Source organism: Moschus berezovskii, chromosome 2, assembly GCF_049115385.1.
Source record: "Moschus berezovskii isolate FMDL1 chromosome 2, NW_MosBer_1.0, whole genome shotgun sequence".
Classification (NCBI taxonomy): Eukaryota; Metazoa; Chordata; class Mammalia; order Artiodactyla; family Moschidae; genus Moschus; species Moschus berezovskii.
In genome coordinates this window covers 19,538,062-19,682,240 of record NC_142461.1, presented here as the reverse complement: position 1 = coordinate 19,682,240, position 144,179 = coordinate 19,538,062, and the positions used below count along the sequence as shown (strand labels likewise).

The following is a 144,179-nucleotide window of genomic DNA, read 5'->3' as shown; positions in this document are numbered from 1 at the left end:
AATAAATGAAACAGAGAGGAAAAAAGAAAAACGAATTAAAAGAAATGAGGACAATATTAGAGACCTCTGGGACAATGTTAAACGCTCCAACATTCGAATCATAGGAGTCCCAGAAGAAGAAGATAAAAAGAAAGACCATGAGAGAATATTTGAGGAGATACTAGTTGAAAGCTTCCCTAAAATGGGGAAAGAAATAATCACCCAAGTCCAAGAAACCCAGAGAGTCCCCAACAGGATAAACCCAAGGCGAAATACTCCAAGACACATATTAATCAAATTAACAAAGATCAAACACAAAGAACAAATATTAAAAGCAGCAAGGGAAAAGCAGCAAATAACACATAAGGGGATTCCCATAAGGATAACAGCTGATCTTTCAACAGAAACTCTTCAGGCCAGAAGGGAGTGGCAAGACATACTTAAAGTGATGAAAGAAAATACCCTACAGCCCAGATTACTATACCCAGCAAGGATCTCATTCAAATATGAAGGAGAAATCAAAAGCTTTACAGACAAGCAAAAGCTGAGGGAATTCAGCATCACCAAACCAGCTCTCCAACAAATGCTAAAGGATCTTCTATAGACAGGATACACAGAAAGAGTGTATAAACTTGAACCCAAAGCAATAAAGAAAATGGCTACGGGATCGTACTTATCAATAATTACCTTAAACGTAAATGGGTTGAAATTTTCAAAAAGACTAGGAAACAATTCTCATAGCCATCAATAGTTCAGTGTTGAGTTCATGAATAGTTTTTAAAGTTTGCGACAAACTGTAGTATTTGCTATTTGAAGTACTATTTGTAATTGGCATATTACGATGTAACATTGGTCTTCATTTCCATCTTAAAACGCCTAAAAATGGCTAACAGGTTTTTAGATTTGTGAATTTTAGTTGAAATGTATTTTACAATGTTACTAAACCTGCAGAAATATTGAAATATTTCAGAGAACTTATTCACTGTACATTTAATTTATTTTATTTATAAAAATTATGAACTGTAGAAAGTTTTACTTGTTGGGTCAAATGCTTGTTGCTTCAAATGCTTGTTGCATTTGAAGTGCTAGTTACAAGAAAATCAAATACCTTCAATGTATAAATGCTATTAAGTTTTTAAAGGACTCTGGAGTATAAGTAAGTTTGTTTAAAGAAATTTAGTCTGTTCAACTTGAAAAAAATAAATAAAATTGGAAAAAAAAAAAAAATAAATAAAACTCTTCAAGGAAATTGAGAAAATAGAGGAAAAATATGAGAGAGAAAAATGTGTTACTGTTTATCTTTTCATGGTGGTTGTTTTCTCACAGCAAGTAACAATTATTTGTCACCATCCCCAATCCATCTGGGCATTTGGGTCTGGATGGGGACAAGTGAACAAATTCCCAAGTTGAATAATTGTACCTAGAAGCTTGAGAGCTTTGAAGTGACAAAGACGGTGACAGTAGTAGTTATCACATCATTCTCCTTACCCTGAATGGGGCCAATACCCTTTTGGTAAAGTCCTCATGAATCTAAATTTATCAAGTTTCTGTCCATGTACTGTTAATGATCAGGGACACTTATTTGGTCAATTAATCTATGAGATTGAGATAAGAATACACAATAGGGAAATGATGGTATATACGTATGCAGGTAGGTATTTTAAAACTATATAAAGTTTCAGCTTTTATTATTTAACAATCCATGATAAAATTACTGCTGCTGTGCTGGGTCTCAGAGCATGTGAGGCTGATTCCAAAACCCTTCTGTTCTCCCTGCTGCTCTTCAAAGTCAAATGTTCTAAGGCTTGTCTTCCTGGTGCAGGACCCCTGGACTGGGGAGTCTGATATGGCGCTCAGACCCTTCACTCCTTGGAGAGATTCTCTGCAATTAGGATTGTTCTCCCATGTGTGGGCTGCCCACCTGAAAGTGTGACTCTTGACTCTACTGTGTCTCCATCCATCCAAAGTAAGTCTTTTAAAGCCAACATATCACAAACATTTTGTATTAAGAAAGAAGAAAGTCTAGGTACTTGTAATTATCTGGCCATCTTTGGATTGTGGTCAGATAGGCCGTGGCTGGCTGGAGATGCTAGGCTGTAGTCCTGGGGAGCCTCCTTGAGGTTGTGGCAACCAGAAGCTACTATTGCATTCATATCATGTCTCAGTAAGTGTTATGGGGCCCAGGCAGGTCTGCACTGGTGTCAACAAGCTAGATGGCCAGGTCTAGGTTTGATCATGTACCAGGCATTGCTTTAAGAACTTTGCGTGTATTTATTGATTTGACCTTCATCAAACCAATGGAATAGCTTTATTAATCTTCCTCTCACAGATAAGAAAATTGAGACACAGAGAGTTTGGAAGTTTACCCAAGGCCCTAGGGCTTCCCTGGTGGCTCATTGGTAAAGAATCCACCTGTAGTGCAGGAGATGCTGGTTCAATCCCTGGGTCAGGAAGATCCCCTGGAGGAGGAAATGGTAACCCATTCCAATATTCTTGTCTGGAAAATCTCTTGGGCAGAGGAGCCTGGGTGAGCTCTAATCCATGGGGACGCAAGAGTCAGATAGGATTATGTCACTAAACCAAACACCACCATCACCAGTGCTGGGAGTAATGACTGCCTGGGTTTTGGCAGATAATCTGGTTGCAGATTCTGTGTTCATATTTTACTGTGTTATCCACAAACAAGAATAACACATTTGATTTTTGACATTCGTATGGCTATTCTTTATTGTATAAATAGAAATAAAAATAATAAAAAAATTATTTTCATTGGAGTATATTGTGTTAGTTTCTACTATACAGCAAAAATGAACCAGCCATAAGTATAGATACACATATATCCCCTCCCTTTTGGACTTCCTTCCCATTCAGGTCGCCACCATGCATTAAGTAGAGTTATCCGTACTATATGGTATGTTCTCACTAGTTATCTATTTTATACATAGTATCAATGTATATATACACGTGTTTTAAGTAAAGAAACCATAATTTCTTGGCACCTGAGTTGCGAGATTTTTCTCTCTTTGTCCTCTTTCCCCTCTCCCTTCTCATTCAACTTATCTTCCTCTCTCCCCCAGATTTGTTATCTGGAGAAAGTCATGAGAGGTTATTTTAAAATGGTAACTTTTAGTTCTACAGAGATAGAACTCATTATATTTTTAATTATTGTTGCTTCAGAGATCCTGGCGAGCCATTTAGTCCACTTCATAGTAAATGAATGAAGAAAACTGGTAGAAAGCCTGTTAGCGGACAGAGCAGTTCTGAGCGTACAGACACAGCAGAGACCTGGTGACAGATGGAAGTGCTTCAGCAGCAATTGCCTTACACGTTCCTCCATCCGCACCTCCATCTGTCAGCAGAAGTATGTTGCTATTTTGGGACTCAATTTATCCATTTGGTGAATCATTTTCAGGCTTGTTTCTAAGGTTAAAATGAAGTCTGTAACTCACCAGGCCTTTTCCCTACTGAATCCCTTCTCGTTTTCATTAGAAGTAAGAACTATTGGGGTGAGGAGATAAATATACATGGGGAAGGGTGTGCTTAGAGAGGATGGTAGGATACTAAAATTTGACACCAATGTAGAATAAAAGTAATTGAAAAGAAGATTGACTATATCATGCCTTCTTCAGGGAACATATTATACTAATTCGAAAATGTAATTTAAGAATAATCCATGAGTAGGAGAGTCCAGATTCAAAACTAAAGGATCCATTTTCAACATATATATAAAGTCATTGTGAACCTAACTCCTGAATTTAAAAGGAATATTTAATGAGTGAATTTTTAGCCAAATGACCCTTTTTTCCTCTTAAACCTGAAGAGCCTAGAAGTTAGACCAGCCATTGCCTAATTTCAGTAAAAAGAGAAGAAAAAAATAATGTTTTGTCTGCACCGTGTAAGAGTGAAGTCTGTAAGTCTGTAAGAGTAAAGACTCACTCTAAGATTATTTAGAAAAGGAGGTTCAAAGAACACTATATTATGTGCTTCACTCAAGGTTTACCAACTAAGAATGGTTGTCTCGCTTTTGCCTGAAAACAAACTCAGGTGTACTTCCTCTTTTGAATTAACAAGAAAACAAAAGACTGTGATAAATACAAGGGAAGTAAATCTTATGTATTTAGACTTTAAGATGAACCCATAAAGATGCTGGTAGACCGACACATCTTAACAGACATCTTGGACACTGGCATCAGGGTTCACAAATCACTTATTATGAAAACTTTTCATTTCTAACTTTCAAAAGTGGAAATCTCTGAGGAAGAAGGATCTTCCTTTTGTCCTCAAGGACACCTTATATTTGCTTGAACTTTTCTTGTGCTTCTCTTGCCAAACTTGACCTGTCTTCTCTCTGCTGCGTATGAAAATCCCATATACAGCCTCTGAATACACATCCAACTTCTCCTTCCACAAAGTTCTACCAAATTTCTCCATTCTATGTTTTTCTCTCCTGAATCACATAAAGTCCAGTGGTTAGTGGGTGCTCCTAGTATAATGTTTCATGCCAGTTCACCGAGAACTCAGATGGGATTAGAAATTGAGAAGTTTATGGGGAGAAGGTACCTGGGAAAGATAATGGAGTAAGGACTCAAGATGGCAGGAAAAGGCTTGTGATTGTGATGTAGACCTGACATCTGTGAAAGGAAAGAGGGCAGAAAGCAGAAGCAAACAAGGAAACTCTCAACTTTGATGCAGGTCTGACAGTTTCGGTCAGCAGAAAAGAAGACTGAGAGCAAAGACAGCTTTTTAGGAGAGTCTTATGTTGGGCAGAAATGGCTTGAGGGGCTCTAGTAACCGTTCTGTGCTCAGCCATCGGCTAGAGATTGTCCAGGAAGAGCCTTATATTTGCTCCAAAGCTGTGGTGCCTACAGAAGGTACTGCAATTTAGAATGTCAGCTAAGTGCCCATCTTACAAGTTCTTTCTTGAAGGGAAATTCCAGGTGGCCACACCTATCACCTGCTGATTGTTGTTTTCCACATTATTTGTGTCCCTTGTTCACCTGACCACAGGCACTGGGCTAAATAATTTCCCTCCCACCAAAGATATCCATGTCCAAATCTCCAAAACCAGTAAATGTGTGAATAAGCTAAAAGGAATTTGCAAAGTAAATCAATTAAGGATATTCAGATAGTGGATTTTCCTGGTTTATCCATATTGTCTCCTTTATAATCATCAGAATCTCTATAGAGGAAGGTGACAGAGTTAGAAGCAGAGAGGGAGATGTCAAGATCAAAGCAGAGGGAGGGAATACGCCAGGGAATGCAGATAGCCTCCAGAAGCTGGAAAAGGCAAGAAAGTGGACTAGAGACTCCAGAATGAAAGCAGTCCTGATGACCCTTTCATTTTAGGATTTCCAACCTACAGAATTGTAAAATAGTAAACCTGTGTTTTGTTAAGCCACTAAATTTGCTGTAATTTTTTATAACTTTGTGAAGTGAAAGTGAAAGTCGCTCAGTTGTGTCCAACACTTTGAGATCCCATTGACTGTATAATTCTGGGAATTCAGCCTGCGAATTCTCCAGGCCAGAATAATGGAGTGGGTAGCTGCTCCCTTCTCCAGGAGATCTTTCCAATCCAGGGATCAAACCCAGGTCTTTTGCATTTCAGGTGGATTCTTTACCAACCAAGCCACAAGTGAAACCCAAGAATACTGGAGTGTGTAGCCTATCCCTTCTCCAGAGGATCTTCTTGACCCAGGAATGGAACTAGGGTCTCCTGTATTGCGGGTGGATTTTTTACCAACTGAGCTACCACAAGGTATTTATAACTTTTTCCCTTGTGTAATATGACCTTCTTATAATAGCCTAAGGGGACAATTGCTTAGTAAATTTCTGAGAAATCATGATTATACAGATTTTTTTATTTCTCAGACAAAAGCTCAATACTGGCTGCAAAGCTAAGGCAACCAGCTTTGCCTTACTGTTTGGTTTATAAAAATGGTTAATTAAACCACATTCATCAAAATTTTTGCAGGAGAATGGAATTATAGCCCCAGGATCCATGCAGATCTCAGAGAGAAAGAGAGACGGAAAGAGGCCCTCTGCTGAGTAGATGCCAGTCACAGGAGGAAGTAAAATCCACTAAAAGGAGCAGAAATTACTGCCCTAAATTATGCCCCCTTGCCGAAAGGGTTGTTTTAAACTGGTTAGTTTTTGGAAAAGGCAAATTCAGGGAAAGCTCTGGAAAGTGAGAAGTTACTCTTTTGTAAGAGATATTTGCACTTATAAGGGAATTCTCCATTTGTAAGGGAGTCTTATTCTCTGTTCCTAGAAGAGGACGGTGATCAAATCTCTAGAAACTCTTATTAATGGGAAAAACTTGTATTTAAATCTGCATAATAACCATATACTTGCACATTGTACTTTTCCTGGCTCCCTCCCATAACTGGCCTCCCCAGTATTTTGTGTTTTTAGCTAGAGAGAGTCTTTAACATTGTGGTTTGACCCATCTTGGGCTTCCCCAGTGGCTCAGATGGTAAAGAATCTGCCTGCAATGCAGGAGACCCTGGTTCCATCTCTCGGTCAAGAATATCCCCTGGAGAAGGAATGGCAAGCCACTCCAGTAATCTTGCCTGGAGAATTCCATAGACAGAGGAGCCTGGTAAGCTACGGGGTTCAAAGAATCAGACATAACTGAGCAACAAATGCTTCACCCATCTTGGGAATAACTGGGTATCTGGGAAACTGAGGTTTTCTAAAACTGAGTTCCCTGCCAAGTTTATAATTAACCTCTTTATCCAAAATGTTATACCTTTTCTTGTCTCTCCCCTGTTCCCCTGAGGATTGAGGAGGAACAAAGAAAATGGGGGATTGAAACTGAGCAGGACCTTACAGGGTCTTCCTGGGTGCAAAATCCCCCTATGTCCCCCGTTTCATGTTTATAGAAAAAGGCTTTAGTCTCCTAGGCCTTCTCTGAGTTTCTAAGAGCAAACTCGAGCAGGTACTACCCAGAGAAGTGAAGGAATGCAGAGACAAAGGAAAACAGTCAAGTAAGAAAAGTAATGGAAATTTAAACAATAGTTCAGCATTAAGGCAGAGTCTTCGATCCTCCTCAAGGGATATACATAACAATTCGATACATATCTTTGAGTTTTTCTGCCGAAACTAGTACCCACCTACCTACCGTAGGTGGAGTATAGTGACTGCAGGCTGACCACAAGCATGTAGACCCTAGACTGGTTGGAACCAGATGGCTGATTAAGATTTCCGAACATCACTCCATTACCTCACCACCAACCAATGAGAAAAAGTCACACACCCTAGAAACCCAAATGTTGCCTTTAAAAACCCTTCCCTGGAATCCATTGGGGAAGTTCAGTTTTCAGCATTAGCTACCCATTTTTCTTGCTTTGTGCTTTGCAGTAAATCCTGTACATTCCTTCACTGCAACCTGATGTCAGAAGACTAGCTTCAGGTGGGCAGACCCAAGCTTGGTTTGGTAGCGTCTCTTGTCTACAGGGAGCATCAATTCAGTTCAGTCTCTTAGTCGTGTCCGACTCTTTGCGACCCCATGAATCACAGCACGCCAGGCCTCCCTGTCCATCACAAACTCAAGTCCATCGAGTCAGTGATGCCATCCAGCCATCTCATTCTCTGTCGTCCCCTTCTCCTCCTGCCCCCAATCCCTCCCAGCATCAGGGTCTTTTCCAGTGAGTCAACTCTTCGCATGAGGTGGCCAAAGTATTGGAGTTTCAGCTTTAGCCTCAGTCCTTCCAATGAACACCCAGGATTAATCTCCTTTAAACTCTGCTTTTTTTCCCTGTTAATTTCTCTTTTATTAGAGGAAATCTCAGTCAGAACACAGAAGGATGGAGCACAAATTATTTTTTCTCTCCTATACCACAAAAGAACCCCAGAATCCAATGGTCATATCAGCAGACACTTTATACAAGTGAATCAGTATTCTTGTTCAAAGTATCCACACTTCTCCATGGGTCAGTACCCAGATTTCTTGCCCTAAAGGAGGCCCCTGAAAATTAATACAAATGGAAATGTACTCCCCTGTCACGGCTATTGCTGTTATTGTGTACTGCCTGGATAATAAGGGTGCTAGTAGACCCCTCAAAGTTTACCTCTGTCCCAGGAGATGCACTGGAACAGATTCAGCCAGGTGCACAAATGCACCCAGGATAACTGAGCACCAGGTGCTGGCGAGCTCTATTAGAAAGGCTTCAGCCAGATTGCCACCTGGCATGGGTTCTGAACCGGAGCTCACATCTCTTGACTTGAAATTGTGCCACTGGAAATGCTGCTTAAAAGTCTCTTTCTCCTTATACTCTGCCTCAAATTATATCCCAGGAGGAATGACTCTTGCAAGGGAACCAAATCAGATGTATCTGGCTGGCAGATTTGTGTGTTACATATCTCACTATAATTTTAATGGGACAAAATCAGGGTTGTAAAGCTGCTATCCACAAAATGCCCTTACCAAATGTGTACAAAATATGTATGCATTACAGATAGAGTCCCCACAAAGCTCAGTCAGGATATGTGATAGTCCTTTGCAAAGTGATTCCCTGATGATTCAAAGGAACTTAATGAGATCTGCTCAAATAGCCGTAAAGTCTATACTTCTAATTCCATCCTGAGCCAGACTTCTGGCACATATACTCAGAACTTAACACTAGTCGGATACTTCTACCTACTTTTCATGGGTCTCCACCTGGGAAGACTAGCACACACCCCCTGTTTATGGGCTAGCCTTCAACACCTTCAAGTTCACTGGTGCCTCAAATGGTGTCACTCTAGCCCAAGAAAACAATGAAGGGGGGCAACACACTCCAACCTTATTAGACATTATGATTTCTGCCTCTGCAGAGTGCCTTCCCACCAGGAGGGAAATGGCCTGGGGCCAGCTTGCAACAATGCCTCCACCTGATCCACCCTGAATACTATATTCTGAAATTGCTGGCCGCTTGTCATATGAACTTTTCTTCTATCAAAATGCTTGCAAAACCCTAAGTTCCTTGCCAAATGCCTGGCAGCACTGGGTTTCATTTCACCTTCAGGGCAAGTGACATAATATATTCTGAACCGCACTTGGCGTGATAAGGCACTTCCTTGAAAGACTGCTAGCCTAATCCACTTAGACCTCATGGTTAGGGACATTTTGCTGCTGTGTTCACAGCTGAATGTCCTCTATTACAGCTTTTGCTTTTCACCTGATGCATCCGCAATAGACTTTAGTCTCCTGGATGCTGGTTCTTTTCTTTAAAAGTTATTTTTATTTTAATTTGACTGTGCTGTGTCATTATTGCTGCACTGGCTTTCCTCTAGTTGTGTTGAAAGGGAGCTAGTCTGTAGTTGAAGTGCACAGGCTTCTCGTTGATGTGGCTTCTCTTTTTGCAGAGCATGGGCTCTAGGTCACGTGGGCTCATTAGTTGTGGGCGCTGGGATCCAGAGCACAGGATCTATAGAAATTGTGCCTCATGGGCTTAGTTGCTCTGTGGCATGTGAGATTTTCCTAGACCAGGGATCAAACCTGTGCCCCCTGCATTGGAAGGTGGATTCTCCACCACTGGGCCACCAGGGAAACCCTGATCATAGTTCTCAATGGGACAGCATTTGGAGTCTCAACTGGCAGCCCAGGATGTTTACCAAGTTCTCTCCATCCGCTGCTAAGTCACTTCAGTCGTGTCCAACTCTGTGTGACCCCATAGACGGAAGCCCACCAGGCTCCCCCTTCCCTGGGATTCTCCAGGCAAGAACACTGGAGTGGGTTGCCATTTCCTTCTCCAATGTGTGAAAGTGAAAAGTGAAAGTGAAGTCGCTCAGTCGTGTCCGACCCTTAGTTACCCCACAGACTGCAGCCTACCAGGCTGCTCCATCCGTGGGATTTTCTAGGCAAGAGTACTGGAGTGGCTTGCCATTGCCTTCTCCGTCTCTCCATCTGGTTATAGCCAAATTCCCGTACCTCCTTTCATGTTGAGCTCTCTGAAATCTATGTTCATCTCTCAGGGCCCCTCTTGGCTACTTCCTGCTAAGCTTTCCAAAATTTTCCCCTATAGGAATGCAGGTGGGATTCATCCAGGGAACAGAGGTGATTTTTTTTGTTTTGTTTTGTAGATGTTCAGGGCTAATTTTTTGCAGGTCTCTCCTCCGAAGTAATGTGCTCCCAACTGCCTTAGCAGTCCGAACTTTAATCTCTGTTTTTTTTCCCCTTTTTCCCAACAAGAAAAACTTCTGTTCTCTGTATTCTATTTCTTTGCACCATAGTTATGAAGAATGTCTTGAATGAAAAAGCCAAATGAATGTGGGTCACCTGTTTTGCATCTCTTCTTTCAAGGATTTTAGTGTTGATTTCTGTCCAATGCCTGGAAACATGCAAACAGTATTAGAAAACATACATTCAAATGTATTACTTATTAACAGCAGTGTGTGCATATCCTCTCCAGTCAAGAATACTGGAGTGGGTGGCCGTGCCTTCCTCAGAGATCTTTCCGACCCAAGAATTAAACCTGTGTCTCCTGCATTGCAGGCATGTTCTTTACCCACTAAGCCACCTGGGAAGCCCTATTAGCAGCAGAGTGGTAGGTTAAATACTGACTATTCTATCAAGGGCACAAAAGAAGCCCTGCTTCAGTTGGCTTTGTCATTCTACTTTTTTCTTGTTCTCATAAGTCCATGTACCTATCTTCATGCTGTTGTTACAGTGTTATATTCTAGCTGTCTTAACTTTCTAAAAACCATACAAGTGGAGTGCAGTGGCTTGTACTACGGTAAATAAAGATACTAAATTCTTTGCATGAAATTTTTCAATTTTTAATGTATCTACATCATTTTCTTTTTGACTTTAGCTAAATTTTGGACTATCTTTTCCACATGAGTTGATCTTAAAAAGAATCTTTCCCATTTGGTCTTGTATGATTCATTTTGAATCATCTTATTTTAGTGCTATACATATACAATTGCTGAATTTTACCTTATTGGTTTTGTACCAAGTTTTTCTAGAAGAGGGTTTTATTAGAGTTTAGTCTGCCATGTGCTGAATGGGAATGTACTAATACTTAATAAATATGGCCACTAATTCATATTTCAAACTAAAATACAGTTTGTTAAACTAACTTGGGATTAGTTTAGTCAGTAATGAGAACTGAAGTTTAGCTATCCCCAAAGGGTTATGAAACTGTTTTTAGCACCAAGACATGGCATTTACAATTTTAGCAAGGGCTATTTCTGTCTAAATTTAAGGTCAAATACACGCTTGATAATGCTCAAGACTGACAGCAGACAGAGGTAAAGCAATTAGTGAATGAAAACCATTAACATAATTTAGTGCCATACATGAAATCAACTCTGTTAATTATTAGAAGATACTAGAATGATTTGGTTAATGGCAAATAGATGCAGGAAAAATGGAAACAGTGAGAGACTTTATTTTCTTGGGCTCTGAAATCATTGCAGATGGTGACAGCAGCCCTGAAATTAAAAAATTCTTGCTCTTTGGAAGAAAAGCTATGACAAACCTAAAGTGAAAGTTAAAGTGTTAGTCACTCAGTCATGTCCAACTCTCTGTGACCCCATGGACTACAGTCCCACCAGGCTTCTGTCCATGGAATTCTACAGGCAAGAATACTGCAAGCATATTAAAAAGCAGAGACAACACTTTGCTGACAAAGGTGCATGTAGTCAAAGCTATCGTTTTTCCAGTAGTCATATACTGATGTGAGAGCTGGACCATAAAAAAGGCTGAGCACCAAACAATTGATACTTTCTAATTGTAGTGCTAGAGAAGACTCTTGAGAGTCCTTTGGACTGCAAGCAGATCAAACCAGTCAATCCTAAAGGAAATCAGTCCTGAATATTCATTGAAAGGACGGAAGCTGAAGCTGAAGCTCCAATACTTTGACCACTTGATGTGAAAATCCAACTTGTTGGAAAATACCCTGATGCTAGGAAAGACAGAGCAGGATGAGAAGGGGACAACAGAAGATGAGATGATTGGATGTCCATCATTTACTCTATGGACATGAGTTTGAGCAAACTCCGGGATATAGTGAAGGACAGGGAAGCCTGGCGTGCTGCAGTCTGTGGGGTAGCAAAGAGTTGGATGAGACTGAGTGATCGAACAACAGCAATAATAAATGATTTGGATTTAATACCTCTTTAAGCAGCATAATTCTGTCCCTCATTCAGTTCAGTTCAGTTCAGTTCTGTCGCTCAGTCGTGTCCGACTCTTTGCGACCCCATGAATCACAGCACGCTTGGCCTCCCTGTCCATCACCAACTCCCGGAGTTCACTCAAACTCATGTCCATCGAGTCGGTGGTACCATGCAGCCATCGCATTCTCTGTCATCCCCATCTCCTCCCACCCCCAATCCCTCCCAGCATCAGACTCTTTTCCAGTGAGTCAACTCGTCGCATGAGGTGGCCAAAGTATTGGAGTTTCAGCTTTAGCATCAGTCCCTCCAATGAACAACCTGGATTGATCTCCTTTAGAATGGACTGGTTGGATCTCCTTGCAGGCCAAGGGACTCTCAAGAGTCTTCTCCAGCACCACAGTTCAAAAGCATCAATTCTTCAGTGATCAGCTTTCTTCACAGTCCAACTCTTACATCCATCCATGACCACAGGAAAAACCATAGCCTTGACTAGACGGACCTTGGTTGGCAAAGTCATGTCTCTGCTTTTTAATATGCTATCTAGGTTGGTCATAACTTTCCTTCCAAGGAGTAAGCGTCTTTTAATTTCATGGCTGCAATCAGCATGCGAAATGATTTTGGAGTCCAAAAAAATAAAGTCTGACACTGTTTCCCCATCTATTTCCCATGAAGTGATAGGACCAGATGCCATGATCTTTGTTTTCTGAATGTTGAGCTTCAAGCCAACCTTTTCACTCTCCTCTTTCACTTTCATCAAGAGGCTTTTTAGTTCCTCTTCACTTTCTCCCATAAGGGTGGTGTCATCTCCATATCTGAGGTTATTGATACTTCTCCCAGCAATCTTGATTCCAGGTTGTGCTTCTTCCAGCCCAGCGTTCCTCATGATGTACTCTGCATATAAGTTAAATAAGCAGGGGGACAATATACAATTGTGACGCACTCTTTTTCCTATTTGGAACCAGTCTGTTGTTCCATGACCAGTTCTAACTGTTGCTTCCTGACCTGCATACAGGTGTCTCAAGAGGCAGGTCAGGTGGTCTGGGATTCCCATCTCTTTCAGAATTTTCCACAGTTTATTGTGATCCACGCAGTCAAAGGCTTTGGCATAGTCAATGAAGCAGAAATAGATGTTTTTCTGGAACTCTCTTGCTTTCTCCATGATCCAGCGGATGTTGGCAATTTGATCTCTGGTACCTCTGCCTTTTCTAAAACCTGCTTGAACATCTGGAAGTTCACGGTTCACAGATTGCCGAAGTCTGGTTTGGAGAATTTTGAGCATGATTTTACTAGCGTGTGAGATGAGTGCAATTGTGCGGTAGTTTGAGCATTCTTTGGCATTGCCTTTCTATGGGACTGGAATGAAGACTGACCTTTTCCAGTCCTGTGGCCACTGCTGAGTTTTCCAAATTTGCTGGCATATTGAGTGCAGCACTTTCACAGCATCATCTTTCAGGATTTGAAATAGCTCAATTGTAATTCCATCACCTCCACTAACTTTGTTCATAGAGATGCTCTCTGAGGCCCACTTGACTTCACATTCCAAGATGTCTGGTTCCAGGTGAGTGATCATGCCATTGTGATTATCTTGGTGGTGAAGATCTTTTTTGTACAGTTCTTCTGTGTATTCTTGCCACCTCTTCTTAATATTTTCTGCTTCTGTTAGGTCCGTACCATTTCTGTCCTTTATTGAGCCCATTTTTGCATTAAATATTCCCTTGATATCTCTAATTTTCTTGAAGAGATCTCTTGTTTTTCCTATTCTATTGTTTTCCTCTATTTCTTTGCATTGATCGCTGAGGAAGGCTTTCTTATCTCTCCTTGCTATTCTTTGGAACTCTGCATTCAGATGCTTATATCTTTCCTTTTCTCCTTTGCTTTTCGCTTCTCTTCTTTTCACAGCTATTTTTAAGGCCTCCTCAGGCAGCCATTTTCCTTTTTTGCATTTCTTTTCCATGGGGATGTTCTTGATCCCTGTCTCCTGTACAATGTCACAAACCTCTGTCCATATTTCATCAGGATCAAGCAAATGGTTACTTAAAGAGTACAATTTTGATGATGATGAGTATTATTAATATTAAAGATGTTGTTAGATTAATAACTATTCCGTTCCATTCAGTTGCTCAGTCGTGTCCGACTCTTTGCGACCCCGTGGACTGTAGCCTACCAGGCTTCTCAGTCCATGGGATTCTCCAGGCAAGAATACTGGAGTGGGTTACCATTTCCTTCTCCAGGGGATCTTCCCGACCTAGGGATTGAACCCGTGTCTCCCATATTGGAGGCAGACGCTTTAACCTCTGAGCCACCAGGGAAGCCCATGTATAACTAATTTATGACACTATTTATGAGCATTGTTCTACAAAGTGTCATGATGTTGGAAAGCAACATATGCATTGATATTACTCTCTCTGTTTTTAAATAAACTCTAAAAACAGAAGTCTGTTCTCTGTGGAGCTGTGAAAATGGTTTCCATCAGGAAATTGCTGTAGCAATGTACATAGCTGATAAAATGCTCCTCTGTGCATGTGACAAGTTTCTCACTAAAGACGTTGGAAAACATGATTTTCAAAAAAAATGTAATAATAAAAGTTGTAAACAAGAAACATAGTGTCATTTACTGCTTGCTAGTATACATTGAGGTGGGAAATACCCATGTTTCAAAGGGGAAATTGTCTTGGGACAGAGTTGGAATTCAAATCCAATTCTGAATGATGGCAAAGCCTGATCCTTACATGTGCCACTTTTTTTTTTTTTTTAAGTGATCTATTTACTTTTTCTAAGATGGCAAGACTTTTCCATTCTCTGCTTACTGGGTGATTGTTCAGCCCATGTAAACTCTGGCCTTTTATAGTCATTTCAGGGCTTAGCTTGTCTTAGGGAACATTGCACCATATGAAAATTTAAACCAAGAGGTCTTATTGAAATTAAAGCCAATAATCTAGTTTAAATAGCATTTCCTTTTAACTGCCAATTAACTTGAAAATTCTTGTGATGTATGTCAAAATTGATACTGGGAAAGTATCATAAAATTTGCTTCCTGCTTAAAATTAGTTCACTTTCCAATAACTACTATTTAGTGCAGGTTTTATTAAGCCATTGTTGCTGATTGCATTCACTTTTTCAGTGATGTGATCTTGCTATTCCCTAACAAGAGATGGCGCTTACTTTTTCAACCCCGCCCCCTGAAGTCTGGGCAGACTTTACAATTCCTTTGAGCAAAAGAATAGTGTAGCACTATGCAGTTTCTCAATAAAGAGTCAGCCTGCTATGCAGGAAACACAGGAGACCCGGTTTCGATTCCTGGGTCAGGAAGATCCTCTGGAGGTGGAAATGGCAAACCACTCCAATATTCTTGCTTGAAAAATCCCATGGACAGAGGAGCCTTGGGACTATGGTCCCCGGGGTCGCAAAGAGTAGGACATGACCAAGCACAACACAGCCCCAGCATACAGTTTCTACCCAGTCCATAACAAGACTGATAGCCTCAGTTTCCTGCCTCTTGGAACACTCCCTCTGTGGACCACTCCACCTGGAAACCCAACTGCCATGCTCTTAGAAGCTTAGGTTACACAAAGAGACACTGTGTGTGGACTCTGCTCAGCAGCTCCAGCTAGGCTCCCAGAAGATCTCCAGCGGAAGCTGACAGTCACGTGAATAAACCTCCTTGGACATTCAGCCTAATCTAGATTTCAGATGACTGCAGTCACATCTGTTGTCTGACTGCAACTATCATCTTCTTGTTTCCTGAGAGCTACCCTGTTGAGACCAGTCAATCCACAGATACATGACAGGTAATGATAAATTGTCATTTTAACCCACCAAGTTTCAAGATGGTTTATTAGGCAGTAAAGCACAACCAAGATAGTCATGAAGACCTTTTAGGTTTTTATTTTTCCTAAATAAAATTTTTTTCAAATACGCCAAGGAGTATTTGAACGGCTCTACATTGAAGTGCTTTGCATAAGGCTACTTATATAAGAAACCCAATTTTTAAGCAGAGGTATGAAGTGGGTTACTATTTTTATTTTTAGTAGATGTTGAAAACAGATATAGAAAAGCAATCAGTAAATGACAGTCCTGGGCAACAGGATAGCAATAATTAGTAAATAATTATATGCTAAATTTATTCAAGGATTTGATTAACCTATAGATTCTTACGCTCTGTGACCTCAGGATAGAGCCGAATTTTCCAGTCACTAGAATTTGAGAAAAGGCATTATACTCTAGATGGAGAAGGCAATGGCACCCCACTCCAGTACTCTTGCCTGAAAAATCCCATGGATGGAGGAGCCTGGTAGGCTCCTTTTTTCTATAAAGGGTAGATGGAATTGAATCCAGCAAGGAGCCAGAGCCTGTCCCATCAGCATCAGGTGTGAGTGCAATTGCAACTTGCCCTCCACCTCCTATTGCTGATGATCCTTCGGCTCTTCATCTCCCACCTCCTTTTCCTCCTTTAGTCTAAATCTTCTTGCCTGTTCACTTGATGCCAGCCCCTATATGCCAGCTGCTGCACTGTGCTATTGTACTTTTCAAGATGCATTGCTGTAAGATCAAAAAATGTTTTATTTTTGTGTTTGTTTTTCTGTATTATTTGTGTGAAAAGTACTATAAACCTATTATAGTACCTTCCTATATATCCAATTGTGTTTGTTGGGTACCTAGGCTAACTTTGTTGGACTTGGGAACAAACCGAATTTAGGAACATGCTCTTAGAATGGAACTTGTTCGTATGTAGGGGACTTCTGTATATGAGGTTGGGGAGGAACAAAGAAGGACACGAAGGACAAGAGGGGGTGGTGCAAAAATCAAGACGGGCAAGTGAAACTGAAGACCAGTATCTGAGATAACAAGATGGCACTGAGAAGACCTTGGAATATACCTTCTTTAAATAAGTGGTTGATGCAATACTAGAGAGCTGAATATTGATGTTCACTCCACAGTACTGAAGTGAGACCTACGTACTCTGGATTAATTTATATTGATCGCTTGTTTTATCTAACCAAATTCTGTTTATAGTATTTAAAGCGAAATAGATGTAACTCTCTCCTAGCTCGTATTCGTAAAGAATTTAAGAGTTTCACTTTCATTTCCTTCGTGTTTTTCTCCTATTCCTGAGTTACATAATTCAACTAGATAAAGTGGTACTCTGAGCACTGAAATAAGCTGGCTAGCCTGACTTCAGTGACTGGTTAGCTGTGTAGACAAGAGCCAGCGAGTTCGTGACATAGGGTTTAATTTCTCTGGGGATCTGTAATGACTACCTGATTGCTTCTTCAGGGATGATACACCCATTTCACTCTGCCACCAACCTCTGAGAATATTAACACTTGATTACACTTTCATCTGGGAATTGCTACAGCAAGCCCTAAGAAGCTGCCTCATTCAGCTTATAAACTCTCTCTGGGGTGACTTGCTTCTAATGACTGGCTGATGTAAAGATATTAATACAAAGCTGTAAGCACATTTTTAAAATTTGGGCAATAACAAAGGTCTTTCCCGGCTCTAGAGCTTTGTATAGAATTGGCTAACGCCTCAACTATGACATCAGTGCAGGTCAGCTTTGCCCTTTTGCTCCATCCTGCCTTCCTTACTTCTTTATGGGTGTCATCCAAGGATAACCCCCAATCCATCTGCACATGGGAGCTTGACTCAGAGTAGGTTTCTGGGAATCTCAATGTAAAGCGGGTAAAAGGATCATTGACATGATCACAAACTACATGTGTAGAAGCTTGGTCATTTCTCATGAGAAGGCTGGGAGAGATGCAAGTCCATCTTCTGCCAAGGACATATTCTTCCAGTCAGGAAATTCTGCATTTTTCTCACATGAGGAGAACAGAAGATAACTACCACCTTCACCCAAACGATATAAGGGACATTAACCCCAGGGGGTATTTTAAATTATTATTACCATACGATATTGTTTACCAGCAGAGAAATATGCAAAAGTCATCCTAAACTGTTGGTGCAGCAAATGCAGATTCCAACACCTACTGAAAATTCCCAACATAGAAACTGCAGAAAATAAACTGCTATTTTAGATGCCAATCCATATGTTGGACAAATTGAAGAAGAAGTTGTGAAGTAGTAAGTTTAATGGGTAGTAGAGATAAAAGACAGAAATCAAGAAGAGGCTAAATTCAACAATCTTTGCTAGCATTCCAGGACTCAATCTTTTCCTGAACTATTTATTGCTTTTGTTGTTCTTGTTATTCCACTTATGAGGCTACCTCTGCTTTTTACATGTTTTGCTTCCCAGATGAGCAGGTTGCACAAAAGAGATGTCTCCACTAGAGCAAGAATTTCAGGTTCTCAGCCAGGAGGCTACTACTTTGTGACTCTGATGTTTGGCAGATGAAGTGGGGAGTGACATGCACATTGTTATTCTGATGGAATTCCAAATTACCCACAAACTTGTGTTTTATCTTCAGGACATTTGCTCAGGATTCGACCTCTGTGTGGGTGAAACAGGAACCCTCTGGAGCCAGGGAAGAAAACAAGATTCCAGATCTAGTTTATCTGTACAATTCCTAGAACTTGAGATGTGTTCAGTTCAATTCAGTTAAGTTCAGTCGCTCAGTCATGTCCGACTCTTTGTGACCCCACGGACTGCAGCACGCCAGGCCTACCTGTCCATCACCAATTCCCAGAGGTTGCTCAAACTCAAGTCCATCGAGTTGGTGATGCCATCAAATCATCTCATTCTCTGTTGTCCCCTACTCCTCATGCCTTCAATCTTTCTCAGCATTAGGATCTTTTCCAATGAGCCAGTTCTTTGCATCATGTGGCCAAAATATTCAAAGTAAAGTCCAATGCTGTAAAGAACAAATACTCCATAGGAACCTAGAATGTTAGGTCCATGAATCAAGGTAAATTGGTTGTACTCAAGCAGGAGATGGCAAGAGTGAATGTCAACATTTTAGGAATCGGTGAACTAAAATGAATAGGAATGGGAAAATTTAGTTCAGATGTCCATTATATCTATTACTGTGGGAAGAATCCCTTAGAAGAAATGGAGTAGCCCTCATAGTGAACAGGAGTTTGAAATGCAGTTCTGGGAAATAGATGGGGAAACAGTGGAAACAGTGTCAGACTTTATTTTTTTGGCTCCAAAATCACTGCGGATGCTGATTGCAGCTAGGAAATTGAAAGACGCTTGCTCCTTGGAAGGAAGGTTATGACTAGCCTGGATAGCATGTTAAAAAGCAGAGATATTTACTTTGCCAACAAAGGTCTGTCTAGTCAAGGCTATGGTTTTTCCCGTGGTCATGTATGGAGGTGAGAGTTGGACTGTGAAGAAAGCTGATCACCGAAGAATTGATGCTTTTGAACTGTGGTGCTGGAGAAGACTCTTGAGAGTCCGTTGGACTGCAAGGAGATCCAACCAGTCCATTCTAAAGGAGATTGGAAGGACTGATGCTGAAGCTGAAACTCCAATACTTTGACCACCTCATGAGACGAGTTGACTCACTGGAAAAGAGTCTGATGCTAGGAAGGATGGGGGTAAGAGGAGACGGGAACGACAGAGAATGAGATGGCTGGATGGCATCACCGACTCGATGGACATGAGTTTGGGTGAACTCCGGGAGTTGGTGATGGACAGGGAGGCCTGGCGTGCTGTGATTCATGGGGTTGCAAAGAGTTGGACACGACTGAGCAACTGAAATGAACTGAACTGAACTGGGTACAATCTCAAAAGCAACAAAACGATCTCTGTTTGTTTCCAAGGCAAACTATTCAATATCACAGTAATCCAAGTCTATGTCCCAACAATTAAGGCCAAAGAAGCTGAAGTTGAATGGTTCTATGGCAGCCTGCAAGACTGTCTAGAACTAACACCAAAAAAGATATCCTTTTCATCATAGGGGACTGGAATGCAAAAATAGGAAGTCAAGAGACACTTGGAGTAACAGACAAGTTTGGCCATGGAGTACAAAATGAAGCAGGACAAAGGCTAACAGAGTTTTGCCATGAGAACACACTGGTCATAGCAAACACTGTCTTTCAACAACACAAGAGATGACTCTACACAGGACTTCACCAGATGGTCAATACCTAAATCAGATTGATTATATTCTTCACAGCTAAAGATGGAAGAGTTCTATACAGTCAGCAAATACAAGACCTGAATCTGACTGTAGCTCAGATCATGAATTCTTTATTGCCAAATTCAGACTTAAATTGAAGAAAGTAGGGTAAACCAGTGGCCATTCATGTATAACCTAAACAAAATCCTTTATGATTATGCAGTGGAGGAGACAAATAGATTCAAGAGACTAGATTTGGTAGACAGAATGCCTGAAAAACAATGGACAGAGGTTCATAACATTGTACAGAAGGCACTGACCAAAACTTTCCCCAAGAAAAAGAAATGCAGGAAGGCAAAATGGTTGACTGAGGAGGCCATAAAAAAGAAGAGAAGTGAAAGGCAAAGAAGAAAGGGAAAGATATATCCAACAGAATACAGAGTTCCTGAGAATAGCAAGGAGAGATAAGAAAGCCTTTCTAAGTGAACAGTGCAAAGAAATAGAGGAAGACTATAGAATCAGAAAGACTAAAGATCTCTTTAAGAAAATTAGAGATATGAATGGAACATTTCTTGCAAAAATGGGAACAATCAAAAACAGAAACTGCAAGGATCTAACAGAAGCAGAAGAGATAAAGAAGAGATGGCAAGAATACACAGAAGAACTGTACGGAAAAGATCTTAATGACCAGGATAAGCATGATGGTGTGGTAACTCACCTAAAGCCAGACATCCTGGAGTGTGAAGTCCAATGGGCCTTAAGAAGTATTTCTACAAGCAAAGGTAGTGGAGGTGATGGAATTCCAGCTGAACTATTTAAAATCCTAAAAGATGATGCTGTTAACATGCTGCACTCAATATGGCCAGGAAATTTGGAAAACTCAACAGTGGTCACAGGAATGGAAAAGGTCAGTTTTCATTCCAATCTTAAAGGCAATGCCAAAGAATATTGAAACTGTTGTACAACCGTGCTCATCTTACATGCTAGCAAGGTAATGTTCAAAATCCTTTAAGCTAGGCTGTAACAGTATGTGAACTGAGAACTTCCAGATATAAAAGCTGAATATAGAAAAGGTAGGGGAACCAGTGATCAAATTGCCAATATCCTTTGGATCACAGAAAAAGCAAGGGAATTCCAGAAAAACATCTACTTCTGCTTCTTTGAATACACTAAACCCTTTGACTGTGTAGATCACAACAAAGTGGAAAATTCTTAAAGAGATGGGAATACCAGCTCACCTTGCTTGCCTCATGTGAAACCTGGATGTATGTCAAGAAGCAATAGTTAAACTGGACATGGAAAAATGGACTTGTTGGGAAAGAAGTACATCAAGGCTGTACATTGTCACCCTGCTTATTTAACTTATATGCAGAATGCATCATATTAAATGCCAGGCTGGATGAATCGCAAGCTGGAATCAAGATTACCAGAAGAAATATCACCAACCTCAGATATACAGATTATACTACTCTAATAGGTCCATCCAGTCAAGGCTATGGTTTTTCCAGTGGTCATATATGGATGTGAGAGTTGGACTGTGAAGAAAACTGATTGCTGAAAATTGATGTTTTTGAACTGTGGTGTTGGAGAAGACTCTTGAGTCCCTTGGACTGCAAGGAGATCCAACCAGTCTATTCTAAAGGAGATCAGTCCTAGTGTTCATTAGAAGGACTGATGCTGAAGCTGAAACTCCAATACTTTGCCCACCTCATGCGACGAGTTGACTCACTGGAAAAGACTGTGATGCTGGGAGGAATTGGGGGCAGGAGGAGAAGGGGATGACAGAGAATGAGATGGCTGGATGGCATCACTGACTTAATGGAGGTGAGTCTGAGTGAACTCCGGGAGTTGGTGATGGACAAGGAGGTCTGCCGTGCTGTGATTCATGGGGTCGCAAAGAGTCGGACATGACTGAGCGACTGAACTGAACTGAACTGAACTGAATGGCAGAAAGTGAAGAACTAATGAGCCTCTTGATGAAGGTGAAAGAGGAGGGTGCAAATGCTGGTTTAAATCTCAATATTCAAAAAACTAAGATCGTGGCATCTGATCCTATCACTTCACGGCAAAAAGAAAGGGAAATATTGGAAACAGTGGCAGATTTTATTTTCTTAGGCTACAAAATCAGTGTGGATGGTGACTGAAGCCATGAAATTTAAAGACAATCATTCCTTAGAATAAAAGCTATGACAAACCTAGAGAGTTTATTAAAAAGCAGAGACATCACTTTGCCAACAAAGTCCATGCAGTCAAAACTATGACTTTTCCAGTAGTCTTGTATGGATGAAAGAGTTGGATCATAAAGAAGCCTGAGCACCAGATAACTGATAATTGTACTGGAGAAGACTCTTGAGAGTCCCTTGGACTTCAGGGAGATCAAACCAGCCAATCTTAAAGGAAATCAAACCGAATATTCATTGGAAGGACTGATGCTGAAGCTCCAATATTTTGACCACCTGATGTGAAGTGCCAATACATTGCAAAAGACCCTGAAGCTGGGAAAGACTGAGGGCAGGAGGAGTTGGGGGCCACTGAGGATGAGATGGTTGAATGGCATCACTGATCCAATGGTCATGATTTTGAGCAAACTCCAGGAGATAATGAAGGATGGGGAAGCCTGGCGAGCTGCTGTCCATGGAGTCTTAAAGAGTCAGACATGTCTTAGTGACTGAGCAGCAACATTTCTACAACATGCTGAATGACTTCCTCAAAAGAAAGCAATTCAAGAGAAAATTGCATATGAGCCATCCATTTTATAACGTAGCCTTGAATGTCATCTCTGCCGTTTACCATTCAATAGAATTGAGTCACTAAGTCTGGTACTCATTCAAAGAAGGTGGATGTAATTAGTTACTACCTTTTGAAGGGAGAAGTGTTAAAGTATTTGTGGGCATACTTGCATATTCAAAAATCACTATAGATATAAGTCATCTATAATGCATATCATCAAATAGTGCTGCCTTTTTATGTGACTATTCTATCTCCTCATTCCTGATGCTGGAATTGGTTTTCTTTGTGGATTTGTTTGTTGATTTGCTACTCTCCATGAAAGAAATCATAGTGCATTTTCATGAGTTGCCTTTTATTAGTATGAACTTTTCCATATGCAATACAAGGTCAGTTTCTTTCAAACTGATGAAAAAGTACTAGAGGGGAGGTACTTTTTCGCTTTTTTCCCTTCCTTCCTTCTTTACTTGCTGTCTTATTGCCTCCCTCCATCCATCCCTCTTTCTCTCTCTCTTTCTTTCATTTTCCATTAAGTATTCTGTGTAATGTCATGTTATGTTATGTTCATAAAATGTTCCCTATTTGTCTGAAAAAAACAAGAGCTTACAAACAGCAGCCCATGGTCCACATCCTGCCATGTCTCTCTTGTATCAACCATGAACATAGTCATGATATGTAAGTTTATGGAAGTTTTTTCATTACCATGGTAGAATATGTGTCCTCTTATCATACAAAGCTAAAATTTCTAAAATGCTATTTGGTCCTTTGAAGGAAACTAAAAAGTTTGAATACTTGAATCTAATTCAAGGCAGACAGGAACCTTCAGTTCAGTTCAGTTGCTCAGTCATGTCCAAATCTTTGTGACCCCATGAACCACAGCATGCCAGGCCTCCCTGTCCATTATCAACTCCCGGAGTTCACTCAAACCCATATCCATTGAGTTGGTGATGCCATCCAGCCATCTCATTCTCTGTCGTCCCCTTCTCCTCCTGCCCTCAATCTTTCCCAGCATCAGGGTCTTTTCAAATGAGTCAGCTCTTCACATCAGGTGGTCAAAGTATTGGAGTTTCAGGTTCAACATCAGCTCTATCAATAAACACTGATCTTTAGGATGGACTGGTTGGATCTCCTTGCAGTCCAAGGGACTCTCAAGAGTCTTCTCCAACACCACAGTTCAAAAGCATCAATTCTTTGGTGATCAGCTTTCTTTATAGTCCAACTCTCATATCCATACATGACCACTGGAAAAACCATAGCCTTGATTAGATAGACCTTTGTTGACAAAGTAATGTCTGCTTTTCAATATGCTGTCTAGGTTGGTCATAACTTTTCTTCCAAGGAGTAAGCGTCTTTTAATTTCATGGCTGCAATCAGCATCTGCAGTGATTTTGGAGCCCAAAAAAATAAAGTTTGACACTGTTTCCACTGTTTCCCCATCTATTTGCCAAGAAGTGATGGGACCGGATGCCATGATCTTAGTTTTCTGAATGTTGAGCTTTAAGCCTACTTTTTCACTTTCCTCTTTCACTTTCATCAAAAGGCTCTTTAGTTCCTCTTCACATTCTGCCATAAGGGTGGTGTCATCTGCATATCTGAGGTTATTGATATTTCTCCCAGCAATCTTGATTCTAGCTTGTGCTTCTTCCAGCCCAGTATTTCTCATGATATACTCCACATATAAGTTAAATAAGCAGGGTGACAATATACAGCCTTGATGTACTCCTTTTCTTATTTGGAACCAGTCTGTTGTTCCATGTCCAGTTCTAACTATTGCTTCCTGACCTGCACATAGGTTTCTCAAGAGGCAGGTCAGGTGGTCTGATACTCCCATCTCTTTCAGGATTTTGCACAGTTTATTGTGATCCACACAGTCAAAGGCTTTGGCATAGTCAATAAAACAGCAATAGAGGTTTCTCTGGAACTCTCTTGCTTTTTCAATGATCCATTGGATATTGGCAATTTGATCTCTGGTTCCTCTGCCTTTTCTAAAACCACCTTGAAAATCTGGAAGTTCATGGTTCATGTATTGCTGAAGCCTGGCTTGGAGAATGTAACAATTACTTTACTAGTGTGTGAGATGACTGCAATTATATTTCATCAGATTTTTAAAAATCTGTGACAAAACCTTAAGAGTAATGGTTACAAGGTGGTAGAAATAGATAGAAACACCCACCATCATATAGTAGAAAAGGGAGATTAAAACACTTATTCTCTAGAGCTATCACTATATTTGTCACATTAGCAACTGAACGACAATTTGTTATACAGCAATAGATGACTAACATAGATTTTGTTACAATATAGGACTGGGATAATATCACAACAAATGCCTAAATATTTCTATCCCTAAGCAGTGGCTTAGGAACCAGGAAGTAGGTAAAGATTCAAAGGACAGGCTGGACATGCTTAAAAAGATTTTTGAATATCACATTAGAGACAGTCAAAATTGTCTTTAACAGACTGCTAGTAAAATTATAGACTTTAGAAATATTGCCAGTGCAAGCTTAAAAGGAAGTGAGAAATCTGTTATTGCAAAATTAGAGGAAGAAATATCGTGTTATATAGTGGCAGAACATTTATTGACATTGTTGTCTACAGCTATGTGGAAATCAGAACTTTGACTAAGAAACTTGGTGATTTAAGCAGGGAGATTTCCAAGTAAAATGTTGAAAGTGCTGCCTGTTTTCTTCTTGCCAGTTATTATAAACTGAAAGAGGAGAGAAATAAATCAAGGAACAGACTGTGTGGTAAACAGAATTCTAAGATGACTCTTAAAGGCCCACATCCTTGTATAATCTCCTCTTGAGTGTGGATAGGATTTGTGAATGTGATAGATGTCACCACTCTGATTCGGTACACTTTCAAGGTAAATTTTTTTTTTCCAAGGGAAAAAAGTTATTAAGGGCTTCCCTGATACGTCAGTTGGTAAAGAATCTGACTGCAATGCAGGCGATACTGGTTCAATTCCTGGGTGGGTCTGGAAGATCCCCTGGAGAAGGGATAGGTTACCCACTCCAGTATTCTTGGGCTTCCCTAGTTGCTCAGCTGGTAAAGAATCCACCTGCAATGTGGGAAACCTGGGTTCAATTCCTGGGTAGGGAAGATCCCCTGGATCTGGGGAAGGGATAGGCTACCCACTCCGGTATTCTAGCCTGTATAAACCATGGGGTCACAAGCAGTCAGATATGACTGAGCAACTTTCACTCACTCATTCAAGGTAAATATGGCAGGAATGCGCAGATGTAATCAAGGTGCCTAATTAGATCACTTTGTGTTGATCAAAAGAGAGATTATCCTCAGTGGGCTTGAACTAATCAGGTAAAATCTTTCAAGCAGGGTAAAACATCCACTGGATCTTCCTTTTGGCTTTAGGGAGAAGCACCCAGTCGTGTTTTGAACTGCCTTTGAGTAGGAGTGACTCTAGGATCTAAGCACCTCAGTCCTACAACCATAAAGAAATGAATTCTTCCAACAACCTATGTAATCTGTGGCTTTTTGTTCCCCTCATTCCCGTTTTCTACGTTGCTCCACGTTGTGCATTGGGTTGTGTTCTGTTGTCTCACTCAGCTGAGTAAGGGGTCCCCTGGGTTTTGGATATCAGCCTGACAGGTTATTGCCATCAGGTTTATTGTCTCTCTGCACATAGTCTGCTTTGGTCTAGTATCATTTTTGCTGCACCTGGGCACACCCAAGACAAGGTGAATTTTCAAGACCACCTAAGTTTCCTCTTTCCAGACTTTCTTCTCTGTGGCCTTAGGGTCACCTTCAGGGGAATTTCAGGAAACAGCTCTTTCTGTTCTGGAATCTGCAGGCCTCTCTTAATGTGGTTCCTGCTCAAGCTGTTGTCCTAGCCCACACCTTCCTTCACAAATGTGGAATCACGCAGAATAGATAATATTTTGTATGATTCCCAGAGCAAAATAACATAAAATAAAACACAAAATAAAATGCTTAAAATACTACTCCAGCCACTCATGAAGTGAACCAAAATTTAGGATTAAAGAATGGGAATCTGTAAGCTGTTAGGCATATCAGAGCAACAAAATCATTTAAACATAGAACCAACTCTACGAAATTATTAAAATCTACATATAATTCATAATTCTTTAAATAAAAGGTACATATTTCCAAGTAAAATATGAATAATAACTTGTCAAAACCCAGGTGAAAAGTGAAAGTGGTAGTTGCTCAGTCATTTCTCACTCTTTGTGACCCCAGAGACTGTAGCCCACCAGGCTCCTCTGTCCATGGGATTTCCCAGGTAAGAATACTGGAGTGGGTAGCCATTCCCTTCTTTAGGAGATCATCCCGACCTAGGGAGCTAACCTACATCTCCTGCATTGCAGGCAGATTCTTTACCATCTCAACTACCTGTGAAACCCAATTTGTAATCAATTAAACACAACAGGAAAAGACAGTTTTCAAGTGACATTTTTTGAGTATCTTCTAATATCTAGAGATAGAACTAGAGTGATTAAAAGACTTAATCATTATTCATGAAGCTTCCATTCTAGTGGACAAAAAGAACAAGTTCATGTTGTTAAATTCAACAGCTTAGATACCAATATGTGCTGCAGAATTTTATGATAAAAATGAGTGGGATGGCAACAACTGTAGCTAGTTTGATCAGGGACAGTTTTTTATGACAGAAACTTATATTCATTCATGATTTTTTCCTTTTGTATAGTTAATATTTATAAAATATCCAACATGGTCCAGACAAAGTTCTAGATAGAAGAAAACTTTTTATGTAAATAAGGACCAAATTCCTGATATCAAATGATCAATACATGCTGTTCATTATACATTTGTCCAAACCTATAGAATATGTAGCATCCAGAGTGGATGATTAGAATGGGTCTGTAGGTTCGTCATTCATAACAAACGTACCACTTTGTGGGGATGTTAATAATGGGCAAGGCTATGCATTTATGGGAACAGTGGATATATAGGAAATCTTATACTTCCCCTCAATCTTGTTGTAAACCTAAAACTGCCCTAAAATTAAAAATAAAAATTACTGCATTCTAATATGGGAAGCAGATAATGGCAGTCCATGGAATTCTCCAGGCCAGAATACTGGGGTGGGTAGCTGTTCCCTTCTCCAGGGGATCTTCCCAACCCAGGAATAGAACCCAGGTCTCCCACACTGCATATGGATTCTTTACCAGCTGAGCCACAAGGGAAGCCCAAAAATATTGGGGTGGGTAGCCTATCCCTTCTGCAACAGATCTTCCTGACCCAGGAATCAAATTGGGATCTCCTGCATTGCAGGCAGATTCTTTACCAATTGAGCTATCAGGGAAGCCAATGTAAACAACACAAGAGGGCTAAAAGTGAGAGGTTTAGGAGTTGGCATTTTACAGAGTATGGTTTTATATTGAGTGTTTTAATCGTATACTTGGTATCTGGACAATGAAGAGGTTGACCAAGCAAATTCCTAAGGAGCTTTCTAGGAAGAAGCGCAGAGAAGTACAAAGGCCTGAACATGGGAAATAAGCCTCAATGTTTAAAAGAGTAGAAAGAGTTCTATTATATCTCCAGTTTGGTGAACAAGAGGAAGAATATAGGTAGACTGACGTTAGAAAAGTAAGCAGAGCCAAAGTATTTCTCATCCAAGGGCTGGAAGTGTACGTGTGTGCATGTGTTTGTGAGGATGGTGGCAGGATCTTCTGGATTACTGTAATAAACTACAAGGAGGAAGAGCAATGTTAATGACACATTATGACTTTATTTTTCTGACCTCCAAAATCACTGCAGATGGTGATTGCAGCCATGAAATTAAAAGACGCTTACACCTTGGAAGGAAAATTATGACCAACCTAGACAGCATATTGAAAAGCAGAGACATTACTTTGTCAACAAAGGTCCATAGTCAAGGCTATGGTTTTTCCAGTAATCATGTATGGATGTGAGAGTTGGACTATAAAGAAAGCTGTGCGCCAAAGAATTGATGCTTTTGAACTGTGGTGTTGGAGAAGACTCTTGAGAGTCCCTTGGACTGCAAGGAGATCCAACCAGTCCATCCTAAAGATCAGTGTTTATTGATAGAACTGATGTTGAAGCTGAAACTCCAATAATTTGGCCACCTGATGTGAAGAGCTGACTCATTTGAAAAGACCCTGATGCTGGGAAAGATTGAGGGCAGGAGGAGAAGGGGATGACAGAGGATGAGATGGCTGGATGGCATCACCAACTCAGTGGACATGGGTTTGGGTGAACTCCGGGAGTTGGTGATGGACAGCCTGGTGTGCTGCGGTTCATGGGGTCACAAAGAGTAGGACATGACTGAACGACTGAACTGGAACTGGATACCTGAGGCCAAAGATGTCAAACATTCTATAATGTGTGAGGCAGGTCCTTTACATAAAAAGATTACTGCAAAATACTAATACCATTCCTATTGAGAAACACTGAGACTTTTGTGCCATATGAGAAGCTTTGGGTTTGTTTTTCTTCTTGAAATAGAAAGGAATGGAAAAATATATCTTGGGAATGAAATAATCTTTGAAAAAGTAAGTTCATTGGGGCTGCTCTGTGGAGGTTACAGGGCAGGGTGAGTAGCTGTTACAGGGTTCAGGTGGGTGATAGTGATGTCTTGGATATGGTATACAGCAGTGAGGATGTTGGAGTTAATTTTGGGGGGTGTGTGTGTGTATGTAAAAGTAATCAAAGATCATCACCCTCTTGCCTACTGTTTCAGGCTTTTAAAATTCCTCTACTCAACTTTCTGCATTTAGTTGAACAATGAGCAAAAAGAATTCAAGAAAATGACTCAGAATCTTTTAAGAGGCCATCATGAAAGTGGCATATATTACATTTGCATATATTCCTTTGGCTAGAGCTCAGTTATATGACCAATACCACTTGCAAAGAAGGCTGGGAAATTAGGAGGAAACACAGATATGTGAGAGAACATTTTATTCTGCCAAAATGAGACCAGAAGCCATTCCCAAGTATAATAACCCAAGATACTTTTACATGTGTGCGAAAGTGTGTCTACAGCAGCATTGTTGCAATAGTGAAAATTTGGAAACAACAGAAATTGTTGTTGAGCAGGTGAATGAATAATTTAAATATGACATATTTATGAAATGAAACATTGTATAGAGTTAAAAGGAATAAATTAAACACATATGAACATCTTGAAAATAAAATGCAGACTGCATAAACCTAGATGTACTAATGAAGCATTTTCAATAACACTTGTAAAACCTTTAAAATCAGATAAATACTTTATTATGTAATAACTATCCTTTAAAATTTTTGAATTATAAACATCAAATCAATAATATTATTGGAACCTAGTGAAAAAAGTAGAGTGGATGCTGGAAAAGAACCAAAGACTCTTTCAAATGTACCTGTAATGTTTTATTTCTTATCTTTAAATTGTTTTGAAGAGATGGAAAGTGAGGTAAATTAAATGTTATTTAGTCATTTAAAACACAAAATATACAGAAAAGAATGTGTCCCTATACTATATTCAAATCATTTGCTTAACGAATGTCACATTTAATTAGATTGTTTATTTGGCAACATGTACCAAATGGAACTATCATGAATTTTTTAAAGTATTTCTATAAACTTTACATTCCCTAATATCAAGTGTTGATATTTTGGCATTGTATATTGTCTTGTTTATTTATGATAAAATGCCAAGTTACCTTCAAGATACAATTTATTTCTGAAAAATTTTTTTTCCAGTTTTCTAACTGCTTTGCAGGTACAATAGATGCAATTTAGATTTGTATCTATTAGATACTTTATAGATACAATAGATAAAATTTATTTGTATGTATTAAATTATTGTAAAAGATGCAATTTATTTCTAAAAACATTTTCCCGAATTTTCTAACAGCTTTTCCTAAAAGTTAGAATTGATCATGTATACTGAATGTTTATAAGTGATTTTTTCTCTGTAAAGTTTGAATATTTAAGGATGAAAAGAGTTGTTTCAGATAATCCATCTTTCTAATCAAGTATTTCTATTTTTCTAATTAAAAGCTAAACCTAAGCTTTTATTTTTTTCTAGGAAAAGAAAAGTAAAAATTATACATTTTATAATTTACCAGAAATAAACTTTCCTTTAGTATTGTGCAATCACCATTTTGAGCAATTAAGCTAAGGTAAATGGTACAAGGATTTCAATTACAGATTATGCTATCTTGAGTCTGCTGTTGAGAACATTTATACCTCACTTTTCCTTTATTTTCTAGGTATTACAACTTGGGACTACATTTGTGTTCCCACCCTCCCACCCCAAATCTTTATGTGGAAACCCTAACTCCTCACTGGGACGATATTAAGGTATAAGACCTTTGGGAGTTAATTAGATTTAGATGAGGTCATGAGGGTAGCATCTTCCCAGGTGATACAGTGGTAAAGAATCTGCCTGCCAGAGCAGGGACACAAAGAGACACGGGTTCGATCCCTGGGTTCAGAAGATTCCCTGGAGCAGAAAATGGCAACCCACTCCAGTATTCTTGCCTTGCAAATTCCATGGACAAAGGAATGTGGTGGGCTACAGTCCATGGGATCACAGAGAGCTGGACGCGACTGAGCATCTGTGCACATGAGGGCAGAGTGCCTACTATTAGTTTAGTATCCTTTTGAGAGAAAGAGACCAGGGCACCTTCCCTTGACCAGATGAGGAACAGCAAAAAGCCTCTGTCCACAAGCCAGGAAGCAGAAGTACACCAGATCTCGACCAGATAGAACTATAATCTTGGGACTTCAGCTTCCAAAACTGTGAGAAACACGTTTGTGTTGTTTATGCCAATGAAACTTTGATATTTTGTTACAGGAGCCCAGAGCCAAGCAAGATAGGGACCAAGAATAAATGATTGGAAAAGTCACTTTTTTTTTTTTTTTTTTTGCAAACAAGCAAAATTAATATATCCTAGAACACAGCTGAAGAAAATTCAATTTAGTGCCATGGCAGACTCCCAAATAACTGTTCTATTTTAAGCAACAGCTCAGTGAACCACTTAACCTACAAGAAAAGAAAGAGACTCAAGTAAATTTTTATAATAAATATAATTATAATGTTTCTCTGTTACAATTTTAAAAAAAGGTAACAAGTTAACCACAAAATGCTACCATTACTGTATTCAGTCTGATAATTCAGCAATGGTAATAGGATAAAAATTGGTGAATAGAAGTAAACAAGCTTTTAATTCTTATGTTAACTGAATTTTCAAATTATTGTGTTTTTTGTTTGTTTGTGTTTTGTCCAGGAGGAGAAAAATGTAGAAATGTTCTTTGTTTGAGTAACCACATAATATGGACAAAAAAATCTTCTTCCTTAAATGAACACCTGGATCAAGGGTAAATGAGACAATCACATTGGATAAAAAGTGAGATGAAGCTTAGGACGTGCTAAGGCAAAAATGCAGGGATTTCAGCAAAACAGTGAGAATAATAAATAGGGTTAGTTCCTAAAATCGGATGGACATATATAATTTCTTACACTTGACTGTGGCTCTCACTCCTTTGGGTGGGAAATGAGGCATAGTGGAGTTTGATGTACACTAGTATCTCTCTCTATAAATCAGAGTGAAGCTATTTAAAGCAAAGCTTGTGAGGCTCTCCTGTAAAGCTCACATACTCAAGATCAGAGTAGGAATAAACCTAGGACTCTTCAGCATAATAGCACAGTTATTTCTAAGTTAAGTGCTTTGCTAATCAGTAAGAGAAATATTACTTCCCAAACAGAAATGTAGGTCGTCTTATCTTCCTGCAATACAATGATACCTGCAGAAAAAATGTAGGGGATAGTCAGAACTCCATGGCAATGACTTAATCCAGAGCTGCTATTCAGTAAGAATGCAATGGTATTAAACTTCCTGTAAAAGTACAATAAAGTTTTTGTAACAGTTAGCAAATAACACCTACTCATGACTCTGCCTGTGCCCCATTTTCACCCTAGTCACCCCACCACTTCTCCAGAACCTCCCCACAATGCAGTAAGAGTTAACATCTGACACAGTAAGGGGCCACTAAGGACTCCTCCAGCAACCAGACTGGATCTGCTCTGATTGATCCGGGCCTTAACCAAGCCAGTTAGTCCCTTTGATAATGACTCCTGTCTTAGCCTCTCATAGTGCATCTTCAATGCCCTTAAACAGATAAGACCTTATATATTTAAGTACTCCTTCTCCCCTACTGGATAGGATGGAGAATGTTAGCAAACGAAGTAGGTTGGAGTCACAATCTGATGTAACCTTTAAAAAAATATCAACCCCTCTGTAACAGCTGGGTTATGGTTGTGTCCTGAAAAGAGAAGGTCCAGCAAATTCTCCTGTTACTCTTTTAACAAAATCAGTATTCTGTTGAGGATGACTGCTTTATTTTTTGTCTTCAACCCATATATTCATCATGTAGTTGAGAGATGCTTATTGCGTGAATGAGTTGAAAAATATTAAAAAGAAATATTTCTACTTCTAAAGACAGGAAATATTAAAGCAAACATTTAAAAATGACAGAAACACAATGGTCATTAATAATATGGCAATATTCAATGCAGAGGAATAAGTGTTTTGTGGTGTTAATAATAGCAATTGAAGTACATGCTATTTTCAGTCTCTGGTAATAAAAGCAGTTGTATAGGCTAATTTTACAACTATACTTTTATGTTCATATATGATATTTATATACAGAGAAACCTATTTCATTGTTTCTTAGGGTATTTTTTAACAACTCTGTTGAAATATAACTGATACACAAAGAACTGCATGCATTTAATGCGTACTATTTAATGAGTCTGGACACATGCAAACACCCATGACACTATCGCAATGAACGTAATAGATATACCTAACCTTTCCCAGCATCTCCTTGTATATTTTTGCTTTCTTGTTTTTGTTTTTATTTGTGTGTATGTGTTTTAAGAGTACTTACCATGAGATCTACCCTCTTAACAAATTTTAAAATTGTTGTGTTTTTAACTTAGGCATTATGTTGTTGAGCAGATATCTAGAACTTTTTCATTTAACATAACTGAGACTCTTTACCCATTAAGATTTTAAATGAATATTGAACTTATTTATGCTATAAATTCAAAAGATTTTCTTTGATCCTGAAGTATACTGTATAAATAGTATCATTCATAAATCTAGTAAATTTTAACAATTTCAAGTCTCCTCGATTAATATTTACCAAACTAAATTTCTTTGTTTTTCCACTTATAAATTTATAGAAAGTCTTCAAGCCTTGCTACAAGTTTCTCACTCTTTAAAAAAATCACATTAAATTTCATAAATTAAATCAACCGAAAAATTAAAATTCCTCTATCATTCCAACATAATTTACAAATTTAGTACAATTCTTACACACCTTTCAACCAAATGTCACAAATTTAAAATATGTCAGAGTTTACTTTGAAACTATGTAGCTAATCTGTTTTATATTTAATAAGACCACATTATCCTAACTATTTTAAATGCCAAATGCATTCAAATTGTTTCTAAATTTACTGTAGAAGTATTAATGCTGTGATTTAAAAAATTTTATTCACTACATTTACTTCTAGTACTTCCCCTCGTTTGACATTCACTCAACCACCAAGCCAATATTGATAACATTTTAATATTGGATAAAGCTTTTTAAAAAAAAAAAACAAAAAACTAAGCTAAGAACAAAAAAATCACATCACACTTTTTATTTCAAAAAAATAAATTTCATTTAAGTCCATTATTCATCGTCAGAAACAAAAATGGCATTTTGTCTCTAGCACTCCAGATTCTAGATTTCTATGTTAGACTTCAGAGTCCTCTGATGACACTGTTGATCATTCAAATCTATGTCATCTACTCCTCTAGATGCCACTGAATTGTTTATCAGATCCATATCAGGCTTTGTGGGCTTCCCTGGTGGCTCAGACAGTAAAGAATCTGCCTGCAATGCAGGAGACCTGGGTTCAATTCCTAGGTCTGAAGATCCCCTGGAGAAGGGAACAGTTACTCACTCTAGTATTCTGGACTGGGAAATTCCATGGACAGTATAATCCATGGGGTCACAAAGAGTAGGACACAACTGATCAACTTTTACTTTCATCAGGCTTTGTATATTCTGCGAAATTAAATTTAACTAGCCAGGTACTGTCAACTGGTTGTTAAACTTTAAAGTTAATTCTTTTAATCAAAATTGCAAGAGTCGTATATATTCATAGAGACAGAATTTTTATTATCATTCTGAATTTCCAACTGGTCAGTATTATTTTCCACCTGGAAAGCCAGGAAGCATCAAAATCAAGCCATGTAAAGAGTAATAAGTGTTTTGATCATTAAGTCCCTTATTTCTTTCTTTTCTCTCTTTTATTTTTTAAATTATGAAAGTATGATAACAACTGTACAGGAGACCTGGAAAATACAGAACAAAGTTTATGTCCTCTATTTCTGTTTGACTGAATACCATCCTCATAGCTACCCCACCCTCTGCCTTGCTCACCATGCAATCAGTCAAGATTCAGTCTGAACTATCTTTCAAGTCTGTTCTCTCTTCTCCATTGTCCGTACATTAGCAATCAGAGCCTTTTTATCTTTCATGTGAACAATTACTCTAACTTCCACATCCTTCTTTCCCGCTCCCCACCCAACTAGTTACACAGGAAGAGAAGTAATCCTAAAATCATCTCACTGATTGGTTTACTCTCCTACTCTAAAAATTCAAGGACTTTCATTGCTTATACAACAAAGTCTAAACTCTATAGGGAGGGGAAAAAAAAACCCTCGTATTTTGTGAGTATGCATAATAAAATCACTAGTTCAGGGTCAATGCATGTTATAGGATGCTCGGGGCTGGCATGCGGGGATGACCCAGAGGGAGGATAAGGGGAGGAGGGAGGTGGGAGGGGGGTTCAGGAGGGGGAACTTATGTAAACCCGGGGCAAATTCATATCAATGTATGGCAAAACCAACCAATATAATATTGTAAAATAATTTGCCTCCAATAAAAAATAAATTAATTACATAAAAAAAAAATAAAATCATCTCTCAAGTTTGATAGCCCTCAGTTCATATTATGGGTTCACATTTCCCAGAATACCTTTTTGGCTTCCCTGATGGCACAGTGTTAAAGACTATGCCTGCCAATGAGAGAGACACAGGCTCGATCCCTGGGTCAAGAAGATACCTGGAGAAGGAAATGGCAACCCACTCCAGTATTCTTGCCTGGGAAATCCTGTGGACAGAGGAGGAGCCTGGTGGACTACAGTCCATGGGGTTGAAAAGAGTCGGACATGACTTAGCAACTAAACAACCACCCATCAAGTTACAGTACATAATATCAAACTCCTTAACTATAACTGGACTCCACACAGAGCGGGTAGTGTAAGGCTCAAATGAAGTAGCCTTTTTGAAGTAGTAACACATCTCAGTCTGATTTTGGTATTGATCATCTGGTGATCTCCATGCATTGAGTCATCTCTTGTGCTTTTGGAAGAAGATGAACATATTGTTCTTTACAACATCAGACGTTATTTTCCCCACCAAACACATCCACAACTGAGAACTGTTTCTGCTTTTGCCTGGCCTCTTCATTCTTTCTGGAACTGTTTCTCCACTTTTCCCAAGTAGCATATTGGACAACTGCCGACCTGAGGGGCTCACCTTTCGGTGTCTTATCTTTTTGCCTTTTCATGATCTTTATGGGATTCTCGAAGAAAGAATATATAGTTCAATTCAGTTCAGTCGCTCAGTTGTGTCCTACTCTTTATGATCCCATGAATCGCAGCACGCCAGGCCTCCCTGTCCATCACCAACTTCCAGAGTTTACCCAAACTCATGTCCATCGAGTCGGTGATGCCATCCAGCCATCTCATTCTCTGTCGTCCCCTTCTCCTCCTGCCTCCAATCCCGCCCAGCATCAAGGTCCTTTCCAGTGAGTCAACTCTTCACATGAGGTGGCCAAAGTATTGTAGTTTCAGCTTCAGCATCAGTCCTTCCAATGAACACCCAGGATTGATCTCCTTTAGAATGGACTGGTTGGATCTCCTTGCAGTACAAGGGACTCTCAAGAGTCTTCTCCAGCACCACAGTTCAAAAGCATCAATTCTTCAGCGCTCAGCTTTCTCCACAGTCCAACTCTCACATCCATACATGACCACTGGAAAAACCATAGCTTTGACTAGATGGACCTTGGTTGGCAAAGTAATGTCTCTGCTTTTTAATATGCTATGTAGGTTGCTCATAACTTTCCTTCCAAGGAGTAAGCGTCTTTTCATCTCATGGCTGCAATCACCAGCTGCAATGATTTTGGAGCCAACCAAAATAAACTCTGACACTGTTTCCACTGTTTCCCCATCTATTTGCCATGAAATGATGGGACCAGATGCCATGATCTTAGTTTTCTGAATGTTGAGCTTTAAGCCAACTTTTTCACTCTCCTCTTTCACTTTCATCAAGAGGCTTTCTGCCCTCTTCCCTTTCTGCCATAAGGGTGGTGTCATTTGCATATCTGAGGTTATTGATATTTCTCCCCGCAATCTTGATTCCAGCTTGTGCTTCTTCCAGCCCAGCGTTCCTCATGATGTACTCTGCATATAAGTTAAATAAGCAGGGGGACAATATACAGCCTTGATGTACTCCTTTTCCTATTTGGAACAAGTGTTGTTCCATGTCCAGTTCTAACTGTTGCTTCCTGACCTGCATACAGGTTTCTCAAGAGGCAGGTCAGGTGGTCTGGTATTCCTATCTCTTTCAGAATTTTCTTCTGTGATCCACACAGTCAAAGGCTTTGGCATAGTCAACAAAGCAGAAATATATAATTAACATCTAACAATTGTGAGATATTTAATTATTTTCTGTTAAAATCAGCTGAAATTTCTAAAAAATATTTTAGGCAAATGGGAAAGTCAGAAGTGTCAAGACTGTCTTCTAAGCAAGATATCAAAATGCTTTCTGAATTAAGATGAAAAATATGTGTTCAACCACAAAAAAGAATGAAATTGGGTCATTTGTAGAGATGTGGCCCTAAAGTCTGTCATACAGAGTGAAGTTAGTCAGAAAGAGCAAAAATAAACATCGTATATTAACACATGTATGTGGAATCTAGAAAAGTAGTATCGATGAACCTATTTGTAGGCAGCAATGGGACACGGACATAGAGAATGGACTTAGGAACCTAAGGGATAAGGGGGCAGGAAGAACTGGGAGATTGGGACTGACATACATACGCTACCGTGTGTAAAATAGCTAGTAGTGGGAACCTATTTTATGGCACTGGGAGCTCAGTTTGGTGCTCTGTCAGGGCCTGGATGAGTGACAGGAGGTAGGGTAGGAGGGACATGCAAGAGGGAGGGGATATATGTATACTTATAGCTGTTTCACTTCATTGTATAGCAGAAACTAATACAACACTGTAAAGCAACATACCACAATTTAAAAAATTGGCGCATTCAAATTTTAAGGATAAATTTCTTGATTATATTATAGTTCTTTTAAAAGTTTTTCTTTTTTTAAAATATGACATTTATGCTAACTGGTAAATAACACACTTAAGATACTCAGTGCTTGCCCATACTGGATCAGTTCAGTTCAGTTCAGTCGCTCAGTCGTGTCCGACTCTCCGCGACCCCATGAATCACAGCACGCCAGGCCTCCCTGTCCATCACCAACCCCCGGAGTACACTCAAATTCATGTCCACAGAGTCGGTGATGCCATCCAGCCATCTCATTCTCCGTCGTCCCCTTCTCCTCCCGCCCTCAACCTTTCCCAGCATCACAGTCTTCCTATGTGCTTAATGTAATGCCTTATACTTATTTTGCAGCTTTTCTTTTAAAATACTTTCAATTATCACTTAAGAAATGGATGAGTCATCTTATATTACCATCAGGAAATATATTAAATGTTCCCCATTTAAAACTTTGAACTTAAAATAATTTTGAACACACTCTGCAGGGCATTGTATCAGTCGGTTACAGGCATAGTATCTATTCATAGACTATAATCATGGATATTATATTATGAATACTTTGATATATTTTTCAAGGAGGAACTTAAAAGTAAATTCACTATAATAAAAAAATGAATTTGTTTTAATATAGAAAGGAGGTGGTTTCTAAATGAGCCATTAGCTTTGGTCATGAAACCATAATTTTGAAAGTCTAAGCCTGAGCAGCACTACAGCTTTTGTTAAGAAATCAGTTGGAAAATTGTATTACCAATGTTATTGCAAAGGAGTTCAGATGTTATATATTTCTCTTCACTGTCATGTTTCCATAGAAACAGTGACTGAGAAATCAACGTTAATTTTTGCTGCTTGTTTCAGTTTTCACATAACACACATCTGTGTGCTTAAATAAATGTTTATATATGTACATACTTATGTATCTTATATAAGAATGTACATATGAAGATAATAGCAACTTATTATTCAATTACTATTATTATATTGATTTATTGTTGTTAAAAACACACCAAAACTCAAATCCTGTATACAGGTGAGTTGAAAAAGCAGACTAAAAACCCCAGGGCAAAATGAGGTCCCTTTTGCATAACTTTGTTATCTATTTTTCTTTCATTGTACTGATGATTAACATGGACTGCATAAAGTTCTAGTTAGTTTTGGGTTGAACTACATGTAAAAATAAGGGCTTCCCAGGTGGCAGAGTGGCAAGAAATCCGCCTGAAAATGAAGGAGACACAAAAGACACAGGTTTGGTCCCTGGGTCAAAAGATCCCCTGGAGTAGGAATAGCAACCCACTCCAGTATTCTTGCCTGGAAAATTCTATGAACAAATGGAGCCTGGCAGGCTATAGACCATGGAGTCACAAAGAGTCAGACACAACCGAGCACACACACTCAATGACTTTTACACTTTATTTCTGTTCAATATTATTATTTGAACATAAATTGTATAATTTAAACTATCATTAAAATATCTACAGGCCACAATCTGGCATAGTTAAAGGCACTTGACATTTTAAACCTGGAAACTCCTAAAAGAATATTGGGAAAATTGTCAGTTCATGTATAAGAAAATTTGTTTCTTAAATGTGGCACATAACGTGAGAGCAGTACTGTATATCTCTGGCTATTTTTAAAAGCTGAATTTTGGTAGAAAATTACTACATGCTTTATATCAGTTTTTCTTTCTATAATTTAATGTGAGGGTGTCAGCTTCCTCTGGGATATAAAGCTATATATAATATATAACATTCTGGAATACAGAAGGGCTATAGCAATAATTTGTGTTTATTTGAAGAGTGAAGTCAGGAGGGATTTAAGCTGAATGTATCAGGTACTCTGTTAACTTCTTTTTCTTAAGTGCTAAGCTGTCAGATAGCAGAGCAATATAAATGAAAGATCCTTTCCAACAGATGTGGGGAGATGTGGGCTTGTGGTAGTATATCTTTACCCTTTATAGAACCATTTAGATTCTCATATCCATAGACTTCTTGGATATTTCCTTTTATTTAATCGATGACATTCATAATATAAATTGTTAGCTAGGTTCTTACTATATGCTAGGCATTATGCTACATACTTTGTCATTTAATTAAAAACATACTTCTATAAGGCAAGTATTATCATTTTTTCAAATATCACAGATAGTCCAAAAATCTACTGTAAGATAGTCTTACACTAGAGCTTGTCTTTTAACCAATGTATATATCATCTATTGATAGAAATTGGGTTAACTCATAGTATTTCTACTCATTATCTCTGGTTTAATCAGTAGGGTCTGTGGAAAAGACTCACTTTCTTTCAGCCAACTCAAGTGAATCCTCTACCGAATATTATTTTGTGTAACATTTCATATCTATTCATTAGTTGTTCATTTTAATTAGATAATAGCAGTTATCAAAAGCATTTATTTTATACTGGGAAGTTTTCAAAAGTACACACATTATTCAACCTTTGAACTTTCTTTAATTTTGCTTTTTTTGTTATCTACAAGTGAATGGCTTAAATTTGCTATGAAAAATAATATGGGTCCTGTCAATATCCTTCAATAAAGTTTTACTTTTTCCCAAAGGTTCACATATGTCTTTTGGTATATTTTTAAAAGCTGTATAAATTGCATATTTTAAAATTTGCATTTTATTTTTCTGTTTTGTTTTTAATACAGCTTGTATTCTAACTTCTGCTTTTGAATTTCAGTATAGACTATCTTACTGCATGGTTACAGAATCTAGAGCTCGTACACCTCCAACTCCAATCCAGCACAATATGGATTATTCTTAAATTCCACTATGTCTTATTTCAATTTCTTTCTTTCATTCTTGTTTTCAAAATATCTCTAGTTATTACCACCATTTTTAAAGTATTTAGAAGTTTATTGTTTGAAGGTTTAGGATGTTGACATTTTTTTCCAACTGTGTGAAACACAATCTAAATCATCATCTTTTCCAGAATTTCACATACTAATATTTTATTTCCTTCTTTTTGAGACAATTAAGAAAAGAAATAATAATATAAAAATAAAGGTAGGGTCAAGGGTGATAGAAAAAAATGCTTGTTCCTTAGGGACTAGATTTTAACTTGTTGTCTTTGGAAAAAAGTAACTGAGTCACCTAAATTTCAAATAACTCATATCTCAGTGTATAATTAAGAGGAAATAATGGATCTGGGTGCATAGTTGTTAAGCAATTAATGATATATTCAGAGAAAGTCTAGTTCACTGAGAAAATGATAGTAATGTAAACATATTTCCAAGTATAAATTTTTCATGATTATGATAATCTGCATGATAGAAGAGATGGTTGGGTAAGTTATTTTGTTTTGCTACATGCGAAATGAGATTTTGTGTTTGACTATATAATTCCCTTTTTATTAAATGTCTGTTGTTCATTCAGTCATGTCGCACTCTTTGTGACCCATGGACTGCAGCAGGCCGGGCTTCCCTGTCCTTCACCATCTCCTGGATCTTGCTCAGACTTATGTCCATTGAGCTGGTGATGCCATCCAGCCACCTCATCCTCTGTCATCCCCTCTCCTACTGCCTTCACTCTTTCGCAGCATCAGGGTCTACATAACATCTAAATGTTCATTTAGGTAGTCGGGACACTGAATAAGAATTTCTACCTGTGGGGATCATATTTACTAAATTATGGATTCAACTTTTTACTCCGGTTTATCTAAAATACTAGAAACTGAAATGTGAACAGCTTATAAAGAAATATAAAGGAAGACATAGAAAAACAGTGATCACAACAAATTAAAAAAAACACCTGAACAGTTTATTTTAATATTTTACCTCTACACTTTTAGAAAAAGCTACTCTAGCACATAGAAATTAATGATAGCTTCAAATTAAGGTTAGAAGTAAAGAATTATTATTAGTAAATAATAGTTTGGAATATCTTGATTCAAAATCATAGGTTTGAACATATTAGACATAATATATGACTTTAAATAAAAGCCATTACATGTTCAACTTTCTTAGGAGTTTGGTCCTTGTCCAAAAATTATGTAAATTTAAATAATTATTTTATTTCTGTTCTAAAAAGAGACAGTCCTTTTTTTCTAAAAATAAATATGAGCAAAAGTTTGATCTTTTCGCAACTGGTACTTATAATCACAATCTACAATCCATGAGGAAAAACTTCAAAAGCACTTTAAAAGAAAGACTTGCCTTTCCCCTCTTAAAGTCTTGGTTTTTACTCCATTGAATTAATAAGCTGCAAATAGGACAGAAACCCGGATGAAATATCGGTGATGTATGACCTTGGGTATGCAATTCTCTAGATTTACTCTTCCATTGATCAATTCAACTGGCCTTTTTTTTTTTTTTTTTGGTTTTCCTAATTTGTCCTGAAGAGACAGTTTTCTCAGCTTGTGTGTCAAGGTTTCTTCAGTTCAGTTCAGTTGCTCAGTCGTGTCCGACTCTCCGCGACCCCATGAATCACAGCACGCCAGGCCTCCCTGTCCATCACCAACTCCTGGAGTTCACTCAAACTCACGTCCACAGAGTCGGTGATGCCATCCAGCCATCTCATTCTCCGTCGTCCCCTTCTCCTCCCGCGCCCAACCTTTCCCAGCATCAGAGTCTTTTCCAGTGAGTCAACTCGTCGCATGAGGTGGCCAAAGTATTGGAGTTTCAGCTTTAGCAACAGTCCTTCCAGTGAACACCCAGGACTGATCTCCTCCAGAATGGACTGGTTGGATCTCTTTGCAGTACAAGGGACTCTCAAGAGTCTTCTCCAGCACCACAGTTCAAAAGCATCAATTCTTCTGCAATCAGCTTTCTTCACAGTCCAACTCTCACATCCATACATGACCACTGGAAAAACCATAGCCTTGACTAGAGGGACCTTTGTTGGCAAAGTAATGTCTCTGCTTTTTATCTTGACTATATGATTATAAATTATAGCTATTATGAAGTATTTTTCTCTATAGTTGAATCAACTTTCTATTTTATATTTCATACATTTTTGCTCAAAGTTCTGCAATTTAGAATGCTGCATAGCAAAATGTATCATCACATTCAAATTACTAAATTGCTTAAAGAGAATGATTTCCCTAGAATCGTTTTGTGTGTTATACAGCACATTGCTTGATGCTGTACAGTTAATTGTTTTGTTATTCAATGGGAATTATTTGCTATTAGATTAAACAGGATTATTACAGAATTTTATATGTCTTCCTGTTTTTTAACGTATTATTTATAACATGGTGATAAATGCAACAAAATGCCCTCACAAGTTCCTTAGTATCGAAATATGATAAATTATTGTTACTTGAAGCAAAGGATAATAATGCAACATAAACACAATCTTCTCTCCAATGACTCTTCTGTCAACATAGAGTATGACGGAAAATAGTATAACTAAATCACAATTTGGTTAAATTTCATGGCCATTGTTTCTTTTATAAAATGCTGTCATCTTAAAATAATGAACATTTGTTCATTTCCTTTCTTTGCCTAAAATAGTATTTAGCCATTGGTGTTTTTAATCCTAAAACATAAAATCACTGAACAGGAAAAAAGGATTTGAGAATGCCTTAAATTTTTGTCCTTTTAGAATTTATTGACTGTGCACCCCTCCCTCAAGGGAAAAAAACTAAAAATAATTGTAGAAAAAATTGTAGCCAATTAAAGAAGAACAGAGAATAAAAGGTCAAAGCCTTAATTATTAAAACTGTGATCCTTTTTTACATTTGAAATAAACTACAAACAGTGTTAATTTGTGAGTTTTTCAAAGTTACAGCCAATCATTGTCATTCCTAATATCGAGTTCTTACAGCTTTATTTCCCATAACCACTGGAAATTTCTTTCACTAGAAATAACAATTGGATTCCTTTCAGCTAATAAAAACCCTGTGCAGTAGTACAGGAAAATCAAGCTTTAAGCTTCAAGAGGCTATACACAAGGTATTTCTGCCATACGAACCCCTGAGATTACATGTCTCTGTTAGCTAGATTTGTAAATTCTTTTGACACACTTAAACTTCTCCCTGGACCTTTAAATGTTTCATGCAACCAAAATTCCAAATTCTTACTTACCATTAAATTATTAATACAAAAGCATTCTTTAAACTGCATACAAGTTGTGCTGGTCAACAGGACACATCTAGAGCCCAGATGCCTGGATTCAGCATGTTCGATCCTGCCACTGACTAGGCAGGTGGTCAAAATCCTGTGCCTCAATTTCCTCATTCCTCTGTTAGTAATGGCACTGTCCTCCTAAGTTACATATGTGTACTTAGTTGTGTCTCTGTTGTGTCTGACTCTGCAGCCCCATGGACTGTAGACTGCTAGGCTCCTCTGTTCATGGAATTTTCTAGGCAAGAACACTGGATTGCCATTTCCTTCAGATCTTCCTGACCCAGAGATCAAACCTGCACCTCTTGCATCTCCTGATTTAGCAGGTGGATTCTTTACCACTACTGCCACGTGGGGAGAATGTGCTTGTGTATGTAGGGGTTATTAAATGGGTTAATGCACATGAAGGTCTTGGAGGAGTACCTGGCACATCACAAGCATCATAGAGCATCCATTAGTTTAAAATTGAAGTATAGTTAATTTATAATGTTTCAGCCATACAACAAAGTGATTCAGTTATGCATAAATAAATATACATATATATCTGTATTCTTTTACAAATCCTTTTCCACTATAGATTATTACAAGATAATAAATATAACAGTTTCCTTTGCTATACAGTAGGCTCTTATTTATTTTATGTATAGAAGGATTTATTTTTATTAAATACACTTATTGTTATAAATCTCATGTCACTATTTTATAACTCTTTTTATTAACTCTTCCTAGTACTCACTGTAAAAAAACTCTGTTTCTTCTATCTTCCAAAAAGGGCATTTTTCTATGCTTTGCTATAACTGAAGCCTATCTTTTCCAAGTTAACACAGCTTTCAAATCAAGTCATGTACTGTTATTGTTGCTGTTGTTTAATCACTAAGTCTTGTATGAAATTTTGTGACCCCAGAGACTGCAGCATGCCAGGCTTCCCTGTCCTTCACTATCTCTTGGAGCTTGCTCAAACCTCAACCTCATGTCAATTGAGTCAGTTATGCCATCCAACCATTTCATCCTTTGTTGTCCCCTTCTCCTCCTGCCCTCAATTTTCCCCAGCATCAGGGTATTTTCCAATGAGTCAGCTCTTTGCATCACGTGGTCAAAGTATTGGAGCTTCAGATTCAGCATCAGTCCTTCTGAAGAATATTCAAGGTTGATTTCCTTTAGATTCATTGTACTTGTTACTGTTTAAGGACTCTCAAGAGTCTTCTCCAGCACCATAGTTCAAGAGCATCAATTCTTTGGCATTCTGCCTTCTTTATGGTCCAACTCTCACATCCATACATGACTACTGGAGAAACCACAGCTTTGACTACGCAGACATTTGTTGGCAAAGTAGTCTCTGCTTTTTAACATGATTTCTAGGTTTGTCATAGCTTTTCTTTCAAAGGGCAGTTCAGTTCAGTTGCTCAGTCATGTCTGACTCTTTGCGACCCCATGGACGGCAGTACGCCAAGCCTCTGTCCATCACCAACTCCCAGAGTTTACCCAAACTCACATCCATTGAGTTGGTGTTGCCATCCAACCATCTTATCCTCTGTTATCCCCTTCTCCTCCTACCCTCAATCTTTCCCAGAATCAGGCTCTTTTCAAATGAGTCAGCTCTTTGCATCAGATGGCCAAAGTATTGAAGTTTCAGCTTCAAAATTGGTCCTTCCAATGAACACCCAAGACTGATCTCCTTTAGGATGGACTGGTTGGATCTCCTTGCAGTCCAAGGGAGTCTCAAGAGTCTTCTCTGACACTACAGTTCAAAAATATCGATTCTTCTGCACTCAGCTTTCTTCACAGTCCAACTCTCACATCCATACATGACCACTGGAAAAACCATAGCCTTGACTATACAGACTTTGTTGGCAAAGTAATGTCTCTGCTTTTTAATATGCTATCTAGGTTGGTCATAACTTTCCTCCCAAGGGGTAAGTGTCTTTTAATTCATGGCTGCAGTCACCATCTGCAGTGATTTGGGAGCCCCCCCAAAATAAAGTCAGCCACTGTTTCCACTCTTTCCCCATCTATTTGCCATGAAGTGATGGGACCAGATGCCATGATCTTAGTTTTCTGAATGTTGAGCTTTAAGCCAACATTTTCACTCTCGTCTTTCACTCTCGTCTTTCACTTTCATTAAGAGGTTCTTTAGTTCTTCTTCACTTTCTGCCATAAGGGCATCTGCATATCTGAGGTTATTGATATTTCTTCCAGCAATCTGGCTGCAGTCACCATCAACAGGAAATTTGGAGCCCCCCCCAAATGAAATCTTCCACTGTTTCCACTTTTCCCCCATTTATTTGTCATGAAGTAATGTGACTGGATGTCGTGATCTTAGTTTTTTGAATTTCGAGTTTTAAGCCAGCCTTTTCTCTTTTCTCTTTCACCCTCATCAAGAGGCTCTTTAGTTCCTCCACGATTTGAGTGGTATCATCTGCAAACTGGAGGTTGTTGAAATTTCTCCTGGCAATCTTAATTCCATCTTGTGCTTCCTCCAGCATGGCGTTTTGCATGATGTACTGTGCATACAAGTTAAATAAGTACGATGACAACACACAGCCTTATCAGACTCCTTTCCCAATTTTGAACCAATCAGTGTTCCATGTCTGGTTCTAGCTGTTCCTTCTTGACGCACATACAATTTTCTCAGAAGGCAGGTATTGTGGTCCAGTATTTCCATATCTTTAATAACATTCCATAGTTGTGATCCACACAGTCTAGAGCTTCTGAGTAGTCAATAAAGCAAAAGTATATGTTTTTCTGGAATTCCCTCGCATAAGGTTAAATGCATGCATGTGTGCTCAGTCGTGTCCAACTCTTTGCAACCCCATGGACTGTAACCCATCAAGCTCCTCTGTCCAGGGAATTCTCCAGGCAAGATATTGGAGCTGGTTGCTTCTTCCTTATCCAGGGAATCTTCCCAATCAAGGGATCGAACCCAAGTCTCTTGTGTCTCCAGCATTGGCAGAGGGATTCTTTACCACTGCACCACCTTGGAAATCCATAGTCTTAAATAGAGGAAAGCTAGATCAAGGAATTTGTTTTAGTTTCCTTTTGCTGTTATCACAAATTGTCACAAACTAACTGATTTAAAATAGCACAAATACATTATCTTACAATTCTATTTGTTAGAAGTCTGGCACAGGTCTCATTGGGTTAGAATCAAGGCAACAGTATGTTGCATTCCTTTCTGAAGGCTCTAGATAAGATATATTATCTTGACTTTACCAGTTTCTACATTCTTTGACTCAAAGCCCCTTCCTCAATCTTCAAAACCAGCAGCATCAAGCCAAGTCCTTTTCATACTGCCTTTTTAATTTTTTTCTGATTCTCTTTCTTCTGCCTTCATCTCCACTTTTAAAAACACTTAAAAGTTCATTTAGCCTTCCTGGATAATCCAGGAAAATCTATTTAAAGTTCATTTGATTAGCAATTGTATATCCATCTTTTCTTAATTCCCTTCCTACATAACATAACATATTCACATGTCCCAGGAATTAGGAGGTGGATGTCTTTGGGGGCACTTATTCTGCCTGCCACAAAAGTTAAGGATTTATCCACAGGATGTGTAATATGATGACTATCTTGGAGAGAGTTGCTTGGGAGGATGCAAGGGGTGGAAGTAATAGTTCAGTAAATGCAGAATGAAGTGGGAGGTGAGAAATAGAGTGACCATGGAAAACTCTGAGAAGCTTGATTGTGAGTAAGTAAGAGGAAGCAGAGTGTGGCTGTGCGTGGTTTGGAATCTAGGAAGTGTTATTTTACAGGAAATTGAAAAACTGTCTAATAACCAATGTGAAGTATCCAATTGAAGAAGGTTGTCTGTACAACAGAGAGAAGTGATACTCATTAGCTTAAGGTTTCTGAGAGAACAGGTAGGGGAATAATATTAAACCTGCATTTACCCTTATTATAAACAGAAGAAATGAAGGCATACATGTAGACACACTTATATTGATGTGTTATTAGCAGAAATCTGAAAGGTTCACATTTTATGTCCTCTTTTCCCACATTAAATGCCAACAAGCAAAGGAAAATTGAATTAGCAAACTAGGAACATGATCATTAAAAAAGAAACATAGCATATAGCAATCATATTTCCCCAGTGCATGAAAATTCCTGCCAGCTAAGTGAAAACTCCTAGCTCACACTGCACATAAATAAGGTAACTTCCTAGTGTTGCCAAGTTTTATGCTCCATCAAGGTTGATGGTGTACTTTATGTTATTTGGGAAACATAAACCATTTCCCACTCGTGCTATCATCTTAAAACACTTTGGGTTTTTGACTAAATAACTGACTAAGCAGCAATTTGTTTGGAGAATGATGGAGCCAAGTGATTTCTAATGGAGTCTCAGAAAATTCTGAGAAAAAGAGAATGTGCCATTAACGGAAACAAACATGGATGTGGAATGTACCAATGCTTATTTTGATATCTCGGGCACAATTTATTACTAAACTAAGGGTCAAAAAGCCCATTAAGATACAGAGTCTAAGGCAGCCAAAGAGTATGTTCTTTTTTATTCAGGAAGCCAGAGGCACCAAGAACTAGGTGCTACTCTTTTCCTGCTTTATAAACAGAATGGATATTCTACGTGTACCAATTAGAGGAGATACAGCTCAGCAAGATACTCTGGTCAGGGTTGCAAGATGAAACACAGAACTCCCAGTTAAAAATGAACTTTAGATAAAGAGCAAACAATTTTTTAAGCATAAGAATGTGCTAGATATTGCACCAAAAACTTTTACATTATTTTTTGTTTTGTTTTGCTTTTCATCTGAAATTCAAATTCAGATTTAGCTTGTTAACTGTGTGTCCTCTTTTTATTCGCTAATTCTGGTAACCATAACCCTACTGAAAATCCAGATATTGTCTATTCGCCAAGTGTAAAACTGGATTCAAAAGCTGAGAAAATTTTCAAACCACTTTCAGACTTGAGAATTCTGAGCATACTGTCTGAAATCCAAAATACTAGTGTTTCTGTACTATTTTACTGGTTCATAACAAATTGTAGGTTTGCAATTTAAATAGGACTAAAATAGCTATTCTGGGAAAACACTTGTGGTTGCTAAATGTTTTTGGGCTATGTGTTTCCTTGAAGTCTTCCCTGATAAAACTTTTCAGGACTAATTCCCTATTATTTTTTGTTTTGTTTCACTATAATGCATAATTTTGTTTGTTCATCAATCCATCAATGAATTGGCCAAATAAAAGTTGATTTGTGCTGTGCTTAGTTCCTCAGTCATGTCCAGCTCTTTGAGACCCCACGGACTGTAGCTCACCATGCTCTTATGTCCATGGGGATTCTCCAGGTAAGAATGTTAGAGTGGGTTGCCATGCCCTCTTCCAGGGGATCTTCCCAATCCGGGAATCAAACCCAGGTCTCTCCCCTTGCAGACAGATTCTTTACCATCTGAGCTATCAGGGAAGCCCAAAAGTGGATTTAGGTAATCATAATCTTTATAGAATAGGCTACTTTTCCAGACCTATTTTTAATCAGCAGTAAAAGAACAGATGACACCAAGTATTATCATCCGTTTGGATAACATTTCCTTGAAATCTACCTCATGAGTACTTACTCATTTACATTGTTCATGAATATGACTGAATGACTACACTGAAAGAAGTGAAGATAAAATGGTGAAGAAAATATGCAAGAACTTGCACTGGAGAGACTAATACCTGTAATATTAGAGAGAGACCAACATTAGGAAAGTGTCAATGAAAAAAGGCAATGCAGAGGAATGATACATTGATGTCACAGAGGCCATCGTGACAGCCACTTTAAGTGGTCCAGACTGGGTGATCAGGGACACTGGTCTGAGGGCATGGACTCTAAACTGAGATTCTGAATTTTCTATTGCAGAGGTCATCAGGAAATTGCTTTTTGAGGTTAAAATGCAGTGAGGAGGTCAGTACGACTGGAGCAGAGTGGGGAGTGTGATTGAAGTCAAGTAAGAGAAGTCGGCTGGTGAGCTCACGCAGGGTTCTGTAAGCCAGAGTAAGGAATTTGGTACTATTGGTACTATTCTTTCATTGCTGAAAAGACTTCAGGAAACTTTAAGCAAGAGAATACCATGGTAAGTGCTGAATTATAAGAAAACAGAGTGAAAATCTTGAGCTATTTTCAAAGATAAATGATCACTTACTTAGTAAGTACTGTGTCAAAATAAAATGTTTCTCTATGCCCATAAGGTAAAATATTGAAATTGCTAAAAACAATGTTAGTGCACGTAGCTAAGAGGAAAATGTGCACACAATGACAACAATGACATCTTTTACCATGATAAATGGAAATGAAACAAAGTTTCTTATTAAAAATAAAAAGGCTCTCATATTAGCTAAGACCAAAGAAATCCAATAAAATGACTACAGATTTGTTGACTCATAAATAGATGTACATAGATGTTGCTATTGACTGTTTAAAAACAAATATCCATTTTAATCTATTCTTTAAATAAACTATGTATTAAGCTCTAATGTTTTGAATTTTAACATAAAAATACCTACCAATTTTCAGACATGATGTAATAATTGAAATGCATAACCAATAAAAGCCTACTGTATAGCACAGGGAACTCTGCTCAATATTCTGTAATAACTTAAATGGGAGAATAATTTGAAAAAGAATAGATACATGTGCAATGTATGGGGCTTCCCTGGTAGCTCAGATTGTAAGGAAGCTGCTTGCAGTGTGGGAGATCTGGGTTCCATCCCTGAGTTAGGAAGATCCCCTGGACAAGGGAATGGCAACCCACTCCAATATTCTTGCCTGGAAAATTCCATGGACAGAAGAGCCTGGAAGGCTGCAGTTCACAGGGTCCCAAAGAGTCGAGCATGACTGAGCGACTAATACACACACACCTATATAGGTATAACTGAATCACTTTGCCATATACCTGAAACTAACACTGTTAATCAACTATACATCTATGTAAAATAAAAAACAAAGGACAAGTTTTCTCATACTTGAAACAAATAAACTTTTTTGTGACTATCTTTGGCTATTCAATTCTTGGACTGATATCTAATAAACAGCATTTCATTACTAAAAGAGGAATATTTTAGATTGGTAATGAGGAAAAGAAATTAGAAATTTGTAGGTAAAAGTCTATATAAAAGTCTATATATAACTCAGATGGTTGCACAGAATTGAAATCCTAAAATATACCTGACTCTGCCAGGATACTGAAAGCTAATTATCACGGTGAAAGGAGCTGACCTAAATAGAAGCGACTTCAACATCCCTCCTTCCACCTCCAAGTGCTAACATTTTCAGAGGTGTGTGTGAATGTGTGTGTGTGTGTGTGTGTATGTGCTTGTGTGTGTGTGTATGTGTGTGTGCACCCAAGTGGTGCGTGGTGATGGGGAATGCTGTGTTAAAATCATAAAGGGGTGGTTATTCCAAGTCTTATATTCTTCTGTAGTGGAATAATTCCCTTAGTGAGATAATCATTTTATAATTTGTTACTGATTGCTCTTAGAAAGCATTTCATAAATGATAAATGAGAGATCCCTAGAGAGGGCTTGCAATTCTAATTAATGTATGTGACAAAACTAAGTGTGATTTAAGAAATAAATGACTTGAGGTTTGGAGGAAGATTTTTATGGGGACACAGCACACCCACCTATCAATACTTTTATAGGCCATCCCCTGGAGGAGATCTGTGGTATGAGTCTGGAGTTCCATTTTATCATTAAGGAAAAATATATGCAGATTAAGTGGAAAATTTATTATAACAGACTTTCTGCACTTGGGAATTTCTGTCTAAATTTTATAAATTGAACTAATAAGTTATTGCCTGTCAGTTAGAAGACTCTGGGCTCCCCAGGGTGGCTCAGCATTCAAGAATCCACCTTCAATGTAGCATATGTAGGAGACTTGGGGTCAATCCCTGGGTCAGGGAAATCCCCCTGAGGAGGTGTCAACTAAAATATACAGTCACAATCTGAAAGTAGAGTGCTATTTTATTTGGTGAGAATGTTTAGGACTCTGAGCCCCAGGAGACACAAATTCAGGAGCTCTGAGAAAACTGCCCCAAGGAGGCAGGAGAAAGAGTCAGGCTATATACAAGTATGCAACAAAGGGAGCAGGCAGTCTGAACATCAAAGTTTAGGAATTTAATATTTTATGTGTGTGTGTGTGTGTGTATGTGTTGTTAGTCGCTCAGTCGTTTCCGACTCTACGACCCTGTGGACTGTAGCCCACCAGGACCCTCTGTCCGTGGGATTTTGCAGGCAAGAGTACAGGAGTGGGTTGCCATTTTCTTCTCCAGGGGATTTTCCTGACCTAGGGATCGAACCTGGGTCTCCCACATTGCAGACGGACTCTTTACCCTCTGAGCCACTAGGGAAGACTGCTCTTTCCTATTCTGTCTGGGAAGATGCAAGCCTCTGTAATCACTGAATTCATTCTTTTCATTTGCCCCCCGGATATCTAGGGTAAATCCTATTTTCTTGTTTTCATTAAGGAGTGGCAGATGGCTGCTTCTTGCATTTCCCCAGCTCCTCAGCAATCACCATGAGGGGTGGCAGGATCCTCTGGATCTCAGTTTGGGGAGCCCTCATTCCCATTTGGAGGCCGGAAATCACTGACGGCTGTGACATTTCTTGTTTATTGATATGGCAGGAGTTATTTTCATTTCACAGAGGACATGGCAACCCACTCCAGTATACTTGCCTGGAGAATCCAATCAACAGAAAAGCCTGGTGGGCTATAGTCTACAGGGTGCAAAAAGTTGGACACAACTGAAGCAACTGAGCATGCAAGCACAAGAATGACTTTAAAATAAAATGCTGATTACTTGATTCTCACTTACCATGCCTAATATTTTTAGTGGATCCCCAGCCTGAAATAAGCTGCATTTCAAAATGAAAGCTCATTTCTTTTGTGACACATGAATGGCAGTTAATAGTCCTTCAAGCTTTTCAGTGGAAACAATTGCCAAAATAACTCCAACTATATTCCCTCCTTCTCAATATTTGCTTCAGTGAAATATAAACAACTACAAATTTTGTTGAGTTCTTGATCATCTGGCAAATCAAGACAAAGCACAAAGATATGTTAGTTCTGAACAAGAGACAATTTATCTCATGAAAAAAAAGCAGCTTGTGGTCAGAGGACAGATCTTTGACAGTTACAATCATGCCTAAAAGGCCGCCATAATTACAATGTTAATGTTTCTCAATGAGACCACATCAGTGCTCAGGAAACCAGGTTGCTTGTGAGATTCTGATGACTTTCTTTCTTATCAACTGTGAATCATGTCTTTCCTTTCCGCAATTAAGGCAGACTACAAAGAATCCTCCTGTAATGCAGGAAACTTGGGTTGGGAAGATCCTTTGGAGAAGGGAATGGCTAGCCACTCCAGTATTCTGGCTTGGAGAATTTCATGGACAGAGAAGCCTGGTGGGCTACAGTCCACATGGTCACAAAGAGTTGGACACGACTGAGTGACTTCCACTTTTTCTTCACTTTCTTCTAAGTTAGAAAAGCTACAAAATGCTGATCTTTTGCCTCAATTTGTGTGTAGATATGAACAAGTCACTCTAGAAATACTCCTATTTAGATTTAAAGATATTAGCAAAGTGAAGATTTGTTGTTGTTCAGTCACTCAGTCATGTCTAACTCTTCGCAACCCCATGGACTGCAGCACACCAGACTTCCCTGTCCTTCTCTATCTCCCGGAGTTTGCTCAAACTCATGTCCATTGAGTCAGTGATGTCATCAAAATATCTCAGCCTCTTTCTCCCCATTCTCCTCTTGCCCTCAATCTTTCCCAGAATCAGGGTCTTTTCCTATGAGTCGTCTCTTTGGATCAAGTAGTCAAAATATCGGAGCTTCAGCTTTATCATCAGTCATTTCAACAAATCAGTTCAGTTCAGTTCAGTTGCTCAGTCCTGTCCATTCCAATGAATATTCAGCATTGATTTCCTTTAGAATTTACTGGTTTGATCTCCTTGCTGTCCAAGGGACTATCAAGGGTCTTCTTCAGCACCACAGTTCGAAAGCATCAATTCTTTGGCACTCAGCCTTCTTTATGGTCCAACTTTCACATTTGTACATGACTACTAAAGACCATAGTTTGACCATAAGGACCTTTGTTGGCAAAGTAATCTCTCTGCTTTTTAATACACTGTCTAGGTTTGTCATGGCTTTTCTTCCAAGGAGCAAATATCTTTTAATTTCATGGCTGCAGTCACTGCAGTGATTTTGGATCCCAAGAAAATAAAGTCTCTCACTAGTTCCATTGTTTCCCATCTATTTTTCATAAAGTGAAGGGACCAGATGCCTTGAACTTCATTTTTTGAATGTTGAGTTTTAAGCCAACTTTTTCACTCTCCTCTTTCACCTTCATCCAGAGGTTCTTTAGTTCCTCTTCGCTTTCTGCCATTAGGGTGTTGTCATCTGCATATCTGAGGTTATTGGTATCTCTCCTGACACTCTTGATTCCAGCTTGTGTTTCATCCAGCTTGTGATTCATCATTCATTTTGCCATTTCTCATGATGTACTCTGCATAGAAGTTAAGTAACTGAGTGACAATATACAGCCTTGATGTACTCCTTTCCCAGTTTGGAACCAGTCTGTTGTTCCATGTCCAGTTCTAACTGTTGCTTCTTGACCTGCATACAGGTTTCTCAGGAGGCAGATAAGGTGGTCTGGTATTCCTATCTCTTGAAGAATTTTCCAGGTGTGATCCACACAGTCAAAGATGTTTGCATAGTCAATGAAGCAGATGTAGATAATTTTTTAAATTCCTTTGCTTTCTCTATAGGCTAATGGATGTTAGCAATTTGATCTCTGATTCCTCTGCCTTTTCTAAATCCTGCTTTTACATCGAATAATTCTCGTTTCACATACCGTTGAAACAGCTTGAAGATTTTGAGCATTATCTTTATAGAATGTGAAATGAGATCAGTTGTGCAGTAGTTTGAACATTTTTGGCATTGCCCTTCTTTGGGACTGGAATGAAAAGTGATCTTTTCTAGTCTTGTGGCCACTGCTGAGTTTTCCAATTGTGCTGGCATAATCAGCAGTTTCAGAGCATCATCTTCTGGGATTTTAAATAGCTCAGTTGGAATTCCATCATTTCCACTAGTTTTGTTCATAGTAATGCTTCTTAAGGGCTCATTTGACTTTGCTCTCCTGAATGTCTGTTTTTAGGTGAGTGATCACACCATTGTGATTATCTGGTCACTAAGATCTTTTTGTGCAGTTTTCTATACATTCTTGCCACCTCTTCTTAATATCTTCTGCTTCTATTTCTGTCCTTTATTATGCCCATCTTTGCATGAAATATTACCTTGGTATCTCTAATTCTCTTGATGAGCTCTCTAGTCTTTCCTATTCTATTGTTTTCCTCTTTTTTTTTTTTTTTTTTGCATTGCTCACTTAAGAAGGCCTTCTTATCTCACCTCACTATTCTTTGAACTCTGCATTCAGATGGGTATATCTTTCCTTTTCTCCTTTGCCTTTCAGTTCTCTCCTTTTCTAAGCTCTTTGTAACACCTCTTCAGGATATTGCCCATTTAAAAAAATATTACATACTAATTTAATTGAAGACAGTGATGGATTACTTTATCTGAAGATTTTTGATTACCTCAACATATAAGTTAAATATGCAACAGCATATAGTTCAACTATTTTTATGGTGAAATAATATCTGACAGATTTTATTTTCTTGGGCTCCAAAATCACTATGGATGGTGACCGCAGCCACAAAATCAAAAGATACTGGCTCCTTGGAAGGAAAACTATGACAAACTTAGAGAGCAAATTTAAAAGCAGAGACATCACTTTGCTGGCACAGGTCCATATCATCAAAGCTATGGTTTTTCCAATAGCCATGAATGGATGTGAGAGTTGAATCATAAAGAAGGCTGAGCATCAAAGAATTGATGCTTTCAAGCTGTGGTGTTGGAAAAGACTCTTGAGAGTCCCTTGGGCTGCAAGGAGATCCAACTAGTCAATCCTAAAGGTAATCAACCCTGAATATTCATTGACAGGACTGATGTTGAAGTTGAAGTTCCATTATTTTCATCACTTGATGTGTAAAGGGCTGACTCATTGGAAAAGCCCCTGATGCTGGCAGAGATTGAAGGTGAAGGGAGAAGGGAGTGGCAAAAGATGAGATGGCTTGATAGCAGCACTGGCTCAGTGGATATAAATTTGAGTAAAGTTCAGGAGACAGAGGAGGACAGAGGAGTATGTTGTGCTACAGTCGATAGGTTTGCAGAGAGCTAGACACAACTTAGTGACTGAACACTATCTGATGCTTGTCGTATTTCATATCTTCCATTAGAGTTTAGCTCATGTTTACAAACTTTGCTATTCAAAGAAACTTATTTTTATTCTCTGCTCACTCTACATGCCAGATACCATGATGGGCTTTTTACATGCATGATCTCTAATCCTCAGTGTAACTCTACACATTAAATATTCTTATTTTATTTCTTATCTTATTCATATGAGGACATTTAGGAGCAAAAATAAACAAGGGGATTCCCAAAGAGAAAAATCAAGAATGTGGCACAGTTGACCCGCAAATAAAGAAGCATAGTGGGAAGGGTGGTGTGAAGGAGAGAAGTGTCTCAGAACAACATTTGTTAACATCACTGTTAGTTAAAGGATGACAAAAACAAAGTTAGAAGAAACATAGCAGAAGAAGTAAGTGAAATATTGGTGATCAGACTGAAAGTTCTCTAAAGAAGGTAATTAACAAGTCTACCTTTATAGGGGCCAGGTCTCCAACCAATCAAAGCCACATTCCTCTGTTCTACCCGCTCTTCTATCTTGGTTCAGGTGTTGGACTTTCTCATTATAGAGGTCATTATTTTCCCCCCTTAAATCACAAGAAATCATTGGGTCCATAGAGTAGCCCTTATCAGTTTCATTTATAGATTTCAGTTTTACAGCCTTTGTTCACTGTTCTGACTGAATACTTGCTTGCCAACTACTCTAAGACAGAATGTGAGATTTGTACCTGTAGAAATGAGTGCTTTCTCACTAGAGGGTCTTAAGGCAAATATTGTGAGTAAAATAGATGAACTTAAATGCATGAAACTTGTGACATCTATATTATCATTTCAGAAGTTCTGAAAATTTCTTTCTAGTATGTCAACTGTGTTCTGAATAAGTGCGGTTGTCAGAGACTGAGTTTCATAACCCAGTTCTAGTGAGTGTAGTGCAGTTGAGAGGCCCAAAGGCTTCAGTTCTCGTATATGTGGGCTGGATTTCATGTAATCAAAAGCCGAGACCCCCTATCACTGAGTAGCCCCAGTGCTAGCTTATTGCATATGAAATGAGATTGTTACGTTTGTAGATGGCTTCTTAAATAATGGTTTATAATATGATTTTTCATTACTATGTTACTGGCCTATCTCTTTCAACTACATATAAGCTTCATGAGGTCAGTGATGATGCCGTATACATCTCTGTGCCCCAGAAATCAGCAGGAGTCCCAGAATCCAGAAAATGCCAAATGAATGTTTATTCTATTAAACAAGGGATGAGGTATCTGTCTAAGAAATGATATTGGCTATGGGAGCAAGGATGGTACAGTATGAACCACTGGAAAATTCACCACAATATAACCGTCACATAAAACAGACACAAACACATTTTGTTATATAATTTTGCTATTTCAATTTTGGACCATTTTAACAGTCAGTCATCATCATATTAACACTGTAAAAACTCCCACAAAACTCATGTCATTCCACAGTAAGAATTTATTTCTCACTCAGGCATCTGTGTGTCACTGGAGATTTGGCTGATCCAGGTTGGGCTCAGATGGGTTTAGTTTTCCCTCCACAAGTCTGTCAGCTTTCTTGAACGGGAGCATGTGGCATATGGCATGTCCTTCTCATTGCAAGAGATGCAAGAGAGAAACTAATCATGTAAACTCCTCTCAAAGCCTCTGACTACATCACGTCCACTAACAATCCCAAAGCCATGACTATGGGCGCATCACTCTGTTATAAAAGAATCGATAATTGGTGCCCATAGTTCAATCCACTTCTGACTCTTTCACTTCTATGTAAACAAAGGGACCAAACATTGCATACTTCCAGGAAGCATTCTTTGTAGCTGTATTCTAGAGGTGGCCACTTGCATTGTATTCTGTGCATTCTGTGAAGTCCCTGTACTTCATAGGTATGATTGTCTAAAGCAATTAGAGCTAGACAAGTTGTGCTTGTGATTAATTTTATACCAAATTACTGAAAATGTACACATGAAAAATACAATCTATTTATAAAAATAATTCAACTAAAATTTTATTTCTAAGTAATATATTCCGACAAGAGAAATGACTGTAATTGTCCTAAAAACAGAAGTTAAGACATGTCACCTGTATAAATTTATTCTCAATAGAGTTTTGACTGTGAGAAAATATTAGAATGTATTCTTTCCTAAAGATACGACTTAGCAATGAATGATATGAAAAAGACCTATTTACCCACCATATGTATATATATCCTTTTATATACATAAATATGTGGATATATTCATAAATACTTCTCAGCAAAAAGTATGGAAGGGAAGATATGCTAAGACAAAGATATCAAAATCCCATTAATTACAATGGAACTAATGGTGAGATAAGATACCTAGATTTTGATTGGCTGTAGATTTGAAGTGTCAAGGTGACATAGAACGTTAAAAGTAAGAATGGTATTTGAGGTAAGACTTGAAAAATGGGAGAGAGACATTAATAACTAGGGGAAGGAGTGTTCTAGACAAATAGGGAGTTTCAGAAGCTCTGTCAGCAGAAGTGTACCCCCTTACCCTCCAAGAACTCCTGTGCTCTAAGGTCAATGGGGCTACAGAGAAGTGAGGGAGGAGCGGAGAAGACAAGAAACAATAACAGAGAGAGTGGTGCTCCGTCCCCTTAACTAGTGCCAGGGACTGTAGGCCACTTGAAGCCTCTTAGTTCAGGAGAGAAGGTCCCTGGTGGCTCGGCTGGTAAATAAATTGCCTGCCAATGCAGGAGACACAAGAGACGTGGGTTAGATCCCTGGATTGGGAAGATCCCCTGGAGAAGAAAATGGCACCCCACTCCATTATTCTGGCCTGGAAAATTCCATGGACAGAGGAACCTGTCAGGCTGTAGTTCATGGGGTGGCAAAGAGTTGGACATGACTGAGCACACACACATGCACGAAGGGCTTTGAACTGAGGAGTGATGTGACGGGACTTGTTGGTCAAAAGATCACTCTGAGGAATGTGTTGAGGATAGACTGTAGGGGACGAAGAGTGAAAGCAAGGAGATCTTTTATACATGATTCTTTGGCAATATTCCAATCGATTGTGGTGTGTGTGTGTGTGCCTGTAAAGGCAGAGAGGGAAATGGAAAGGGCCAGATTCTGGTTCTAAAATGAAGATGGCTCTTTAGGATTTGTAGATGATTTGCAAACTGGGTGTGTAAGAGAGAAATTGATGGTGACTATAAGATGTTTGGCTTCAGACATTGAAGAAAACTGACTTGCCATAAATGAGATGGAGAAAACTGGCACTTCGATTTATTTCTTCAATTTTCTTTTTGAAAAAATGTTATTCTTAATGTCATTTAATTGCTTTTTTGTCCTTCCCCACTTTCTACTAACTCGATAAAATTTAATATACTCTGTATTCTATTTTTTCTTCTCAACTACTTTGGAAATTACACATTCATCTTCTATTCTGTCAGTAAACATAATTAAATAATATAATCAATAAAAAATTCTCTGACTTCTGAAAAGTTTAAGAATGTTAGGATCCCTTACCTATATTTTTCTCTTACATTCTCAATCTTTGTTTGAAAATATATTTATTTTCATTTATCAATGATGCTTCAGTAAGTTTTAGAATTCTAGGTTGACAGTTATTTTCCCTCAACATTTTGGTGCTCTTTATTTCCTATGTTTTCATTTACTGCATTTGAGAAGTTTGCTGCTAATTCAGTTCCTAGTCCTTTATAAGCAATCCGTTTTGGATCTTCTGCCTTTTAAATTTCCTTTTGGGGTTTTTGTTTGCTCTTTCACTATCGTGTCTAGGGGAAAAGTTATTTTATTTATTGAATTAAGGAATCATTTTTCACATGACAGACTGGTGCCTGTTCAATATATACTATATGTTGCATAATAGTTCAAATTAGTTCAGCTCTTTCACCCAGCCTCCATCTAGCTGAGGTAGTAGATGACTTGTTTAAATGAGTTGATATATGCAAAAAGCTGAAAATAATATTGATACACAGTAAAGTCTATGTACATTTCTGCCATAATAATAAAAATAATAATTATAAAGATGTATATAATGAAAGGTATAGAAGTCAGAGAAATCACTGATAACTGAGGGTCAGTATGAAAAACACATGAAGACCAGGGTGAAGTTACTCTGAGACCAGTCTAACTAATATAACTATACCAGCCATTTGGTCAACATGGTAATTAACATGAACATTTAATGGTACCATTAATAATATATATTGGGGCTTCCCTGGTGGCTTAGATATTCAAGCATCTGCCTGCAATGCAGGATTCCATCCCTAGATCGGAAAGATCCCCTGAAGAAGGAAATGGCAACCCACTCCAGTACTCTTGCCTGGAAAATTCCATGGACGGAGGAATCTGATAGGCTACAGTCCTTGGGTTCACGAAGAGTCAGGCATGACTGAGCAACTTCACTTAATAGTATAATCACATAAGGTGTCTTAGAAGAGTAACACCTGCTCCTACAACACAAGAAAGAAGGTAATTTCAAAAGTAGATAATATAACATGAATAAAACATATTAGGCAAAATATTAGGTAGTAAAAATATTAGATAAAATTATATGAAATTAGTTTTTAGACCAAAAGTAGTCAATATTGACAATTTCATATAGTTTAACCAATAAAGCCTTTAAAATAAAAAATCTACAGGTTGGGATTGACATGTACACACTGCTATTAATTAAAATAGATAAACAACAAGGACCTAAGTGTAAGTCTAAGTACTTCTGGATAGATAGAAACACTTCCCATCCAACAGGCTCTTAAGATAATTAGGTGTAAGTATTACATACATAAAATTATCTAGACAAGATAGTGAAAAACTTTGAGACACTGAAAGAAATCTATGCCTTAGAAACAGACTTAAGTAAATGGAGATAATCTCACTTATCTTCAACATTTCAGAAGACAACTCACTCAATCAAGACAAATAAGGGAATTAAAAATCAGATACTGGGTTAAGGGTTTACCTACAAATACTAGTATATAAAACATAGTGGCAATTATTTGGTGAAGAGAGATTCGTCATTTAAAGAGTCTATAGTCTTACTACTTATCTTAACAAGTTGTTGGTTATGCTGTATATAGTTCACATTGGTGTCATTTTCTACTTTACCTCAATTAACTATGTCTTCCTGTCCCGAGACCAAAGTTAAGGAATCTCTTGCAAGTAATGTTGAAGCAGAAATATTTGCCTCCATATCAGTTCAGTTCAGTTCAGTTCAGTCGCTCAGTCGTGTCCGACTCTCCGCGACCCCATGAATCACAGCACGCCAGGCCTCCCTGTCCATCACCAACTCCCGGAGTACACTCAAACTCATGTCCACAGAGTCGGTGATGGCATCCAGCCATCTCATTCTCCGTCGTCCCCTTCTCCTCCCGCCCCCAACCTTTCCCAGCATCAGAGTCTTTTCCAGTGAGTCAACTCGTCGCATGAGGTGGCCAAAGTATTGCAGCTTCAGCTTTAGCATCAGTCCCTCCAATGAACACCCAGGATGATCTCCTTTAGGATGGACTGGTTGGATCTCCTTGCAGTATAAGCCAAATTGGTTCATATATAAAGGGGGTACTTGCCATGGTCTGCCAGGAGTGGTTACAAAAATGCTGGCGATTCAACCAGAATCTATGCAAGAACTGACTTTAAGGGCATAATAGGTAAATTAGTTTCATAAAAGAAATCATCATGAGCTCCTTATTGCAAAATTCAGCCTTAAATTGAAGAAAGTAGGGGAAACCACTAGACCATTCAGGTATGACCTAAATCAAATCCCTTGTGATTATGCAGTGGAAATGACAAATAGTTTCAAGGGATGAGATCTGATAGACAGAGTGCATGAAGAACTATGGACAGAGGTTTAGGGCATGGTACAGGAGAGGGGGATCAAGACCATTCCCAAGAGAAAGAAATGCAAAAAGGCAAAATGGTTGTCTAAGGAAGCCTTACAAATACCTGAGAAAAGAAGAGAAACTAAAGGCAGAGGAAAGGAAATATATACCCATATGAATGCAGAGTTCCAAAGAACAGTTAGGAGAGATAAGAAAGCCTTCCTCAGTGATCAATGCAAAGAAATAGAGGAAAACAATAGAATGGGAAAGACTAGAGATCTCTTCAAGAAAATTAGTGATACCAAGGGAACATTTCATGCAAAGACGGGCACAATAAAGAACAGAAATGGTGTGGACCTAAAGAAGCAGAAGATATTAAGAAAAGGTGGCAAGAATACACAGAAGAACTATACAGAAAAGATTTTCATGATGTAGATAAATACAACAGTGTGATCACTCACCTAGAGCCAGATGTCCTGGAGTCTGAAGACAAGTGAACCTTAGGAAGCATCACTACCAACAAAGCTGGTGGGGGTGATGGAATTCCAGCTGAGCTATTTCAAATCCTAAAAGATGATACTGTGAAAGTGCTGCACTCAGTATGCCAGCAAATTTGGAAAATGTAGCAGTGGCCACAGGACTGGAAAAGGTCAATTTTCGTCCTAATCCCAAAGATAGGAAATGCCAAAGAATGTTTAAAATGAAAGTGAAGTTGCTCAGTCTTGTCCAACTCTTTGCCACCCCATGGACTAGACCGTGGAATTCTCCAGGCCAGAATACTTGAGTGGGTAGCAGTTCCCTTCTCCAGGGGATCTGCTGAATCGAAGGATCTAACCCAGGTCTGTCACATTGCAGGCAGATTCATTACCGGATGAACCACCAAGGAAGCCCAAACTACCCAGGGAATGTTCAGACTACTACATAATTGCACTCACCTCACACGCTAGTAATGTAATGTTCAAAATTCTCCAAGCAATACTTCAACAGTCTGTGAACCGAGAACTTCCAGATGTTCAAATTGGATTTAGAAAAGGCAGAGGAACCAGAGATCAAATTGCCAACATCTGTTGAATCATTGAAAAAGCAAGAGAGTTCCAAAAAAAATTTACTTCTGCTTTATTGAATATGACAAAGCGTTTGACTGTGTGGATCACAATAAATTGAGGAAAATTCTTTAAGAGATGGGAATTCCAGACCACCTTATCTGCCTCCTGAGAAATCTGTATGAAGGTTAAGAAGAAACAGTTAGAACTGGACATGGAACAACAGATTGGTTCCAAGTCGGGAAAGGAGTACATCAAAGTTGTATGTTGTCACCTTGCTTATTTAACTTTTATGCAGAGTACATCATGCAAAATGATGGGCTGGATGAAACACAAGGTGGAATCAAGATTGCCAGGAGAAATATCAATAACCTCAGATATGCAGATGACACCACCCTTAATGAAGAAACTCAAGAGGGACTGAAGAACCTCTTGATGAAAGTGAAAGAGGAGAGTGAAAATGCTGGCTTAAAACTCATTATTCAAAAAACAAAGATTATGGCATCTGGTCCCATCACTTCATGGCAAATAGATGGGGAAACAATGGAAACAGCGACAGACTTTTTTTGGGGGGCTCCAAAATTACTGCAGATGGTGACTGTGGTCATGAAATTAAAAGACGCTTCCTCCTTGGAGAAAAGCTATGACAAACCTTGGAAGCATATTTAAAAGTAGAGACATTACTTTGCCAACATAGGTCCATTTAGTCAAAGCTATGGTTTTTCCTGTAGTCCTGAAAGGATGTGAGGGTTGGACCGTAAAGCAAGCTGAGCGCTGAAGAATTGATGCTTTTGAACTGTGGCACTGGAGAAGACTCTTGAGAGTCCCTTGGACTGCAAGGAGATTCAATCAGTCAATCCTAAATGAAATTAGTCCTGAATATTCATTGGAAGGACTGATGCTGAAGCTCTAATACTTTGGCCATGTGATACGAAGAACTGACTTATTGGAAAAGACCCTGATGCTGGGAAAGATTGAAGTCAGGAGGAGAAGGGGAAGACAGAGAAGAAGGTTGGATGGCATCACCGACTCAATGGCCATGAGTTTGAGCAAACTCTGGGAGTTGGTGATGGACAGGGAAGCCTGGTGTGCTGCAGTCCATGGATTTGCAAAGAGTTGGACATGATTGAGTGACTGACCTGAAATGAACTTCTTGTAATTGATAGTTGTTGCCTCTCTTTTCCTCCAAAAATTCTCTTACTGGTCACTACTATTTCCATTTTAAAAAGGTCACTTAATAAATGGACTCCAAGTCAATTTTTTTTTGCACTGAGCAAATGCAATGCGATTCTTCCAAAGATATTGTACGGTATCAGGTAAAACACATCAAACAGATGCCTACACATCCATGCAAAATCAAATGAAGGCTCCAGGTGAGTGACTCTTCCTTCTCTTCTATTAAATAGTAGTTGAAAAAATGTACTACCTCTTAAAGCAAGAAGAACTTAACCTGGTGACTACAGCTGACACCGCTGTGTGATATACAGATAAGCTGTTAAGAGAGTCAATTCTAAAATTTCTCATCACAAGGAGAAAATTGTTTTTCTTTTTTCTGTTTTTCTTTCTTTCTTTATTGACTCTCTATGAGAAGATGAATGTTAGGTGAACATACTATAGTAATCAGTTCAAAACATATGGAAATCAAGCCATCATGTTGTATGCCTTAAACTTGTATAGTGCGTGCAGGCTAAGTCACTTCAGTTGTGTCTGACTCTGTGCAGCCCTATGGACTGTAGCCCTTCAGGTTCCTCTGTCTATTGGATTCTCCAGGCAAGAATACTGGAGTGGGTTGCCATTTCCTTCTCCAGGGGATCTTCCCAAACCCAGGGATGGAACCCCAGTTTCTTAGGTCACCTGCATTGGCAGGTGGGATCTTTACCACAAGCACCACCTGGGAAACCCATACTTATATAGTGATGTATATCAATTATTTCTCAATAAAACTGGGGGAAAAAAAAGAGGACTTCCCCAAAGGGAAGATTTAAATGCAGAATGTAGAAGAGAATGTTCCTTTGGACATATGCTCTGTGGGTGTGTCACTGGCAAAGCACAGTGTTGGAAAGAAGCTGAAATTCAGTGCGACACACGTTTTGTTTTCCGTTTACTGTAGGGGAAGCAGTAGATGAGAGTGGTTATTAAATTATCTCATAGAACATGGAATATTTGTTACAGAATGAAGATTAGAGTATGGTAGCAATTTTTAAAAAATATTCTCTTCTTTTCACCATTTTACAATAAATGATGCACCAAGGCACACCATCAATAAGCATGCTTCTTCTCAGTCAATCTCATATCTTATGAAACAGCAATATTAATAACTGACATTGAGAAAAATATTTATGCCTGGAACCTTGTTTAGTTTTAAAGGCCTTATGTCATTTAAACATAGGCACAGTCTTAAGGTTGCAGTACTAGTGATTTACCAATAAGGAAACCAAGGCTTAGAGAAGTTGTATAAATTACTAAGGTGCACGTGACTAAATGGCAGAACTAGGATTTAAAACAAAGTCTAAATTCAGAATGTAACCACAAGCCACTAACTTTTCTCCTGTAGAATTCAAAATCTGCAGTTCATAACTTGTAGTGAACTATGCTCACGTACAGATGGTCCCTGACTTGTGATGGTTCAACTTAAGTTTTCGACTTTAGAATGGTGCAGAAAAGATAGGCATTCAATATAACCTGTACTTCAAATTTTGAATTTTTACCCTTTCTCCAATAGCAATATGTGGTCTGATGATTTCTAGTGTGTGTATTAATCGTTCAGTCATGTCTGACTCCTTTGTCCATGGGATTTCCCAGGCTAGAATACTGGAGTGGGTTGCCATTCCCTTCTCCAAGGGATCTTCCCCACCCAGGGATCAAGCCTAGGTCTCCTGCATGGAAGAAGGAGTCTTTACCATCTGAGCCACCAAGATAGTCTCTAGTGATGCTGGACAATAGAAAGGAGAATCAGCTCTCAGTCTGCCAGTTGATCGTGTGGAGAAACAATGAATGCTTTACTATCATTCTTGACCCAGACAAAGTAGATCTGTATTAATTAGGATAATATTAAGCTAGGAACAATAAATTCTACCTTGACTGTATGCATGATATTTTAAGGTAATCAGATGCTACTAAAAATATCTGGATATTCATTGGAGGGACTGAAGCTGAAACTGAAGCTTCAGTACTTTGGCCACCTGATGTGAAGAGCCAGCTCATTGAAAAAGACCCTCTGATGCTGGGAAAGATTGAGGGCAGGAGGAGAAGGGGGCAACAGGATGAGATGGTTGGATGGCATCACTGACTCAATGGCTATGAGTCTGAGCAAACTCCAGGAGATAGTAAAGGACAAGGAAGCCTGGTGTGCTGCAGTCTTTGGGGTTGCAAAGAGTCAGACATGATTTATCAACTGAACAACAACAACAGCAAAAAAATGTGAGCCAGAAGAATCCTTTTTTCACAGATAGCTTAGGCAGAAATTGTCTTTACTTCTATGTAAGTTTGTGCTTTTTATTTTCTCTGCTGCTTATGTTACATAGTATTCTGTTATCATACAAAGATTAATTCATAGAGAAATAAAATGTTATATTTCATAATTTCAGTCAGTTCAACCCCTCAGTCATATCTGACTCTTTGCAACCCCATGGACTGCAGCATGCCAGGCTTCCCTGTCCATCTCCAACTCCTGGAGCTTGCGCAAACTCATGTCCATAGAGTCCCCTTCTCCTGCCTTCAATCTTTCCCAGCATCAGAGTCTTTTCCAATCAGTTCAGGTGGCCAAAGTATTGGAGTTTCAGCTTCAGTTCAGTCCTTCCAATGAATATTCAGGACTGACTTCCTTTAGGATTGACTGGTTTGATCTCCTTGCAGTCCAAGGGACTCTCAAAGGTCTTCTCTAAATTTCATAATTTAGAAGTCTATAATTTTCAAATTATTTAGTGTTAATATTATTGCCATTATGACCTTGATACTTTCCATTCAATTTATAAATAAAGTTGTCAATATAAACTACTGGATATTTTTGACCCAACTTATTAATTTCAGTCAGTATTATATTAGTTTGTAGGAATCAAAAGCTAATTGTAGAAATAATGAAAGGAGGAAATTTTTCTTTATCTTTTAATTTTTGCTTAGAGAGATGTTACTCTGTGGTAGAAATAACATATAATTTTGAATAAGAACTTATTAACTTAATAAATTCATAAGTTTTTGTTTCAGCTCTTACATTTGCCAAATGATAATATAACAGCTTCAATTTATCTAGCTGTTGTGAGGATTAAATGAGATTACATGAGCATAGTTTATTAAGAAAAATATTTTTTAACCTAAATAAGTAATACATGGTTGTAATTTCATTGTACCAAATTAAAGCAGTTTCCTTGACATTCACCTAGAAAGAAGCATGCGGAAATAAGTTAAAATATCAAGATATATACTTAAGAAACAGTGGACCTACCTAATCCAGGTGATTTATTAAGAAAAATCAATGCAAGATTATTCTCTTTTGAGTGGGGCAAGATTTGTGAAATTGAGTTCAGAAGAAAAGAAATGCATTCCTCATATTCTACTGGGCTTTAAAATCTCCATTTAAAACAATAAATGTTATTTATTATTTTTAAAATGAAATTAGCTCACAGAAAAATAATCTAAGATGTATTGGCAAAGCTAAAATATGAGAGGTAGAAATGGAGGTGAGGGATGTTAAGGAAAAGTGGAGGGAAGAGCATTAATAGAGATATTGCCTACCAGATTTTCTGGGGCTAGGAAGTCTTCTGTTTGTAGTTGGCACCAGCCCATTTACATATTTAACATGGAGAGAACTTCAGAGTTGGGATGTTAATTTTTACAATTTTACAAAATGAAAATATCCTTCTCATTTTATTACCTAAAATAGATCATGCTCAGTTAAAATGTAATTCAAACAATACAGAAAAAAAATAATATGAAGAAAGTAAAATCTACCACCCAGAGATAATATTCAACATTATGGTGAACTTATGTTTAGACATTTCTTTGTGCATTTTTATTTATATGGAAACCTATAAATGTATATATAGGTTTTCAAAAATTAAAAGTGGGCTCATATTCTACATGCTGTTTTAAAACATGCCTTGACAATGTGGTGTGGGCATCATTCCATGACACTAAATATGGATTCTCATATTTTTCTGAGTTTATTTTTTTTAAGTATACACAAAAAGAAATCCACTACTCATAAGTGTGCAGCTAGAAGAATTTTTGCCAGGTGGACATACGCATATATACATAACCTAGGCTGAGACAGAGAACACGACCAGCAATCTAGAAGCTTCCTTTATGTTTCTCTTTAGTCCTTGCCCTCCATCGCCACTACTAAGTCTGTTGTTCCTCTGTCTTCTGGCATCCCCCATTCCCACAGGCTGACTTTTGCTCCTTAGAGAAAGTATTTTTCCCCCATCCCCACCCCAACCCTAGTTGCTTATGAGATGTTCTCAGTTTTGTTTTCAGTAGTTTTACTATTGTTCTCACATGTGTGTGTTTTAACTCAGTTCAGTTCAATCCCTCAGTCGTGTCCGACTCTTTGCGACCCCATGAATCACAGCACGCCAGGCCTCCCTGTCCATCACCATCTCCCGGAGTTCACTCAAACTCATGTCCATCAAGTCGGTGATGCCATCCAGCCATCTCATTCTCTGTCGTCCCCTAGTTGAGGGATAATTTTAGCCATTAGCTCTTCAATTTTGAGGGTAATCTTTACTCTTTGTTTCTTCTTTTGTTTTCTGTCTCATCTCTTTTGGGAATCTTATTGCATATATGTTAGAACATGTTATCTAGATTCTTTTGTTCTCTGTATTTTTTCCATTCTGTTTTGCTGTCTGTTCAGTTCAGTTCAGTTGCTCAGTCGTGTCCGACTCTCCGCGACCCCATGAATTACAGCATGCCAGGCCTCCCTGTCCATCACCAACTCCCGGAGTACACTCAAACTCATGTCCACAGAGTTGGTGATGCCATCCAGCCATCTCATTCTCCGTCGTCCCCTTCTCCTCCCGCCCCCAACCTTTCCCAGCATCAGAGTCTTTTCCAGTGAGTCAACTCGTCGCATGAGGTGGCCAAAGTATTGCAGTTTCAGCTTTATCATCAGTCCCTCCAATGACCATCCAGGATTGATCTCCTTTAGAATGGACTGGTTGGATCTCCTTGCAGTATAAGGGACTCTCAAGAGTCTTCTCCAACACCACAGTTCAAAAGCATCAATTCTTCGGCGATCAGCTTTCTTCACAGTCCAACTCTCACATCCATACATGACCACGGGAAAAACCATTGACTTGACTAGATGGACCTTGGTTGGCAAAGTAATGTCTCTGCTTTTTAATATACTATCAAGGTTGGTCATAACTTTCCTTCCAAGGAGTAAGCGTCTTTTAATTTCCTGGCTGCAATCAGCATGCAAAGTGATTTTGGAGCCCCCAAAAATAAAGTCTGACACTGTTTCCACTCTTTTTCCATCTATTTCCCATGAAGTGATGGGACCAGATGCCATGATCTTTGTTTTCTGAATGTTGAGCTTCAAGTCAACCTTTTCACTCTCCTCTTTCACTTTCATCAAGAGGCTTTTGAGTTCCTCTTCACTTTCTGCCATAAGGGTAGTGTCATCTGCATATCTGAGGTTATTGATAGTTCTCCCAGCAATCTTGATTCCAGCTTGTGCTTCTTCCAGCCCAGCGTTCCTCATGATGTACTCTGCATAGAAGTTAAATAAGCAAGGTGACAATATGCAACCTTGACGTACTCCTTTTCCTATTTGGAACCAGTCTGTTGTTCCATGTCCAGTTCTAACTGTTGCTTCCTGACCTGCATACAGGTTTCTCAAGAGGCAGGTCAGGTGGTCTGTTATGCCCATCTCTTTCAGAATGTTCCACAGTTTATTGTGATCGACACAGTCAAAGGCTTTGGCATAGTCAATGAAGCAGAAATAGATGTTTTTCTGAAACTCTCTTGCTTTCTCCATGATCCAGCGGATGTTGGCAATTTGATCTCTGGTGCCTCTGCCTTTTCTAAAACCTGCTTGAACATCTGGGATTCATGGTTTACATACTGCTGAAGCCTGGCTTGGAGAATTTTGAGCATGACTTTACTAGCGTGTGAGATGAGTGCAATTGTGCGGTAGTTTGAGCATTCTTTGGCATTGCCTTTCTTTGGGATTGGAATGAAGACTGACCTCTTCCAGTCCTGTGGCCACTGCTGAGTTTTCCAAATCTGCTGGCATATCGAGTGCAGCACTTTCACAGCATCATCTTTCAAGACTTGAAATAGCTCAACTGGAATTCCATCACCTCCACTAGCTTTGTTAGTAGTGATGCTTTCTAAGGCCCACTTGACTTCACATTCCAAGATGTCTGGCTCTAGGTCAGTGATCACGTTATCGTGACTATCTTGGTCGTGAAGATCTTTTTTGTACAGTTCTTCTGTGTATTCCTGCCACCTCTTCTTAATATCTTCTGCTTCTGTTAGGTCCATATCATTTCTGCCCTTTATCGAGCCCATCTTTGCATGAAATGTTCCCTTGGAATCTCTAATTTTCTTGAAGAGGTCTCTTGTTTTTCCTATTCTGTTGTTTTCCTCTATTTCTTTGCATTGATCACTGAGGAAGGCTTTCTTATCTCTCCTTGCTATTCTTTGGAACTCTGCATTCAGATGCTTATATCTTTCCTTTCCTCCTTTGCTTTTCGCCTCTCTTCTTTTCACAGCTATTTGTAAGGCCTCCTGAGACAGCCATTTCGCTCTTCTGCATTTCTTTTCCATGGGGATGGTCTTGGTTCCTGTCTCCTGTACAATGTCACGAACCCCCGTCCAGAGTTTATCAGGCACTCTATCAATCAGATCTAGTCCCTTAAATCTATTTCTCACTTCCACTGTATAATCATAAGGGATTTGATTGAGGTCATATCTGAATGGTCTAGTGGTTTTCCCTACTTTCTTCAATTTAAGTCTGAATTTCGCAATAAGAGTTCATGATCTGAGCCACAGTCAGCTCCTGGTCTTGTTTTTGCTAACTGTATACAGCTTCTCCATCTCTGGTTGCAAAGAATATAATCAATCTGATTTCGGTGTTGACCATCTGGTGATGTCCATGTGTAGAGTCTTCTCTTGTGTTGCTGTCTGTTAACATGGATATTTTCTATTAATCTTTCTTCCACTTCCTGCTCTTCATTTCTATTAAGTCTGAAAATGTTAGTCACTCAGTCATGTCTGCCTCTTGGCGACCTAATGAACTGTAACCCACCAGGCTCCTCTGTCCATGGAATTCTCCAGGCAAGAATAGTGGAGTGGATAGCCATTCCCTTCTCCAGAGGCTCTATCAAACCCTGGGATTGAACCCGGATCCCCTGCATTGCAGACAGATTCTCTACCATCTGAGCCACCAAGGAAGCCCTAAGTCTAACCTATGCTAAATCTACCTGCTGGAATCCTAATTTCAATTGTTACATTGCTTTAGCTTTAGAATTTATATCTCGTTATTGAAAAATATTTTTCTAATGATATTTTTCACTTTTAATCTGTTCAGTGAATGTTAATTACATCAGGTAAAAGTCAGCACCAGGTAATTTCAAATAAGTGAATTGTGATATTGTGTGACTGTTTTTTTGAGGGGAGAGTGTTCTACTTCTTTGTGATTTTTTCGTTTAAATGTTGGACAATATTTATAAAAAATTGAAGACTTTGGATGACATATATATATATAGATATGTATGTAACATATATGTGTATATATATGATGTATATACATAACATATATGTGTATATATATACATATATATGTGTATATATATAGATATATATGTGTGTATATATGTTATGTATATGTGTATATATATATGTGTGTGTGTGTGTATACTTTTTTTAAGAAAAGTTTTACCTGTCCTCTATGAGGTAGCTTGAGTGCAAGCACATCACCTTAACGCTGTTGAGAATGAGTCTACCTTGAGGCTGGGGTGCAGTTTTCAGTAGGATTTAGTGTACATCTAGCTCATCCTGTTTATTAGGAGTGAAACTCTCCATGGGACATAGCTGAGACCTAGAATTTTTATTAGGGATGGTTTGCTGGATCCTAACTTTAATTTTCTTGTCTTCTAAGACCATACTATTCTAAACTCAGTTTTTATACCTAGAAGACTTTTGCTTATATTTCCAGTTTCTCTTCCTTCTCAGTTTAAGAATTTCACAAATTCCACGCAGCTGAAACATATAGTATTGCCCTTCGCTTCCTTGTTTCTCGTCTTTCTAGGGCTTGGTTCTTCAAACTGATTAGATAGGCAACCCCAAATATAACATCTGCCCTCTTGATTCCCTTGGGATTTTCAGAAGCTTCTCTTTCTTTTCCACCATATAGTCTTGGCCTTCTGCTACTTTTCTCAGTTTCCTGCCCTACACCAAGGACCTTCAAAATGCTGTTGAAAAAAGCGACTTACAGAATGTCACTTCACCCCTCTGATGTTCTCTTTTTTCATGGATATTGCCTACTTAAGTTTTGGTTGCTTCATCAACTCTCTGATAATTTCAAACAGATATTATGTGGGTTTTACCTGTATTTTCTAATTGTTCTTGGCAAAAGCATTGGTCAGCCACAAACTACTGTATCATGATTGGTCATAAAAGTACAAAACTATTTTTAGTTCCTAAATAATTGCATGAATTATAGTAGGAAAAAATGGTATAAATATTTCCCATTGGTTTGATTTCTAGTCAAATGAAATAGCTTTTTTTAACATGTGGAGACTATTTTTTCTGTATTTTGTGTGTTAATATCTTTGACTATTTTTCTGTTAGTAATTTCTTTTTATTAATTAAAAGAGCTCTTTTTATGTTACTTTTAGTTAAAATATTAATCTTCTAAACTTCATATAAGTTAAAAATTATTTTCCTAGTTTATTTTTCAATCCAACTTTGACATTTTTGATGTCTACTCATTTAAAAAATTATGCAACCTTTATTTTTCTTCTTACATATGGTTTTGCTCTATATGGTTCTTACAAAGGTTAGCTCTATCACCAAAGTTATGATATGCATCTGTATTTTATGAGTAGTATTGTTTCATATTTTACATTCAAGTATTGATACCGCTAGAATTATTTCCAAGAATTGGTGTAGAAATGCATACTTCATTTTTTCTGTTTTTTTAATAGAAATGCCTAGCTAGTCATTTCGGAACCACTTTATAAAGCATGTATTCTTTTACATTTATTTTTGATATCAAAATTTTCTTATGTTAACATATATTCATAGTTAACTTCCTGAATATTTTAAATGAATTTAAGACTTTTTATATCACCTTATATTTACAATCAAGTTTTGTATATCTTTAGAATAAACTGAAAGAATGATTTCTGAAAGAGTGTGTCTTCCTTCTTGCTCGTTTCTCAGAATATTCCTAGACATATTTACATGCTTATCCTCTCAGATCAGCTTTTTTACTTTTTACATGTAAACACAATTCTGTAGTAACGTTATTGTGATTGTATTGCATTCAGATATTTAGTCTTGCTCTTTGGTAGAAATATTGCTAGAGTAAAAGCATATTAGTCAATTATTTTGCACAATAATTCTTTATGATTTTAAAAAACCCATTTCATGGCCTGTTCTTGCTGTGAGCCCACCGAGAATTACTACTACAAATTTCTGAAACCATGCTGAAATAATCCACTCTTGAGGAACTGCTAAAATAGGTCAATCAAGTTTCATTTTGCCTTAGGAATTTTGGGTCACAGATGAAGAAGCTAAATAATAATGATACAAATAATGATGTTAATAATGCTCAGCCGTGTTTGACTTTTGGAGAAGGCAATGGCAATCCACTCCAGTACTCTTTCCTGGAAAATCCCATGGACGGAGGAGCCTGGTAGGCTGCAGTCCATGGGGTCGCTAAGAGTTGGACACGACTGAGCGACTTCATTTTCACTTTTCACTTTCCACTTTCATGCATTGGAGAAGGAAATGGCAACCCACTCCAATGTTCTTGCCTGGAGAATCCCAGGGATGGGGGAGCCTGGCGGGCTGCCATCTCTGGGGTCGCACAGAGTCAGACACGACTGAAGTGACTTAGCAGCAGCAGCAGCAGCAGCAGCAGTGTCTGACTCTACGTTACCCCATGGACTGTAGCCCACCAGGTTCCTCTGTCCATGGGATTTTTCAGGCAAGAAATACTGGAATGGGTTGCCATTTCTCTTTCCAGGGAATCTCCTCCACCCAAGGGTTGAACCTGAATCTCCTCTGTCTCCTGCATTGCAGGCGGATTCTTTACCCACGGAGTCATCTGGGTAGTTTGTAACATAGTGTATGTGGGATTGGCTTCCCTTGTAGCTCAGTTGGTAAGGACTCTGCCTGCAGTGCAGGAGACCCGGGTTCCATCTCTGGGTCAGGAAGATCCCCTGGAAAAGGAAATGGCAGCCCACTCCAGTATTCTTGCCTGGAGAATCCCACGGACAGGGGAGCATGGCAGGCTACAGTCCATGGGGTCACAAGAGTTGGACACGACTTAGCGACTAACCCTCCTACCCACCCCCGAATATGTGTGATTTTTTTAAATTAGTGCATTAAATAGCAAGGTCTAGCAGTGGACTTTGTGACTAGTTTTGAAGCATTATAATAAGTATAAAGGACTTTCAAGATTGTTGCAAGAATTATTATATAACAATGCTTGTGATTTTGTTGGTGACAAAGTCACAGGTGCTGCTAATACTTATGTGGTTTTTTACCCACACTTGAAATTGAAAAAAATGCTAATTTCAGTTAGAGGTTGGTGAAAGTGTAACCCAGTAGGACCCTGTGGGGCTTTTGGGCACAGAAGCCTTTAAATAGTTGCTAATTTATTAGGGAAGAGGCTTTCCTGGTATGATGATAATAATAATAACATAATAATAAAATAAAATAAAAATAAGTATATAGTTCTTCTTTTGAACTGTGGTGCTGGAGAAGACTCTTGAGAGTCCCTTGGACTGCAAGGAGATCCAACCAGTCCATTCTAAAGGAGATCAGTCCTGGGTGTTCATTGGAAGGACTGATGCTAAAGCTGAAACTGCAATACTTTGGCCACCTCATGCGACGAGTTGACTCACTGGAAAAGACTCTGATGCTGGGAAGGATTGGGGGCGGGAGGAAAAGGGGACAACAGAGAATGATGTGGCTGGATGGCATCACCGACTCGATGGACATGAGTTTGAGTGAACTCCGGGAGTTGGTGATGCACAGGGAGGCCTTGCGTGCTGTGATTCATGGGGTCGCAAAGAGTCGGACACGACTGAGCAGCTGAACTGAACTGAAGTATATAGTGTGTTAAAAGCACAGGCCCTGTAGTAAGACTGCTTGAGTTCAAAGTTTATCTCCACTGAACACTCACTAACAGTCTGGCTTTGGGAAAAGTACTTACTGTTCTGTGTCTCAGTTAGCTCACCTTAAAGTTATTGTTGAATGGAATGAAACAGGTTAGTGCTAGTTATTACTATTATCAACATTATTACTGTTATCAGTTCAGTTCAGTTCAGTTGCTCAGTTGTGTCCAACTCTTTGTGACCCCATGAATCACAGCATGCCAGGCCTCCCTGTCCATCATTAACTCCCGGAGTTCACTCAAACTCATGTCCATCGAGTTGGTGGTGCCATCCAGCCATCTCATTCTCTGTCGTCACCTTCTTCTCCCACCACCAATCCCTCCCAGCATGAGCATCTATTATGTATCAAATAATTTCACTTTAATCTTCACTCATTTATGTAGATGTCTTTGAAAACAAATTATCAATAGATATCCCACTCTACCAACTGTGGTGTTAAGACTTTACCACTCATGTTAATGCTTAGAATTTTCCTAAGAAAAGTAAAATGAAAGCAAATAACTTTTTGGTGAATGTATATAAGTCGAGAACTTGGTCATCAGTTTTTCAGTTTCATTAACTTGATGTCATTAGAATACAAAATCAATTAACATTTGAACTTGATCATGAAAATTATGTTTAAAATCGAATGGAAATTGATGAACGTGCGGTGGAATTTCCCTAGTTTGCTCTGTAAAATCTGGGATAGCACATGCTTTATTTGCTGCTTTTTTCCTAGCACCTGTCATGAATTTCTAGGCACATCATGGATACTTAACAGGTAGGCATTGACTTTTTGACTAATGATGAGAAAAAATTATTATAGGAGCAGTAATACTCAACACCATAAAAAATTAGAGATGACAGAAGACAGTTTTTATGAGCAGCTGTTTCCCACTCTGTAGGCAGAATTTCAGGGATGCCAAATTTTAATCATCAAATTGATTTGTGAGGATCCAATTAAAATAAGAGAAGTTAATATAACTTCATGGACTTAGATATAACTTCATGCATTTTTCCCAAAATAGATATCAAATTTCCTCTTAGATATTGGATAGACATTTCAACTTTTGTCTTTATGATGTTTTTTGAACACCATCCCCATTTCTAATTGATACATTTTTTTCTATAGATAAGTGTTACAGTCAAATATGTTAACATCTGAGTCATTTGTTGTATTGTTTCTAATTTTTGCTATTACTTGTTGTAATCTCTTTGAAATCTATTTTGAATTTATCTTTCAGGAAACATTCTTACTTCCTTCATATCCAGTTCTCACCAGCATCTTGCTCTAGCTGCCTTGTACTGACAAACAGGTGTTCACAGCTCTAATTTACATCTCAGGAAATTGTTTTAGAGTTTAAGTAACTTGCCTGAAGTCACATGGATGCTAAGTACTGGGGAAGAGAACTGAACTCAATCTCACAGTGCTTTTATTAAAGCATTACCTATAGCTGTTATTTGCACTAATTCTAGGTAATCAACACTGGAAACATGAAAATTCTCTCTTATTCCCTGCATCTTTTATAAGGGGTATGAATGGTGTCCCTTCTATTTCTATATGCAGAAAATAGAGGAGTTCTGGTGTGGAAAAGTTAGCTAACTTCCATTGACTTAGAAGTTTCATGAGATGGTATACCACTTTATTGTCTTTTCTGTAGTCTTAGGTCTTCTCAGACTAACAGCTTCAAGAAGTAAATCAATTATTCTATGAAACTTAAGTGTTTAATGTATATTTATTTTGAAGAAGTATCTTGAAGTCATATAGGCAAGTATACATTTCAAAATAAACATATAAGGCTCAAGAGTTTGTTAACCTATAAACATTTTAGAAGATAATACATATAATAAATAAGGCAGATGTCTTTTGGCTTCAAAGAAATGCACTCAAATGGCCTTCTGTATCCTCGGCCCATAGTTGGTTGAATCTGAGGATGAGGAACTCCGACTTTGGAAGCTGCACTGTATTCACTGTACTGAGACATTTTACATGATGGTCTTGAGCCTCTGTGAACTTTATTCTCCATCAGGACTCCTGGAACCAATCCCCCACAGATATCAAGGGGAAACTATTTCAAATATAACTGGAGCTTAAGGAAAAGACAGGATGAGATGGTTGGCTGGCATCATCGACTCAGTGGACATGAATTTGAGCAAACTCTAGGAGACAGTGAAGGACAGGGAAGACTGCTGTACTGTCCATCAGGTTCCAAAGAGTTGAATATAATTTAGTGAGTGAACAAAAACAAAGGGCAAAACTCTAGAGAATGAGTTTGGGACAAATAGGTTGATTTTGTGGCCCTGTCTATCCTCTATTCCTTGTTCATACATGGTATTTTACATGTGAGGGCTACACCATCTGCAAATAAAGAAATTTAGAAAGCAGTATAATAGAAATGTTCTGGCCCATAGAAACATTTTCCCTCCAAGTTATTTTGGGTACAAATATGATTCAACCAATTGGGGTTGATTATAAAATTTAACAGTAAGAATATTAGAGTTGTGGAACCTCTTACAATGGACTAGCCTGATTCTGATGTATGTTTCTTTCTTTAATGATATCTGTCTCTAAATGGCTTATATTATTAAGTACACAACTAATATGCTGAATAGTTTAAATACATTGTGGCACAATCATCGCAATAAACCTGTATGCTAGACCTCATTATTATATAGATTTTACAGAAGAGGAAGCATTCAGAGAGCTAACCGGCCGGAAATCACAAGCTGGAAAATGGCAGGTCTAGGATTCAAATCCATGTGTCTTATTATAAGGTCCTGAGCTTTCCACTGTCATGGGAAACTGCCACTCACTAGTAGGGGCAGGGTAGTATAGTGGAAAGAGCATGCCACTCAGTCTCATTCCCAATCCTACTACTTACTTAGTTCATGTAGTCTTGGCCATTGACTTGGCATCCATAAGGCTTATCTCCCTCATCTTAAAATTGAGAATGCTTGTGGGGAAGATTAAGTGTGCTAAGTTGCTTCAGTCGTTTCTGACTCTTTGAGACCCTATGGACTGTAGCCCACCAGGCTCTTCTGTCCATGGTATTCTCCAGGAAAAAATACTGGGGTGTGCTGCCATTTCCTCTTCCATGGTATCTTCCCAACCCAGGGATAGAACCAACATCTCTTACATCTACCTGCATTGGCGGGGGCGGGGGGTTCTTTAGCAATAGCACCACCTGGGAAGCCCTCCTAAAGTGTAATTATTTGTATATGATTCCTGACACAGTGGCTACTCGGTATATGCTAGGTCTCTTTCCTCTTATATATCATAGTCAATATATGTAGATTTCTAGACATAGGAAAGAAAGATTATACAAAGGAACAACTTCACCTGGAAGCCAATATATGCAAGTGAAGCTGGAATAATTATGAAACTATAATATTGTCTAGATTTTCTGCATCTCTCTCTCTACATATATTTCTTACTAGACATATTTTGATGAAAACTCAATTGCCATTTCTTAGTTCCTCATCCTTCTTCTACCATCTCCTTTGCCATCATCACAGTTGGATACTGAGGATAATTGGGAAGCCAAAGGATTTAGTCTTCAAGTCGGGGAATAAGAGGCAGGAACAGATGGAACATTTTACAAACGGAGATTGTGATTTTATGCACCTCTCCAAAGCCACATAAACTGGAGGAGGTTTCAAAGAAAGGAAAATTATTTTCCAATGGCTTGTTTTCCTGAGTTTGTTGTAATTGCATAAGGGCATAGCTATTCCACATCCTCTTCCTTTCAAATATGTACATTATGTAAGTGATTCAACTTTATTTGCAATTTTATTACTCAAAGATGTGTTCGTCTTTTATAAGTCTTTAAGTAAAACTTTGGGCAAACTTCAAGGAAAGAGGCATGGAATTTAGACTCTGCAAATATAATGGAATGGCCTGCTATGTCCTTAGAAAGAACACTTGGTCATCACAGAGCACTGCAGAGATGGTGGTATATCATTGTGGTTTCCATGATCATGGGACAAGTCTGTGTCCTTTTTGTTTTAGCAACTTGATTTTTTTCAGGGATGCGGAGTAATTGAGGTTCCCTAATCAATGTTATAGGGCTTCTCTGATGGTTCAGCGGGTAAATAATCTGTCTGCAATGCAGGAGACACAGGAGACATGGGTTCAATCCCTGGGTCGGGAAGATGGCCTGGAGGAGGAAAATGCAACCTACTCCAGTATTCTTGCCTGAAAAACCCCATGGACAGAGGAGCCTGGCAGGTTACAGTACAAAGGGTTGCAAAGAACCAGACATGACTGACTAAACACACACTCAATGTTATAGTAGATACAGGAATCACAAAGCCGATTTGGTAATTTGTACTGAAGAAGTGTCACAGGGACCATACACTATAGTCTACCAGTCAGTGTAATCTCTCCTTGGAGACTAGCTTGTGTGAGATGCTATTTGGCTTTTAGAGGTAGTTTGTGAATACAAAGCATTAATAATTGTACCATCCAGCCGTCATATCTTTACTTCATGTTCACCAAGGTAACATGTCCACTGCGAAGATGTGGTATTGGGGTCATCTTGCATGCAGATTATCTTGTGTCTTGGTGTAGGCTGGAAGCAAAAGCATTTCAGAGCTCCTTCTTTGAAGCCTCCAAGAGGATATTCTCCTTTTTCTAGTACCATCTTTCTTATTAAAGAGTAAAACGAAAGGGATAAGATTTCATTGTTGCAGTTTCTACTCCAGTCTTTCTTCTACATTAATGCAATTAGAATAAATATATTCATCTAGCTTTGGGGGCACTTCCTTACTGATCGTTACTAAAGTGTGAGTTATTTCTATGTTTCAGTTCTGTTCAGTTCAGTTGCTCAGTTGTGTCCGACTCTTTGTGACCCCATGAATCACAGCACTTCAGGTTTCCCTGTCCATCACCAACTCCTGGAGTTCACTCAAACTCACGTCCATCGAGTTGGTGATTCCATCCAGCCATCTCATTCTCTGTCATCCCCTTCTCCTCCTGCCCCCAATCCCTCCCAGCATCAGAGTCTTTTCCAGTGAGTTAACACTTCGCATGAGGTGGCCAAAGTAGCTGACCTGATTCCTTATATTTCATTTGTTTCCCTACTGTTTCATCATAGACAGTTACCTAATTCCAGTCTGGGATATATCTTGTTTTTATTCTATAGTGTTGTACATGTAATGAAAATTCCAGTGGAATCCAGGTGTATTTTAGGAAACAGATTTAATGAAGACCCTGAACAACTCTTGAAGATAATTATGGAAATTCCCTACACCTGCTCACTTCTGACATTTCTTTCTCTTAACTCTTACCCTCTCATTTTTTTTCTCACTCATTATTTCTTTCTCCTTTGACACATTTATTTTATCCCTCTTTTTTCTCTCTTTCTCTCCTTTCCTTTTCTTGTCCTTCTCCTATCCCATGCCTGCAAATGGTGTTCATAAAAATAGGTCTGGAGAGAGAAAATAGTTCTACTGATAATTAACCACAAATGATAAACTAGTTTTTTCTCCACTATCAGCTAAAATGGAAACATAAGAATCTTGATCAAAATTTTGTTCAAAAATAGAAAATAATTATAATTTTTAACCATCAGGAACTGGATAAAATTGTAAATTTATAGTTACAGCCATCTTAAGACCCTTGTCTTATTTAATATAATTTTAGTTCTCCTCAGTCACCCAGAGAGTTTGATAAATATTATCTAGGTCTTATAAAGGATTACTGGTTTCAGAGGAAATAAGCTTCTATAGCTGTTTCTTAGTTGTTCCTAACTGAAATTCTCCCAAAGATATTTTTAAGTTATATTTTTAATATATGACTTGGAAAAGGGCTGAATAACCATTTATTCAATTTTGATGTTTAGTCAATTCGTGATGGAATGAAAGTTTCTAGAAATGAGCAATTGTGAGACAGTTTTCCTTCTGAGATACACATTTATGTGGATGAAATTTGGATTTAATTAACTAGGACTCTACTGCAGTTTGGCCCTTTGTTGCCTTTTCCAGTCTGGCTTTTCAAATACTAATAATCTGATCTTGAACTTTCATTCAAACACCCCCATAAAAATGCCACCATTCATTTCCTTAAATATATTGAGAATTCTAAAATTAATGGTAGTTTTGCTCAGCCTTTCTATGTGCGCCACTTGGATGAAATGGTCATGACGCTCCACATAGCAGGCTGCACTCTGAGCTCCTGCAAACACATGCTAGACACCAGCTCAGATCCAACATGGAATTTGATCAGGGAGGGACTGAAAGTAAGAAAAGTTAAATGGTGAGTTTAAAATAATACAGCTAGTGGTCAGATCAGTGTGGAAAATGTATTTTTAAATGAACATATCACTGAGAGTTGTTGAAGTTTAACATTATAGAGGGATTGATACATTTTAGCTTCCATGGCATTAAAGTTATATACCATAATGTGTTATTTCAGATAGCACATACGGCAGCAAGTGGGGCACTCTATGATGGCACATTCATAGGGAGGGCTCTTATCTGATCAAGAGAGGTCTCCAAGCCAACCTGGAATGCATACCATGTCTCTCTCATGCCATACCCATGTCACATACAGTTTGAATGTCTCCTCTGCATACACCCAACACAGGTACCTAGGTACAACTACAAACTGGGTGGAGTTGATACTGCGACAGTCATTCCTACGTCATATTTTTGGTCAATACACCCTTTCCACTTAAGTGCTTCCCAACACCAGTACATTGGATAGTGGAACAAAATCATACATTTCTTTCGTTTTTAAAATGTTTCTTGGAGAAGGAACAAGATGGCGGAGGAATAGGACGGCAAGACCACTCTCTCCCCCACAAATTCATCAAAAGAACATTTGAACGTGGAGTAAAGTCCACAAAACAACTTCTGAATGCTGGCAGAGGACGTCAGGCACCCAGAAAAGCAGCCCATTGTCTTCAAAAGGAGGTAGGAAAAAACATAAAAGATAAAAAGCGAGACAAAAGAAGTAGGGACGGAGCTCCGTCCCGGGAAGGGAGGCTTTAAAAAGAGAGAACTTTCCAAACACCAGGAAACACTCTCACTGGCGAATCTGTGGCGAGCCTTGGAAGCTCAGAGGGCCACATAACCCTCTTTTTTTTTTAAGATTTTTTTTAAAACCCACAGATTACCCGCCAAATGGTAACTCCCAGTGGAGAAGCAGCGCAGACGCCTGCATACGCCATTAGCAAGCGGGGGCTGGGCAGGGAGGAGCCGGCTGAACTGCTTAGAGAGAGGACTGGGCTTGAATGCCGCGAGAACAATTTGAGAGAACTGGGGAGAGCAAAGCAGACTGTGGGATAGCTTCCCCACGAAAAGGCGGAAAGCTCTAACCTACGACTCGGCCAGCCCCTCTCACAGAATAAAGGACTGAGCAGAGCAAGCCGGCTGCGACTGGCCCATCCCCCATCCCCCGCCGAGACAGGCACGGAGTGCAGCCAGAGCCGGAGCGGGCAACCGCGGCCCCAGAAAGGCATCTGATACAAACTTCAGACAGGCTTGTTGCTATTCAGGACTTCTTGGGCTCGGGCCGGTCGATATCCCCCTGAGAAGGTGCACCAGTTGTACACCCAGAAAACTGAGTGGCGGGGACTGGGGAGGCGATAAGTAGCAGAGACCGCGCTCACCAAACACCTGGTCCCCTGAGCTGCTCGGACTGGGGGAGGCACAAAACGCAGGCCCAACCAAGTCTGCGCCTTTATGGAGTACCTGAGAACCTGAACTTGAGCCGCTCAGACCTGGGAAGTGCATACAACCCGGCGCCGGCCTCGGACAGTTCCCGGCAGAGCAACCTAGAGCCTGTGCAGTATAGACTGGGACAGCATACGTGCTGTGAGCGGGGGCAAACCCAGTGTGGCCGAGATGCTGCAAGCACTCCCCACAGACGCCAGAGATATTCGACTGCAGCGTTCCTCCCTTCCCAGAACAGGACTGAACAACTGAGCCTTAAAAAGTGTCCACCCGCCCCCTAGTATCAGGGCGGAAATTAGACACTGAAGAGACCAGCAAACAGAAGCTAAAACAGAGGGAACCACCTTGGAAATGACAGATAGAGACGTCTAGAGGCTACTCCAAGAATAAGACTAAAAACCAGAGGCAAGAGGCTTAAGGCCGAATCCTGAGAACACCAGAGAACTCTTGACTCCAGGGAACATTAATCGATAGGGGCTCATCAAACGTCTCCATACCTACACTAAAACCAAGCACCACCCAAGGGTCAACAAGTTCCAGAGCAAGACATACCCCGCAAATTTTCCAGTAACACAGGAAACTAGCCCTGAGCTTCAATATACAGGCTGCCCAAAGTCACTCCAAACCCACTGACATCTCATAACTGGACACTTCATTGCACTCCAGAGAGAACAAATCCAGCTGCACCAACCAGAACATCGACACAAGCTACCATAACCAGGGAATTTTGACAAGTCACCTGTCCAACCCCACACACAGAGAGGAAACTACATAATAAAGAGATCTCCACAAACGGCCAGAAGAGGGAAAGGCCACCCCAAGCAAAGCATTATAAGCAAGATGAAGAGGCAGAGAAATACCCAGCAAGTAAAGGAACAAGATAAATGCCCACAAACACAAACAAAAGAGGAAGATATAGGGAATCTACCTGATAAAGAATTTCGAATTTTGGTGGTGAAAATGATTCAAAATCTTGAAAGCAAAATGGAGTTACAGATAAATAACCTGGAGAAAAGGATTGAGAAGATGGAAGAAAGGTTTAAGAAGGACTTAGAGGAAATAAAAAAGAGTCAATATACAATGAATAATGCAATAGATGAGATCAGAAACACTCTGGAGGGAACAAACAGTAGAATAACAGAGGCAGAAGACAGGATAAGTGAGCTAGAAGATAGAATTGTAGAAATAAATGAAACAGAGAGGAAAAAAGAAAAACAAATTAAAAGAAATGAGAACAATATTAGAGACCTCTGGGACAATGTTAAACGCTCCAACATTCGAATCATAGGAGTCCCAGAAGAAGAAGACAAAAAGAAAGACCATCAAAGAATACTTGAGGTGATAATAGTTGAAAACTTCCCTAAAATAGGGAAAGAAATAATCACCCAAGTCCAAGAAACCCAGAGAGTCCCCAACAGGATAAACCCAAGGCGAAATACTCCAAGACACATATTAATCAAATTAACAAAGATCAAACACAAAGAACAAATATTAAAAGCAGCAAGGGAAAAACAGCAAATAACACACAAGGGGATTCCCATAAGGATAACAGCCGATCTTTCAACAGAAACTCTTCAGGCCAGGAGGGAATGGCAAGACATACTTAAAGTGATGCAAGAAAATAACCTACAGCCCAGACTACTGTACCCAGCAAGGATCTCATTCAAATATGAAGGAGAAATCAAAAGCTTTACAGACAAGCAAAAGCTGAGAGAATTCAGCATTACCAAACCAGCTCTCCAACAAATGCTAAAGGATCTTTTCTAGACAGGAAACACAGAAAGGGTGTATAAACTCGAACCCAAGGCAATAAAGAAAATGGCTACGGGATCGTACTTATCAATAATTACCTTAAACGTAAATGGGTTGAATGCCCCAACCAAAAGACAAAGGCTGGCTGAATGGATACAAAAACAAGACCCCCATATATGTTGTCTGCAAGAGACCCACCTCAAAACGAGGGACACATACAGACTGAAAGTAAAGGGCTGGAAAAAGATATTCCATGCAAATAGAGACCAAAAGAAAGCAGGAGTAGCAATACTCATATCAGATAAAATAGACTTTAAAACAAAGGCTGTGAAAAGAGACAAAGAAGGAAACTACATAATGATCAAAGGATCAATCCAAGATGAAGATATAACAATTATAAATATTTATGCACCCAACATAGGAGCACCGCAATATGTAAGACAATTACTAAGAAGTATGAAAGGGGAAATTAACAATAATGCAATAATAGTGGGAGATTTTAATACCCCACTTACATCTATGGATAGATCAACTAAACAGAAAATTAACAAGGAAACACAAACTTTAAATGATACAATAGACCAGTTAGACCTAATAGATATCTATAGGACATTTCACCCCAAAACAATGAATTTCACCTTTTTCTCAAGTGCACACGGAACCTTTTCCAGGATAGATCACATCCTGGGCCATAAATCTAGCCTTGGTAAATTCAAAAAAGTTGAAATCATTCCAGGCATCTTTTCTGACCACAATGCAGTAAGATTAGATCTCAATTATGGGAGAAAAACTATTAAAAATGCCAACATATGGAGGCTGAACAACACACTGCTGAATAATGAACAAATCATAGAAGAAATCAAAAGAGAAATCAAAATATGCATAGAAATGAATGAAAATGAAAACACAACAACCCAAAACCTCTGGGACACTGTAAAAGCAGTGCTAAGGGGGAAGTTCATAGCAATACAGGCACACATCAAGAAACAAGAAAAAAGTCAACTAAATAACCTAACTCTACATCTAAAGCAACTAGAAAAGGAAGAAATGAAGAACCCCAGGGTCAGTAGAAGGAAAGAAATCGTAAAAATTAGGGCAGAGATAAATGCAAAAGAAACAAAAGAGACCATAGCAAAAATCAACAAAGCCAAAAGCTGGTTCTTTGAGAAGGTAAATAAAATTGACAAACCACTAGCCAGACTTATCAAGAAACAAAGGGAGAAGAACCAAATCAATAAAATTAGAAATGAAAATGGAGAGATCACAACTGACAACACAGAAATACAAAGGATTATTAGAGAATACTATCAGCAATTATATGGCAATAAAATGAATAACCTGGAAGAAATGGACAAATTCCTAGAAAAGTACAACTTTCCAAAACTGAACCAGGAAGAAATAGAAAATCTGAACAGACCCATCACAAGCACGGAACTAGAGGCTGTAATCAAGAATCTTCCAGCAAGCAAAAGTCCAGGTCCAGACGGCTTCACAGCCGAATTCTACCAAAAATTTAGAGAAGAGCTAACACCTATTCTACTCAAAGTCTTCCAGAAAATTGCTGAGGAAGGGAAACTTCCAAACTCATTCTATGAGGCCACCATCACCCTAATCCCAAAACCTGGTAAAGACCCCACAAAAAAAGAAAACTACAGGCCAATATCACTGATGAACATAGATGCAAAAATCCTTAACAAAATTCTAGCAATCAGAATCCAACAACATATTAAGAAGATCATACATCATGACCAAGTGGGCTTTATCCCAGGAATGCAAGGATTCTTCAATATCCGCAAATCAATCAATGTAATACACCACATTAACAAACTGAAAAATAAAAATCATATGATTATCTCAATAGATGCAGAGAAAGCCTTCGACAAAATTCAACATCCATTTATGATCAAAACCCTCCAGAAAGTGGGAATAGAAGGGACATACCTCAACATAATAAAAGCTATATATGACAAACCCACAGCAAACATTATCCTCAATGGTGAAAAACTGAAAGCATTTCCCCTAAAGTCAGGAACAAGACAAGGGTGCCCACTCTCACCACTACTATTCAACATAGTTCTGGAAGTTTTGGCCACAGCAATCAGAGCAGAAAAAGACATAAAAGGAATCCAAATTGGAAAAGAAGAAGTAAAACTTTCACTGTTCGCTGATAACATGATCCTCTACACAGAAAACCCTAGAGACTCTACCAGAAAACTACTAGAGCTAATCAATGATTACAGTAACGTTGCAGGATATAAAATCAACACACAGAAATCCCTTGCATTCCTATACACTAATAATGAGAAAATAGAAAGAGAAATTAAGGAAACTATTCCATTCACTGTTTCAACGAAAAGAATTAAATACTTAGGAATATATCTACCTAAGGAAACAGAAGACTTGTACGTAGAAAACTATAAAACACTACTGAAAGCAATCAAAGAGGACACTTATAGATGGAGAAATATACCATGTTCATGGATTGGAAGAATAAATATTGTAAAAATGAGTATACTACCCAAAGTAATTTATACATTCAATGCAATCCCTATCAATCTACCAACGATATTTTTCACAGAACTAGAACAAATAATCTCACAATTTATATGGAAATACAAAAAAACCTCGAATAGCCAAAGCAATCTTGAGGAAGAAGAATGGAACTGGGGGAATTAACCTGCCAGACTTCAGGCTCTACTACAAAGCCACAATCATCAAGACAGTATGGTACTGGCATAAAGACAGAAATATAGATCAATGGAACAAAATAGAAAGCCCAGAGATAAATCCACGCACCTATGGACACCTCATCTTTGACAAAGGAGGCAAGAATATAAAATGGAGAAAAGACAGTCTCTTTAACAAGTGGTGCTGGGAAAACTGGTCAGCCACCTGTAAAAGAACGAAACTAGAACACTTCTTAACACCATACACCAAAATAAACTCAAAATGGATTAGAGAGCTAAATGTAAGACCAGAAACTATAAAACTCCTAGAGGAGAACGTAGGCAAAACACTCTCCGACATAAATCACAGTAGGATCCTCCATGACCCACCTCCCAGAATATTGGAAATAAAAGCAAAAATAAACAAATGGGACCTAATTAAAATCAAAAGCTTCTGCACAGCAAAGGAAACTATAAGTAAGGTGAAAAGACAGCCTTCAGAGTGGGAGAAAATAATAGCAAATGAAGCAACGGATAAAGAATTAATCTCCAAAATATATAAGCAGCTCCTGCAGCTCAATTCCAGAAAAATAAATGACCCAATCAAAAAATGGGCCAAAGAACTAAACAGACATTTCTCCAAAGAAGACATAAAGATGGCTAACAAACACATGAAAAAATGCTCAACATCCTTCATAATCAGAGAGATGCAAATCAAAACCACAATGAGATACCATTTCACACCAGTCAGAATGGCTGCTATCCAAAAGTCTACATGCAATAAATGCTGGAGAGGATGTGGAGAGAAAGGAACCCTCTTACACTTTTGGTGGGAATGCAAACTAGTCCAGCCACTATGGAGAACAGTGTGGAGATTCCTCAAAAAGCTGGAAATAGAATTGCCATATGATCCAGCAATCGCACTCCTGGGCATACACACCGAGGAAACCAGAATTGAAAGAGACACATGTACTCCAATGTTCATTGCAGCACTGTTTATAATAGCCAGGACATGGAAGCAACCTAGATGTCCATCTGCAGACGAATGGATAAGAAAGCTTTGGTATATATACACAATGGAGTATTATTCAGCCATTAAAAAGAATACATTTGAATCAGTTCTAATGAGGTGGATGAAACTGGAGCCTATTATACAGAGTGAAGTAAGCCAGAAAGAAAAACATCAATACAGTATACTAACGCATATATATGGAATTTAGAAAGATGCAAATGATAACCCTGTATACGAGACAGCAAAAGAGACACAGATGTATAGAACAGTCTTTGGGACTCTATGGGAGAGGGTGAGGGTGGGATGATTTGGGAGAATGGCATTGAAACACGTATGTTGTCATATGTGAAACGAATCACTAGTTCAGGGTCAATGCATGTTATAGGATGCTCGGGGCTGGCATGCGGGGATGACCCAGAGGGAGGATAAAGGGAGGGGGGAGGTGGGAAGGGGGTTCAGGAGGGGGAACTTATTTAAACCCGGGGCGAGTTCATGTCAATGTATGGCAAAACCAACCAATATAATATTGTAAAATAATTTGCCTCCAATATAAAATAAATTAATTACAAAAAAAATAATAAAATATTTCTTGCTTATTTTTATTAATTTTTTAAACTTTTTATTTTGCTTTGGAGTATAGCCAGTTGACAATGTCATGGTAGCTTCAGGTGGACAGGAAATACATCCATTCTCCCCCACATTCCCAACCCATCCAGCCTGCCACATGACATGAAGCAGAGTTCCCTGTGCTATACAGTAGATCCTTGCTGGTTATCCATTTTAAATACAGCAGTGTGCACATGTCGGTCCCAGATTCCCTAACTATCCCTTTAATTGAAGAATACTTGCTCTACAGTGCTGTGCTAGTTTCCACTGCACAACCACCTGAATCAAGTCTGCATGTGCGCTCAGTTGCTCAGGCCATGCCTGACCTGTGACCCCATGGACTGCAGCCTGCCAGGCTCCGCTTTCCATGGGATTCCCTGGGGCAGAATACTGGAGAGGGTTGTCATTTCCTTCTCCATGGATCTTTCTGACCTAGGGATTGAAAGCAAATCTCCTGCATTGGCAGGTGGACTCTTTACCACTGAGCCACCTGGGAAGCCCTGAATCAGCTCTAAGTATATACACATCCCCTCCCTCTCATGCCTGCCTCTACTCCCCTATTTTTATTTTCTATACTAAAAAAAGTTTAGGTCCTGTATTTAGAAAGTGAAGTGAAAGTTGCTCAGTCATGTCCAACTGTTTGCGATCCCATGTACTATACAGTCCATGGAATTCTCCAGGCCAGAATACTGGAGTGGGTAGCCTTTCCCTTCTCCAGGGGATCTTCCCAACCCAGGGATAGAATTCAGGTCTCCCGCATTGCAGGCGGATTCTATATCAGCTGAGCCACAAGGGAAGCCAGTAGTTAGAATCAAAGGGTGAATATAATATCTGAAAGAGTAAAAAAAAAAATTAAGTCTTAAGAAACTGTTCTGGAATTAGAGAGTGGGGAATCAGTGCATACTTTTGTGAATGTACTGAAAGCCACTGACTTGTACACTTTAGAAGAATTAGCTTTATGGTATGTGTATAATATCTCAATAAATCTACTATTTAAAAAAAGTAAAGGAATCCTGTTGGCCCGCCTTCAGTATGATTTAGAGTCAGACAGCTTCTCAGCACCTTCACGGCACGTGCCCTGCCTGAAGCCTCGCACCTGCTGGGTCTTTGACTTTCACTCGTGCCCTGTGCTTCTTCTGACAGTCGTTATATAACACAACTATCTCTTTAGTCTAACTATCTCTTTATTCAACTCTGTTGAATAAAATAATTCCTGCACTCCAAACCCTCTACCGGATCCCTGTCACATTCAGAGTAAAAACAACCACCATTTTAAAGCCCTCTCATGAGGCCTCAATTTTCCAACCTCTCCCTTTATCCTTTCCCGCTCAATAAGTCTGCTCTGGCCACACTGACCTTACTGTTCCTTGTTCTCACCAGCCACGCTCCACCTTTTGTACCTTGTCACAGGTTGTCTTTCTGCTTGAAGCATCATTTTCCTCAACCTCTTATTGACCAACTCCTTTACCGCTAAGCGTTTGCTCACAAGTCACTTTCTCAGAGAGGCCCGACCTGAATCCCTTACTTAAAATATCCCCAATTCCACAAAGCCCTTGGGCCTCAGGTGTAAGATCACACTTTCCCTGCCGGCCCCTTTTTCCCTTCTGGCACCGAACACTTTAATAACCGGCTTATGTAATTTCCTTGGGGTTTCCCCAGTGGCTAAGCAGTGAAGAATCTATCTACAATGCCAGAGCCGAGGGAGACATGGGTTCGATCCCTGGGTCGGGAAGATCCCCTGGAGGAGGGCATGGCAACCCACTCCCACTTCCTGCCTGGAGAATACCATGGACAGAGGAGTCTGGTGGGCTACAGTCCATAGGGTCGAAAAGAGTCGAACACAACTGAAGTGACCTAGCACAGCACAGCATGTAATTTAGTTAATTACATTGTTTATCCCTGTATCTTTATCTGTTATGTTTATGTTCATCCACAAGAATATAAATCCCTTTAAGACTGAGTTACTTATTTTTTCACAAGTAACCCGTGCCTGATCCTAAAACAACACTCTTGGTATATCTTGGGAGCTCTATCAATGTTTGTTCTGTGAAATAAGAGCCTAACATCTTGTTATCCAGGAGTTCTTAATCTGGAGGTATCATAGTCATTGGGTGATTCATGTATCCCTGATTTTATATACAACTTTATGTGTAATATTTGTTTGTGCATAATTTTTCCTGAAAAAAGTGTCCGTTGTCTTAATCATATTCTCAGAATTAAAAAAAACACACAATCCACAGATGTTAAGTATTATTACATGTTACCACTATCCATGGTCTTAGTTAGATTTTTTGATAGACCTATTTTTTTTAAAGCAGTTTTAGATTTGCAGAAAAACAGAGCAGAAAGTACAGAGATTTCCCTTATACCCCAGCCTGCACACATGTACAGCTTCCCCAACTATTAGATTTTTTAAGTCTCAATGAGGTTTAAATTCTATGGCTTAATTAAACTGTATTACTGGAAAAGACTGATGCTGGGAAAGGTTGGGGGCAGGAAGAGAAGGGGACGACGGAGAATGAGATGGCTGGATGGCATCACCGACTCTGTGGACATGAGTTTGAGTGTACTCCTGGAGTTGGTGATGGACAGGGAGGCCTGGCGTGCTGTGATTCATGGGGTCGCGGAGAGTCGGACACGACTGAGCGACTGAACTGAACTTAACTGAACTATGTTAACAGTCAATCCACTTAATCATTTATTCTTTACTTCCAAGGTAGTTGATTTAGAACAAAGTTTCTCAAACATTAATGTGCACTGAAGTCACCATGTGTAGAGTCTTCTCTTGCGTTGTTGAAGAGGGTGTTTGCTATGACCAGTGTGTTCGCTTATTAGCTTTTGTCCTGCTTCATTCCGTGCTCCAAGGCCAAATTTACCAGGTGTTTCTTGACTTCCTACTTTTGCATTCCAGTCCCCTATAATGAAAAAGACATCTTTTTTGGGTGTTAGTTCTAAAAGATCTTGTAGGTCTTCATAGAACCACTCAACTTCAGTTTCTTCAGCATTATTGGTCAGGGCATAGACTTGGATTACCGTGATATTGAATGGTTTGCCTTGGAAATGAACAGAGATCATTCTGTCGTTTTTGAGGTTGCATCCAAGTACTGCATTTCGGACTCTCTTGTTGACTATGATGTCTACTCCATTTCTTCCAGGGGATTCTTGCCCACAGTAGTAGATATAATGGTCATCTGAATTAAATTCACCCATTCCAGTCCATTTTAGTTGGCTGATTCCTAAAATGTCGATGTTCCCTCTTGCCATCTCCTGTTTGACCACTTCCAATTTGCCTTGATTCATGGACCTAACATTCCAGGTTCCTATGCAGTATTGCTCTTTACAGCATCGGACCTTGCGTCTATCACCAGTTGCATCCACAACTGGGTTTTTGTTTTTGCTTTGGCTCCATCTCTTCATTCTTTCTGGAGTTATTTCTGCACTGATCTCCAGTAGCATACTGGGTACCTACTGACCTGGAGAGTTCATCTTTCAGTGTCCTATCATTTTGCCTTTTCGTACTGTTCATGGGGTTCTCAAGGCAAGAATACCGAAATGATTTGCTATTCCCTTCTCCAGTGTATCACATTTTGTCAATTGTCCTATTAGTTGTGGCAAAAAACAAAAGTCCACAGAGCTGCTGTCTGAAGTTCTCTAAATTCAGCAGGCAGCACTCAGATCTGAAGGAAACTCTGCGAGCAACTTGGACACATGGTTAGCTGCGTAAACATTTGATTAGTAGGCATTGAAACTGTCAAATTTCCTTTAAACATATACAGGAGAGAAAATTCTCTTCCTTCAAAACCTGTTCTACATCATATTTCTGAATCTGTTCTTCCTATTCAGTCTTACTCTTAAAAAAAAAAAAAAAGCTGTTTTTCCCAGGAGAGTCTCTTTGGGTACAAGAACCTTTATTTGTTCCAATTATTACTCATTATAAATTTAGAATGTGTGTTGGGTCTACAATACTTGTTTCCAACTTCCACAGGCAGATGATGACCAGGCAGCTGTCAAGAGCATCAGCAGAAAGGAACACACAGTCAAAACATGAGTGAGAGGACCCGGGAGGCACAGCTGCCAGCAGGGTTTTCTTCCCGAGTCTAATGGTCCACTGAGCGGCTGTCCAAGAGGGTGGCCATCTCTTGGAAGGTGAAGATTAAATGTGCAACCTAAGCACGATAGACACACATGCACACACATCAAAATTAAAAAAAAAAAAAAGCCAACCACCAACAACCCAAAACCTCAAAACAAAAACCCCCATGAGCACCCTCAAAGTTAAAGCTCTTAGTCCAGGGCAGCTGTCTCATAGTGGCCAACAGCACGATGAGGGTGGACTCTGCCGGATAAGAGGAAACTTCTTCCCAGTCACTTTTCTCCTCCTGTCCTGTCCTCTTAAAATATGATCTGGAATACAAGTTCTACCCCCAAGAAAAAAGAATCAGATTCAGCAAACCATTTTCAAAAGGTTCTCCAAAGCAAAAAAACCAAACAAACAAAAAATAAACCCACTTGTGGCTGCAAGGCCTGAATCAGATTGATTATATTCTTTGCAGCCAAAGATGGAAAAACTCCATACAGTCAGCAAAAACAAGACTGGGAGCTGACTGTGGCTCAGATTATGAACTCCTTATGGCCAAATTAAGATTTAAATTGAAAAAAGTAGGGAAAAACACTAGACCATTCATGTATGACCTAAAGCATTCCACTTATATGATGCAGTGAGAAATAGATTTAAGGGACTAGATCTGATAGACAGAGGGCCCGGCGAACTATGGACGGAGGTTCATGACACTGTACAGGAGACAGGGACCAAGACCATCCCCAAGAAAAAGAAAAGCAAAAAATCAAAATGGCTGTTGACTTACAAACAGCCATGAAAAGAAGAGAAGTGAAAAGCAAAGGAGAAAAGGAAAGATATACCCATCTGAATGCAGAGTTAAAGAATAGCAAGGAGAGATAAGAAAGCCTTCCTCAGTGATCAGTGCAAAGAAATAGAGGAAAACAACAGGATGGGAAAGACAAGAGATCTCTTCAAGAAAATTAGAGATACCAAGGGAACATTTCATGCAAAGATGGGCTCGATAAAGGACAGAAATGGTATGGACCTAACAGAAGCAGAAGATATTAAGAAGAGGTGGCAAGAATACACAGAAGAACTGTACAAAAAAGATCTTCACAATGCAGATAATCACAGTGGTGTGATCACTCACCTAGAAGCAGACATACTGGAATGTGAAGTCAAATGGGTCTTAGGAAGCATCACACAAGCAAAGCTAGTGGAGGTGATGGAATTCCAGTTGAGCTATTTCAAATCCTGAAAGATGATGCTGTGAAAGTGCTGCACTCAGTATGCTAGTAAATTTGGAAAACTCAGCAGTGGCCACAGGACCGGAAAAGATCAGTTTTCATTCCAATCCCAAAGAAAGACAATGCCAAAGAATGTTCAAACTACCACACAATTGCACTCATCTCACATGCTAGCAAATGAATGCTCAAAATTCTCCAAGCCAGGCTTCAGTAATACATGAGCAGTGAACTTCCAGATGTTCAAGCTGGTTTTAGAAAAGGCAGAGGAACAGAGATCAAATTGCCAACATCCACTAGATCATCAAAAAAGAAAGAGAGTTCCAGAAAGCATCTATTTCTGTTTTATTTGATTATGTCAAAGCCTTTGACTGTGTGATCACAACTAACTTTGGAAAATTCTGAGAGATTGGAATACTAGACCACTTGACCTGCCTCCTGGGAAATCTGTATGCAGGTCAGGAAACAATAGTTAGAACTGGACATGGAACAACAGACTGGTTCCAAATAGGAAAAGGAGTACCTCAAGGCTGTATATTGTCACCTTGCTTATTTAACTTATATGCAGAGTACATCATGAGAAACGCTGGGCTAGAGGAAGCACAAGCTAGAATCAAGATTGCCAGGAGAAATATCAATAACCTCAGATATGCAGATGACACCACCCTTAAGGCAGAAAGTGAAGAGGAACTAAAGAGCCTCTTGATGAAAGTGAAAAGAGGAGAGTGAAAAAGTTGACTTAAAGCTCAACATTCAGAAAACTGAGGTCATGGCATCTGGTCCCATCACTTCATGGTAAATAGATGGAGAAACAGTGGCAACAGTGACAGACTTTACTTTTTGGGCTCCAAAATCACTGCAGATGGTGACTGTAGCCATGAAATTAAAAGACACTTACTCCTTGGAAGGAAATTTATGACCAACCTAGACAGCATATTAAAAAGCAGAGATATTACTTTGCCAACAAAGTCTGTCTAGTCAAGGCAATGGTTTTTCCAGTAGTCATGTATGGATGTGAGAGTTGGACTATAAAGAAAACTAAGCACCGAAGAATTGATGCTTTTAAACTGTGGTGTTGGAGAAGGCTCTTGAGAGTCCCTTGCACTGCAAGGAGATCCAACAAATCCATCCTAAAGGAGATCAGTCCTGAGTGTTCATTGCTAGGACTGATGCTGAATCTGAAACTCCAATACTTTGGCCACTTTATGCAAAGAGCTGACTCATTGGAAAAGACCCTGATGCTGGCAAAGATTGGAGACGGGAGGAGAAGAGGACAACAGAGGATGAGATGGTTGGATGGCGTCACTAACTCAATGGGAATGAGTTTGAGTAAACTCCCGGAGTTCGTGATGGACAGGGAGTGTGACGTGCTGCAGTCCATCTGGTTGCAAAGATTCGGACACAACTGAGTGACTGAACTGAACTGAACTTTTATTCACCAAGAGATCAGAATGAGATACAGATACTGATCTGTGTAGTCTGCAGTTCAGGTTACTTCTTTCCTAACATACTCTCACAGAATAAAGTCTTCAATCATAGTGTGTTCAGAGTCAATGTGCCTCCATCATCAGCTTGGGTACCACCTGGACTCCTATTAGAAATGTCAGTTCTTAGTCCTTTCTCTGATGTTCTGAGTCAAAACCGGCATTGTAATAAGATCCTTACAATTTGTATGCACATTTAAGTTTGAACAACATTGATCGAGAGCAGTGCTTCTCAACTTTGGCTGCACCATGGAATTTGTCTAGGAACTTTTAAAAAATGTTGTCCAGACCTCACCTAAACAATGAAATTTGAATTTAAAGGAGAGATGTGGAGGGATCTGAACGTTAGTGGCTCTATCTAAGAACCTCAAAAGATTCATTTTCTAGTGACTTCTCAGTAGAATAAATAACCAATGACATCTGATACAAAAAGTTTCAAATTTCAGAGACAATATTAGTAACTTTCATAAGATTAGGCATCTGATGACATCAGACTTCTAAATAGCAGCAGGTGAACGAATGATGAGGAAGCAATGCTTTCAAAATGGAAGAAATTATTTCTAACTTAGACTTATATCCCAATCTAAGTGTTAGTAGCTCAGTCGAGTCCAACTCTCTGTGACCCCATGGACTGTAGCCTGCCAGGCTCCTCTGACCATGGGATTCTCCAGGCAAGAATATTGGAGTGGGTTGCCATTTCCTCCTTCAGGAAATCTTCCGAACCCAGGGATCAAACCCAGGTCTCCTACATTGAAGGTGGATTTTTTTTTAAACCATCTGAGTCACCAGAGAATCTCCATCCCAATGTAAATTGGCTATATCAAATATGAAAGTAGACTAAAAAATATTCAGATGTAACTGCCCTTCTCAGAAGCGATAGGAAGAATTATCACTGAAAATGTAGTATCAATCAAGACAGAAAGACAGGAAGGTAACACAGGTAGGATCACACGTACATGCACAGGTGTGGCTGTGTGAGAACAGACAGTCATGAAGCAGAAGGACCATAGGACCCAGGAGAGTTGTCTCCAAAAGGGAGTGAATGCAGAGCTAACCTGATGGTTGAAAGACTTGACTTGATCTGTTAAATTTGTAACTGAATTAAGATTTAATATATGCATATATCTATTCACACATACAAATGTAAAGACAAAAAAACATATTTATGTGTGTATAAAATATATATGCATTCAGTTCAGTTCAGTCGCTCAGTCATGTCTGACTCTTTGAGACCCCATGAATCGCAGCACACCAGGCCTCCCTGTCCATCACCAACTCCCAGAGTTCACTCAAACTCAAGTCCATCAAATCGGTAATGCCATCCAACCATCTCATCCTCTGCCGTTCCCTTCTCCTCCTGCCCACAATCCCTCCCAGATAAGTCTTTTCCAGTGAGTCAACTCTTCGCATGAGGTGGCCAAAGTATTGGAGTTTCAGCTTCAACATCAGTCCTTCCAATGAACACCCAGGACTGATCTCCTTTAGAATGGACTGGTTGGACCTCCTTGTAGTCCAAGGGACTCTCAAGAGTCTTCTCCAGCACCACAGTTCAAAGGCATCAATTCTTCAGCACTCAGCTTGCTTCACAGTCCAACTCTCACATCCATACATGACCACTGGAAAAACCATAGCCTTGACTAGATGAACCTTTGTTGGCAAAGCAATATCTCTGCTTTTTAATATGCTGTCTAGGTTGGTCATAACTTTCCTTCCAAGGAGTAAGCATCTTTTAATTTCATGGCTGCAATCAGCATCTGCAGTGATTTTGGAGCCCCCCAAAATAAATTCTGCCACTGTTTCTATTGTTTCTCCATCTATTTGCCATGAAGTGATGGGACCAGATGCCATGATCTTAGTTTTCTGAATGTTGAGCCAACTTTTTCACTCTCCTCTTTCGCTTTCCTCAAGAGGCTTTTGAGTTCCTCTTCACTTTCTGCCATGAGGGTGGTGTCATCTGCATATCTGAAGTTATTGATATTTCTCCCAGCAATCTTGATTCCAGCTTGTGCTTCATCAATCCCAGTGTTTCTCATGATGTACTCTGCATATAAGTTAAATAAGCAGGGTGACAATATACAGCCTTGATGTACTCCTTTTCCTATTTGGAACCAGTCTATTCCATGTCCAGTTCTAACAGTTGCTTCCTGACCTGCATATAGGTTTCTCAAGAGGCAGGTCAGGTGGTCTGGTATTCCCATCTCTTGAAGAATTTTCCAGTTTATTGTGATCCACACAGTCAAAGGCTTTGGCATAGTCAATGAAGCTGAAATAGATGTTTTTCTGGAAATCTCTTGCTTTCTCCATGATCCAGCGGATGTTGGCAATTTGATCTCTGGTTCCTCTGCCTTTTCTAAAACCAGCTTGAACATCTGGAAGTTCATGGTTCACGTATTTCTGAAGCCAGACTTGGAGAATTTTGAGCATGACTTTACTAGCGTGTGAGATGAATGCAATTGTGCGGTAGTTTGAGCATTCTTTGGCATTGTCTTTCTTTAGGATTGGAATGAAAACTGACCTTTTCCAGTCCTGTGGCCACTGCTGAGTTTTCCAAATTTGCTGGCATATTGAGTGCAGCACTTTCACAGCATCATCTTTCAAGATTTGAAATAGCTACACTGGAATTCCATCACCTCCACTAGCTTTGTTCGTAGTGATGCTTCCTAAGACCCACTTAACTTCACATTCCAGGATGTCTGGCTCTAGGTGAGTGATCACACCATCGTGATTATCTGGGTCGTGAATATTTTTGTACAGTTCTCCTGTGTATTCTTGCCACCTCTTCAGTTCTCCTGTGTATTCTTGCCACCTCTTCTTAATATGTTCTGCTTCTGTTAGGTCCGTACCATTTCTAAATAATCAAAAAAGGCAACTGTTAACATCAAAAAGCAATCTAAAAATGCACATTAATTTAGAATTAGTAGCTGTCTTTTGGGAAGATCCCCTGAAGGAGGGCATGGCAACCCACTCCAGTATTATTGCCTGGAGAATCTCCCTGGGAAGAGGAGCCAGGCGGACTACATTCCATGTGGGTCTCAAAGAGTCGGGCACAACTGAAATGACTTAGCACACAGCAGCAGAGCTTATCTTTTAATAATGTCTGTTGTTGCTTAGTCACTAAATTGTGTCTGATTCTTTTGTGACCCAATGGACTGACGGGCTCTTCTGTTCATGATATTTCCCAGACAAGTATCAGTGGATTGTCATTTCCTTCTCCGAGGGGTTTTCCCCATCCAAGGATTGAACCTGTGTCACCTGCATTAGCTGGTGAATTCTTTAACATGGAGCCACCTGGGAGCCTGTATTATTATACCACATAATAATGTCTCCAGTTCAGTCACTCAGTCATGTCTGACTCTGTGACCCCATGGACTGTGCACACCAGGCTTCCCTGTCCATCACCAATTCTTGGAGCTTACTCGAACTCATGTCTATTGAGTCAGTGATGCCATCCAACCATCTCCTCCTGCCTTCAATCTTTCCCAGCATCAGGGTCTTTTCAAATGAGTCAGTTATTCACATCAGGTGGCCAAAGTATTGGAGTTTCAGCTTCAGCATGAAAGAATATTCAGGACTGATTTCCTTTAGGATGGACTGGTTGGATCTTCTTGCAGTCCAAGGGACTCCCAAGAGTCTTCTCCAACACCACAGTTCAAAATCATCAATTCTTCAGCACTCAGCTTTCTTCATAGTCCAACTCGCACATCCACACATGACTACTGGAAAAACCATAGCTAATGTCTACATGGTATAATAATACAAACACTGAATATTGATTTATTCACTGAAATAGTGGGCATTATTATACTGAAGATTGGGGGAATATGGAGGTGATTCAAGAGGAGAATAGCATGCACAAACCAATAGATATGGCTCAATCCTAATCTCAACAGATACAGTGCATGTGTGTGTGCATGCTCAGTCCTGTATGACTCTTTTCCAGCCCATGGACTGTAACCCACAGGGCTCCTCTGTTCATGGGATTTTTCCAGGAAAAAAGTACTGGGGTGTGTTTCCATTTCTTCCTCCAGGGGATATTCCTGACCGGGATTGAATCCAAGTCTCCCACATTACAGGAGGATTCTTTACCACAGCACCACAGGGAAAGCCCCAACAGATACAGCCCTGTGTTGTACTCTGTGCATGGGGGTTCTCTAGGCAGGAGTACTGGAGTGGTTTGTCATACCCTCCTCCAGGGAATCTTCCCAACCCTGGGATCGAATCCAGGTCTCCCACATTTTGGGTGGATTCTTCACCATTTGAGCCACCAGGGAAGCCCACAGATACAATAGTAGCAGGTTATCTGGTAATCTGCAGGTAAAGAACAGATAAGGCTTGTAAAGGAGTGGAGAGTTTACCTCTCGGAACAGGAATCAGGAAAATGGATTTAGTTGATATACGGTGGTTACAAGCCTTATGTATAGTTTCAAAAGTTCAACACACAATTCAGAGGTGTGACCAGTGACAAGCCAGTGAGGTGGAGAGAATGCCTGCCCTAAGAGGAATGATGTACGTTGTGGGATTCTGAGAAGAGCCAGAGTCATTTTGGATGGGGGGATTTGGAGGAGCCAGTGTTGCAAACAGAGGTCCCATACTGCGCCCCTGTCAAATGTGTCTTTGTGTTTGTGGCTCTGGCTATTCTCAGTGCCTGCTGCTACTCAAAGTGTGGTTTCTTAGACTTAGGGTTAACCCTGAGGCTTTACTCGAAATATCCCAACTTCATTTATTTAAGGGTTGCATAACAGGACTTTTTTTCTCATCATGTTTCTTACTCGGATTGTAACTGGTTTCTCCATAGCCTTGAATTATGTCTGTGCTTTTCTTTATAGCTTGAAAATTATTTTCCCCTGAAAATACCAGAGAGAATGTGGGTTGGTGTTCAAAAATTAATGAGCACTGGCCCTGACTCTATCTCTTGCTAATATTATGACCTCAGGCACAAGCCATTAACCATTCTGAGCCTGTCTCTTTGTGTTAAATGAAACAATAATGACCAATTGTTTATTTTATGGGGTTGTTTCGAGTATCTAATGAAGTGTGGATGAGAAAGCCTGGACTAACTATACATTTTTATAGATCTCAGGGAATTTTGTTATTATAGTTATTGTTTAAGTGTTGTTCATCTATTTTATCATCATGCTATCATTTCGTCTTTAAATTTGGTTGCCCAGATTAGTCTGCTGGGAAGAGAGCTGCTAGGTGATTCATATGGAAATAGGAAGCTAGAACTAAGAGTCCATAATTTCACATGGATATACTTTATATGAATAAACAGAAATGTTGATGATCAAGGTCAAAGTTGAGAAAGGAGATGGATCATTTATCCCAGTAAATTTAAATATCTTACAATTTAGGTTGGAAACCATTTTGTTTAAAAAATAAAAGGAAAAGAATGTAGGTGTGGTTTCTGGTAAGAAATATAACTTTACATTTGGATACATTTTAACAAAGTTCTGAGAAATAATTTTTGGAGTAATGATACAGAAGACTCGTATGCCTAGACATAATGTTTCAGAATATGAAAAGATGTAATCTGGTGGGTACAGTGAAGATTGTTTAGGGAGGTAATTTTATATTTAAGTTTTCCTAATCTTTGTGTGCATTTCAAATGAAATGGAAAATCTTGTTTATTGCCATGAATAGACATAAAGCTTTTAAAATATATAACAGATAAGAGTTCAGTTATCTATAACCTAATAGAAAAATATCAGGGAAAAATAAAGTCAAATTGTAGCATTTGTTTAAATTTTCAATTAAAATATATGTCACTTACAAATTACTAATTTCTGACTCCCATCAGAAAGAAAAAAAATAACAAAAAAATCATACTGTGAAGATTTGAAGTCAAAAGAAGCAAACAGTAACTTGCAGCAGCCAAAGATAGTGACCTATTTTTCAATGGTAATTTTTTTATAACAATCATAAAAATGGCATTTCTATCACAGCAAACTTTAGACAAACTATTTTTAAGGAATAATTTAGTTCTGAGATGCAAGAGAAACAGTTCTCTGTGGCATATGTATTTCACCCAGAAAGGTTTGTGGATAATATCACCCTATTTTTAAACTGAAAGTAGAGTTGTGCTATTTTGATATCACCTCACCTGATGCAAAGAGCCGACTCATTGGTAAAGACCCTGATGCTGGGAAAGATTGAAGGCAGGAGAAGGGGGTGACAGTGGATGAGATGGTTGGATGGCATCACTGACTCAACGGACATGAGTTTGAGCAAACTCCGAGAGATAGTGAAGGACAGGGAAGCCTGGCATGCTGCAGTCCATGGGCTCACAAAGAGTCAGACTTGACTTAACTGCTGAACACAGAGGAACAGAGAAGTCACTGAGCCAGCCTCCACCAGCGGGTGGTGGAGAGCAGCTCAGTACACTCTATACTCCTGGGACAGAATCTGCAGGGGGAAAATTCTGAAGGATCTTCTGAATTTCTGGTCTTCATGAAGCTTTTCAGGAAAAAAGAACACAGTACGTTGTGTTCTGGTGCACTCACTCCAGAAGACCAAACAGAGCCATTCTTTGTGGACCTGAAATAGCAGTGAAACTTGGTGTATTTGTTTCCTAATTATTACATATTTAGTGACTTGATACGAACGTATTATCTCATCACTCTGGAGGTCAGAAATCTTAAATAGGTATTTCCAGACTAAAATCAAGGTGTCAAAAAAAGCTGAGTTGCTTCTGGAGGCTGTAGAATGGAATCTATTTCCTTGCCTTTCCCATCCTTTGAAGGCCACTTGAACCCTTGGTCCATGGCCCCGCTCTCTTATCACTTAAACTTCGGCTTCCATCATTACATCTTCTCTGACCCTGATTCTTCCTCTTCCTTTCACTTATGAGGATCCTTGTAATTACATCAGGTTTGCCAGGATAATCCAAAATGATCTTTCTATCACAAGTGCATGTGTGTGTGCTAAGTCACTTCAGTTGTGTCTGACTCTTTGTGACCCCATGGACTGAGGCCACCAGGCTCCTCTGTCCATGGGATTCTCCAGACAAGAATACCGAAGTAGGTGCCATACCCTCCTCCAGAGGATCTCCCCTCCTGTCTCAAGATCCTTAACTTAATTATTTCACCATGTAAAGTAACACAAGCACATATTTCAGGACATCTTCAGGGAGGCATTGTTCTGTTGACCACATTTAGGGAGTCTGAAGTGAGGCAGGAATTCACAACTAGGTTTTCATATGCTAAACCAGGCCATGACTGAGCCAAGAAGGTTTCATGAAGCTTACAGGTATCTTAGTGATTCTTGAGATGCATTGAGAAACTGGTTTGCCCAACAAAAAAGTTGGGAGACTATCCTAACTATTAGAGGACTCAAATTAACATACCGAGAGCCAATGTTAGTGGAAAATAGGTAGATACCTTAGCATTCATTAGCATCCTAACAGCACCTGTAAGTAAAAGAAAAACAGACTAAAAATGGCCTAAATGATGATATAATTTTCATACACAATCAATTCAGTGGAATAGGCATCAAGGTTTTTATTTTTTTTCAACTTGGTTATTTTTCCATTTTCCATTTTAATCAGTTTTGTCTAGAACTGGTCCCTCTTGCTGTCACAATAAACCTCCAGTGGCAATAAGGGATGAATGGCATATAATGGCTAACTTAGGTTAGGAGGCTATTCCTGGACCAAAAATGTTACCAGAGAAATAATGGGAGGGTTGGTTTAAACTAATTAGAGGCTCCTCCAGGGGCTGGGATGGAGCCATGTTCCTCTGAATCATATGAGCAAAATTGTGGTTCTGTAAAAAAAAAAAAAGTAAAGGAATCAGCAGTCTCTACCATTAAAAGCTAAGCTGTCTCCATGGTTCTCAGTTGCATGAGAAAGGTGCAAAATTTATTTAAATCCAGCTGCTGCCATTGTGTGTCAATCAAATCCTGGTCTAAAGATTTGACTGTATGTTGCAACTTAGAATAGGTGGTGTCTATAAACCACATCTTTTATATTAAATGTATTTACCTCAAGGTTTCCATGTTTCTACTGGAACCAACAGCTGCATTTCATGTGAAAATTTTCATTTGGTAGCACTGCAAACAGCAGTTCAAAGTCTGTTCTCTCTTACCCAAGTGAGCGCAGCTGGCCAATCTCAGTCTTATTTCATACTTCATTTAAAGTTGCTAAGTGATTTCACAGTGCCAGTGTACTTGGAGAAGCAAGCTATAACCAAACGAAAAATAAACATATTAACCACTACCAAGATTAAAGTTTGTTTTGTTTTGTTCCTTTCTAGCATTGAAATCAAGACTCCTTCAGGAATCTTGTCTTCCAGAAATTAAGGTCACCTTATCTCTTAATCATAGGAAAATGCAACAATAAAATAAATTTATCAGTAAGGAAAAAATAAAATTAACTTGAAGTCTGAAATACTTAACTTCTTTAAATACTTCTGAAAAATCAGACTGAGTAAACCTATCCGCCTTTTTCACTGCCTTTTTTATACTATGAATTGTTTTTCTACAGCTTACTCTGGAGGTAGAGTGCATTAGTTTTCCATTGCTGTTGTAATAGAAAGTAATCACAAATTCACTGGCTTACAATAACATAGACTTATTATCTTAATGTTCTGGAGCTCAGAAGTCTGAGAGGGGTCATACTGGGCTAAAATGAGTTTATCTTAAAATTACCCAAAATGTCTAAAAAATATATAATAATGCTAAAGTGCCTGTCTTCAGCTTTCCAGTTCTGGTCTTTCAAATTTTGTTTTTTAACTACAGGTTACAGTATATTTTGTCTACATTGGAATTTGAAGTCTAGATGAATATAACAATGTGTGTGTGCTCAGCCACTCAGTCATGTCTGACTCTTTGTGACCCCATGGACTGTAGCCTGCTAGCCTCCTCTGTCCATGGAATTTTTCCATGCAGGAGTACTGGAGTGGGTCACCATTTCCTACTCCAAGGATCTTCTTGGACCAGGGATTGAACCCATGTCTTCTGCATTGGTGGGCAAATTCTTTACCACTAGAGCCACCTGAGAACCCTGATCTTACTACATTTTTATTCCTAACTCAGTGAAAATATAAAATCTTACAACTTAAAAAAATTTTTGTATTTGTAGATCTCACAAGGAATTTTCCTATGTATGGAAGGGTTCATTTTTTTAGTTGTTTAATACAAAAGTTTATGATAGCTGTACAACCAGTTAACAATAATGAAATCTTGATATCTAAAGTGATATTCTTAAGAAGACATAGATATAAATACATTGTAATTTTTACTGTGGTTCCTGATGTAGATCTGGTAAATAAGGTATACAAAGTAAGTAAATGAATTTCTCACCTAGCTTTATGTGTTATTTTTGTACATAAAAGAGAATTTGGGGATTAAACTGGGCATTTTTATGTGACTAGAAAAGGTGAGGATATAGACGTGTCTTTTATTTTTCAGATAGGAACTTTCCAGAGCAGATGAAGCATACTTGCTGGAAGCATTGACTTGTTAGAAAATTCTCCCAACAGTTTTCCCAAAGATATAAAAACTTCAGCTCTTGCCAACAATGAATGCAGTCAAATTTTCATTCAGTATTGACACAGTTGGAAAAATGTGCGCTCAGCCATGTCTTTGCGAGCCCATGGACTGTAGCCCACCAGGTTCCTCTGTTCATGGGATTCTCCAGGCAAGAATACTGGAGTGGGTTGCCATTTCTTTCTCCAGGGGATCTTCCCGACCCAGGGACTGAACCCTACATTGCAGGCAGATTCTTTACAGCTGAGCCACTGGGGAAGCCCTAATGTTGGCTAAAGGCTTTTAAATTAGAGACAGTCCTTGAGTTATTCCCAGTTGTTTATTTAAAGCTGCCTAAAAACAACAGGGAGGCCTGGCGTGCTGTGATTCATGGGGTCGTGGAGAGTCGGACACGACTGAGCGACTGAACTGAACTGAACTGAAAAACAAACAAAAGAATGACAACAGTGGATGTGCCACTGAGTGCCAACTTGATTAAGTCACTTGACAATAAATAACTTGGCAAGACCAGTCTAATGGCAGAAAACATATTCAATCTGTGCTTTGAGCGTTTACAACTGCAGGGACATAGAGATTCCATAACAACAGAGTAACATGTCAAATCAACCCCAGTGCTGACAAAAATAACATGCTTTAGACAAAATGTAAATAGCAAATATTTGAAAGTACTAGAGAGTGATGAAGGGAGGGCAGAGATCAGAGGAGTCACAAATCGAGAAAGAAGGGAAAGCCAGGGGGTGAGATTCACATTTAAATGGTTTTCTCACCTGAGGGTTCTTCCCAGCTCATTCCCCAGTAAATGTAATAGAACTCAGACACAAAGCAGCCATCTCCATGGATTTCAAGATAGCATGGTGTAGTAAGAAAGTCCTGGGAGAAACTCCAGAAATGTCTGCTGTTTCTTTGTCCAGATTTGATTAGCTTCCTCACATTTGCTGATATGTTCTCAGACCCCCCAGGACCTGCCTCAGATTCTTAAGCTTCCTGTCTGTGCAGTTTTCTCCTCTCCAGGGTTTTGCCCTATGAAGTGTAGTCGCCACTGTGTCCAGCAGTCCAGATGCATCCTGTGGTCTTGAAACTCTAGTAGACAGAAACTGGACCAACAGGAGGGCTCATCCCATTTGTTTCCCTTCTCTCAGGGATCATGGATTTCACTGCTAGCTATTTAATGTCAAGGGCCTTATTTTGTCTATTTCCTGCTTCTAGGACACCAATTACATGTATGATACATCATTTCTCATTGTTCAACAGCCTTTAGATGTCCTTTTTCCTTTGTTCATGGCCTTGCTTTGTGTCTGTGGGAATGTGTGTGTTTTAACTTTGTGACCCGCTGGAATACAGCCCGCCAGACTCCTCTGTCCATGGGATTTCCCAGGTCAGAATTCTGGAGTGGGTTGCCATCTTCTACTCCACATGATCTTCTGGACCCCAGGATCAAACCTGAGTCTCCTGCTGCTCCACAGCATTGCAGGCAGACTCTAGTTGATATTAGATATATTGCTAAATTCACGTACTAATTTTAATAGATTATTCTTTTGATTTTCTAAGTACTCAATCACTAGTCTTCAAATTATTGCTTCCTTTCCAATAACCATACTGTTCATGGGGTTCTCAAGGCAAGAACACTGAAGTGGGTTACCACTCTGTTCAATGGACCACGTTTTGTCTGAACTCTCCAACATGACCCAACAAGGCATAGCTCATTGTTTCATTGAGTTAGACAAGGTTGTGGTCCAAGAGATCAGATTGGTTAGTTTTTTGTGATTGTGGTTTTCATTCTATCTGCCCTCTGACGGAGAAGGATAAGAAGCTTATGGAAGCTTCCTGATGGGAAAGACTGACTGAGGGGGAAACTGGGTTTTGTTCTGATGGGTGGTAAATCTTTAATCCCATTTTCTGTTGATGGGCTGGGCTGTGTTCCCTCCCTGTTACTTGACCTGAGACAAAACTATGGCAGAGGTAATGAAGATAATGGGGACCTCCTTCTAAAGGTCCCTTGCAGGCACTGTTGAATTCAGTGTCCCCAACCCTGCAGCAGGCCACCACCGACCCACGCCTCTGCGAGTCTTCTGGACACTCACAGGCAAGTCTGGGTCAGTCTCTTGTGGGGTCACTGCTCCTTCCTCCTGGGTCCTAGGGCACACAAGGTTTGCCAACAAAGGTCCATCTAGTCAAAGCTATGGTTTTTCTAGTAGTCATGTATGGTTGTGAGAGTTGAACTATAAAGAAAGCTGAGTGTCAAAGAATTGATGCTTTTGAACTGTGATGTTGGAGAAGACTCTTGAGAGTCCCTTGGACTGCAAGGAGATGCAACCAGTCCATCTTAAAGGAGATCAGTCCTGAGTGTTCATTGGAAGGACTGATGCTGAAGTTGAAATTCCAATACTTTGGCCAGCTGATGCAAAGAACTGACCCATTTGAAAAGATCGTAAATTTGGGAAAGATTGAAAGCAGGAGGAGAAGGGGACAACAGAGAATGAGATGGTTGGATGGCATTACCGAGTTGATGGACATGAGTTTGAATAAGCTCTGGGAGTTGGTGATGGACAGGGAAGTCTGGCATGTTCCAGTCCATGGAGTCGCAAAGAGTTGGACACAACTAAGCGACAGAACTGAACTGAACTTCCAATAACCATAAATCTTATTTCCTTTTATAATATACGACCACAAGCGGGGCATCCCAGGTGGCCCTAGGGGTAAAGAACCCACTGTCAACACAGAAGATGTAAGAGACACAGGTTTGATCCCTGATTAGGTAAGATCTGCTAGAGAAGGAAATGGCAACCCAGTCCAGTATTCTTACCTGGAGAATCCCAAGGACAGAGGAGCCTGGTGGACTACAGTCCATAGGGTCACAAAGAGTTGGACATGACTGAAGCAACTTAGCATGCACACACGTGCTACAGCAAGGACATTTAATATGATGTTAAATACAAGTGGTGATAAGGTAACATTTTCAGTCCCATAGGAAACCTTTAAATACATCATCATTAAGTATGATATCTGCTATAGAATTTCCTAGATATTCTTTATTAGATTAGAAAGCAATCTTTTATTCCTAGTGTGTTAAGAGCTTTTCTGGGGAATATAAGTGAATTTCTATACCTTTTCAGATGATTGCAAGGCTTTTCTTTTTACTGAGTTAATGTGAAAAATAACATTAGATTTTAAGGTGTTAAGATGGCTTTGCATTTTTTGAAGAAGCACTTTGTCATGACGTATTGCTATTCTTTTTATACATTGCTAGATGCAATTTACTCAGTTCTTATGGCATGATTTTTAATTTCAGAATCAATTTTTTATATATAAAGATTTATTCATATTTTTATTCATTTTAGGACACTACTGCTGTTATGTTTCTCTGATAATTTAAGCATTTTATCAAAGTTTTTAAATATATTGACATATAGTTGTCAACATTATGCTCAAATGTTTTAAATCACATATGTACACATGTACATTAATATGTCTTCTTTTATATTTCCAATATTAATAATTAAGCTATCACTTTCTCTCCATCCAACCACTCTCTCCTCTCCCTATTTTTCTATCTCCTTTCTTCTCTCTTCTTTTTTTAGATTAGCCTTGCCAGATACTTAGGAAATTTATTAGTATTTTTAAAATTTAATATTATGGATTTGTTAGTTTTCTTCATTGTGCATTTGTTTTCTTTATGTTTCTGCTCTTATCTTTATTTTTTCCCACTGTTTATATTCTCTGGATTAATTTGCTGGGTTTTCTTTCCTAAATTCTTGAGACGGCTACCTAGACCATTATTATTATTATATTTTTAGTCTTCTTCTTTCTTATTTTATACCTGAGGCACCTTCCTCAGCATTGTTTAGTTGCATCCTACATCTTTCTCATAATTATTTAGGCTAAACATTTTAAAATTCCATTTAGTTAGTCGCTCAGCTGTGTCCAACTCTTTGTTAGCCCATGGACTGTAGCCCACCAGGTTCCTCTGTCCATTGGATTCTCCAGGCAAGAATACTGGAGTGGGTTGTCATTTCCTTCTCCAGCGGATCTTCCTGACCCAGGGATCAAACCTTTGTCTTCTGCATTTCAGGCAGATTCTTCACTATCTGAGTCACCAGGGAAGACCCCCATTTAATTGCTTCCATTTAATTGCTTCTTCCAATCCAAAGATGTCTAGATGTGTATTTCTTAGGGTTCAAACTTTTGATGTTTTAATATATATTTTAATTGATTTGTTAATTTTTCTGTCATGAAAACCTGCATGCATGCTAAATCATTTCAGTCATGTCTGACTCTTTGCGACCCCACATACTGTAACCTGCCAGGCTCCTTTGTCCATGGGATTATCCAGGCATGAATACTGGAGAGGGTTGTCGTTTCCTTCTCCAGGGGATCCTCCCAACCCTAAGATCCAACCAGCATCTCTTACATCTCCTGCAATGGCAGGTGTTTTCTTTACCACTAGCACTACCTGGGAAGCCCCAAAGTTGTAATTACTATAATATTCTATTGAGATTTATTTTATTGAACATTATTGGATGATCTTGGTAAATATTACTTGTGCACTTGAAAATAATCTGTATTTCACACTGTACAATTTCAATTGGTTTACAAGTACGACTTCACATTTATAAATGGAGATGTTTACATTTTAAATACCATTTCTTGATCTTTTTCTACTTGAAATCCCAGTTACAGAGAGAGGTTTGGTAAAATCTCCCCGTATAGCATAAATTGGTCTATTTCTCCTTTTAGTTCTGTCAAATTTCATATACTTGCATATTTGCACATTTTAACATACGGTGAGGCTTTTTTATAGTGTGCATAATAATTAAGATGAGTAAGGTCAGTAGTGAGAGTTAATTATTGTCTTCAGCAATATGGAACTATTGGTAACCTGTAACAAATTAATTTTGCTGGAGTGATGAGAACTAAAGGCTAATTAAAGTGCAATCAAGAGAGGATGAAAGGAGTCTTGATGAGACCAACTGCACTGCAGCGGTGATTCGGCTGATGAGGGCAAAGAAGGGTGCTCGGAAGTGATCCCCAGCTTCCTCCTCTGGAGGCACAGAGGGCAAGGGTCTTGGCAAATGACTTTCTTGCTGGTCACTTGTGGAGTGAGTAGACCCAGAGGGTCTGGGAGAGGGGCCGGCTCCCATCCCTGAGTTCCCAGGGGCCCTGCTGCTTGCCTAGGCTGTGGGCACGAGTGTGAAATTCTCTCCTTGCCTCCATCCCATCACCACCTAGGAATTTGGATTCAGGATGTGTTCCTAGTCTCCAAGACTTTGATAACAAACTTACAGAAGCTGATGCTTATCTACAAATCTTGTCAGTTGAAGCATTTTGATGACAAACTTAGAAACTGCAGAGATGATGAACAGAGAAAAAAAACTGAAATCCTCAAAGAGACAACAAGTAGCTTGGTAGACTCAATTAAACACTGCATTGTGTTGCTGCAGATCGCTAAAAGTACTATTAATCCTGTGGATGCAATGTATCAACCTAGTCCCTTGGAGCCTGTGGTCAACACAGTGCCTTCCCAGACTGTCTTACCTCCAGAACCTACTCAGTTGTGTGATTCAGAGCAGCGTCCATCTTCTCTACCAGTTGGACCTGTATTAGCAACCTTGGGACATTATCAGACTCCCACTCACCACCTAATAGCAGTTTGACTTCTCCAAGCCATGTCAACTTGTCTCCCACCACAGTCCCGGAGTTCTCTTACTCTAGCAGTGAAGATGAATTCTATGATGCAGATGAATTCCTTCAGAGTGGCTCATCCCCAAAGCACTCAATAGATCTCTCTGGATCTGCTTCAGTCTTGACACAGGAGCTCAGGAAATAGTCTAAAGTGCCCAGATACCATGGAATCACTTAATTCTTCCATGTCCAGTGGAACAAGCGATGCTGACCTTTTCAATTCACATGATGATAGAAATGACCAAGGGGAGGAAGGGTTGGTGGAAAAGCACAAGAATATTATCATAAATCTGTTGCCACAGGTTAGACTTTGAATGGATCTTACGAAGGTAGTTCTTCCAACATTTATTCTTGAAAGAAGATCTCTTCTAGAAATGTACGCAGACTTTTTTGCACATCCGGAACTTTTTGTGAGTTATTAATGACCAGAAGTATGCCAGAGACAGAATGGTTCAGGTTGTGAAATGGTATCTCAGCCTTTCACACAGGAAGGAGAGGATTGGTTGCCAAAAAGCCATACAACCCCATTTTTGGTGAAATCTTTCAGTGTCACTGAAAAGTGAAAGTGAAGTCCCTCAGTCGTGTACGACTCTTTGCAACCCCATGGACTGTAGCCTACCAGGCTCTTCCATCCATGGGATTTTCTAGGCAAGAATACTGGAGTGGGTTGCCGTTTCCTTCTCCAGGAGATCTTCCTGATCCAGGAATTGAACCTGGGTCTCCTGCATTGTAGGCAGACGCTTTACTGTCTGAGCATTACCAAATGATACTGAAGAGAATGCAGAGCTAGTTTCAGAAGGACAAATTCCCTGGGTTTCCAAGAATAGTGTAACATTTGTGGCTGAGCAGATTTCTCATCATCCACCCATTTCAGCCTTTTATGCTGAGTGTTTTAATAAGAAGATACAATTCAATGCTCATATCTGGACCAAATCAAAATTCCTCGGGATTTCTGTTGGGGTGCACAACATACGGCAGGGCTGTGTCTCATGTCTAGAGCATGACGAACGTTACATTCTCACATTCCCCAGTGTCTCCAGCAGGTCCATCCTCACAGTGCCCTGGGTGGAACTAGGTGGAGAATGCAGTATTGTTCCAAATCTGGCTATAGTGCAAACATCATCTTCCACACTAAACCTTTCTATGGGGGCAAGAAGCACAGAATTACCACTGAGATTTTTTTCCCAAATGACAAGAAGTCTTTCGGCTCAGTTGAAGGGGAATGGAATGGTGTATGCAAAATACTCAACAGGGGAAAATGTAGTTTTTATAGATACCAAGAAGTTGCTATAATCAAGAAGAAAGTGAGGAAGCTAGAAGATCAGAAAGAGTGTGAATCCCGCTGCCTTTGGAAGGAGGTCACTTTCAACTTAAAAATCAGAGACATTGATGCAGCATCTGAAGCCAAGCATAGACTTGAAGAAAGACAAAGAGCAGAAGCCTGAGAAAAGGAAGGAAAAGGAAATTCAGTGGGAGACAAGGTTGTTTCATGAAGATGGAGAATGCTGGGTTTTTGATGAACCGCTACTGAAATGTCTTGGTGCTGCCAAGCATTAGGTTGGGAAACACAAAGTTTGCTCCTGGTTCCAGGGCAGGAGGCATAATTAAGCAGCAATCTTCCTTTGGGAGAACCTATTCACTCTCTTATTGAGGTGGTTCCTGTCTCAGGGATACTGGACTTTCTGAGGCAGATGAACAATTGAAGTGAGAAAAGCTTCCCTTTTACCTCTCTGTGGCAATTACAATGTTGATTTTGGTCTTGAGAAAAACTTTGGGTTTTGAAAACGAGATGTCTGCTCCTTTCCCAAATCTCATGGTATAAATCCCAGTCTTAAACTCTGCATTCCAGTACTGCTGCTGAGATATACAACACCTGTTTCCTAGTTCAAATAATCTTGGGTTCTATATATACATATATATAATATAGCTGATGCCAGATTTTTCATAAATATTCTATTTACTGTAAATATCAGTTCCTCTGAGTTATCACGTGTTAGAAAATTTCATGGTCTCACCTATAATAACTTTTATTTTGAAATTGAACTATTATTTTATTAAATTGAATCTAACTCTGGACTACAGTTTAATTATACTCAATGCTTCTTAAGGCTTCATAAAGTGATTTTTCCAACCTTAAAAAAAGAGAGGATGAAAGGAAACACATGGATATGGAGTTATAACAATTACATTCAAAGATTCGTTCATTCAACAAGGGCATAAAATTGTGATGTTGTCCAGAGAAGAAACGAAATTAAGGGACATTGTGTGAGTGTGTGTGTACTTAGGAAGTTCTTAAAGCATGCTTTTACACAGGTGAGAATTTTATGTAGAAAGATATTTGAGGACAAATTTCAAGAGCAGGTTCCTGAGATAATCTGGAACCCAGTTCAATGATGAAGAGTTGATGCTTTGTAATACTACAGGGGGAAGAAGAGAAAATGGACACACGTATGAATAGATCAGTTAGTTTTGTGTTGGAAACAAGTGAAAAGTTTCTCCTCACTGTTTCCATTTTCTCTGTGAAATAAGAAGAATGGTCATCATCTGAGAATGAAGAGGGGAGAGGGGGTCTTGAGGATTGCAATTAGAAGAGCATGTGGAGTAGATTTAAGACATAGTGAGAGAATAAAGAGCTATGAAAATATGGTAGGATGATAAGACATCAGTGAGTGCCTCTTTGAAGATGGTAGTTATGAAATAAAAGTGGGATCAGCTTTATGTCCCACAAATAGAAAACCTTAAACAGCAGAGTTGTATATTCTAAATTAGCAGTAGGTTACAAGATTCTTTTCTAGATGAAATTCTGCTGTTTGTCTGGGGTCACCTACTGCATGTCTCAATTTAGTGCCAATTGCTAGACCATCATTTTTGTGTCTGCTGTAAATTTCCTGAAGATTTTGGAAACCAATTAATGCTCAATCCTAATTCTGAGTGTTGTAAGGTGTTGGTTTTTTTGTTTCGGTAGGCGGTCACGAACGACTGAGCAGGTGATTTTAACAGATGGCATTTTTGAACCAAAAGAAGTAAGAAGACTGGTTTATTAGCTACCTGACAACACAGTCCTTTGTTGTTGTTTAGTCGCTAAGTCATGTCCGACTCTGCAACCCCATGGACTGTAGCCCACCAGGCTGCTCTACCCGTGGGATTTCCCAGGCAAAAATAGGGGAGTAGATTGCCATTTCCTTCTCCAGGGGGTCTTACCAACCCAGGGATCCAATTCCCATCTCCTGCATTAGGTGCATCCTTTACCACTTAGCCACTATGGGAAGCCCTGGCACATTCCTAAGTTATACAAATGCATTTGTATCTTGCCAAATTCTCACACCATCATTTTCTCTGTTTTGTAACTTCTTGCATCCTTTTCACTGAATCTTTAAATACCAGTGGGATTGTGACTCTTCCAAAGCTGCTGTCCATGGATTCAGTTGGTACTTTTCTGTAGCCCAGGGTCATCTAAAAGTCAGTGCTCCTTCATGATCAGATAGGTTTATTTTTGTGCTAACTTAAAGTGTCTGAAAACTAATTTATGTGATAGATTAAAGTGACCAAAAAAAAAAAAACACCCTAGGCACAGTCATTTCACTTAGTGCAACAGATTTCCAAAATAAAACAGCTTTTATTTCACCATACTATCCTCAGGAGAATCAGATACTGCTTGCCTGTTAAGTCCTTCACACATCATTAGTTCCCAAGCAAGAGGGTGATAAATCTCACAACAGAACTAGTTCAGTGCACATAGGAAAAAAAAGAAAAAACCAGAGCTGAGATGATAACTGTTTTGAGCACAGACAGGAGGCACTGTTAAAAATACATACTAAGTTTATGTACATATTTTGGTTAGTAAAGAAAAATGTAATCCATGTGAAAGCTGAAGGATATAAGCTCAAATACCACTTCATAACTCTCCTTCCTCTCTTCATATCAACAAGTCCATCTTGGGGCCTTACTGTCAGCGTTTCATCAGGACAAGCCTTTCTTTGTGGGTGTTTCATGAATTCAATACACATACTGAGAAGCAAGCACGGTTGTTGTTTATATCCTTCATAATTACTTGTCTTGTAAAGGAGTTACCTGGGCATAGTCTTCATTTTGGATCAAGTCAGAGACATTCTTGTGGCAGTACAAATTTTAGATGTATTCCAACGCATGAAACAATTCAGTAATCACCGTTTCTGGTTAGTAGCCTGGCATGCCTTGACTTGAAAAGCCTTTCCAAAGAAGAAACGTTTGTGGGCCATGATGCTTAGGATAGAAAGTCTAAGACCAAAACAGATGAGAAAGTCCAGGTTGTTGATGATTTTGTGGATCTCTTTCTTTAGATGAGATTTTAATACTGTTAATAATATTAAGAAAGCTATTATCATTGGTCTTAGCAAAGAATTCCTTCAAAATGTTATCCTTCAATTTTTTTAAGGGATAATATGAAGAAAGTGTTACTATCAAGGAAGCTAGTTGCAGATTATTCCTCTCTTATAACATTTTAAAGCCAAAGCCAAAATTCAATACAGAAATGAAAAATTCTTAAAGAAAGAGCAACGTAAAAATGTTTCCATTTTCCGTTCAGGTAACCACTACCTCGGAGAAGGCAATGGCAAGCCACTCTAGTACTCTTGCCTAGAAAAGCCCATGGATGGAGGAGCCTGGTAGGCTGCAGTCCGTGGGGTCACTAAGGGTCAGACACGACTGAGCGACTTTACTTTCACTTTTCACTTTCACACATTGGAGAAGGAAATGGCAACCCACTCCAGTGTTCTTGCCTGGAGAATCCCAGGGAAGGGGGAGCCTGGTGGGCTTCCATCTATGGGGTCACACAGAGTCGGACACGACTGAAGTGACTTAGCAGCAGCAGCAGCAGCAACCACTACCTAAATGGGAAAAATGTTAATTATTGTACAAACAGATACATTTTCATTTTCTTTTAGCTGATTTCTTACATAACAGTTGTTCACTGAAATAGAATCAAGACTTAGGTCATGAATAGTTCAAATTACTAGAACCAGCCTAACGAGAGAGAATACAAGATAAATTAAAAAATTCAATGTGGAAAGTTGGTTAAAGTAATATGAGTTCACAAAAAACATTATTTTTGAGTTTATACTTATATCACTAAGTACAGTATTTTCCACCTCAATTCTGCAAATCATTTTATACGAGCTGTGTTACACCAGCCATGGGCATCAATACAATCATTGATGATAATAATAGACTAAAATTAATCCTACCAGGGAAAATGCAAACTAAGTAGGCTGAGAAAAATTAACCTTTTGTCTATATTATTCTTAGTGTGACACACAGCTTACTGCAAAGTAAATGACTTTAGTGGATCTACTATTGCCTGAGATTAGAGGACCATCAGAATGATTTAAAGGAAGTCTTCAAAGTTGACTTTCAGATATTGTGACATGAACAGCCTGGAAAGTTTCCAAAGATATTTCATTATATTATCATGAGTTTAATTGAGGCACTGTTGTTCAATATTCAGTTCCATCTGGGAAGTATAAGAAAGAAGCATCTCTAATGGTATGTATCTTAGCAATTTGTTTCTGTAAAATATGTTGCAATCTATTAGTAATTGTACCGAGTGGAGATCCTGCTACTCAGATAAAATGTAAAGCAGCTATTGACTGGCAACAGCATCTAAACAATGAAGCAGCCACATACTCTTTTTATCAGGTTTGTTCCCTCACTGTTTATTCATCAGTGATTCAGCAGACATTGACTGATAATCTTTTCTGTTAGAAGCATAATTGTAGGCATTCAAGGAAGCCATGGATCAATTCAACAGTTAACGTCAGAATAAATTTGCAAGGAGGACTTGATAACTAAATATACTAACACATATTTCCTCTTTATTTAATATCATTTCCAGTCATATGTTTTAAAATTCTCTTGTATATTTAAAAATGCAGTGTTCTATACAAATTCCACTCCTTATTAAATGTTTAAATTCATACACAATGTCACCCTTTATCAATCTGTTCAGTCTGTTTCTCACTTTTTTAGGGTGTGAAAGCACAAACACATTTTATAAGATTCCAGAGAGTTCAAATCGAAACACTGCCTGAAACCATAACAAAAATGCAATAAAAAGAAAGAAAAAGACATGTTTGTTTTATGTCCCATCCCCCAATCTTCAGGGTTTCCCCCCCCCCCCCATTTTAGATGTGTTGCCTTTGTAATTGGACTTATTCCCTCCAGACTCCAGGCATTTCTGGCTAGTCTAGCATGTTGTTTTGTTATTTTACTTTGAAGCACCATTTTTCTGAATTTAAGTGTAATTATCTTTTGTAGAAACTTTGGACAATACGGGAAAGTAAAAACAGAAACAAGTTGATATTCCTTCTAGCTTTTAAGTAGCATTCAGAAAGTTCTCCTTTTCCTGAGGTAATTGGTACTACAAAAATTATGCAAACAAAATTCAACTAAAATGGGAACTAGCATATTATTGTATTGAGGCTGACAGACTTAGTCAATATAAATAGAGGATGCTAAGATAAATTAGAATGTCAGAAAAACAACAAATAATATTTGTAGTGTCAGCATGTCCCATGTGAACATTGCATAAGATATATATGTGAGACATACTAATTCTAAAATTCTTTCATTGTTTATATGAAAATCAAATTTAACTAAGTGTCCTATCATAATTTGGCAATCTTATATAAAGAAAAAGTCTTAAAATGATTTGGCTTGAAAGCCAAATGCAAGTTATAGATTGTATTTAACAGAAAATTATAGTTATAATATTGGATTAATTCCCTCAAATTAATTTTGCATTGCTTTTTTTTCTTTTCACAGTAATTTTCACTTTAAAATAATATATAAACAGAACATCTTTTATTTTATATTTAAATCCATAAAATAGAACACCACGAGTATATTTTACTAAGATATGACTAGCCCACATCTTTTGATATTTAAACTGTTCACTTTTAATCACTGATAGTTGCTTTGCCTGTGTCTTTTCTTTACTCCAATTGTTATTTAGCCAAACTCTGCTATTACTAGATCCTCAAATGTTCCTGACATTTCTGTTGATTGGGATAGACATCACTATCATTTGCATTGGTTTAGGAAATCTTATATCATTTGCATGTTTTCAATTTTACTCTTCAATTGATTTCTTCTGTACTTTACATTTTAGAAATGCCCTGTAATAAGAAAGAGGCTGATAAAGGAAAGTATTAATTAAATGGGCAGGAAGACCAATTGTTTCTGTTTGTTTTTATCTTTTGGCCGTGCTACGGGGCTTGCGGGATCTTAGTTCTCTGACCAGGGATGGAACTGGCGCCCTTGGCAGTGAAAAACGTGCAGTCCTAACCACTGACACACCAGGGAATTCCTAAAGACTGTTTTATCTGAAGAGAAATGTTGAGAAGGTATTAGTTTAATTGAAAAAATAAAGTCATTAAAGACTTTTCCTTGGCATTAGGGTGACTTTTACTTCTCTTCAATTATTTAAATTAATAAATTTCATAACAATGCAAAAAAAAATTACCAACCCCCCCATCTTGTTGATAATCTCTTGATGTTCCTTTCAGAAGTTTTCTAAGCATATACAACAGTGTTTGTGTGTGCGTGTTGTGTATTTGTGTGTAGCTGTGAGATGTTTGGCCAGTAAATTTGTATAGGATGGGTTGCTGGAGTGTATGTGTGTTTACATGTGTGTGCATTTGTGTATATGTGTATTTGAGCTTCTGTTTAAATTATATATCACAAATAACAGCCTCCTATATATACAACTCTATATTTTATTTCTTTACCAAGTAATATATCTTAGAGATGACTTTCTGTTGATTATTAAAAGGCAGCACCATACATTTTAACTACTAATAGATTAATATATGTTCTTATTAATTTAAATAGTCCTCTACAGATGGATATTTAAGCATTTTGCCTCGTTATGTGTGTGTGATAGTTGATGAGTCGTGTCTGACTCTTTGCAACTCCATGGACTGGAGCCCACCAGGCTCCTTTGTGCATGGAATTTTCCAGGCAAGAATACTGGAGTGGGTTGCCATTTCCTTCTCCAGGGGAACTTCTCAACTCAGGGATCGAACCTGGGTCTCCTGCACTGAAGGTGGATTTTACCATCTGAGCTATTAAGGATATGATTTATACTGTTGCAACTGCACACATTTGGAATTGTATTTACATGTTCATTTCCTAGAAATGAAATTATGTGCATACATTTGGGTTTGCATTCAGCTGCAAATAATAGCTGACAAAATATGGCTGAAATTCGTAAGAGTTTAGTCTGTCCTCTGGTATAATTTCAATATACAAAATCTACAGGAAGGCCATAATAGAACTGGAATATTAGCATAACGTTTTCATCAGGGACAGACAAGAAAAGATTGAACAGTGTGTATGTAGTAATAAGCCTCTGACATACTCTAACGAAGTATGGGTGTGTTTTAAATTTTAACAGGCACTGTCAGCTCTCTATCTGAGTTTGACATCCCCAGAGTCTACCAATTGCGTATGAAAAATATTTGGAAAAAAATCCAGAAATTTCCCAAAGCAAAGCTTGAATTTGAGCTGGTAACTATTCAAACATCATTTACATTGCATTAAGTACTATGAGTAGTCTAGGGGTGATTTAAAGTATACGGAAAGGTGTGTGTAGGTTATGTATAAATACTATGTCAAGAATACAAATACACACCAATTTATATGAGGGATTTGAACATCTTTAGATATCTGCTCAGAGAAGGCAATGGCAAGCCACTCCAGTACTCTTGCCTAGAAAATCGCATGGACAGAGGAGCCTGGTGGGCTGCAGTCCATGGGGTTGCTACTAGTTGGACACGACTGAGTGACTTCAATTTCACTTTCACACATTGGAGAAGGAAATGGCAACCCACTCCAGTGTTCTTGCTTGGAGAATTCCAGGGATGGCGGAGCCTGGTCGGCTGCCGTCTATAGGGTCTCACAGAGTCAGACACGACTGAAGCGACTTAGCAGCAGCAGTAGCAGCAGATATCTGCTAGCCTCCAGGAAGCAATTCCTAGCAGACATGGAGGAAGTACAAATATTTTATGAAGGGTGCCAATTTTCTTGAAATTAAATTACCACCAAAGTGCATGATAGTGTGTATTTCATGATATCTTATAAACATGTTAACGTTAAAAATTGGAAATCCCGTGGACAGAGGAGGCTGGTAGGCTACAGTCCATGGGGTTGCAAAAGTTGGACATGACTTAGCAACTGAATGAACACCCTATTAGGAGAAGAGTAGTATTTCATGAATCAGAGCAAAAAAAGATAATAGAGAAACTTAAAAGCATTTAAGTTTTCTCACTGACCGAATCAATGGGTGATATCCCAGGTTTGTGATATTCACAACTTGAAAATTGAGTCATTATTTGCAAGCACTCTGATCTTATCCTCAAACCACCCACAAATTTGGGCTTTCAACACTCTTTCGTGTGGAACTAGCTAAAGCATACATTTTTCTACTCCCATTAAGTTCTGGTTTTATTTGTATGTAACTTTTCATTTATATTATTTATATTATCACATTAATTGAAGGCTCATTAATTTAAACTCATGCATAGTTTAAAATCCTAACTAATCATAAGATATGTTATAATAGGATATTATATTAAACTAGTAACATATAGTATATACTATAATATAACAAGGTTAACGTGTAGACTTAAATATTTGGTTATCAGCATTGTGCTTAAATTTTCTCAAATTCAAGAAAAGGAGAAACAGCTCATAAGAATTTTTTTTTCAGGAATTAAGTAAAGATTAAGACAATATTAGCAATGAAGCCAAGGGCACATTTCTAATTCAGTAAAGTGGGACAAAGTTAGCCATAAATATTAAAAGAATTTAAATAATTTAGTTTCCTCTATTATCTTTTGTGCTCTAAAACATGCCCATTGCCAAAATGAAGAATAACAGGATTGAAAGACTGTTGACTAGACTGGTGTTCTAGTGTTAGCAAACGTGCTTTATGATAGACCCGTTCTGGGTGCTTTCCAAGATCTTTGCAAACCTCATAAAGCATTGCCCCAACTAACAGGAAATTTGGGGTGTAGAGTAGGGAATTAACTTGCACAACTTCAAACAATGAGCCGGGTGATAAGCAATTACAATTAACTAGGGGACCTGACTCCTCAACCCACTTTCTTAACTACTGACCTGTACTATTTTCCCTGGAGTCAAAAAAGTCAGGAGGGCACTGCCAAGTGCAAGGTTCTATGAGTCTCTTGCAGGTCAACAGGCACTCAAAAAAAATCAATAAATGCTGATTTCAAACCCCCAAGAAGCCTAAGACTGCTATGATCCCTTTGGAACACTAAAAAAAAAGTGAATAGAAATCTATCTGATGATTCTGTCTACCCAATACATTCCTTTCTCCACGTTTTTCCATATGAGTTCATGCTTAAAGCATATCGAATCTTCAAAACTATTTTAAAATCTAACTGTAGTTGGGAAAGTTTTTTAAAATCTCCATGTTTCTCTTCCCTCAATAAGCTTTCAAACTTTTATGTGGTTTCAATTTTGGAAATTGGAAAGAGAAAATGTACAATTAAGGAGTAAAGAATAAGAACAATTTTACAAAAGCAATTAACTGGAATGTCATTCACTTTATTCTAGTGGTCTTAGAAGAAACTTTCTTAAAATGTATCATACTGTGTTCCTGACAGGGTATCTATAATATCATCACAAGTCAGGGCTCTAGTCAAAAGCAATTGATACCTGGTTAGCACATTTACTTCCTGGGGAGGAACTGGCTACCCACTGCAGTATTATTGCTGGGATAATCCCATGGACAGAGGAGTCTGGCGGGCTACAGTCCATGGGTTGCAAAGAGTTGGACATGACATCATGTGCATGCATAAAGGATTTATAAGAGACATGTACCAGTGGCAATAACTCATGAGGGGACAATTTAATATGCCTTTAATATTAAGACATCTTGTAATGTTATATTCCAAAATCAAAATGGAGAAAATTTCCCTTTAAGATTTTATGCCGTCAGTTTATAAATCTTTGGTATTACAATTTAAAAATAAAGTGATTGTTCATTAATTTCAGAACAATGTAATTGTTGATATTTACCACTATCCATGGCCTGACCACAGATCTAAATAAAGATTGTGATTTGAAAGAACCTATGAGTCTCCTGTATGGCTTGGTGCATATTTATTGAATCTTAACTTGAAAACAGCAGTGCTTTAAACAACAACAGAGCCCATACTTGTTTTCATCCCTGAGCCAGATGGTACATCATCGTGGGAAATAGTGTAACCTGTCACAGTGTGTAAGTGTGATCTTGTGTGAATAAATTCTTCAAGCTTGGGACACTATTCTGTGAAGGTTGCATGCTGTCTCTCATTATCCCTAATAATTAAAATTTTGTATTTTCCTCAACAACACACCACTGAGATGAGCAATTAAGAGTCTCTGAATAGAGAAGTATATGAATTTGATGGTTAGAAAGGAGCCTTTTCTGTTTTATTTTATCCTATTTATAACCATCTATCCTGAGATGCTAAGATCCAGAGAGAGAATTTGCTCTAATGTATGCCCAAACAATAAAAAATAACCATATGGGTAGTGAAAGGATGTGCTTTTGGGCTGATGTATAGATTTTTCTTCTTGTGGATCAGAAAAATTCATAAAACCTAAAGTTTTATTTTTTTAAATGTGGTTTTCTTAAATTGGTGAAAGCATTTTAAGAGAAAGGGCTTTGTTCTTGGAGAGAACAGAGTTAAAGGCTTAAAGTTCAAGTTGCATGTTTACCATTTGGTATATGACCTGGGCAAATAACTTATAGTCTCCATTAACGATAAAGCAAATGGTGATTTAAAAAAATCAAAACACCAATACCAGCATGAGAATTAAATGAGACAATCTCTAGAAAATAATTTATAAGCTTCAAAATGATAACTGATGACATTTTTACTTCAAAATGAAGGGAAGGTACATGGTTCTCCTTATCTATTCCATTTGTTTTCCTGGGTTTTCTTAAAAGTATAGAGCAGATGGCTGACAAAAATAGCTTGAAGTAGTTTAATAATTTACCATCTGTAACAGTCAGCATCCAGCCAGGGGAATAGGAAACCATTTCAGGTTCATCAGGCAGGAAGGGGTGTAATTCAAGGAATCGCTAATATAGATGTCAGAAGGTCTGGAGGAGTGATTGGGACAGAGGAGCCACTAGAGGAGCCCAAGCAAGGAAGAGCTTATCCAGAGAGATGGAAGCTGTAACTATCCCTGGGCTGGAGTCCAGCTCTCACTTGTCTCTGCTCCACGGAAGACAATGTCACTGCCTTGAAACTGCACCAGTGCAACTGAACAAATGCTTAGGAGCCCAGATACCTTCTTGGGCTTACCTGGTGGCTCAGACTGTAAAGAATCTGCCCGCAAACATGAGAGACCTGGGTTCAATCCCTGGATCAGGAAGTTCCCTGGAGAAGGGAATGACTAACCACTCCAGTATTCTTGTCTGGAGAATTCCATGGACAGAGAAGCTTGGCAGATCTCAAAGATTCAGGCATGACTGAGTGAGAACCACTCTTTTCACTGCCATATTCGTCTATTTTCCCTTCTTCCAACATCCTGCTAGTAAACCAAACCAGAACTTAACTGACAAGAGACTCTGGGAAATGCAATAAAGGATCATTCCTTAGTCTTTGTCTAAAATTTCCACCCATTTGCAATTGGAGTCGACTGGAGCTGAGAGACAACACTCCTTATGTATTTTGGCAATTTATTTGCACAGCTCATGGCATCATTTTATAAGTCAATCAGATCCACCTAGTTTCAGACTACTAATTCATAGAGAAAACACACTTTCTTATACTTATTGTGAGTAAAATAAATCTTCTCCCAAATGTCTGTAATATAATAGGGATAGACTTTAGGCTTTAGGCATATTTAAAGAAACGCTTCTCAAAATGTGATCCATGAACCATTTTGATCAGATGCTCCAGAGCCACTTTATAACAATAAAAAACAATAATGCAAGAAATTGCTTATACAGGTGTTACATGCACTGGTTCAGAGAAATGATTCACAGGAGATAGATGGTGCTCTGGGTTGAATTGAGTCCTCTTCCCCAAATTCACCTGTTAAAGTCCTAACTGCACTTCCCAGGTGATTGTTTTGGAGATAGAGCAATTCAAGAGGTAATTCAGGTTACACGAAGTCAAAAGGGTAGGCGGAGCCCTGATCTGATAGAAAAGATATCCTTATAAGAAGAAGACAAAACACCAGATTTCTCTCTCTTTCTGCCAAATGAGGACACTGGAAGACAGGAAGAGAGCTCTCACCAGGAAGATAACCCTGATAGATCCTTGAACTTGGACATTCCAGTCTCCAGAAACCTAAGAAAATAAAGGGCTGTTGTTTGAGCTATCCAGTCTGTCGTATTTTTTGTTGGCTGCCCAAGCAACTAGATAGATGATGAGTGAGAATGGTACAGAGTGCAGGAGAGTCTTTAGACTACTGGTCTCCACTCCCTTGCTGCCTTCCCTTCATCCAGTGAGAAGATTATGCAGATGGATAACTGTCACACACACTCTGTCAGCTCCAGACACTGAAAACCCACCGCTGCTCCCAAAGTTAGCCTGCCCCAGAGATGAAGTTACTGGTGACTCATTCACATAAACCAAAATCAATGCACTAAGAGCTAAACCAGGTTTCAGTATTTTCTTAGATGCTCACCTGTTCCAGTTTGATCTGTCCTCAGGTTGCAAGCCTGGCACTGAATTTTAGTCTTGTGATTTTGATATGCCCTGGCTTAGATCTTGCCTCAGTCCTGAGACTGCGTTCTCTCTCACTCAGCGACCAACTTTGATTTTCTCACCTAAACCTTTTGTGACTCTTGCTTTGTGAATTTTCATCTCAAGCTCCATTTGTTTTATATTGATGCCTGACACCATCAACTCTGGTTGGAAAGCAGTCTCAGAAGTCGACGGCCAGGCTGTGCCCATTTAGTTCTGTCCCCATGACAGCCACCCACGGAAATGCTGCTGCATTTAGAGCAAGCTGAGGTTGTGCTGTGTGTGCAGCTGCCACTCAGCTCTAAAGGAAGCAGCTGGTGCAACACTTGCTGCCCAAATTCAATCCGACCAACTGGGTGAGTGAACAGTTGCCCAGAAGTACTGGTTGTTGCTTAGTGAGCTATTCTCTTTTTGTTGTTGTTATTGTTCAGTCACTAAGTGATGTCTGGCACTTTGCGACCCGTGGACTGCAGCCCTCCAGGGTTCCCTGGCCTTCACTGTCTCCCAGAGTTTGCTCAGATTCATGTCCACTGAGTCAGTGATGCCATCCAATCATCTCATCCTTTGTTGCCCCCTTCTCCTCCTGCTTTCAATCTTTCCCACCATCAGAGTCTTTTCCGATGAGTCATCCCTTCACATTAGATGGCCAAAACATTGGAGCTTCAGCTTCAATATCAGTCCTTCCAATGCATATTTAGGGTTGATTTCCTTTAGAATGGACTAGTTGGATCTCCTTGCAGTCCAAGGGACTCTCAAGAGTCTTTTTCAACACCATAGTTCAAAAGCATCAATTCTTCAGTGCTGAGCTTTCTTTATAGTCCAACTCTCACATCCATGTATGACTACTGGAAAAACCATAGTTTTGACTAGATGGACCTTTGTTGGCAAAGTAATGTCTCTGCCTTTTAATATGCTGTCTAGGTTTGTCATAGCTTTTCTTCACAGAAACTTACCCTTATTAAGGGTAGCTTGATTTACCCAAAATTTATTGACTTATATGTTAACCTCATCTGAAATATACCTTCACAGCAATATTTAGACTGGTATTTGAGTGACCATTGGGATACTGTGGTTTAGTCAAGTTGACACATAAATTAATTATCATCCCACCATTATACATGTAATTTCCTAATACTCAAAGTGCTTTCAAACAACTATACTTTTCCTAGCAATAATATCAATCTTGGAATGCCTTCTTTCTAAACATTTGAGTAACATGCATTTATGGTGACTGTGTGGATTACAACAAACTGTGAAAATTATTAAAGAGATGGGAATACCAGACCACCTTACCTGCCTCATGAGAAACTTGTATGCAAGTCAAGAAGCAACAGTTAGAACTGGGCATGGAACAATGGACTGGTTTCAAATTGGGAAAGGAGTATGTCAAGGCTATATATTGTCACCCTGCTTATTTAACTTATATGCAGAGTACATCATGCAAAATGCTGGACTGGATGAAGCACAAGCTGAAATCAAGATTGCTGGGAGAAATATCAATAACCTCAGATATGCAGATGACACCACCCTTATAGCATAAAGTGAAGATGAACTAAAGAGCCTCTTGATGAAAGTGAAAAAGGAGAGTGAAAAAGCTAGCTTAAAACTCAACATTCAAAAAACTAAGATCATGGCATCCGGTCTCATTATTTCATGGCAAATAGATGGGGAAACAAAGGAAACAGTGAGAGACTTTTTTTTCTTGTGCTCTAAAATCACTGCAGATGGTGACTGCAGCCATGAAATTAAAAGATACTTGTCCTTTGGAAGAAAAGCTATGACAAGTCTAGACAGTGTATTAAAAAGCAGACACTTTACTCTGCCAACAAATGTCCATCAAGTCAAAGCTATGGTTTCTTCAGTAGTCATGTATGGATGTGAGAGTTGGACCATAAAGAAAGCTGAGTGCCAAAGAATTGATGCTTTTGAACTGTGGTGTTAGAGAAGACTCTTGAAAGTCACTTGGACTTCACCAATAAATCCTAACGGAAATTAGTCCTGGATATTCATTGCAAGGACTGATGGTGAAGCTGAAGCTCCAATATTTGGCCAACTGATGTGAAGAGTCAACTCACTAGAAAAAACCCTGATGCTGGAAAGATTGAAGGCAGGAGGAGAAGGGGATGACGGAGGATGAGATGGTTGGATGGCATCACTGACTCAATGGACATGAGTTTGAGCAAGCTCTGGGAGATAGTGAAGGATAGGGAAGGCTGGATGGGCTGCAGTCTAGGGGGTTGCAGAGTCAGACACAACTGAGGGACTGCAACAGCAACAACAAAGTTTATGGTTAGGTAAAAAGGTTCAATCCTGCTGCCACCTCCTTCATGAAAACTTTTGTGGTCTTCTCACTCTGGGACATCAAACTCTTCCTTGCTTTCATAACATTTTGCTAATACTTGACCTTTAGAAATTCTCAGACCATACCTTGGATTGTAATCCCTGATGGACATGAGGTTACCCAAGTAGGGTTTATCCTGCTGGAGTGGAGAGCATTTAGTTTTGTTTATCTTAGTGAACAAGGGTGAGAGTTGTATAGAGTTACAAGTCAATAAATGCAAGGTAAAAGCACAAGTCCATTACGAATCTGATTGCTGAACCAGTTATCTCTTATGATGTGGAACTGTATGCAAAGTTCGTGAGGTTGTGTAATGCTCTTTGCATGGGTACTGGAGTGAAACCCTTTCTACTGAACTGATAAACCTCAACTCCAAAGTTACCCAGCCTGGTGAACTCAAATCATGAAGGCTTTATACTGATGGTGAGCAGAGGGAAAGGAATGTAAGAATATGTCTTCCTCCTCTTCCACAGGAGGGCTGATGACTGCCCTCCACTCTTCATGGGTGACGTATGTCCAGATATTTTACCACAAGTGCAAACATACAGTGAGGAAGATTTAGAGTTCTTACCTCTTTCTCAAGAACAGACATGTTCTTGTCTCTGGTGCTGAGGAGAATATTCAGTTCAGTTCAGTTCAGTCGCTCAGTCGTGTCCGATTCTTTGCGACCCCATGAATCACAGCATGCCAGGCCTCCCTGTCGATCACCAACTCCTGGAGTTCACTCAAACTCATGTCCATCGAGTTGGTGATGCCATCCAGCCATCTCATTCTCTGTCGTCCCCTTCCCCTCCCGCCCCCAGTCCCTTCCAGCATCAGAGTCTTTTCCAGTGAGTCAACTCTTCACATGAGGTGGCCAAAGTATTGGAGTTTCAGCTTTAGCATCAGTCCTTCCAATGAACACCCAGGATTGATCTCCCCCAGAATGGACTGGTTGAATCTCCTTGCAGTCCAAGGGACTCTCAAGAGTCTTCTCCAGCACCACAGTTCAAAAGCATCAATTCTTTGGCGATCAGCTTTCTTCACAGTCCAACTCTCACATCCATACATGACCACAGGAAAAACCATAGCCTTGACTAGACGGACCTTTGTTGGCAAAGTAACGTCTCTGCTTTTCAATATGCTATCTAGGTTGATAATATCTTTCCTTCCAAGGAGTAAGCGTCTTTTAATTTCCTGGCTGCAATCAGCATCTGCAGTGATTTTGGAGCCCAAAAAAATAAAGTCTGACACTGTTTCCACTGTTTCCTCATCTATTTCCCATGAAGTGATGGGACCAGATGCCATGATCTTTGTTTTCTGAATGTTGAGCTTCAAGCCAATCTTTTCACTCTCCTCTTTCACTTTCATCAAGAGGCTTTTGAGTTCCTCTTCACTTTCTGCCATAAGGGTGGTGTCATCTGCATATCTGAGGTTACTGGTATTTCTCCCGGCAATCTTGATTCCAGCTTATGAGGAGAGTATTAGAAGAAAATAAAATAAAACCTACCAAACAACCCAATATTCCTGTGTTGCTCTTGTTCTGTTTGTTTTTTCCTCTCTTCTCAAATAAATAACAAGTTCATTATAATTTTGTCTTGGTAAAATCTCCAAGGCATAACCTTCAATATGTCTGCATACATTACAGAATCATGTGTCCTTACTACTCTGGAGCTACATCTGTTTAATAAACTGTAAAAATCCTTGAGTAGAAAAGCTCAGTGAGGCAAAATATAAAGCAAACAGTGAGGAACAGAAGTACACAAGGTATTTGGATTTTTTTTTCCTGACTGAAATTTATCTTCATGTGGGAATACAATCCTCTCCCTAAGCTTGGATTACAAATCAATAGTATACAAATGACTCAAATTTTATCATGAGTTGGGGGCAGGGGAAGAACTCCAACTAATAATTACATTATTCTTTGTCATAAGCATGCAACAAATAATGTAATTATTAGTTGGAGTTCTTCCCCATCACTTTTACAGTATGTTTAACATCAACAAGTGTTAACATTATTTAACTATTTACACTTGGAAAGCTCTTGCCTTTTATCAAACTTGGATAGTTTCTGGCGTATCTGTAAGGATTGTCTGGCTTCTAAAGAAACGTGGAAGGAGAGACAATATTAATATGGTCATCCAAGTGTGGTCCAGTCATCACTAAATCTGCCTTTTAGTGGAGATTTTCCTACTTTCATAGAATGATATGGAACTTTAAGATAATGTCAAGGAGGGCTTGGGACTTGGTAGAGACTGAATAAAAGTTTGCTCCCATGAGCTGACAGTTGTTTTTATCCGAATTTGGTACTCACCTTCATTTCAAGAAGGCATGGCACCCCACTCCAGTACCCTTGCCTGGAAAATCCCATGGACGGAGGAGCCTGGTAGGCTGCAGTCCATGGGGTCATGAAAAGTCGGACACTACTGAGCAACTTCACTTCACTTTCACTTTCATTTCAAAAGGATTTCTGACAGACTGGGGTAATGGGCAGCAGGAAAGTTCTCTAGGATTTCTAAATACCATATTTTCAATAGCTCATCATTTCAAAAGACAATTGCACAGTTGGAACTGACAAAACTGCCCTACTCTACCAAGCCCTTTCCCTTTCAGTACGCAGAGCCATCACAGTCATTCATTGTCAAAGCAAAATGCCTCCAAAACCTTTCATATGCCTCCCCTCCATGTTTTCTTCCTTTTTACTATAAATTAAACATGACTAATATTTACCACACTGAAACAAAAACAAGCAATTCAACTTGTCTAAATTTGATCAATCAATCTATTATCAAGGTTTATTAGCCTTGTCTCTTTAAACCTCCTATTTGCAGGGTGGGTGATATCAAGGAACCCAACAGAATGTAACCCTTAACCCTTAAGAGCTTCCCTGGTGGCTCAGAGGTTAAAGCGTCTGCCTGCAATGAGGGAGACCTGGGTTCAATCCAAGAGGTTGGGAAGATCCCCTGGAGAAGGAAATGGCAACCCACTCCAGTATTCTTGCCTGGAGAATCCCATGGACGGAGAAGCCGGGTGGGCTACAGTCCATGGGGTCACAAAGAGTTGGACACGACTGAGCGACTTCACTCACTCAACTCTTAACATGCAATCGATGATGTAGGCAAATTAACTTACTTGGGTTGTGAGCAGTGTGGTAGCATTTCTCTTTGTTTTTAACCAGTTTGCCATTTGAGGTAGAATGTCTTCCCCATGGCTCAATGGTAAAGTATCCACCTGCAATTCAAATCCCTGGGTAGAAGATCCCCTGGAGGAGTAAATGGCAATTCGTTCCAGTGTTCATGAAAAATCTCATAGACAGAGGATCCTGGCAGGCAACGGTCCATGAGGTCACAAAGAATCAGACATTACTGAGTCCACACACACACATACACACACACACAATTCACTTGTACTTTTGCCATTGATATGATATCAGTCTTGTAGGTGCATATGGTACTGCATGGATAAAAAAGAATTATAACCAAGGGCTCAGATGGGATTTGAGATGAATTAAGAAAAGCCACTTCAGGAAAGGTGACCCAATTCCAGGCTCAAACCAGAGACCTGACAACAGAGCAGGTCAGAAGAAAGTGTTTCATCACCTACTTCTCCTAAAGCCACCATTTGCTCTTTCAAAAGATTGATTCATTTAGATTTCTTTGTATGCTCCATATGACCCACAGACCATCAGTTCCATTATGAATCCACTTAGCTGTGTCTTTGAGAATCTTAGAGATTGTTGCTGTTGCAAAGTAAGTCTCCTAGGTGCCTGTTGAATAGTTGAAGTGTCAGTTCCCTTGGAGTAAGTGGCATTTTCCACCCAAAATTATTCACAGATAGATGAACTCTACATAGAGCTATGTTTCAGAAAAAAAGGATGTGGAAAGAGGTTATTTCTGCTATTTCTGTTCTGATCGTGGCAAAGAGAGGCCCTAGGCAAGTGACCAACACATTGATTCAATCATGTTCAGACTAATGTTTTAAAAGTAAGCTGGAACATCTGATGTTTAGTCAAAGTTTCTCTTTTTTTCAGCTACCAGTCTCATTAAGATATAAAAAATGACATCTGCTACCATCTATCCTTAGCATATAAACTATAAGAGAACAAAAGTCTGTTCTCTTATTTGCTGCTGTATCCCCAGTACTCAAAACATGAAAAGAGCTCAAAATATACTTATTAAATATATGAATAACTGAATGAATATTATGTGATTGTAGCTGCTGTCCTAACTTGGGCACTGAGCTGTCAGCTGCTGAGATGAAGACACATCTGTGTAGGATTAAAGAATTGATGGGTCAGCTCAACAAAAGGACAATTTTAAGACTGAGGAACTGGGTAGACAAGATTTTAAAAATTTCTTTGTGAGATTTTTATCCTCTAGTTGTTTCATCAGGCATGAATCTAGTCCCTTTGAAGGAATTTTGCTGTTGGAATTAAAATTAACACATAAAGATTTTTAAAATTAGAAGAATAGCTAGGATTATCCAGGTACACCCAGTCTAATCCCAGGAAACCTCAAAAGCAAGGAAAGTTCTGCAGCTGATTACAGAAGACGACATCAGAGGAGGTACAGAGAGATGAGGCCAAAGGAGATTTCATGGAGATTAGAAGAGTAGGAAAAGTAACATCAAAAATAGAGGTTTGCTCACCGCTCATAGGCAGTAATTATCCTACAACCTTGATACCTAGAGTGCATAGGTGCCCAGCAGAGTTAGCAATGCCCAGTGGGAATATTACAAGTCACAGCAAACTTGGAACAAAAATGCAGATACACACTCTTCTCATAGCTCCAGACCCTTTTACCACCCAATACTGCTATTTGAATGCCTAAAATGTATGCCATAATTTAACTTTCCTTCAAAATCTAGCTCACCTGAAATATATACACCATTTTGATAAATGACACTGCTACTTACCATGACCAGAAACCTTGAAATCATGTCTATTTCTTGATGGCTTATTGCCCTCAAATATAAATGAAAAATATGGGATTTAGTTTGCTTTGTTGAAAATAAGGGAAGAGGCTCCTCCTTCCCACTTCTTAATGCATTTACTTTAGAAAACTTGTAATTGTAAGTTCTTTGTCTCTTTGAAATGTATGTAAATAATTTAAAGAGCTAAATTGGTCTTCTGTTCATTTTACAATCCGGGATATTTCCTTGAGAACCTGGGAACCCTCCCCAATGTTCATTGCAGTACTGTTTACAATAAACAGGACATGGAACCAACCTAAATGCCCAACAACAGAGGAATGAATAAAGAAGGTGTGGTAAATATACACAATGGGATATTACTCAGCCACCAGAAGGAGTGAAATAGGGTTATTTGTAGAGACACAGATGAACCTAGAGCCTGTCATACAGAGCAAAATGTCGGAGAGAGAAAAACAAGCATCATGTCTTTAATAGCACATATGAAGTCTAGAAGAATGGTATAAATGAACCTATTTCCAGGGCAGGGATAGAGATGCAGATATAGAGAGTGGGTATGTGGACAGAGGGGAGGGAAGGGGTAGGTGGGATGAACTGGGAGGTTGTGATTGACATGTATACACTACCACGGGTAAAATAGCTAATGGGAAGCTGCTTTAAACTGCAGGAAGCTCAGCTCAGTGCTCTGTGATGACCTGGGGAGTTGGGGGATCGGGGAGGGGATAGGATGGGAGGGAGGTCCAAGAGGAAGGGAATATATGTACGCATATGGCTGATTCACTTCATCATACAGCAGAAACTAATACAACATTTTAAAGCAATTATACAAGGAGATCCAACCAGTCCATTCTAAAGGTGATCAATCCTGGGTGTTCATTGGAAGGACTGATGCTAAAGCTGAAACTCCAATACTTTGGCCACCTCATGCGATGAGTTGACTCACTGGAAAAGACTCAGATGCTGGGAGGGATTGGGGGCGGGAGGAGACGGGGACGAAAGAGAATGAGATGGCTGGATGGCATCACCAACTCTGTGGACATGAGTTTGAGTGAACTCCGGGAGTTGGTGATGGACAGGGAGGCCTGGCATGCTGTGATTCATGGGGTTGCAGAGTCGGACACGACTGAGCGAATGAACGGATTGGAACAGAACGGAAAAATATTTTAAAAAGAACCTGGGAACCATCTCTTTGAAATGTATTCATCAAGGAAAATATTACCCCATCCCTAAGTTTCCTGGGATGGTAAGACTCTAACTTCAGTGGATACTGGTTTGACTTTGTGCAAACTACTTCAGGTTATAGAGATGCGAGAAAAATATTTTTTAAAAACACGTTTGCAAAACAAGTGGCTACTTTAATTACCAGTAAATTTAAGATAAATGAGCTATGACAAGTGGCGCTGTCATGCCCTGTCACACGAGGACTAGTTTATTTCTCCTGAGAACATGCATGTAATAGATTGTATCGGTTTAGCTGAAGAAGAGGATGGTATTTCTTTCAGCTTTTGCAGTCTCTCTCTTTTTGTGGACTGACTGTGCCAAACATTACACTTTGTTTAAATACTTATTTAATAACAAAAATGTTTTCTATTTTTGTGAAGCAGGTTTTCTGGGGTGATAAGGAGAGGTGGTTTTTCATTATACTTTCCCCAGCACCTTTCACTGAAATGTAAGACTCCTTAGGAAAACGATGTTTGTTATCCTCTTTGATATATCCATGGGTGCTGGGCATTTGGTAGGTGCTCTATAAATATTTGTAAACCAGCTGATTGACAAAAATGATGATGCTTTAAGCAGAGGTGGTTTGCCGGATGACTGACAGTTCCTGGAGGCCCCAGGAGTACTCCACAGATGACAATTAAGCAGGAAAAATGGATGAGGGCCAGGGGAACAAGGCCTGTGAAGTGGTAGAGCAGAGAACTTCGTGATCTTCTTTCGGAGCATACCTGAGAGACTTCCAGAGTGCTCTGACATTGCTCAGGAAGGTCTCTGAAGGTGCATTAGCAAGTGGTTGCAAGAGCCTGCAGAATATGTTACCTAGTTGATAGCACTTCTGACAAAGTCAGACAGGAACGTGCGTTGGATCAAATGATTCCTACCCAAGTGAAAGAAAGTTCAATCTGCTTCCCTATTAGTGACTATAATGTTGTGGAAAATATAAATGTAATACACCAGATGTAGTAGAAAGAATTGCAAGTCTTTCCAAGAGTTGCAAAACAGGAAATAAGGGCCCTGAAGATGTTAGGATAATTATATTTGGTATATGCTTTGAAACTTTAATTAATATGGAATTAAGTAAACTGGGAAAACAAGTTATTCATTTTTCCTTTGTTACATACAATTATAAGCACTGTATTTATTTATAATATCATTTAAAAGCAAAAACAAAATTAAAAATACTAAGATGGACAGGAACAAGCAACCTTCATCTGTGAACTTAGTACTGTGATGTTCAAACTGCATTAAGACTAGCAATCAACTTGAGCTTCAAAATACCTCTGGCACCAGGCTTGTGTAGTGTAAAGGAGATCCTTACAGAACATTCTATGTCTACTCTACCAATTTGGGGATGGAGTTTGACTTCAGAAAGGTGGGGAAAAGAAGGAAGAGCAAGTGGTCTAACCATTACTTAAATGATCCTAGAAGATAAATGGCCTAATATCCAAGAGAATGCTGTCATCAATTTTAGACGTTTTGAGCTCCATAAAGTTCAGTGTTTGCTTTTATTAGTAGAAAATACAGGATATTTCTCTTTTGCTGAAATACCCTTTCATCATTTTTCCATTTATACTTACCACTGCCCTCCAGGCTTTTCCCCAGGATTTTTGGAAAGGTTTTGACAAAGTAAAATGCCATTGGGTATGAATTCAGCCAACTCCACATGACCCTACACAAGTACTTATTCATTGCTGTCTTATCAGCAGAGAACAGAGAATGCTAGAACTAATTGAAAAGAGTCCTTTTCTCCTCTAGGTTTCAGCATAGGGGAGATTTTGAAGTGATGAGTCATAACTTCAGGGAGAGAATTGAAAAGGAGAATACCAGGAATATTCTGGAGTTCAAGGTTGAAAAGTTTTTAATTATTTCTTCTCCAAACACACAAAGATGTGAATATTTAAGAAACCAGTGAATTATTGGAAAGTCAAGGAATATATATGTGTTATTTTTTGAGGACAGTCAGTTGGACATTGGTCAAAATTTACAGTGATGTTTAAGAAAATAGGCTTGAGAATCACAAAGATCTGATAAGAATTCAGACTTTACCACTTACTAAATATGTGACTTTGAGAAAGTTACTTAATTTTACTGAACCTTAATTTTCTCATCCTAAATTGGAGATAATAATACTTAAATCTCATAAAATTATGGGGATTTAACATGCTTATATAGCATGTTAGCAAAGTATCTGATAAGTATTCAGAAATAATTGCTATTAGCAATGGTAATTGGGTATCCCTGGTGGCACAGACTGCAAAGCATCCACCTGTAACGCAGGAGACCAAGGTTCATCCCAGGGTCAGAAAGATCCCCTGGAGAAGGAAATGGCAATCCACTCCATTATTCTTGCCTGTGAAATTCCACAGACAGAGGAGCCTGGCAGGATACAGTCCATGGGGTTGCAAAAAGTCATACATGACTGAGCAGCTAACACACAACACAGCAATGGTATTATTAATAGCTATGAATTTCATAAACCACATACTCAGATGTGCAAAAAGAAAAAAAATAACTTTTTTACAGTTGAATTTAACTATTCTCTTGAATTTTTCCAGGGAGTCAACCCTTCGCATGAGGTGGCCAAAGTACTGGAGTTATTTTTAGTGTCCAGGATGACAGAAAGATTAGCCTGGTCATTTCCAGATAAACTCAGACACTTCTGAGTTTTCTTATTCACTTCCAGTTTAAAGTCAACACAATTTTCTACACTTTTCTCCTTGAAGTGGAGGTTGTGTGTGTTAGGATGTATAGACCAAGCATTTGTCTGTGTTCTCCTTCAATTATACTTACATTTAATTCAACATTTTTTTTGTATATAAGTTAAGAGTTACATTTCCTCAGAATTTTCCAACTACCCTTCTATTGTTTTCAAGTGATCAGTCTTTTCTACTGAGAAGGATGAACCTAGTCTGACACTCATTCTTTTAATGTGCTAATACTTTTTTTTCCATTGGGAAACTTAAAAAAAATATTTTTATCCATTAAGCTGTGAATACCACGTGTCTAGGTGTGGGTATTTGTTAGTCATACTTCTTAGCATTCCTTTCAATTTGTTTCTTTCAGTCTTAAAAACTTGTCTTGCATTATTTCTTTGATAATTTCTTACCATTCATTTTTTCCTACAGGTGAACAAAGTTCTTTACACAAATCTTTGTCTGAATATCTAGTTATATTCTTAGGATAAACTCCCAGAAATAAAATTAGTTGGTTAAAATGTATGCCTATTTCATAGCATTTCATGAATATCACTTTTTCTCTTGAATATCTAGACCAATTCATATTTCCAGCTTAGTAATGAGTCTATTGAGGTATTTGATAGGTCTTCAAACACAGATGGTATTTTAAGGGCTAATCTTTGCCTTTAGTAGTAAAGAATCCACCTGCCAATGCAGGAAATGCAAGAGATTCAGGTTGTATCCCTGGGTTGGGAAGATTCCCTGGAGTAGGATATGGCAACCACTCCAGTACTCTTGCCTGGAACATTCCATGGACAGAAGAGCCTGGCAGGCTACAGTCCATGGGGTCACAAAGAGTCAGACATGACTGAGCACACACACACATATTTTTAAGGATGTATTTTAATAACAACTAAGTTTAGTATTTTGAATATGTCACCCAAGACCAAATAAATCGGTAAAAGAAATAATTAGCCCCAGCTTACCTAAATATCATATGTGCTAAATAAAGTAAAGAAAATAAGAAAGTCTAGTTTTAGTTATAGTGGGCTTGAAGAAGGGCCTGTTGGATCTTGCTTCCCATCATCTAATGGTATTAATTTCTTCTGTCCTTTTGTGCATACTTTACTCAGTAACTAAGATTCTTTTAAAGTGGTTGATGTTGACTGTTTATTTAATTGAAAGTCTTAACTTTTTCTAGATAGGACTACTTGGCAAATACATATAACATTACAGTAAATAACATTTCTAGAGCCATAACAAATCCTCATTGCTTATCTACTTATCCTCACAAATGTATTGACAAAGAAGGATATTGTGACTTTTTAAATATATGAAAATGTTTGTAATCTATAAAAGATTTGTACACTGGGTAGATATGATCTCCGACCTACATACTCAAATTGTGTTCATCTGCTGACCTTTTTAGTCTTGAATCAACTGACTCTCTGGCTTCTTGTTAGGTTCTATTGATCAGAAACAGTAGCATGGGAAAGGAGAAGGACTAGGGTACCCTTTCCCAGGCTCTCCGCTTGCTGTGGGTTGGCTGTGTTTCTCCACAAAAGGACACAGCTTCTGACAAGGGTCCCTCTCCTACACTGTATCTGACACCTGCTTCTCCTCCGGCCCCATTTGGATCTAGTTGTGATAATTGCTCACCACTGATTCATCATTTCCTGCTTTACCACTTTTTATTCTAACTTTACCTTAATTTTTGTAAACGGTTTATTTTCTTAAATCTCCTTAATTACCTTGCTGAATATCCCATTTGTCTCTTGCTGGAATCCTAGCTGAAGTGCTCTAACACACTGTTCTGTTCAATAAATGCATCTTTCTTATTTATTTATAATAAAAAGTTTTAAATAAAAATTGAAATTTACTATACATTAACTTTTTGTTGTAAAATGATATGCTTTGAAGCCCATTCAATGCTATTGTTCTAACCTACCAAAAAAAAAAAAGAAAGAAAGAAAGAAAGAAATACATGAAAAACTCAGGACTAATTTCCTTTATTATGGACTGGTTGGATCTCCTTGCAGTCCAAGGGACTCTCAGGAGTCTTCTCCAACACCACTGTTCAAAAGAATCAGTTCTTTGGTGCTCAGCTTTCTTTATAGTTCAACTCTCAACTCCATACCTGACTACTAGAAAAGCCAAAGATTTGACTAGACGGACCTTTCTTGGCAAAGTAATGTCTCTGTTTTTAATACGCTGACTAGGTTGGTCATTGGTTTTCTTCCAAATAGCAAGCACCTTTTAATTTCATGGCTGCAGTCACCATCTGCAGTGATTTTGGAGCCCAAAAAATAAAGTCTCTCACTGTTTCCATTGTTTCCCCATCTAATTGCCATAAAATGATGGGACCAGATGCCATGATCTTAGTTTTCTGAGTGTTGAGTTCTAAGTCAACTTTTCCACTCTCCTCTTTCACTTTCATCAAGCGGCTCTTTAGTTCCTCTTCACTTTCTGCCATAAGGGTGGTGTCATCTGCATGCCTAAGATTATTGATATCTCTCCTGGAAATCCCAATTCCAGCTTGTGATTCATCCAGCCCGGCACTTTGCATGATGTACTTTGCATGTAAGTTAAATAAGCAGAGTGACAATATACAGCCTTGATGTACCCCTTTCCCTATTTGGAATTAGTGTTTTGTTCCATGTGCAGTTCTAACTACTGCTTCTTGACCTGCATACTGATTTCTTAGGAGGTTGGTCAGGTGGTCTGGCATTCCCATCTTTTTAAGAATTTTCCACAACTTGTTGTGATCCACAAAGTCAAAGGCTTTGGCATAGTCAATAAAGCAGAAGTAGAGGCTTTTCTGGAATGCTATTTATTTTTTGATGATCCATCTGATGTCGGCAATCTGATCTCTATTTCTTCTGCCTTTTCTAAATCCAACTTGAACATCTGGATGTACATAATATGCTATTCTTTGGAACTCTGTATTCAAATGGGTATATCTTTCCTTTTCTTCTTTGCCTTTAGCTTCTCTTCTTTTCTCAACTATTTGTAAGTCCTCCTCAGAAAACTACTTTGCCCTTTTGCATTTCTTTTTCTTGGGGAGGGTCATGATCCCTGCCCTGTGACATTTGTACAGTGTCACAAACCTTTGTTCATAGTTCTTCAGGCACTCTATCAGATCTAATCCCGTGAATCTATTTCTCACTTCCATTTTATAATTGTAAGGGATTTGACTTAGGTCCTACCTTAACGGTCTAGTGGTTTCCCTACTTTCTTCAATTTAACTCAGAATTTGGCAATAAGCAGTTCATGATCTGAGCAATAGTCAGCTCTTGGTCTTGTTTTTGCTGACCGTATAGAACTTCTCCATCATTAGCTGCAAAGAATGTAATCAGTCTGCTGTCAAACAAAGCTAGTGGAGGTGAAGGAATTCCATTTGAGTTATTTCAAATCCTAAAAGTTGATTCTGTGAAAGTGTTGCATTCAATATGCCAGCAAATTTGCTAAACTCAGCAGTGGCCACAGGACTTGAAAAGGTCAGTTATCATTCCAATCCCAAAGAAATGCAATGCTAAAGAATGTTCAAACTACCACACATTTGCACTCATCTCAGACACTAGTAAAATAATGCACAAAATTCTCCTAGCCAGGCTTCAATATCACGTTAACTGTGACATTCCTGATGTACAAGCTGGATCTAAAAGAGGCGGAGGAACCAGAGATCAAATTGCTAACATCCGTTGGATCATCAAAAAAGTGAGAGAGTTCCAGAAAAACATCTACTTCTGTGTTACTGACTGTGTCAGAGCCTTTGACTTTGTGGATCACAACAAACTGTGGAAAATTCTGAAAGAGATGGGAATACCAGACCACCTGAACTGCCTCCTCAGAAATGTGTATGAAGGTCAAGAAGCAACAGTTAGAACTGCACATGGAGCAACAGACTGGTTCCAAATAGGAGTACATCAAGGCTGTATATTGTCACTCTGCTTATTTAACTTATATGCAGAGTACATCATGAGAAAGGCTGGGCTGATGAAGCCCAACCTGGAATCAAGATTGCTGGGAGAAATATCAATAACTTCAGATATGCAGATGACACCACCCTTATGGCAGAAACAGAAGAACTAAAGAGCCTCTTGTTGAAAGTGAAAGGGGAGAGTGGAAAAGTATACTTAAAACTCAACACTCAGAAAACTAAGATCATGGCATCTGGTCCCATCACTTCATGGCAAATAAATGGGGAAACAGTGGAAACAGGGAGATACTTTATTTTGGGGGGCTCCAAAATCATTGCAGATGGTGATTGCAGCCATGAAGTTAAAAGACTCTTGCTCCTTGGAAGAAAAGTTATGACCACCCTAGACAACATGTTAAAAAGCAGAGACATTACTTTGCCAACGAAGGTCCATCTAGGCAAAGCTATGGTTTTTCCAGTAGTCAGGTAAGTATGTGAGAGTTAGACTATAAAGAAAGCTGAGCACCAAAGAATTGATGCTTTTGAACTGTGGCATTGGAGAAGACTCTTGAGAGTCCCCTGGACTGCAAGGAGGTCCAACCAGTCCATCCTAAAGGAAATCAGTCCTGAATATTCATTGGAAGGACTGATGTTGAAGCTGATACTCCAATACTTCGGCCATCTGATGAGAAGCACTGACTCATTTGAAAAGACCTGATGCTGGGAAAGACTGAGGACAGGAAGAGAAGGGGATGAGAGAATGAGATGGTTGAATGGTATCACCAACTCAATGGGCATGAGTTTGAGAAAGCTCTGGGCTTTGGTGATCGACAGGGGGCCCTGGTGTGCTGCAATCCATGGGGTTGCAAAGAGTTAGACAGGAATGAGTGCCTAAACTTTACTGAACTAATTATACATAGTTCCTTGTATAATAAATCCTTGTTGCTTATCTGTTTTATCCATATCAGCAGTACTATTTTTACTTGCACATCAAATTTCAAGTTCGGTGTTTATGTTTTTGTAAAACTGCATCTGATTTTCAAGACAAGTAATTAGTCCCATTTTTCTAGCCAAGGGTTTAAACATCATCATTCAGTAATGGAACGACAGAGGATGAGATGGTTGGGTGTCATCACCAACTCAATAGACATGAGTTTGAGCAAGCTCTGGGAGTTGGTGATGGATAGGGAAGCCTGGCATGTTGCAGTTGATGGGGTAGCAAACAGTCAGACACGACTGAGTGATTGAACTGAACTGAACTGATTCAAGGATGGACAAAGTAAAATGTCCAAGATCACATACCCAGTAAGTGACAGACCTAGAATGAAATACAGGTCTCTGATAATAAATTGGTGTGTTTTTAGAGTCATATAAACATGAATATTCAATAAATATTTTTTGGCTGATAGTAACAAAAATAGTGCTATGTGCTTAGTCACATCTGACTCTTTGAGACCCCTTGGACTATAGCCTGACAGGCTCCTCTGTCCATAACATTTTCCAGGCAAGCATACTGGCATGGGTGGCCATTTCCTTCTCTAAGGTGTCTTCCCAATCCAGGGATTGAACTTACGTCTTCTGAATTGGCAGGCGGATTCTTTACCACTGAACCACCTGGGAAGCCCAGCAGTAAAAATAGTACTAATGCCCAAATAATCAACAGTTGTAAATCTATATGCTTTAAGCATGGTTCTAAATATATCAGATATATTCATCTCCTGGTCTTCTGTGAAGAATCTTCTACTCATATCTGAACTTAATAGATGAGGAAACAGGTGCCGAACATTTGAGAAAATGCCCACAGTCCTAGAGTCCTGTAGTGCTGTATTCCTGCAGTCCAAAGTGCTGAGATTTGAACCCAGATGGTCCTAGTTCAGAGACTGTAATCCCCACCACTATGTCATCCTCTCTCACAAAAAAGTTCGTGTTTATTCAAATTCTAGTAGAAATAGTAAGCGCAGAACTCCCTGAGAAAGTTTTCAATTCTGATATAGTCTTAATGAAAAGCACTTTAAAGGTTTCTTGACACTTTTCATTTAGTTCAATTTTGACAAGTTTATTTCTTAGCATGAAAACAATGTTGTTGGCAGTACAAGCATGATCCCACTTTGAGCCATTGTGCAAATTGTTTCAATTATTTCAAATTTTTCTTTCAGAATTTTGTGCTCATCATTGATAGTCATTTCTTACCATTTTTCATATATAAATGAATATATTTGTTGCATATATTTCAAATATATATGTGAATATGTATTTCATATATAGTTGTTGTTCAGTTGCCCAGTCTAGTCCAACTCTTGGTGACCCCATGGACTGCAGCCCATCAGGCTTTCCTGTCCTTCACCATCTGCCTGGAACTTGCTCAAACTCATGTTCATTTAGTTGGTAACGCCATTCAGCCATCTTGTCATCTGTCATCCCCTTCACCTCCTGCTGTCAATCTTTCCCAGCATAAGAGTCCTTTCCAATGAGTTAGCTCTTTGCATCAGGTGGTCAAATTATTGGAGCTTCAACTTCAGCTTCAGTCCTTCCAATGAACATTCAGGACTGATTTTCTTTAGGACTGACTGATTCGACCCCCTTGCAGCCCAAGTGACTCTCAAGAGTCTTCTCCAATGCCACAGTTCTAAAACATCAATTCTTTGGTGCTCAGACTTCTTTATATCCAACTTTCACATTCATATGACTACTGGAAAAAACATAGTTTTGATTAGACGGACCTTTGTTGGCAAAGTAATGTCTCTGCTTTTTAATATGCTGTCCAAGTTTGTTATAGCTTATATCCTATATAAGAATATCACCAGCATCAATATTTTTCCTTGTAAATTTCATAATTTGTCAGTATATCTATAGTTAAGTAGTTATTTTCTGGGGAGAATAAGAATGGAAAAAAAAAGGAAGTCTGTATTAGTTTCTTCTATTTTTCTGATTGCTATTAGGTGGTCTCCACTTTTCATCTCACTTAATCCAACCAGTCCATTCTAAAGGAGATCAATCCTGGGTGTTCACTGGAAGGACTGATGCTAAAGCTGAAACTGCAATACTTTGGCCACCTCATGCGTCGAGTTGACTCACTGGAAAAGAGTCTGATGCTGGGAAGGATTGGGGGTGGGAGGAGACGGGGACGACAGAGAATCAGATGGCTGGATGGCATCACCAACTCGATGGACGTGAGTTTGATTGAACTCCGGGAGTTGGTGATGGACAGGGAGGCCTGGCGTGCTGTGATTCATGGGGTCGCAAAGAGTCGGACACGACTGAGCGACTGAACTAACTAATCCTCATCCATTAATGAGAGAGACTCATTGGCCTGTCATTTAGTGATAATTAAAAGATTCTGAAAATAAGTAAAAGATTCTGAAAAATCAACTAATTTTTATAAGACCACAAAAATAGCAAGAGGCAGAGTAGAATTTCAAACTAGTTGTGTCTATTTCTAATTTCCTTGGTCTTGTCACATCTCAATGTAAGTAAACAAGTGATATCACTAGTCATGAACACCATTCATATTTTTCATCACTCGCACTGCACCAGGTTTTATAAGTGCTTTATATAGATAAGCACTGTCCCTAATAATCCTTATATAGAAACTATCATTCTTCTTGTTTTACAAAAGGAGAGGAATGTTCAGGGAAGTAGTTTGGTTTCTCAAATCCCTGCAGGTGAAGAGGGAACCTGCATTTCTATTGTGATGACCAATGTTACACTTCATGGAAAACAGAAACAGTATTAGAAGCAACTGCTTGCTTTAAGTGTTATAGCTTATTTTTCCACAGCATTAATTCTACACTGATATCTTTGCTGACTATGTTTTAAAATATTATCATTTTGTACCAAACATTCATTTCTCAATTCATTTGAATTCTAATAAAACGTACTTGATGTCTTGCTATTTTGAAAATAGCCCTGTGAGAGAAAGAATGATGAATACTTTATGGCACCAGTGGTCATATAATTCTCATCA

General features: G+C 39.0%; 1 pseudogene; it reads left to right on the top strand.

The window, feature by feature from the left end:
* Positions 1–81,886: 81,886 nt before the first annotated feature.
* LOC129538581 (oxysterol-binding protein-related protein 9 pseudogene) lies at positions 81,887–112,966 on the top strand (annotated as a pseudogene).
* The last annotated feature ends 31,213 nt before the right edge of the window (positions 112,967–144,179 follow it).